At 35.8% G+C, this 109,227-nt stretch overlaps 1 protein-coding gene across 7 annotated transcripts; it reads left to right on the forward strand.

Annotated features, from left to right (window-relative positions):
* Positions 1–1,185: 1,185 nt before the first annotated feature.
* LOC129751308 (box A-binding factor-like) lies at positions 1,186–94,781 on the forward strand. 7 transcript variants are annotated; one of them, XM_055746728.1, is made up of 8 exons: positions 1,186–1,691; positions 31,649–33,119; positions 62,837–63,056; positions 71,202–71,382; positions 76,287–76,471; positions 77,791–77,958; positions 78,033–78,249; positions 92,963–94,781. In XM_055746728.1, the coding sequence occupies exons 1-8, from the start codon at positions 1,670–1,672 to the stop codon at positions 93,718–93,720; spliced, it is 3,222 nt and encodes a 1,073-aa protein (XP_055602703.1). In that variant the 5' UTR covers positions 1,186–1,669; the 3' UTR covers positions 93,721–94,781. The 7 variants fall into 7 exon arrangements, with proteins under 7 accessions (XP_055602703.1, XP_055602705.1, XP_055602708.1 ...); XM_055746730.1 differs by having other exon boundaries at positions 76,287–76,459; XM_055746733.1 differs by having other exon boundaries at positions 1,186–1,676.
* The last annotated feature ends 14,446 nt before the right edge of the window (positions 94,782–109,227 follow it).

The raw sequence follows: 109,227 nt of genomic DNA on the forward strand, positions 1-109,227 counted from the left end.
GCATTTTTATTTTCAATATACTTTTTCTTGGCTATTATGTAAATGAGGGAGATTTATAAGAAGGAGTGAATCATCTTAAAGGATAAAAATCCCAGAAAAAGGAAGACATTTATCTGATTCAGTCAAATGTGGAATTGCTTAAAAAATGATTCCGGAGTTTTTTTTTCTCTTAAAGCCAAAATTAACCTTCACATCACATAATTTAGACAATTAAACAAAGCTTCGAAACCAACCATGCTTGCTCATTGAGACGCTTTGAGCGCCATTTTATAAAAGAACCAGTTGTTGTTTTCCACCGACCGGACCGAGTCTATCTTCTTCGGTCGTTTTCCCCCAACCAATCTGTCAGAAAACACCAGGCGAAGCAGAGGTTAAAAATAAGTAACTATAGTAGGTATACTGTACCCAACGTACCCGGCCACACAATAATATTGTAATGAGCGGGCTGTTCCGATTTTGATTGGCCACCATCACCACATAATAGCGTCGTCGTCGTCGTCATCGCCATCGTTCGGTTGTCGTTCGCTGTTGATTCTGCCTGACTGTCTGAAATCAGCCCCCGACAACGTGCTCGTTACATGTGTCGGTCGGTCGATCCGCGTTCAGCTAGCCGGACTCGATTGGTCCAGCCAGTTTCACACTCGAAGACGCACATGCGTTCCGTTGCTGTTGCTACTTTTTTTTTTCGAGCATAGATTATGTGGGTCCGAGTCGTCCGACGATACCATGTTGATTATGATGGTCGGGAGTGAGGGAAGAAAAGAAATCTGGGCGGACATGTTTTCCTCGCTCGAGATGACTTTTCCTGAACACTTGCGCGTCTCGCAATTAGCCTGTTGTAGGCCTGATGGACTGAATCCCTATTTACACAACACAGCACACAAATCTCGTCGTAGCAAATCAAACGCCACCCGGACTCATGACAGCTTTCTGACTTGGACTCGGACTCGGACTGGAGCACTCAAATGTTTATGTGGTGCACCGAGAAGGAGAGTTCATGAGAGGAGGTACGGTACGAGAAGGCGTATGGCATGAAAGATCCTCCACGACAACAAACCGCACAGCCACAGGTCGCCGATCGAAGCAGAGTTAGTTTGGACGCGAGTTCGCGATTTGCTCTAGCGAGTACCGGTAGTACCGAGCCGTGTTGATCAGTCCGGAATTGAACAATCACTGAACGGCTAGAAGCTCCCAAGTGTCCGCTGCAGTGGCCCCGGATTCGTATATGTGAAAAGTTGTTGTGACGAAAGGAACTGATTACAAATTTCTGCTTTTTATCAAAATATATGGTTTGTGGCCAGAAGGAAAACGTGTTCCGTTTTTATCTTCTATATATTGATAATAGGCTAGACGACGTCGTCGTCGTTGTCGGCAAACCGTGAGTACGTCGCGTTTCAAGTCAAGTTCCGCCTGAGGCCGCGCGGGTGTGTTCGTGTACCGTTTGTGGATTGTTTCGTATGTAACGAAGAAAAAAAAATTGCTGATAAATTTTATCACCGCTTGTTGTTGTTTTTGCCGGCCTAGCTCCTCTGTACCGTTAACCTCTAGAGTTCCAGAGAAAGTCCCGTGGGTAAACGTGTGTGCCAATCTTGATAAGGGTCAACCATTGACTAAGCTGGGCAGATTCGATCGAACTAGGCACAGACAACAACCTAGAACCGACTGCAAGATGTCTGGTAAGGATTATTTCGGTAAGTGACTTCTATGGGCGATCTCGCCAATCGCACTCCGTCTGTCTACCAATCAAAAGGCCATATTTATAGATTTTGTTATCACCTACCCTCTCGAAAGCAGACGCTCTCCTGAGATTGTGTTATCTTCCGGTCGCCGCCGGCAGGGTGGTGGCGTTATGATAACACCACTGCCTGGCAGACAAACATGCTACTAACTGATACCCGACGGATCCTCACTTCATTTGTACCTAAGTATTACTACAATTTATAAGCGAATCTACTATCGCTCTTTCTGGGGGCCAATACCGAGACTCTGCCCAGTTGATAACGGGATATCAGCGGGTAATCAATGTGAAAATATGGTTCTGGGTTTCACAATATCAACCCCAACCAACTACTAACTAACTGACTGTGACGTTGCAAACAAAATCGGGATTCTCGCGCTGGTCGCTTATCTTTTGCTTATCTGTTTCCATACATATTAGCATACAAACTAACACAGAAGCGATGGCGACGACGAACGTCCTTGAGGGGAATTCCGTTGCCGTGGTAGACTAAGTTAGCGCGATAGCTTATCTTTCGATTTTAACTACATTTGCCATAAAAATGTACCCTAGGTCTACCAATGCCTAAACATATCGTTGCAGGAACTGAGCCAGGTGGCACGTTTACTACTGATTGCTTCTGACTGAACGTAGTATTTTTCGAAAGTTTCAATTTCGTATTTTTTACGACAGGATAATGATCTTGAAGTGCTTACCTACTTACTGAAGTAAAATTCGATGCGTACATTTTTTCATGCTACAAAACAGCACAAATTCAATCCTTTATTGTCATTCAAATTTGCTTTTTGGCAAATTGTCGTGCAAACTTGAGCGTGTTTGAGTGACCTCTTAGTTACATATTTGCGAAAATTCCGTTGAATTGCCAGTGGATATTATTTAAGAATCGTTCTTTCGATTCTGAGTCTTGAATGAAGATGGCCGGGTTAATATGTAGAGGTGATGATAGCCAACTGTCAACATTTCTTATGAAGGAGCTGATCATTCGAACGAGACATGCATTCTCTTGATGATATGTTTGTTTATTACAAAGAACTCCATTTTAATATTTTATGATTTTAGTTAAAAGAAAATCCACCATTGAAACAGATGTTCACATATCTTACTACCTTAACTTCTATTACGTGAAATTTTCTCAAAAATTTCAATGTGCCGTCAGATTTGACTAGATACTAGAGCCATCTGAGTAGAGTGTTATTTGACCTTATTTACACAAAAATAAGCTTTTTTCTTTGTTCGTCCTATAGCAACATGGAATTTTAAGCCATTGAAATTCCATATAACGAACTTAAAGGTAACACTTTAAATCAGGGCCGAATTAATCCATCGGGGAACCTGGAGCAATTTTTCACTGGAGACCCCTATGAATTTTTTTTTTCCATATGCTGTCGCAGAGAACACATAATATTTTAAACGTACAAAGAGACTGTAAAGAGTTCGTTATAAATATTGCCTTCAAATAAACTTTATGTTTGATATCTTCAAACAATAATTGTTAATCCATCACTGGCAAACATTGCGTAAGGATTATCTAAAATGAAAATGCTGATTAGAGCTGTAAAATGCAAAATATAATTCATCATTTATTCAATAACTCTATCACCATTTAAAAATCTCTTGATAAGAAAAAAAATGAGATAAGAAGATATTAAAACTCGTTTCATTTAATTAATTGTTAATCACTTGGTATGATGGGCTTGTGATATAGCTCAGTTGGCAAGTCTGTTGTCTCCTGAGCCGATGTCCACGACTTCGAGCCCAAAAGTAAACATCGAACACAGTTGTACCGGATAAGTTTTTCAATAACGATCCGCCAACTGTAACGTTGATAAAGTCGCGAGTTCCATAAAGATGGTAAAACGACTATAATCGAAACAAAAAAAAAAAACTTGGTATGACCTTCATCGAAATCAGACTAAATATTTCCTCATGACTTTCTTGAAGTAACATTAAGACTTCAGACAAACAATATAAAATTTGAAAAAATACAACAGAATTAAATTCAAATTCCATGGAGATAGAGATAGACAGTTCAACAGTGAAATTCAAAACCTAAAATCAGATTTTATTCAACCCTCAATTTAAAGTCTGAATATAAAATCGTAATATCAAATTACAAATGAACAAATGGGGTGTACCCCAAGGAAGCAACATTGGTCCGTTACTTTTTCTTTTGTATGTAAACGATCTTTGTAATTTACCACTGAAAGGCACAGCTCGATTATTTGCTGATGATACAGCTATTTTTTATTCAGCTGCATCAACGAATGTTATAACTCAACAAATTGAAAATGATTTGAAGTTACTATCAAAATATTTTAAATGCAACTTGCTTTCTCTAAACTATTCAAAAACCAAATATATGTTGTTTCGTTCTTCACATAAAAAAATACTATCAAATAATGACCCAATTATGGATGGAATTGTTATTGAGAGAGTTCATTACTTCAAGTACTTAGGAATTTTCTTGGATGAAACACTTTCTTGGAGTTGTCACACAGAGAACCTAGTAAAAAAAATTTCTCCTCTTTGCGGTGTTTTGTGGAAATTAAGAAACTTAGTGCCCCAACATGTTCTTTTAAAGTTTTACTATGCATTTATTCAGTCTCATCTAAACTATCTTATTTTGATATGGGGAAGAGCCTCCTTGTCACATCTTCAAAAACTTCAGACCCTACAGAATAGATGTTTGAAAAACATCTTCAGACTACCCCTGCTTTTTCCAACCCAACAGCTATACTCTCTGGGAACGCACAACATTCTTCCAATAACCGAACTCTGTAATTTGCAAACCGTTATATATGTTCATGATAATATACACTCGAGTAGCAATAACCAAAACCTAAATTTTACTACGGGATTAAGAACCCACAATACCCGTCAAAATAATAACTTGCAACGAAGCCGATCCATGACATCTTTAGGGCAAAAAAGAATTTCTTTTATAGGACCTACAATATACAACGCTTTACCTACTGAAATAAAGACCATCAACAACCGTTCCATGTTTAAAGTCAAAGTAGTACAGTTATTAAAAGAAAAATTGAATCGTTAAAAAAGTCGATCAACAACCAGTTTTTTTTAATCAAATTTTGTTTGTTTTTGTAGCATCGTAGTTTTCTTTTGTCGTATTTTTAACTATTAATAAGTAAACTTAAGTAAATCTAGCATAATATTTAATTAGTTAACATTATTAAAAAAAAGAAATGGATCTCTTTAAAGGAAATTTTCTTCCATTGAGATCCTTATCGTAATCTTGTTTAATTATAGCATACATTTCCTCGCAGTAAATAATAAACTTTTGTGTTCTCAGCATGATTAAAATTTTGTTCGCGTTGAAGTTTCTTTGTTTTGCTACCAGACGTGCTGAGAACAGTAGCGTCCATTACCAGGGGGCTCAATTGAGCCTTTTGGTGTGGGGGAGTGTGGTGGGCCGCTACAAATATTTTCTCTAAATTCAAATAGAAAATTGAGAATCAAAGTTACAATCAGAGTAAAGCAGAATTTGCAAAATTAATAATTCAAATCCACATATTTATTTCACTTTTATATCTTTAAAATACAAAAAAATCGTGTTCCTGCAATGTGTTGAAATTTTTAAAATGTTATGCGAAACAACTAAAATTTATATCGCTGAACGTTACCTACTTCAAATTAATCAAATTTCTGGAAGTATTGAAGAATCGAAACTACAAAATTTGAGATTGAATAAAATTTTTTTTATTTTATCAAATTAACAACTAAAGCTCAATTATGCGGCGGCTATGATTGGGGTAATAACCCCTCCCCCCCCCCCCCCCAAGAAGGAAAACCAAAATGTACGAAAACTTTCGAACTTCATAAAAATTTAGAACTTTTCCTAGTCATGTCAATATACCCTTGAATTTTCAAAATTTTCCACTCCGTGGGAATGTTTCCCGATCAAAATGTAGTCAAAATTTTCATTGTGGTGATCAATTTGCCCATACGGGCTTCAGAAGCAAAGGACTTCTACTGGCAGTCTAACTTGCTTATCTTTCTTTTAACATTGCAACTATTATTTAAAGTTAAACTCATTTTTTATGAGCTAATCATATAAGTTTAGTCTTATGACTGCATATCATTTTAATTCTACGAAAAACTTTATCATTAAGGGAACAATACATATTTTTTTTCAAAAAGAAAAACCAGAATGGTGGGAAGTTTAAGGCTTTACTGATAATAGCTATTTTAGATTGAAAAATACGTGGACCGAGGATTTCTAACGTGACCAAGATTATACTTTCATTTCCCGTTTTTTCATGTTGAAATTTTCTTTGATTTACCTTTTGACAACTGTTTGTCAAATAGTTGCCATTAGAATAGGTTGTGAGACCTTTTTTTATCATTTTGCGTAGTACGTTAAAATGAGTATTGGCTTGGCTTTGGGTTTAATGCCGATTGTAGTAAACCCCCCGGGGTTTAGAGGGTAAATTAAAAGTAACAAATCATAAAGTAACAAATTAAAAATGAACATGCATAATTAGAAAAGCATCCAAATTTTTTTGAATCATTTTTCCGTTGCCTATGGAGAAATATTTAAATACAAAAATGAAACTTTGAAATAAAGGGAATCAATTCCTTACTCATTAGTTTAAGGCACAAAGGGAATCAATTCGATTTTTTCTCTTGGTAACCTTTTGAATAAATTTCAATTCTAAATTTCTTGATACACTTTGAATTGCAAGTCCCGATTTTGACAGAAAGCACAATGAAGACAATTAAACTAACTAGATAATTGAGTTAAGGTGCAATGAAATTTTAGATTCATACAAGTAATTTAAAGTTTTTGCCATTTCGATTTCTGTCTAAGACCCACTTTTTCAGTAAATTGTGTATAAAAATTAATGCAAATATCGTTGAAAACTAAAAGATATGTCACTAGCTTCGAAATTTTAACATTTCATTTAGATATTAAAAGTTGATTTCTCGATGAAAAAGTAATTGATATATGAGTGGTTGAAGTAGTAACGTCACGTTTATTTTTTTTTCTTTGTTTCGAATCGTATGTTCTCAACAAACAATACGACGAAATTAGTTATGATTAAAAGTGATGCTTGAAAAATTACTTTTAAAATAGAGTGATTTTTTTTAATGATCGGCTGGATTGTTTGATCTTCAGGAAAAGAACGATTTCCAAGATTGATTTAGAGGTTCGATACACTTAAAAATTCGAAGCTTGAGGATCGATCTCTGATGGATCGATCCTATGCTTTTTAACAAGAAAGAGACATTTATGAAATAAAAAGATTGAAAAAAGAACACAGAGTTTCAAAGATGCATTACCTTTGTAGGAATAAATGCTTATGAACGCTTTAAAAAATCCAGATAAAAATTCTAAAAAAGCCAATCTTATTTCAAGTATCGAATTCGACTAAATGCCCAGCAAACATTTACATTGACATTGAATCAGTGATTACAATTTGGACTTAGATAACTCGGCTCAGTGAGAAAAAGAATTCAAAAAATCGAATCGAAAATGAACCGATCTAATCGAAAGATCGATCCAAAGAATCGAAAATTTTATTTGAAAAGATCGATTTTCTATAGATCAATCCAAGATTGACCAATCCTAGTTTAAACAATTCTGAATTTAATTTCGCTGAAATACCAAAATAAAATAACAGAATACGAAAACGAATACCTACCTAATCATTCAAAAAATTCACTCGAACGAATAAAAAATTAGTTCAGATCCAACGAGTATAAAACTGAACGTTCAACTTTTTTGGATAGGATGTTTATTTTCGAGCTTCGTTTGCACTTGCCAGCATTTGCTCTAGTGTATCTTCTATTTTGAGCCAATCATACATTTAAAAAAAATACCATGGTAGTCAATTTTTATCGTAAGTTGTCTTTTAGATTTTATGTAGTTTTAAATATTTTCAAAATCGAAGGAAAATCATGATTTTAAAATCAAAATATTACCCATAATAAATTTTTGATTTCAGAATAAAAATAAGTAAAAAAATTGAAAAAAGGAATAGAATTTTGATTTCGGAATAATATTTCAGATTTTTTTTTATAAATTAGCAGCCATAATTGAAAAATAAGCTATGAAACTCGAAAATCAATAATATCATGAAATTTATATGATGGTTGTGATATATTCAAATATCATTGCCATTAAACATAATATTAATACATAATGGAAAAAAAAACATATTTTGAATTTTGTTTCTGATCTCGCAATGATTATTTAAATTAAAAGTTGTAATCCCGTTTCAGATTTGACAAAAAAGTTGATTATTGCAATTGTAATGGATTAAGACATTAAAGATTAGTTTCAACTACCTAAACAAGAGAACACCTTTTTTTGTGTATGTGTTTTATAATTACTGTTTTGAAAGATTTCGGTGTCATGAATTCTAATATTTCGTCAGATTTTGTCGATCACCTCTAGTTTTGGTTCTATGGCCCGTATAATTGAAAAATTTAGCTATTTTTACAGCTGACTGAAATAATAATCCTACATAGAAACTAAAAACTGACTTTAAATCGATTTATTATCATTTACTTTATGAAGGAACAAGACCATTCTTTAGTTAGAAAAAAAAATGTATTTAACAATTTTTTGAAAATTCAATTGAAAATGATAAAACTTTTTTTTCTGACATCATTAAAAGGTGTTTTTTATTGTAATTTATTTAATATCTATGTAGAAGACTGCAAAACGTTTTGTTTTCAAAAATATCTGAGATTCAGATTCGTAAAAAACTTATAGAGAAAACTATGATACTTTATCTCAGAAGTCAAAATAACTCGCAGTCATCGTCAAAGTAAATCATTTAATTAAAACCTTTATTTTGAATGTCTTTTTAACATTTTACGGTGCTTTAAAAAAATGCACAAAATTTTCAACACTTCCAAATCAGTTAAAATCAGCTCTTGTATTTTTTGCACCAGTGCGATTTTTGTTGCCTTATGCTATCAGCAATTTGAACTTCATTTCTTTTTTTAAATTATTTCCAGAACATCGTTTTAAAAAAATTGAATATTGTGCCCTTCAAGGAATTAAAAAAACAATTTTTCATTTTACTCATACCATTTTTGTTGCAAATTTGTTGAAATTTTCAACAGTTGATTAAAATTTCTTTTAATTCGTTTCAGATTAAATAAAAAGTTAAAATTAACATATTCCATTATTTTATTTCAGTATGAATTTAGATTTAGAAATAACATTCTTGGTCCACAATTCACAATGAGAAATGAATTTCAGAATTTTTAAAGGCAACACGATATTCTCAAATCACTTTTCTGAAAAATATATATGAACAATAAAAAAATATCTGTGCTTTCAAATCAGTTTCATAACAATTATAATCAAAAACTTATCTCAAATATTTGTTTTTCGAACATTGCGAATTGATAATCATTAAAATTTCGTTGTAATTACCTTGTACTGATATGAAAAAGCTAGAGAATAGATCATTGAAAAGTTTATTAAAATTTTATTTTCTTCAACAACAAGTTTATTATTTTCATTTATAAAATGACATTTATAACGAGTGCTCATGAATAAATTGGTTTTAACATCGTGATAGGTATACAAAATACGAAAATCACATTTTATCAACGTTTTCTAGCACGGAAAATTGTAGATTTGCAGATTGAAGTTGTATCTAAGAATATCGAAGAAAGTTTGAATAGGAAATGGGTTATTTTTTTTAAATAATTTTTCAAAATACCTTAAATTTAGTTCAATGAGATCAAATTGCAGGGAAAGGGGCAGTTTACAGCATCTTACCCATCACTCTTTCGAAATGACCGTTTATTCACTAGATATTAGAGTTCTCATTATAGGTTGATTTTTGAAAATTTGTAAAATCATCAACCATATTTTTTTAAAGAAATGTATTAAAATTTTGGTAAATTAACAAAATATTCAACACTCTCAAGAGCGAAAACAAATCGTGAAAAAAGGAAACTTCAAAATTTTTCTTGATTTTTGAAAAACTTTAGATACAAAATAGCTCAACTTTTCGATTGTGTGCAATGTAAAAAGCATGCAAGTTTTTTTTTACAATATATTTCAGATTATTGTGATTTTGAATTATTTTTTACTAAACCTCCCTTCCCTACCCTCAACTATGAGCGACATTAGATTTTTAAAATAAGTTAACCACCTTTAATTAGTTTTTGTAAACTTATTTTTCGGCATATCGGTGAAATGTATATTCTTGAAGAATGAATATCAGAACTGAAAATTGATAAAGATGGATAGAGAAGAGAGGAGAAAATTTACAGATGTTGAAAAGAGCGAAAGAGCATTTTTGCGAGGAAAACTTATTAACGTACACCATATTTTACCCCGCAACATTTCATTATTTAAGAGAAGTAATACCGGGATAGAGGTGGCACTACCTTAACCTATACAATGAAATCTGGTTGGTCCGAAGTCTACATGTGGTGAACATGTATACGCCCGTCCGGAGTAATCTATACTGATGCATTCTTTTTTACAGTTCTTATTTTTTCTGTAAAACTAACAAAATGAAAATACGCTGAGTTAGTTATTCCGGGGCTCCTGGCAGGATCGTCAATGTAAAATACTGGTCTGTAGCCATTATGGTGGCAACAGATTTATGGGTAAACGTCGAGTTTCGAAAACGAACCATGTACATTTACTATTTAGTATTCTGGTCCAAAAAAACTGACTTGAGCAGGATTTCAGTCCTATCTGATTTGGAGGAGCCTCAAAACGCTCACAATAACGGTTTTTTAACCTCCAAAATGCCTTAATGGGGGGCTTAGGAAATCGAAGAAATTGACATTTTAATTTTGATTCCAAATGACTTAAAATGTATACAACGTTGTAGTTTGGTGTCAAAAATTGATTTTCTTGGATTTTGCCGTTCTTTTTTGACCCATTCGACCATTTTAATGTTCGCTTCTTAAACATTATTTAACACTATAGTATCCAATAGGGTTGCCTTATAATAGGGGTATGTTTTGGAATCACAACCTTGGGGGCTGGAATCGTTGCTTCGACTACCAGGAGGCTCCATGCCAAATTTCAGCTCATTTGGGTCAACTCAATGGGTTTGCTCATATCAATAATCTTCAAGTTGGAATAGAAACTTCACATCATTTGTTCAAGCGAAACGGCAAAATCCACTTTTATAGAAGTAACTTTTATGAACAATGCTTTTAAGATATTAATCGTTACCTGCAAAACTAGCAACATGCTACTTTTACTGATATCAATTAATATTATTATTTTTTTACAATTCATTTATTTGAAACGGCTCGGACTGTTGGTCCCAAACTCTTGTTTTTTTTTGTATTTACAATTCATTATTTAAAACTATTGTAGATGGAGAAAGGAACAGAAAAAGGGAAAAGAAATTTATACACGAAGATCGATAGATTTAAGGTAAAGGTATAATTCGAACATGTAGTCCTACTGCAGCCAACACATCCCTTACTGGAATGATTGGTGGTTAACCTCGGGCCCCGAGGGAGTCTATCAAATTCGCCCTATCGATAAGGTGGTTCAACATAATATCTGTTACATTATACACTGCATTCCAGATGTAACTACGGCCAGGCCATCCATGTCGTAAATACCACAAAAGATACTGGATCAAGGGGAGGAATAAAGCGCGGAGTTCCCTGCCAAACGCTTTATATCTATATGCATGTGAACATGATTTTAAAATTAGAACGAAAACTTTTAATATACTGAATAATATAATATAAATATAAATATAAATCTCACCAATAAATCATCTTTGTCTCTTCTTCGAGTTCGGATTCGTGGGCTAGAATCGATAGGGCAAAAGCTGGGGCTAATTTGATACCGGTACCAGTTGCAAACCATTTTTCTGAAACCCATTTGTATTTGCGTCCCACGTTCTCCAGTGTATGAGTTTTTCAATTTGCCAAAGCTTTTCCTACGATTGCATTCACCATCGAGTTTATTATCACTTGAATTTGATTTCAATTTCACTATTTTACTTAAACAAGAAACAAATTTTTCACGGAGCGAAGGTATTTGACGCCCTTTCAAGTCAACGTCTACCTTGTTTGTCCTAATTCAAAATTTGGCTCCATACTTTGATACTAAAAATTTTATGTTTTAATATTTTTAATCGGTGTTTTAAAATTCGTATCTATTTATGGACTTTACTGAAACTTTTCCTCGTGTAGGTTAACGAGTTGCAGAATCGATAAATTGAGTATCTTCTATGTATGCTTCTTTGGATAAACATATGAGATGTGGATACATATATTTTCATTTTAAAATTTTCTTGTTAGTATCTACTAAGAATAAAAAAAACATTCGTTTAAGTCTATAACAATTTAATGCTCATGTTCTAAAATCAATCAATCTAAATTATACAAAGCATACAGAAACTTCCATACCTAAAACCTAAACGGTAACCAGTTCTCAGGCTTGTAATTACCCGGTCGATTAGGGCCCGATTTGTCATCTTGTGATTCTGGTTACGGATTATGAATAAGTTGAGAAAAAGGAGACACAAGAATGTAGGTAATCCTCGCGAGACTCCTACTCATAACTTTGAACTGATCCTCAACCGTGTGTAACAAGTGCAATTAATCAGAGCGCCGATCTCTACATGGAAGATGCAGAACATCATTATTATCAGGGTAAATTATTGGACATGCTGCCAGGGTAGTTCCCGAAAAGTTCTCACCATTCGTAACGTTAGAGTTTTTTTTTTGTCGGAATGAAGCAAACCTCTAGCTTGCGATCTATCCTGAAACCTTTCGTACGCGTCAACAGAACCTGACAGGTCAAGTTACATATTTTTTAAGGATGTGTTGTTTATAACCCTGGTAAACATACCAAACAGATGTAGAAAGGCGAGAACACTTTTCCCAATGCGTGCTCCGAAGAAGAGAAAACAAAAATGTAGAAAGTTCAACATCGCTCCAGTCAGTCCGTCGCTTGGAAAAAGTATAGGGAAATTTGTTCGTCGTTTGGCACTTATGTTTTTCAAGGCGTGTTTTGTGGCAAACAGAAAAGATTTATGACCGGACAACAGATTCCATAATTTTCTGGTTCGATTACATCCAGCCTTAAATTGCCTGTTTTGTACGATGTGTGGTTTAAGGAAGGATCACGTGTTTATGTGTCTCAGTAAGTAGTCCAGCACTGGTCTCAAGACGATTTTATTGCTTTTTTCAAATAGGAAAATATACTTTCCCTGCCATTCAATCCTATATGCGTGTGTTGTAAAAAATGGAAAAAAACACTAGATTACTATCAATAGTTGTTTAAAGATGCTTTTTAATAGCCATGCGCTGTTTTGGGGGTTATAAAAATGAGAGATTACGTGACATCAGCTTTGATTTTTTTGGCAGTCACTTCAAACCACTTTCTCTGTGAAATTCGTGTCATTTCGTGTCCTGAAAAGGTGCTTCGGTTTGTTTTGATTTATGGCGCTAAATCTCAGAAAGATTGGTACATTTTTTATGGGTTTACCACATCTGCCGTGGAGTCCTAGAAATGTGCCATGAAACAAGTGTCATAATATTGCTTCAAGGATAAGCGTGAATCAAAGTGAGAGCGTAGTGAGAGCGTAGTGTGAGCTGATTTCTCAAAGAGTTATCTACTTATGTTTTTTATAAAATGATTTAAGGGTTATCAAAGTGCTAGTGAGTTGATACGACCTTACTTACTTACTTACTTACATACTTACTTACTGACTTACTTACTTACTTACTTACTTACTTACTTACTTACTTACTGACTTACTTACTTACTGACTTACTAACTCTCTTACTTACTTACTTTCTTACTTTCTTACTTACTTACTTACTTACTGACTTACTTACTTACTTACTTACTTACTTACTTACTTACTTACTTATTTACTTACTTACTTACTTACTTACTTACTTACTTACTTACTTACTTACTTACTTACTTACTTACTTACTTACTTACTTACTTACTTACTTACTTACTTACTTACTTACTTACTTACTTACTTACTTACTTACTTACTTACTTACTTACTTACTTACTTACTTACTTACTTACTTACTTACTTACTTACTTACTTACTTACTTACTTACTTACTTACTTACTTACTTACTTACTTACTTACTTACTTACTTACTTACTTACTTACTTACTTACTTACTTACTTACTTACTTACTTACTTACTTACTTACTTACTTACTTACTTACTTACTTACTTACTTACTTACTTACTTACTTACTTACTTACTTACTTACTTACTTACTTACTTACTTACTTACTTACTTACTTACTTACTTACTTACTTACTTACTTACTTACTTACTTACTTACTTACTTACTTACTTACTTACTTACTTACTTACTTACTTACTTACTTACTTACTTACTTACTTACTTACTTACTTACTTACTTACTTACTTACTTACTTACTTACTTACTTACTTACTTACTTATTTACTTACTTACTTACTTACTTACTTACTTACTTACTTACTTAGTTACTGACTTACTTACTTACTTACTGACTTACTTACTCACTTACTTACTTACTTTCTAACTTACTTACTTACTTACTTACTTACTTACTTACTTACTTACTTACTTACTTACTTACTTACTTACTTACTTACTTACTTAATTACATACATACATACTTACTGACTTATTTCCATGATTAACATACTAAAATACTTACTTATTCACTTGGTTATTTACCTAATCACTCACTTAAGTACTCTGTTACTTTTATTTAAAATTCTTAAATCAAAACACTGAGAAATACTCTGTAATAAGGTTACCAGAATTTTTTCAGCACGTATCCGGGCTGGACAAATCCGTACAAATTTATTGAAAAACCTGGAAAATCCGGGCAATTAGCAACACAATTTGTTTTTTTTTATTTGCCAATTAAAGTGAAATATACCAGGCAAAATCTGGGCTTTTTTCAATGAAATCCGAGCCGGGCCGGACTGTTCCCAAATTTTCCATTAGATATCGTGGCTAATCTGGATAAAACCGGGCAGTCTTTTATTAGTTGATCACCCAGGTGGTAAATCCTTTTTACGGATTGCATTCCAAGGCACGGCGAGCGACCGAGTCTCCCCAGTATGCTACTCTGGGTCCATGGGTGCAATTGGACGACTCATGATACTAAGTACCCCTACGCCATAAAATCCACCTGGGGCCTCTGGCCATAATTCCCATCCGGACCTGCAACGAAGGCTGTACCCAAGATGGGAGACCAAGTCCGCGCTTAAGCGCTCTTCGGCAAACTCCAGTTCGAGTCAAACTCCAGCATATATACCCTGCCTCTCGTTACGATTCAAGACTAAGGACCTCTCCTCTGACGACTCGAGATCCGGCCTTTACTCGCAACTCGAGACTAGCTTGGTTCCCACGAAAATCGTGCGCTCCGCCTCTGTTCGAGACCACTGCAAGAGACCAACGACCTCTCCTCTAACGACTCGAGGTCTTGGCTCCGCTTGGCTTGGCTCGAGGCCCCCACCTCTTTGCCCGTCCGTGTGCCGATCGAGAGCAGCTTATCCTAGACACGCGCCTGGCACAGCACACGTCCGGGGCTTTACGAAAAACTACTCGGATGATTCCCGGCGAAGAATTCATCCTACACCGACTCAGATGACTCACCCGCCGACGACGTGAAGTCACCCTACCCGAGAGTATTTCGCGACGTAAATACTCTTCCCCCTACGAGTTCGACTACGAAGAAGGTCGAGTCTTATCCCCGCAGCCTCCCTCGTAGGGAGCGCGTTCTACTCAGATACTCCGCGGCGGTGGAGGTATCCTACACAACGATCGCGACGTACCTAAACAGCTCGGCATACGCAGAAGGTAGAGTCTTATCTTTGTATGCTTTACTGCTAGGATCGGACGCACTCTACTCGAATGCCCCCCGCCGAAAGGACATTCTACTCCGACCGTGGTCCGGTCTTCCTCCTCCCTTTTTGGCTGGCAACCCTAGGGTTTTTGCCCGCCGTGTGCCGAATCGAGAGCAGCTTATCCTAGACTCGCGCCTGTCACAGCACACGTACGGGTCTTAGACGCTTGCGACTCAGATGAATCCCGACGGTGATGTCATCCTACCCGACTCGAGTGGCTCATCCGACGGCGACGTGAGACCACTCTACCCGAGAGTATTCCGCGGCGTGAATACTCTTCCCCCTACGATTTCCACTGTGGAGAAGGTATTGTCTTATCCCCACAGCTTTCGTCGCAGGGAGCGCGTTCGACTCGGATACTCCGCGACGGTTACGTTGGAGGTATCCTACACACAGACGCGCGACGTACCTAGCAGCTCGGCATACGCAGAAGGTATTGTCTTATCTTTGTATGCTTTACTGCCAGGGTCGGACGCACACTACTCAGGAGCTCCCCGACGAAGGAGTCACCCTACACCGTTCGCGGACTGGTGCTGGTTCCAACTCCTCTGCAGGGCAGTCATGATCCGGGTGAACCCATCGCTGACCACGCGCCAAGTATTGGCGTCCTCGCACATCCTCCGCACGATGTTGTCGGCTGTCGTGTCAGGTCCGCAGGCGGCAAGCATGTTAGCACGTACCTCTTCGAACCTTGGGCAGCTGAACACTACGTGCTCAGGTGTCTCTATTATGTCTCCGCAGGTTAGACAAGATGGCGAAGCCACGTGTCCAAACCGATGGTGGTACTGCATGAAACATCCGTGACCAGTCAGGAACTGTGTCATGCAGAAGTCCACCTCACCATGTCTTCGGTCCATCCAGGATCCGATATTAGGGATCAAGCGATGGGTCCACCGACCACGTTCCGAGCTGTCCCACTGGTGCTGCCAGTTGGACAGCGAGTTCTCTCTGGCATGTTTCCGCACGTCGGGCACGTGCCTGTTCTCGTAGCAGAAGGCATCTTCCTCTAGCAAGACCGAGATGGGCATGACCCCCGCCACAACATCAGCAGCTACCGAGGACACCGTTCGGTATGCGCTGATTACCCGCAGGTTCATCAGCCGCTGCACTCTGCAGAGCTGTTGCAGATTACACTGCCTACTCAAGGCTGCCTTCCAGGCTGCCACTCCGTAACGCAGAATGGACGAGGTCACGCTCGCCAGGACCCTCCTTCTGCTGCAGCGGATCGCCGAGTTGTTCGACATGGCCCGTGAGAGGGCTGCTGTCGCCATTGCCGCTCTTTTGCAGGCATAGTCGACGTGGGCCGTAAAGCTCAGCCGGTCGTCGATCATCACCCCCAGGTATTTCACCGCACGTTTGGACTCGATTGCACACGGTCCAACTGCGATCGTCCCGGATTGTGCCGAAATCAAGTTAGTGATCAGCACCATCTCGGTCTTGTGGTGTGCTAGGCGTAGGCTCTTAGAGCGCATCCAGTTTTCCACCTTCTCGATGGCTACTGTGGCAAGTAGCTGTACTTCCTCCGTGGACGGGCCCGTTGCCAGGAGAACTACGTCGTCGGCGAATCCCACGAGTCTCACTCCAGTGGGGAGACGCAGTCTCAGCAGTTCGTCGTAGACGATGTTCCACAATACCGGGCCAAGTATCGATCCTTGTGGAACCCCTGCCGAGACCCTCACTGTTTTCAGTCCCTCGCTGGTCATATACTGTAGTTGGCGGTCACGGAAGTAACACTCCACCATCCTACAGATATATGCCGGAATCCTCATGTTGATGAGCGACGACGCAATCGCTGCCCAACTGACGCTGTTAAACGCGTTCTTAACGTCGAGAGTGACCACTGCGCAAAACCGATCTCCTCTCCGTTTCCTCAACCTGGCTTCATCTGCTCTTTCGATGACCAGTCGAATGGCATCCACCGTGCTACGACCTTTCCGGAAACCGAACTGTTCGTCGGATAGGCCGTTCGCTCCTTCGGTGTAGAGCTGGATCCTACTCTGCAACACCTTTTCTAGAACCTTGCCAGCGGTGTCCAGCAGACATATCGGTCGATACGCTGAAGGTTCACCAGGTGGCTTGCCCGGTTTTGGCAGGAGCACCAATCGCTGCCGCTTCCACTCATCTGGGAAGACCCTATCATCCACGTACTGTTGCAGTGAAGACCGGAACATTTCGGGATGTTCCATAAGCGCGGCCTTCACTGCAACGTTAGGGATGCCATCCGGACCCGGAGCTTTGTTCAGCTGAAGGGACTTAGCGATGTCGCGCAGTTCCTCCAGTGAAATCCTCTCCTCGTCGCTCGTATCCCAGTCGTATGGGACCCTCGGCCATGTCACTTCCGCATGCTGTGGGAACAGCTCGTTGACGATCTCACGCAGTTTTATCGGACACGATTCCTGTGGCGCACCTCCGCTCCGCGTTTTGGCCATGACAATCCTGTAAGCGTCGCCCCAGGGGTTGTCGTTGGCGTCCTCGCAGAGTTGCCTGAATCGTGCCTTTTTGCTCGCCTTAATTGCCCTGCAGAGGGCAGACCTCGCCACTGCGTAGGGTACTCTCCGCTCCGCTCTCGCTGACGGGGACCTCGCTCTCTGCATATGTCGCCTAGCCCGAAGGCAGCTAGTACGCAGGTCTGCGATTTCCGTCGTCCACCAGTAGACGGGTTGTCGAGTGTCCTTCCGCTTCGCCCTTCTCGTCATCGCAGCGTCGCATGCACGTGCGAGTACCCTCGCTAGATTTTCCGCGGACAGGTTTTCCAAGGTCCGCTCCCAGTTTAACACCTCGACAAAGACGTTCCGGTCGAATTGTGTTGTCTTCCAGAGACGTGCTCCTGTTGTCGTACCTCTTCTACCTGCCCGCGAACTTGTGCCCACACGATAACGGATCGCGAAGTGATCGCTATCGGTGAACACGTCGCTTACCCTCCAGTCGCTCGTCCAGCCCGGACTGCTGAAGGTGACGTCGATGATGGACTCGCTCCCATTCCTGTGGTAGGTCCTCGTGTTGCCTACATTCCCCAGGTCAACGTCCAGCCTCGCCAGGGCTTCCAGCAGAAGCTGTCCCCTGGGGTTTGTAAGGCGACTACCCCATTCTACGGCCCACGCGTTGAAGTCCCCGCCTATGACAACGGGGCTCCGACCCGTGAGACCTTCGACGATTCTGTCCATCATGACGCCGAATCTCTCCAGAGACCACCGCGGGGGGGCGTAGCAGCTACAGACGAAGATCCCGTTGACCTTGGCTATAACGAAGCCTTCCTCACCAGCGGAAACCACCTCTTGTATGGGGTATCTTCCTGTAACCCATATCGCGGCCAGTTTGGCTCTATCGGTTACCCAATTGCTGCCATCCGTGGTCCTGCGATACGGGTCTGCCACTAACGCCAGGTCCAACTTTTCCTCAAATGCCAACTGCCGCAACAGCTGGTGTGCTGATTGGCAGTGGTTGAGGTTGAGCTGAACCGCTTCTATCCCCGCGAAGGTGCAGCCGACGCCTTTTGAAAGGCGGGGCACCTAGGGTTGCCAGCCCTGTGTCCTCCACCGCAGTGGAGACACTTCGCGTCTTTGGTGCAGCTAGCCGCCTGATGGCCAGCTTCGCCACACCGCCAACATAACCCGCTTCTGTCAGCGCCCTTGCACGCAAAAGATTTGTGCCCATATTCCACACATCTGAAGCATCTTTCCGGCTGCTGGGGGATGGCTATCTGGCAGATAGACCAACCCACCTTTAGCCGCCCACACTTGAGTGCGGCGTTTGCTGCTGCAACCGGAAGCTTCACAAAGGCCACCTGTGTCCCGGATTTGGGAGGGCCGTCGCGCATCCTGACCGAGATCTGGTCAGTCCCGATATTACAGAGATCCCTCAGCGCGTTCTGCACCTCAACATCCGTGGCTATCTCGTCAAGGTTTTTCACCCTGACGGTAACCGTGGTGCTGAGGGCACGGATTTCTGCAGCACCCCCCACAATCTCTTGCGTGAGGGCGCTGTATTCCGAGCTCTTGATCTGGGAGCCACGTCGGAGCTCGAGGATCATCTCGCCGGAACGAGTTCGGCGGATTCTCCTCACATCCCCTCCAAGGCCCACCAGCCTATCGCTCGTCCTCATTTGACGGAGGACGTCAGCGTAGGTGCCTTCGGGGGCCTTTACCACCAAAGCCTCCCCCTTGTCCCTGACCCGTTTGGGCTTGGGCTTGGGTTTGGGTTTGGCCTTGGTGGTCCTTTTCCTCTTACGCCCAACTGTCTGCCACCCTGTTGGCGCATCAGGAACTTGGCCGCCCGCGTCTCCAACACTCTCATTATCATCGCCCGGATCCTGCCGGACCGTAGGATCCCGGGCCCGCTTTTTTGGGGCTCCTGGCCTCGTCTCGCCTGGTGACCCCCTTTTCCTCTTGCCGTTTCCGGCTACCTCTGTATTGCCATCCGTTTGTACACAGACGCTGACCTTCTTCGGGCGGGTTGTATCTGCCCGAAGGGGAGTCGCAGCGTCTTCGCGTGCCCTCGTCCGGAAAAACCGGGCAGTCTGGCAATCGTACCTTGTATACCTCTATAGTCCCCGATCGATTTTGGTAACACGCCCGTACATTTTGTGTTGCCAAAATCGAATGTTGCCACAATCGATCGGTTTTTTTCTCTCAACTTTTGTTTCAGTTATTTTTACAAAATTACTATTACTATTAACAAAAACTTTATTTTTGTCAATTTCCGAATATAATATATAATATAATAGTCATTTTTTATGCTTTTCAACAAATTTTTGATGCATTTTGCACTTTTCTTGTTTTGTTTATAATATTTGTTTTCATTAGTCATATTTGCTATTTTTGTCATTCTTCATCATTTTTTAATTGTTTTTTTTTTGTTATTTTCAGTCTTTTGTTTAAAATGGTTTTTGATTTTATTGAATTTGTCAGATTTTTGTCATCTTTGAGTACTTCAAAAAATTAAAAAAAAAACTTTTGTTTTTATTGCTGCATTTTATCACCATTTCAGATCATAAACACGTATTTATGGTGTTTGTCTTAAAAAAAATTGGTCATGTTATAACGAAAACTTAAAGGTCATGTGCCAAAATCGGATGTTCACAAAATCGAATATTGCCAAAAACGAACGAGGTCTGTATGTACATATATATTTAAGCTTCTTAAAAATAATTTTTTGTTTGAGTTGTGAATATTTTTTTGTTTAACAATTTTTGTGATATGATTTAGGACAAACATGGAAACATTTTTTATAAAGCCTTTAAACAATAACTTTTTTTCTCCAACTCTTGACGGTCACCACTCGATGGACCATCAGTACAAATGATGAAAAAAGAAAGCAAATACACAAACAACAAAACAAAACAAAATTGAAAGGACACGCGTTTGGGAAAATCCAAACGTCTCGAAAAGGATAAGACAACAGTGTGTATTTTGATAACATTGATATGCTCATAGAGTTGTTTGAAGATCTCGTCTGTGCCGTCGAATTAGTCGAGGAAATGAAAGCAACCGACACTGTCGTCTTTTTGAATTTAGGATGCAAACACTTGATCCGTGATGCTTGCACAAAAGTTTTCCAGCTCTCAAATTTCAACTTTGTCGGATATGCATGGTATTCAAATTTCTCTCTTGAGCGGCATTTCTAAATCGTTTCGTTGCTGTGATTTTACGAAAGCCTTTAATTTTTACAAAAATTTCGGATGATCAACCTTTAAATCTGGTATACATTAATTTCAGTTAAGATTTTTTTTTAGATAAAATGATAAAAATTTGTTTTTCATATGGGAATCAAATTCAGAACTTGATATCTATAACCCTGTTAAATTCAATTTCAAAAATTTTCCATCAAGTAAAGAATCACAAATCTCCCGAGTTGAGGGCGTAAGTTTCAACCTTTCATTTCAGTTCCGTTGTTGGGAGCCATATGCGCCACGTTTGAACATTATATCGGGTCCATTTCTGGCGTTAAAAATGGGCGTCAATGCCTGTGGACCAGCAACGCCGGTCAAATTTCTCCATCTGGTTCTGGATGGTCTGTTATTTTGGATCTCCGGAACCGCAGCGCCAAAAATAGTTTCTTGCCAAACAGTCTACGCCCTGTCGTTTTGCCCTCCCTAATCCGACACAGTTTTCTATTTCGGTTGGGTGCGGATTTACATTTTGGCCGCATGGATCGGTGATTTTGGCCAGGCGTTTTGGGTACCCGTTTTTCTGAAGTGTGACCCGTGTTATTTTCCCGGCAGATAACAAGCGTAAGCCGAGTTTCCAAAACATTTTCGAGGGGCGTTATGCATATGATTATGGGATTTAATTTTTGTTGGCTGGCGCTGCTCTTTACTGGGTTCACTTTTTGCATGATTTATTGTTCTATCCAGGAAAAGGATTTAGTACGAATCGAGGGTTGGGCTACTGTCGGTTGGTGTTGATACTGAGAATGTCCAGATGTATTTATTTATATTTCTAGTATATTTTATCTTCATTTTTATCTATAAATGATAAGAAGGTTGGATGCTAAACCTTAATATGCCAGGGTGAATGTTTTTTGAGCAATCTTAAATATTTGCAAAAACAATGACTTCTTTTAGCTGACCACCCCCCGTTCAGCCAGTTCCTATTTTTCATTATTTATACACACAAAAATCACACTGTGTTTAAATGAATCTATTATCGTAATTTGAAACTTTTAGAAACAGAACAGATAAAAGGTAATGTTGAAAAATATGCGTCGTTCCTCAATTGGATTTGAACCCACATCTTGCGCCTCTCTAGGTGTACTGCATTGCACGAGACCACCTAAAGAATATGATTAATACTGATCGAGTCTCGATGTTTCTCAGAAGGAAGAGGGTTTTTGTAATGTCCTAGATATGAATCAATCAAACGCTATTTTTAAAAACACTATTTATTTATTTAAATTTTTTAAATTTCGCCACGGTTACTTGGAATTGATAAATCTATGTTCAATTGTAAATGCATTTATTCGCCAAATTGACCATACACTAGTTTGTTTTTCTGTAGGGGAGAATGAGAATACTTGATCCCTGGGGATACTTGATTCCTTAGCAATATCTCGAAACTGGAATGTCTTACAAAGATCAAATGTTCTAGAGAAATGTGCCAAAATGAGCAAAAAAACAAAGCTTGTAGTTTAAAAATTTTAACAAAATAATTGTTTGAGTAATTGAACTTTGTTTGAAAAATTTTACAAAATGTGAGTTGAAAATCTTTTTTCATCACTTTAAAATGTTCCTTACATGGGAAAATTATGAAAAAAATATTTGTTCCAATGTATCAATCGTTCGACCGTAAAATGAACTTCCTAATGCCATATTTTCAAAGCAACGGAAAACTCTCAACTTTTTTCAGTAAAAGTTTTCTAAAATGTTGATTATGGGTGCAATTGATCCCCTAGAGTTGGGTACAATTGATCCCCCTTTTAAACGGCATATTCTTCGTCTGAATTGATCGTTATGATTGCTGATTACGAAATTACTAATATTTATCCAAAAACGAATATTTATCAAACAATTGTCTGAAGAAAAGAGAAAAAATATTTAATTTTCTCTGAATTATAGAAAATAGCGCCTTTAAGTATGCAATGTTAATAGCGTTGAGACAAAGTTATAGAATTTTCTTCTTATGTCTGCTATAAATTGTGAAATGAGAACAAAGATGAACAAAATAGTGAATTAACATTCTATCTTGGGGTTTTGTTTGATTTTTATACAAGGATTAGAGCTTCCTGAATAAAAGATCAAGTCTCCTTCAATAGGGGATCAAGTCTCCCCTAACTTCAGAAAAATTGCAATTTTTTACTCCCACGAAAATGCTTCTAGTTCATCAACGGGTTCAAGTATCGTTCTAATTTTTGGAGCATAGAAACTTGAAGTTACAAGCTGTCAGAAAATGTCAAAGACGGCGAGTTGCTAAATTTTTCCAAAAAGATATGGTGAAAATAAGAAAAGGGGATCAAGTATCCCCACTCTCTCCTACATTTTTGAGTTTTTGGACGTTAAAAAACAAATTTTATCTTCCATAAATTCCAACTTATTCTATTTTCCAACGTATGAAGATATAAATTTTAAATTATCACATTCGCTTCATATAGTTTGCTCAGCAAACGGTGAATAATGTTTGTTTTATCTTGAATCAGAAATAAGGATTGAATTTCGAAGCTTGATTCTCATTTCCAAAATCATATCAACTCTGAATTTCAACGAAATAAAACACAAATTTTGAATCGGAGCATTGCGTTTTGATTTACAATCTGAACCTAATTTCCAAATCCGGTAAGAAATCTTAAATATCAAATCTGTATCATGAAGCTGAATTTTATGAGAAATTTATTTTATGTTTTTGATCTATTTGCAATGTGGAATTCGTTCTACGGAGCCGCGCCTTCGATCATGGGATTTGAAATGCAATGGTAATAATGATGATTTCATTCAAGGAATTTGTTGCATTAGCTGAAAGAGCGAGTTGTTTTAAGGTGGGTGTGAGTAGTCAATCGAGCTAAGCTAAGCTAAGCTAAAACTTTGGTATGGCTGTAATCTAAGTCCAGCAGTTCTGAGATCAACATTTTAAACAATTTCTTGAAACGGCTTTTTCTGAAATAATTGAAAAATGTAGGAGAATAGAGCTTAAAAACAGGCATAGATCCCTTTTCCGAAGCGTGCGGTGGCTTAAAAGCCTTCATTTGATTCCTCAAAAAAAAAAAAAAAAAAACACACACACACACACACACTAGATAGGTTTTATATGCTCCAAAATTTTTCTGTCCGAACCAGCTTTTTCTGAAAAATTTGAAAAAAATGTGGGTAAATTGAAGGTAAAACGGCCATTACTTCAGTTCCTGATGCGTGCGGTGGCTCAAATAGTCTGCATTTAATACCGCGAAAAAAATTGGTCCCTTTTTGTTCAAAATATTCAAGCCCAAAAAGGTTTTTTTCTTAAATAAAAAAAAACTAAGGGAATAGAGGGTAAAAACAGCCATAACTTCATATTTCGAAGCGTGTAGTGGCTCAGATGGCTTTCATTCAATTACGCAGAAAAAAATCACACAAGATAGGTTATATTTGGTTTCAAATTTTCAAGTCCGAACATGCTTTTTTGAATTATTAGAAAAATGTAGGGAAATTGAGAACAGCTTTAACTCAATTTTCGATGCGTGCGGTGGCCTTAAATCGATTCACAAAATAAGTTTCATTCGGTTCAAAACTTTTAAGTTCGTACTTACTTTCTTCATATTTATTTGATAAATATAGGGAATTCGAGAGTAAAATCAACTGTAACTTCATTTTTCGATGCATGCGGTGGCTCGAACAGCCTTCATTCGATTCCTCGAAAAAAAAATCACAAAAGATAGGTCTATAGATTTTCAAAATTCTCTAGTCCATTTTTTTCTGGATTGTTTACAATATATTGGGGAATAAAGGGTTAAAAAGGCATTATATATCCGTTCGTAAGCTCGTGCGGCGTCTAAAACAAAGTCCAATCAATTTTCCGAACATTTTATTTATTTATTTGACAATCTTTGCAGATGCTTCAAACTATTTACAGAAATTAAACTAACCTATCCTTGATTTAAACACAGATTTAGACAAATTTAAATCAAATTCACTAAAAATGGCGTTGAATTTTGCACAACATACATCTAAAGGATTGTTCTGACCATATACAGTTCGTCGCTCGGTGAGATAGTCTTAGCAGTTTCTGCGACCGGCTTGTTCTTAAAGGAGCACTAAACGGCAGAAGCGACAGCAATTCGGGACAATCCACGTTATTCTGCATGATGTCGAAAATCAAGAGCCGTTGTAGAAAAACGCGCCTTGATGCCGTACGTCGGTAGATTTAGTAGCAAGCACCGTTGTTCGTAAGGCGGGAGCTCTCCGTTGTACCATGGTAGCTGACACAAAGCGTATCTAACGAAGCATCGTTGTACTTTCTCGATTTTCTTTGATTGTACCTATCAGGCGGTATCATCAGTGCTCAAATTTGCACTCCAAGTTCTAGAATACTGCGCACAAGAGCACAATACAACGATTTCGGGCTATAGACATCAATGAAATAATGCGTGTCCCATCGTATGAAACCAAGAACCGAAAAACCTTTGGCTACTGTCGTGGAAATATGCTGAGAAAAACTGAGCTTGCTATCCAAAGTAATGCCAAGTTCTTTGACGACCGATGTGCGGTTCAGGATAGTCGTTGGCATGTTTTACTCTAAACTAATAGGCTTTCGTTGACGAGTGAACGTAATGGTAGTACATTAGGTAATGTTGGGAGGCATACCGTTCTGATTACACCAAGTGAGAAGACAGTCAATGTCCGTTTGGAGAGCGCAGCAATCGACTAACGAGAAGATTGTTCGGAAAATTTTGAGATCATCGGCGTACAGCAGTTTTTCCGACTCAAGAATAGCATTCAAATCATTGATGAAGAGGAGAAATATCAGTGGTCCCAGCTGACTCCCCTGAGGCATTCACGAGGTTTTTTGAAACGGAGACGAGTTAACAGAGCCCAGTCGTACGAAAGCAGTTCGACCTACGAGGTACGAGTTTATCAAGTTGCAGAGCCAGTCCGGAAACCCCAATTGCCGCATTTTTTCTACAGCCAAATCATGCGGTACCTTATCGAAGGCTTTACTCAGGTCTACATATACGGCTCGACTTGTTAACGTTTATCTAGCCTGCCAAATAATTTCGAAACGTACGTCATGAGATTGTTGGGCGTTGATCTACGTTTCATGAACCCATGTTGATCTTCAGAGATGGTATGTTGCACAGTTTGGTACAGCACATCTTAAATAAGTCTCTCAAAAGCATTCGGAAAACAGCTCAGAATCGATATTCCTCGATGATTGTCTGCTATTTTTATGTCTCCTGAATTGGGTTTATCGAGGCAATTTTCCAGGTCCCGGGAAATACAACCTCCTCCAACGATTTTTTGAAGGTGATCGAAATAGGTGCGGAAAAATAAGCAGCACATTTTTAACCAAGAGTGGCGAAGTGACATCCGGTCCAGGTCGTTTCGATTCATCCAGTGCAGACATCTTACGAAAAACATCATTCGAAGAAAATTCAGCATACCCAGGTTGAAATCTTGACTCTGCAAACTACTGCATGATTCAGACAAAGGTGCTGAGTCATTACTTAACACGCTCTGAAAGAAAGACGAGAATAGATTTGCAGCAGTATACTGTGTCTCGACGGTGGTATCGTTGTAGCTGATGACTTGAGGTACTCCCTGGTTACCCTTCCGTTGTCTTATATAAGACCAAAACGATTTTCACTATAAGAAACTATATTTTCACAGAAGAAGATATTGAATTTCTTAGCGATTTACACACTCTGTTGTGTTGTGAGCCTACTTGGTTGAATGATTCAACTGAATCAAAGCAATCGAAAGATTCCTTTTAATTAATTTAATGAAAAGTTCATATACCGGTATTTCGATAGCAACTGAAGAAGGTAGTAAGTTGCTATCGGAATAACGGTATATGAACTTTTCATTTACCGTGGTTGAATTAAAATGAATCTTTCGATTGCTTTGATTCAGATTTACACACTTTTTCCCCATTGTGTACATTGGTTTAGATTTGAATTAGGTACCTACTAAAATTATTAACGAGTTTGAGATGTTTTTTCATTATCTGTGAACGAATGAGAATCACACGTGACCTTGTGAGCTGTACAAGCGCGTGGAATGTGTGAATAGTGATTTTAGGGTTATATTTGATATGGGTATATGAGTAGAAAACAATTTATTAGATCCAAAAAATATATTAAAATAACTATTTTCAAGTATTTATCCACTGTATTCGACGTTTAAATGTGCATTAATAAAAGACAATTCGTGGTTTTATCGGTTTAATGTAATTAATGAATTAAAAGGCAACAGAAGATTCAGCTGATCAATTGTTGAATGGTCCGAAATTTTATTAATTATGTAGAGATCTTTTTTCCAAAGTGGTGTTTGAATGTTTAATGAATTTTCAATGCATAAAACCAATACGAAATATGTTCAGTTCAAACAAAATTCCCTTTTTGCTGAAATATTGACAATTTTATTCATCCTGTGCAATGATGCAATGGGGTAGAGGACAATAATTGGCAAATCACTCTATATTTAAAAGGTTGTGTGTGTGTCAAACTTAAATCTGTCTATTTTGATATCCTTCTCTGTTCAATCAACCTCACAGAATTGCTGATTCATTTGAAAATTGATGAATAAAATGAACGAATATGTGATATTTTTTTAAATTAAACCAGCTTTACTGACATTAAATGTCTATATCAGTAAAGCTGGTAATGATGAACCTCAGTCAGTCAGTCAGTCAGTCAGTCAGCCAATTTAAAGCTGGGCTGGCAGTGCGACTGTCACTAAAATTCCATAAAAATTTCATTGGCACTTCACAGTGGTGAAGAACATCAATCTAGCTGAAATTAATAGCGCATAGGGATGAAGAGATACACATTTGATGTCTTCAGCAAAATTGCTCAGTTTTACATAGAGCATATTTTGGTATAAAAGTTTTTGCCGAGGGGTCAACCGATAGCGAGATAGAAATGTTAACTTTTTGTTATTCAAATTATAACATCAAGTCTTCGACACAGTTGTTTATCTGATCAAAACACAAACATATTACATCACCCTCAGGAGTTACAGTCAATGTAAAAAAAATACCTTTAAAAAACAGTTTCTGACAGAATCTCATACGTTGTAGATAGGATAAAATGGTTCGTTCTCTTCGAAACAACATTGTTAAAAGCCAGGATGTAAAATTGTCTCATGCATTATGGTGGTCTTGAAGTTACTGAGCTCTTTAGAAAGCATTTAGTGGATATGGTTGGCAATTTTCAAAGGCTCGTCCATTAGAAAGTGCACATTTCAGCAACACCTTTTTTGCGATTACTTTTTATGATAAGTGGAACCATTTTCATTTAAAATTAGCGGGGAAATCGGTGGCACTTACTAAGAGTTTTGAATGTTTGAGAATACTCTTTTTTCATAAAAATTATTTAATTTAAATACATGTACTTAAAGAAAAAACGTGGAAAAGATTAATTCATTTATTGAATATTGATTTTTTTAATATATATTTTAAACTATTAAACCAAATTTAAATTCAATTTTTAAAATCAATTGAACTTAAAAAAAAAAAATTATTGGAACTAATAAGTCAAATTTGTTAGAGCATTAAATATGTATTCGATATTAGATACTGGCAAACCGGTTCTATTATCTATTATTTAAATTTAGTTTAATAATTCAAAACATTAAAAAATACAACGCTTAATCCATAAATTAAATATTTTGTAAGTTTTTTCTTTAAATAAATTTCAAAACTTCAAATATTCAAAACTTTGTTAGTTCCACCGATTTCCCCACTAATTATAAATGGCTGCCGCCGACCGTGGCCTTGAGGATAATATTCAAGTCTTCTAAGCCAGAAGTCATGAGATCGAATCTCGGTCACGGCATACAAAGTACTCTTTCTGTGTGCTAGTAGTTTCAGCATTTGTAAAATCATATCATATCCTTGAAGGATGTACGCCTTAGAGTTTAGCTTTAGGTATACTAGATCCCTTCAAAGAAACATGAAGTTTCATTGAGATCCTATATGAGTGTGTTGGTTTATAAAAAAATGGTTCCGCTTATCATAAATAATAATCGCAAAAAAGGTTATGTGGCAAAAATGTGCACTTTTTGATGGACGAGCCTTCCAAAATTTTCAATAAAATACACTAAATGCTTTCTATAGTGCTTCAGCAACTTCTAAAACCATCATAATGTATGAGAAAATTTTTATATCTTGGCTTTTTACAACTTTGTTTCAACGACAGCGAACCATTTTATCCAATCTACAACGTATCAGACTGTTTTTTTTAAGGTTTTTTAACCAACCAAAAACCCCATATCTGCTTAAAAGCGTGCCTCCTAAGTTCGAATTTCGCTGAACAGAGATTCCGAAGGGAATTGGTACCGAATTTTCTCGAATGCGAGCATGAAATTTACTATTTGAATGTTCATCGTATAGCCTTTTTTGTGACATGTCAATCACATCCTCTTAGTATTGAAGTTACAAATTGAGCCTCAAACAGCCTTCTATGAACTTGTAGTTCCAAAATGATCCTCAAATAGCCTTTTTGAGACATATCCGCCAACAAACATCACAAAAGGGCATGTAATCAATAAATCATTTTTTGTAGCTTGGAAATTGTTGAAATGTATAATTTATTATATTGAAATTGAAAAAAAAATTAATTCGGATCAAATAAAAGCTAACTCGCAAAGGATTGTTTTCAAAAAGAGTATTTTTTCTCTTCAAAAAAATCAGTCCAACTATATTTACGTACTTCGAATTTTCCACATATTGAAAGTCAGTTAAAGAAATTCTTTAATTAAATATCTAAATAAACTCAAGAATCGGTATAATTAATTGCTTAAGAGTTATAAACATAATTAATTTTTTTTAACCTATATTTTTTAAAGGACGTTCAACTCTGTTATAGAACTTCAAAGTTTCAATAAGAACTTAAATTTTGGGCTGAATAAAAATGAAATGAAAATGAATGAACTGCAGCACATCGATCATGCTGATTAAACTGAGTTTGACCTGTTTAACAAGACTTTTGGTTGCTTGGATTTTTTTTTACTTTACCTGTAACTTCTGAGGGTGATACATATTTGACAAATTTATGTATTTTGATCAAATAAACAGCTATACTCCAGACAAGAATAACAAAAAAATTAGCATTTTTATCTCGCTATCGGTGGACCCCTGGCTAAAATTTTAATACCAAAATATATTCTATGTAAAACTGAACAATTTTATTGAAGACATCAAATGTCTATCTCTTCATTCCTGGGTGCTATTAATTTCGTGCAGCTGGATTGATGTTCTGCACCACTGTGCACTGTAATCCATTTTTGGCCTTGGGTAACTCTAATATGTGAATGACCATGAAGTGATGAATACGCTTAGTCCGCTACGCGGGCTGATCCCACAATATTCTTTTTTTTTCATGGAAACCCTTCTTCTCTCATTCACTGGACGATCATTTCAAATTTTCAGTGAATATTTGTTTCCACCAAATCCCGTGATTCCAAGCTTTTAATGTTAATTAAAGTTTTTTTTCCAATTTAATTGTAAGCGATGAAGAGCAAGCGCAATCCTGCTACCCGTTGCGATCGAGTGAGTTGGAAGCAAATCAAATGCCAACAACAACGGGGCGGAGCTTCGACCGACGTCGTTGGGTTCATCCATCATGATGAATCACACGCCTGCCTGTCTTCGACCAGACCACGCAAGTTAACCCCAGCTACCTACCCGAACGAACGAACGAACGAACAATGATGATAGGGGCGTTGTTATTGCCCGTTTACACTCTACTCTTCAACTAAAGGGGTGGGGGCTCTTCAGTCAGGCGCATGCCCATCATCAGGCAGCAGCGGTTGGTTTGAAACAACTCGAATGAACTTGTGTGCTGCCGTTTTCCCCTACTTTCGAGTTTTGATTCCGAATTCGGGTAGCCAAACGAACGACCGATCAGCAAGTGAGTGAGTGAATGAATCACATGATGGGGTGGGTGAGTCACTTTAGTGGGTGCGTGTGGTGCGCATGTTGCTTCTCGGTTGAGCAGGGGTAAATGTACCATAAACCATTGCATTGCTGGGTCGAATCCTTACTAACGACAACAGCTGGAGACGGGTAGAAAATTTTCCTTAAGTAATTTGCCTCCCCGGTGTGTTCATTTGTTTGCTTTGGGTTCGACGAATGATGAGTGCTGTAAAGAGTTTGTGAGGGTTACATTTTTTTTCGTTCTCGAGAAGACGTCATTCGTGCAGACAGGACGGTTCACGACTGAGTCCAGAACTTTATGTTGCCTTTTTGTTTTGTTCTCTGCTGGCCGTCTTTACTTTGACAAACGATAGAAGAGTGCGGTACGAGTTGTCGGTACTCCTCAAGCCTATGTGTGTGCGATATTGGTACATACAAGTTCTATGTTTGGTCTGAGGATTTACTCGGTTTTTCTCATATTTTCTTTTCGCTATGTTTCAGGCGAGAACGATACGACGTATGATGTGGCCGTTGCTGCGTTCAAGTTACCAGTTGTCGTGTCACCACAAGCGAGTGTACAACAAGCAGCGAGCGATAACGGCAGCAGTTGCCAGATCAGACATCAGCGACATCAGATCGAAGATCATTCGACGATCGATAGCGGTGCGGAAAACTCACAGGAGAATCCCAAGGAAGTAGTAAGTGAAAGTGAACAGAGTGGTGCTTGTAAACAATCCGATAACGAATCGTCCGGTAGTAGTGTCGTGCGAGATAAGACCGGTAGCTTATCAAGTCAGTTCGCGAGCCGCAGTGTAGGTGGTGGCGACCACACGAGTGATTCTATGATTTACCCAACGATAAGAACTAACGAGGAGCATGTAAACACTCCTTCGGTGATAACGTCCAGTTCAAAACAGCTGCAGGAGAGTGCCCAGAAATACGAAACATTGGCAAGCGTGAATGCTCAGGTGCATCCAGCCCAGAGTTCACCGCCGCGATATTCGACACTTCAGTCTGTGATAAGCCCCAACCTCCATCAACAGCTGGTTCCACCTTACTTCGGTTACCAGGAGCCAGTGTTCAGCAGCTGGCCGTATGATCTTTCCTATAAGGCTGCTAACGATATCGGCCGACATCCGTATCATCACGAGCAGCACGAGTCGGAAAACGGTGAGCGAGCTTTGAGCCATCACCACGAACACCATCAGCGGAACGTCTACGACGAGTCGCATCCGAATTCGCACGATCCGCATCAGCGCTCAAATTTAAATTTAAGTCTTAATCCAATTAGTAGTGAATCGGCAGCCATGAGAAGTAGTCTGCTATCGCTGTATCCCTCGCCCCTGGCGCAACATGTCGGCGAAGATCTGCACCATCAGGGCGGCGTAGGTCATCCACATCATCACAGCACAGCGATCGACGAGGTGATCGCCGATACGCTAAAAGATGAAAATTGTGCTATCGATCACTACCTCACCCTCGGTGCCGGTGGAGCCGATCTGTCCGAGGATTCGCCCCAACATCACCATCACGATCTGCACCATGACTTGAAAGACTACAGTGCCGTTTATCATAACAACAATGATAAGAGTGTCATCAATTTCAACCATAACCATCATCATGACCATCACCATCAATCGAACGCACACCACAATGGCGGCATCGGTGGTGCGAACAGCAGTGGTGGCGAGTCGCGAAGTCCCTCGGGCTACTCGCACGAGGAGCTGAACAACAGCTTCACGAACTTGACTCAGTTGATTAACGTACCTCGATCGAGCGATACCAGCACCTCGGCGGCTGTTGCAGTGGCTACGGCGGCCGCAGCGAACATGTACCATCAACAGCAGCAGCAGCACCACCACCATTCCTCGTCTTCGCCGGTACATGGAGGAGATCCCTCGGCCGCGCTGATGCAGCACGGGACGAGCATCTACGATACGCTGCATGGCAGCGGCTCCGGCATTCCGAGCAGGTGAGTTACGAGACAGAAATCTTATCAAAAAGAGGAACAATTCTTTTTGTCTTAAGCATTCTTATTTTTTAATGTGCAATGATTGCCGTTTGCATATTTGCATTAACATTGGGGTTTGCTGCAAAATGCCAAAGAAGCGTGAGTGCATAAAAGCTCTTTGGAGAACAAACACCCCTCAAAGTTTTCGTTTTGCCATTTTCCATATTTTTTCCGAAAGCTGCTGTTTTCATTCGACCGGAAAAGTGTAAAAATCTTTAAACGTCAAATTTTTAGAAGTCACCTTCTGAGTTATTTATTCAAAACTTAAGATTTTGTAAACTCTGTTCCAACTTTGGCTAAAGCGCCCTTCCTTAAAAATAGCTCAAGCTACCGAAAGTCTCATAGTTACTTAATGTTGAGCATAAAAAGTTCACATTATGGCTGAGTAAAAAGTACACGAGAAAAGTAAAAATAAGTTCTCTTGAGTGCTTGTTTTAGACTGTTATACGAACTTCAAAAGTTAAATTAAAGTATTATTGAGTAATTTTGTGCTTCCTATGCTCCTTTGACAATGTATTAAACCTCAAATCCAACATCATCTTGAGCTTTGAACGAAGTCCTTTGGTTCGTTTTCTCCTTCAACTTGAGCATCGTCATAATCAACTCATTGATAGACTTATCTTTCAAATTACTCTAACAATAAGGTCGAATCAGGTAGAATAGCGACCAAGCACAGGATTATCTTATAAGTTGAACGCATAAGTTTTCCACCTTGGACTACGGACTCTTCACTAACCGTTGCGATAAATTGCACCGTTTTATAAGTTCATTTGCGTCCAAAACTTCGAAAGTATCCTGAAAAAAATGAGTGTCACAAAAAGAAAGAAAAATATGAATGAAAACTTACGATTTTCTTGTAATAGCCTCCTTTTTCATTTTGCTTTGCATCCTCACACAATTTTCCGTATTTTTTTGTTTAATTCTTCTATAACTCTTCTTGGTTTGACAGTTTAAGAGGTTTTCTTTCTAAACTGTTGAAACAAGTAGAAAGGAAATTATGGTGCAAAATGTATTTCACCAAAATATCATTAAACTTTATACTCACGTTTATTGAATTCCAAACCTTAGAGCAAGTTCACTGGTGTTGGGAAAAAGTGGTAGAAATTTTGTCACTTTTAGCACTATTTGAAAATTTTGCCATGTAAAAACATTTTCAAGATATGTGGCCTTCAAGTTTTTTTTTAAGAACACGTGTTGTAGTTTCGCATACTGTGATGCAAAAAAAGCAATATTTCTATCACATACGGCAGAAATAGAAACAGTGTTGTAAAAAAATACAACGCCAAAAGATCTTTATAACATTTTTGCATGGTAAAATTTTCATTATGTCAAAATTTCTACCCCTTTTTTCCTAACAGCAGTGAACTTACTCTTACTGAATCTAATTCCTTGATTGGTTTTGTATCTTCTGGTAAAAAGCCTACTTTGAGAAAGAAAAATCCTAAATTCATTTAAATTGATGTTCTGAACATCGATATTTTAAGAATCGCCCATGGTAACGTGCTCAGCTTTCACCAAGAGAGTTCAGGTTCAAATCGCCAAGCAATGCAGTTTCGAAGTTCAAATTTAGTTGGATATCAACAATACCAAAAATACACAATAAAAAAGGAAATTTAGTTCCTAAACCATTTTTTTCACTCATGAACATTACACAAACTCGAAAAGATCATAAACTTTACTAATATGATCCAAAATTCATCATAATCAAAGATTGAAATCAATTTTACTCCCAGTAGGTTATTAATAAAATATTCAGAATTATGATTCTTATTTAGATATTTTAGATATTTAGATTTTATATTAAGATATTCAGATATTTTAAATCAATATTTTCGAAATACAGAAAACGATAGCGACTTAAAATGTTTGACTAAAAACAGAATTTCAAGCTTTGGACATAAAGAAATAGAATATATAAAATATTACCCCAGATTTAAAAAAAAAATTAAATCGAAATTTAACAAAAATAGAGATTAGGTCTGAAATTAACAATTATCAAAAATTATTATTCCAAATGATAACAATTGTTTGTTATTTTGAATTTACATTTCTTTTCTTTATTTTCAATTGAAAGGTTGATTGAAAAATTCCTTTGTTTTTATCAGAATTTAAAAATAATATTCAATCACTTCTTAAAATGTGACTTTTTTTATTAGGGAAGAAATTACCATTTTGAACCTTACAACATTTATTGTTAACACATAGATGATGATTGAATTGTGTTTGATAAAAAATAAATTATTCAATTTCATTTCACGCGTGCCAGTGATCAAAGTCAGAGCAAAAAATCAGTTTTAAATTCAAATTCTTCCAGTGATCAACATAAAAGGCTACAACAGTATGTTTTTATTTCATTAAGTTCTAATCGATTCCATAAAGGTTAATTGAAGCAATAAAAGTAAGGGGCACGTTTATAAATATTCAAGCGCAATTAAAGTTGTAAACTTTCAAGCTTTGAGTTACCGTCAATTGAAAAATTTGGATCCTGGACCTCTAAAGGAAGAAAGGTAGAAACTTTTTTTTTTTTTTTATTATAACCTACATTTATAGGCTTTTAAAAAGATGTTTGCAGAACACAAGATGTTTGCAGAACACAAGAATTGAAAAACGAAGACAAACTTATGAAAAATATTTTAAAAATGTCATAAATTTGACAATTAAATTCAATGAATTTAATTGAAAACTAAAATAAAATGTAAATTCAATTTATCGGCCTTATCGGCAAAAGTTATGTTGTTTTAGTCAGAACATTTCAAGTTGTTGAAAATCAAACTTCGTTATTAGTAACAAATCATTCCTCCTTACTTTCTATACGCCTGTTATTTCAATAATCTTGAAATGTTCTTATTAAAAGAATATAACTTTCTCCGATAATTGAAATATAATATGAAGGTGAAAATAAAAAAGTTGGTGCCTATGTTTCAATGATCTTTTGTCAGATTTTATAAATCATTGAAATTATTATACTCTTTTCAATTTAGAAATAATATGTTGATGATGTATGATCTAAAAAAGTAAAATTTTACTTTTTTTTTTTTTTGAAAAATAACAAATTTATTGAAGTTTGCAAAATGTTTTGTATTTTGCCAAATAAAAAATTTAAGAATTTAAAAAAATAATCTTAAACTCAATTTAGTTAGGCAATACTTCTTTTAAAAATCTTTCACAGAATTGGGAAAAGTTGAAAAAATTCAAAACAGATGTCACACAGATGTCAAAATTAATTGAGCTCTGGGAGATAGTGTATGAAAACCTTTATTTTAAAATTTGTTGTAATGTTTTGAAGTTTTTCTCTTCAAAAAAGTGCAGTTTTTAGGTAATTTTGACCTATTTTCAAAAGTTTCAAGGCATCAATACTGTTCAAAACTTACTATAAATCTTACACATCAGAAAAAAAATGTTAATTTTGGGCTCTGGTGTTATTTATCAAAACTCCTTTCGAATGTGAACATGAAGAAATGGAAACACAAAGTAAAAAAGAGGCTAAAATTTATTTCTTGAAGAATATTTTGTATCTATAAAAAAATTGTAATGTTATGAACGATTTTTTGTTATTATAAAAGTGATCAGAAATAAAGTTAGGATCAACTTGTTAAGATGCACTTTTTAATGAAAACCAGTGAAGGTAGGGTTTTTGTTAGTCAAAATTTGAGTTTTGATACAAAAAATTTGCGAAAAACTGTTAACTGAAATTCACAATCAAAAATTAGTTTCAGTTCTTGAATGTCATATAGTGTCCTAGAATGAAATGTCTTAGGCCTTTAGTGATTTAGGATAAAATACCGTCGAAGGCAAGCCTATTTTCTGAAAAGCTTGTAAACACTTATTTTTTAACACTTTTTGGGATCAAGCTATTTAACACTATTGATGTTTTAAACATAATTTCAGTATCTGAAGCAATATTTTCGTAAAATTTCAATTTCATAGAAAAACGGTAGAAACTGATATTTTTTCATACAACGAAGCTGTAATTTTATAAAAATCTATATATCAGTTCTTCCATAAGAAAAACTTCATCATATCTATCATCATTCGAGATCTTCAATTCTCTCTTAAGACGTTGATTAGAGCTTAAATTTAATGTTTAAATGATACAAATCATAAATTTATTCTATTTTTGCTATTTTTTGGGAGAGGGGCATTTTTTTGAGTTTCTGAACGTATAATTTTTAAAGGTCAAAAGGTATAAAACCTTCTATGAATTCAATAAAAAAAATAAGTTTGTAAATTCATAAAATTCTTTCATACCTTATATTGAAAGCGTATAATCCTCAAAATGCATTGATGACAGATATCTTGTTTTGTCCGCCATTTCGGTTTCTTTGTCATTCATTTGGAAAAAAAAGGAAACAACTAATTTTCTTAGTTTCCAAAGTTTCGGCCGTGATCTTGGCCATCATAAGCCATTTCATCAAATGACCGTGGGCGCATATAGGAACACTTCCTCCTACTTAAAATTTACATTTTTCCAAAAGTCAATTGCGATTAGTTTTTAACACCTATTTGATTCACAGGAAGCTTTTATATATCTCACTTCCACTCTTATGTAATGTCTTCTGAGAACTAATTTTTCTTTATGAAATCAGTTTTAAAAGTTTCATAAAGGGTTTTATGAACGTTATTTAGTTGCCTTTAGGGGTAATATATCCCTTTCCGAAGTATGCTGTCGAATAGGCATTGGAATTTTGGCATTGAAAAACATTCAATTCAGTTGACATCACTGGTGGTGTCTAGCGAAGTATTGCTTGAAAAGTAGTCATGCAATACCGCATTAGGCACTAGCAGTGATGTCAGTTGAATTGATTGGTTTTCAATGCCAAAAGACAAGCCCCTATTCAAAAGCCAATTACTTTTTTACGTAATAAGATACGAAGTTATGGTTTTCGACAAAGTTGTTCAACGTAAATTTTTTTTAAGAATTTATAAATTGGCACAAAAATCATTAGCAGGCTCGGCTCTTCAAAACAAACAAAAATGATGTTGATTTTCCAAAACGAAGTTTAAAATTTTCAAACATAAACATAAAATTCAAAAGCTACTCATGTAAACATTACTTAATAACTATGCAGAAAATCATGGATGAGTTTTGAACCAAAACGAAGCTTTTAAAACCCCAGGGTTCAAGAAATTCAAGAATTACCTGACATCGACTCAGTCTAATGAGACAGCGGATTTCAAACTTTTCGCTCAGAGCGATATTTTAGATCTCACCGTCCCTAAGGATATCTCAACACAAATTTATTCTGATATGCAGCGAAAATTGGTAGCTTGTAGCCCTTGAGATACACAAGACAGAATATATACATTAGACTGTCCCAAATTTGTATGGGAAATTCAGAACCAGTAAAATGTTATGCGCTGTAGGCTAAAATTGATCCTAGTCCTAGTACAAGATCTCATGCCAAATTTGGGCCAGATCGGATCACGGGAAGGGGTCGCTCAACGAGCCTGAAGTTTGTATGGGATTTTGAGACATTTTGTACGGGAGAAACATGAAAAATCAGTTTTTCATCAATAACTTTGGTTTCCTTCGGCCGATTTATTTTGAAAACGGGTTTTCTTGAAGCCCAAATTATGACAAAAATTTCATCTGCAATTCGTTTCGAATTAAGATAAAAAAGTTATTAGGCTTCAAAAATGGGCTAACTTTTTTAAGGGCGGTATTCATCATTCTTAATGAGTCGGGGCGTTCGAACATTTCATCGCAGCATAAACCGTGATGAATACCACTCTTAAAAAAGTTACCCCATTTTTGAAGCCTAATAACTTTTTTATTTTAACTCAAATCGATTTGCAGTCTTCGGATGAAATATTTTTCATAAATTTGGGCTTCAAGAAAATCCGTTTTCAAAAGAAATCGGTCGGAGGTAACCAAAGTTATTGATGAAAAACTGGATTTTCATGTTTCTCCCGTACAAAATGTCTCAAAATCCCATACAAACTTAAGGCTCGTTGAGCGACCCCTTCCCGTGATCCGATCTGGCCCAAATTTGGCATGAGATCTTGGACTAGGACTAGGATAAATTTTAGCCTGCAGCACATAACTTTTTCAAAAGTCGGGTCATTTGGAGCACTCCAATATACATACAGTTTTATATAGGTTTTGTGTAGCCGCTTGAATAGCTTCCTTGAAACGGTTTCTCATTGAAATACGCTGTATAACCTTTACATCTTTTAAATGTCGCCTGATTTTGCTTAGTGTAAATTGTTGCTTGGCTCACAATTTAGGTCATAGTAATTTTAAGAAATTCACTATGGGGATTTCATAAAATTTTGCTTAGGAGAAGAGCACTAACAAAGGGCGGGACAATTTAAAAATATGTCCCCAAACGGGGGTACAACTATAGCTATAGGTAAATGGTAGCGTTAACCGAAGAAGCTCACATTCTGTAGAAACCACATTCACATGAGCCGTTGACCGCATTCACTAGGTATGAGCTCCCGGTTTCGTCGTCGGTTGCGTTCTAGTTTCCTGGAACAATCCGCGACATTTAGCGACCCATGCCATGCCATGGACGGTATGCGTCTCTGCGATGCTTATGCAAAACAACAAAACAACAGTCGTAAACCCACATAAAATAGTATGGAAATGAGGGAGTCACGCGGTCGGTGGTGCTGAACGAGAAATGCGCGTACCGTGGCATAACTTTCCCGTCCGCGACGACGAACGCCTCAATAACTGCTGACCTAAGGTGTTGAAATTTCTGATCCCCCGGGGCTTGAACCGAATCGAATCGGAACGGCTGTGACGCGGACTAATTTGACTCCTGTGAGGCCCCACTAGTGCTGGCCTCCATTTATGTGAAGTTTAGGAACAACAACAACTGGCCGTTGTTGATTGTTTATGTTTAGTAGAGCTTCGCGATCTACAATAATGCCGGCATGTCTACGGTGGTTTGAAATAAAATTTTCAACGTTTTTCCACCCACATCTTTGCCAAAGACCAATCTTGCGCAAATGTGCCTTCAGAAGACTGTTTGAGAAGAGCTGGAAGCGGTAGTGCTCAACAGCCACGTTCGTTGTTGGCGTCTCTCGAAAGTGACCCCAAAGTCACGTTACAAGAGTCTGACTTACTGAACAGACGCCATCCGTACTTAGTTATTAGTTACTTACATTCATCAAGAAGATCTAACAATCATTCTTCGACGGCGAATAGTTAGGCGATGATGACTGATCGAGTATTTCAATTTCATTCATGGAAACATTGTCCGTCCGAATCTTTGTGACATTCACCTAAACACACATTGTTGACATTACGGCTGGGCGGGCATGTTCCGATTTCGTCTAGTCATACCTGTCAACTACCTACTTAAATAGACGCGGAGAGGCTAGACTGAAATTGGATCACGTCATCGCACAAAGCCCCAGCGCTGCTGCTCGAGCTCGAGTAACGTTTCCTTGGAACTACACTGGAACTGGAATTTGTACCTCGCTCTTAGTGCTGTTTATTGTATTTAGCTTCATTCCAGAATCAAATCTTGGTTACACATAATCAATATTCTGAAACACTTAGAAAATAATTTGATAGGGGGATCTCGAAATGTAATTCAATTTTTCAAAAGCTTAGAAGAGGTCAAAGCGGTCCATCGTTAAGGCATGTTGATGCGAAATTAATTGCATGTCTTCATTATAGACGCAGTCCAAAATTTCGAATTATTTCTACCAGTGGCATTTTTTTTTATTCTTCTCTCAAAACTTTCGAGAGCAGTTCAGCGTTCAATTTCTCAATTGCTATACCTGGGTGGTTGGTGGTGGTATTGATAGTTTCGAGTTGAATGTCTATTTCTCATAATACTATCACTTCTTCCGTTAAGGCGTCATTCATAAACGTAACGCAAAAAATCAGCATGTTCAACCCCTACTCTCCGTATGCCGCAAATCGATACAACGGCTTTCCGACAGGATTTGAACCCGCAGTTCCCGCTTCAGTACAGCGGCGCGTTAGCCAAATACACCACGGTTAACGTGACGAAATAGACTCCAGCATGCGTACATGTCGAGCTCCATCGGTCGACTGCTGGATCTTCTATCGATTCAAGGTTGCCAACATTTTTCCTTAAATCAGGGAACTGGTGAAATTAAAATCAGGCAAAATAAGGCTAGGATAAAGTAACGGAAATTTCACTAAAAGCGATGACCTTTTTTTTTGATCACCGTTCCCCATTTTCTTTCTAATTAATATGTTGGTTGAATAATTCTACTGAATCAAAACATCTAAGCAATCGAAACGTTCCCTTTTTTAAATAAGAATTCAAGGGAATCTTTCGATTGCTTGGATTCAGACACATTTCCACTTTTTCACCTCAGCAATGGTATCTAATCCAGTTCCTCACTACATATTTTTCATCACATCCGCAAAAATCAGGCTAAATCAGGCATGTTTTCAAAAATCAGGCAAATTCAATGGCTTATCAGGTTATCAGGCTGAGCCTCGAAAAATCAGGCAATACCTGAAAAATCAGGCACATTGGCCTCTCTGCACCCCATGTATAAATATCTCGCATGTGTTCTTTGCCCACTATTGATCTCTCTGTTGTTTCTCCATCACCACCAGTGATGCCACATTAAAATCGGTATTTCTAATCCCAAAAATCGGCATTCTGTATGAAATTTCCAAAAATCTGTATAAATACTGAATTTGTTTTCTCGAAGCATTTTATACAAGTTTATTGAAATTGCAATTTTTTTTTAAAAATTTATAAAAATATTGTCGGTCATAACAATTAATTAGAAATTTCATGTTTTTAGCTCTTCCAATATGTTCAAGAGACGTATGATCCTGCGTCGTTAATCTCCTGTTTAAATTATTAAAATTTCTTGTTCTCCATGCAAGTTGTAAGAAATGCTGAAACAAATCCAGAAACCGGGCAAAAACTGGTCAAAATTTAGGCGTTATTATATAAAAAAGCAAAGAAAAAGTGCAAAAAAAATGAAATTAATATTTTATTAATGTAATTGCAGACTTCCAAAAACTTTTTAGAACACTGAAATATTTAAAGGTTTATAAAAGTAAATCAGCGAAATTAATTGAAACAACCGTTGAAAATGTCCATACCGTTAATCGATTTTGCTGAAACTTACTCAAAAACTTGGATTTTTTTTTGGTTTCTTTGTGAAAATTGTGAAAAAATCCGGGCAACATCCGGACTTTTTTCACGATGTCCGGGCAACCGGGCCGGACCGGACTTTCTCGAAATTTCGCATCAAATATCCGGGCAAACCCGGATAAAACCGGGCAATCTGGCAAGCTTAGTTTATACATGTTTTTGATATGATGTTTCTTTAACTGTTAGGTAATCAAAATTAAGTTCATTTGTATTTGCTTGAAGGATTCAGGAAGGATTCAAATACATATTTTTTTTTAAATAACTTTTCTCATAAGAAACTTTACCAATTGTTATTAAACTTTGCATCAATCATAAGTCAGGCTTAATCAACCTCTGGTTAGCAATTTGACATTGGCGTAGTATCGCGATTTTAAAACATAATATTTTTTTGTTAAAGAGACAGCTCACTGCGGCTCTATTCTTTTTTCATTCCAAGCACTATGATCATCAAGTATTTGTATGTTACTTAGCTCTTTATACTGAATACTATTTATCGCGTGCACTTATATAGGTTCCTAAGTTTTAAATATACATCTTCGAAATATGGTCTATTAACGTCTAAAACTGCTATAATCTCTAATCTACCATGTGGTATTTGATGATCAAGATTCGATCTCAAGACAGTTGGCATAGAAAACAAAGATGATATTTACTGCGTTGAGACTTGCTGGCTAATAAGATACTAGGAAAGGATAGTATGAAATTAAAAAAAAAAATGGAAGAACGATAGTTTTCGATACATTTTGATACATATTTATTTCGCCAAATATCGTAGGCTACATACATATATATTCTTAAACCTAGGAGTTACAATCTTAATATTAACTTACATACTACAATGTTAGGTTCTTCAATGTCTATTGCCGTAAAAAGCACTTTTTAGCTGCTGTTTAGACATAGTAAAGTCTATGTTCTGGTAGTTTTTATTATAATTCTGCATTAGACAATTGATTGGACTATTTTTTCCATAATCAGTTCGAGCAGAGGTTAAGAAGATCACCACCTATCGACTCGGGATTTTAGACGAGTTCGCACATGGTTGCTTGTATCGGATTTGCCGCTACCTACGGTAAGGTTGCCAATATGCCTGATTTTTCAGGATTTGCCTGATTTTTGGAGGCCCAACCTGGTAACCTGAGAAGACTCCGATTTTCCCTGATTTTTTGAAATAAGCCTGATTTTCTCTGATTTTTATGAATATGATGGAAAATGAGTAGAACGGAACTGCATTAGAGTAATGAGTGGAGGTCAAAAGGTGGATTGATGACCAAAAAAGGTCCTCACTTCGGCCGAAATTTCCGTTAAATCATGCATCCTGATTTTTATTTCTCATGTCCCTGAATTTTGAAATAAAATGTTGGCAACCCTGCAACCCCGGTCCTATAAAGAAGCAATCAGTGCTGCTCGAGGTTCCGAGAAGACCAGTTACACATGGAGGTGTAGCTCTGTTGAAATCTAACCTAATGTTCTGGGTTCGTCTTGGTAGGTACATCTTCGTACCTGAAAATTATCACATTCTCGAAGTTGATGAAAAGTATTTATTGGAAAAACATGAGATATCATAGAAAGAAAGAACGTAAGCCGTAAATATAATGAATTTTTCGAAACAGATACAACGGCTCACCGACCCAGGACCTGAACTAGCAATTTCTGCTTCAGTACAACGGCGCGGTAATTTTTGTCCTTTTTTGTTAATTTTCAACGTTCAATATTTAATGATCTTGCCAAACTGGTTTTAAATGTAATAAAAGAAATTTCATGCAGCTCCTCAGGTCCTTCCACTATTCCAATTTTTGTTCTTCAACCTCCTTTATTTGGTAGGGTTCCGAGCCATTTGTCCTAGACACGCTTTCTTATGGAAAATGTCTCTATTTTTATATATAAAAAGTTATTACAAATTGACAATAAGAATAACACCAAAACTATAGGGAAGAATGGGATGATGATCTTATTATTTTTTTTATTCATTTCAGGGACTTCCTTCATTCTGGGATCCCTAGCCTTATGAACTTAGATCCTTAGATAAAAAAATTCTAAAAGTTTGTTTACAGCCCTAGAGTCATTGGATACTTAACGGCAGAAATTTCTATATTGGAGACAAACTAAATGTTTTAAGTCCTATTACCAGGCACTCATTGGATAAACATTAGTTTTATTGGATAAATTGGTATTGTTAAGTTGTTCTGCGCTAAACAACGATCACGATTCAACCCCTCATGAGGGTCCAGATACAGCAAGTGCGGTTTTCCACCTTACAACCAAAATTATAATTTTTTTTATCAAATTTCGCCGATTGAGTAAGGTTATTTAAGAATAACAATCTTGACTCAAAATTGATGCGAAACCCTTGAAAACTAATCCCAAATTCAGCATTCTGCTACAATTTTTAAAAAATTTCTCACTTGTTGATAAAAATTAGCTCTGGATTTTAAATTTCAAATGACAATTAAACTCATTCCGGCAGTTCTGGTTACTCAAATCAAAATTTTATTTCTGTTTTCGTTTTCATATTAACGATTCTGTATCCACTTTAGAATTTTTGATCAACAGCTCGAACCATCATTAGAAATTGGAAATGACATGCTGTTATGAATATTCAAAATTTGATTCTAGCTTTTCGAAACTCATAGAAAAAAAGTTAGATAATAAGTTTTCGAATGTAAAAAAGAAAATAAGAATCCATTTTGAATTTTCGTTTCATATTCAGATTCAAAGTTCTTTAACTTAATTATGATGAAGAATTCAAACTTACAATCCATGAAAACGGCGATCAAAAATTGAAAAATCAGAATCAGATACCGTAATCCGAGGTAAGATTGATAACTTTTTTCAATATTTTTCGATTATTTTTCCCGTTAAGGGGAATGTGGCATGTTTCTTATTTTTAAAACCAGTACTAGACACCTATGAACGGAAAACATGGTTGCAGAAATTTATTGGACTACTTTAAATTTGTTTTAAAAATCGATTTCGTCGCTGTTCAGGAGTTGATGCTTTGGGGTTACATTGATCAGTCTCTATTTCGACGGTTTTAACGAATTTTCTTGATCATAAAGGATACAAAGCACCTTCATAATTGTTTACAAAGTCTGATTTATCAATTTACCTTGCGTTTTAACAGTTTCTCTTAAAAACATTTATAATCGATAAAAACAATGATGCTGCATACATCTAGGGGCAAAAATTATAATAATTGCTAAATAGTTTTAGCATCAAAATACAAATGAAATTTTCCCTTCACACATTCCCCTAGGCCAATGTGGCCATATAATATGAGCGCAGTGAGTTAAAGAGCCGCAGCTTTACATCAAAAGAGCCGCAGTTTGCCGACCTATGCCTTTGGTCCATTTTCATTTTTCTTCAAAGTTAATCGTTTGATAGGATTCCTATCTATTTGTCTAATAAGGGCTTATTCTTGGAAAATGCACTTACTTTTTAAATATCAAAAATTTATAATTTAATAACTTTAAAAATAGCACTATAACTTTGCATATACACAAAATAAAAGTTGTTCTTTCACATTCAACCACCCTTTTACTTCTAAACACATTTTGTTATCATCAGGAGAGCTGTTTGTTTGCGTGCCTTGGAAAAAATAGATATTTTAAGATTTTGAAATTACATTTCTACTAACAGAAAACAATCTCAAATACAATCAAAATTTTGTTCATTTGATACTCAAATTAAAGGCTTTCAAACGTAGAAAACAGTTTTCAAAAATCCAAACTATGGACTAAGTTATTGATGATAATGTGAAAAAAAATATTGATGGTCAAAGTTACCCCGTTTTACGGTACATAATTCAAAATTCATAATCAAATTCAGATTCGCAAGTCCGATAAATTGAAACAAAACATCAGAATTTAAATTGCAGAGCTCTGAAATTTCACTTCTAGGTTTATATTTAAAATTCTGATCTTGAACATTAACTCAGAAATCTTTTTTTTTTGTTCATTTAAGAATCGTATTGAAATTCGGAAAATATTCAAATTTGCAATTTTGAATTTAGATTCAAAATTCAGATTCAGAAATAATTAAATTTCAGATTCAGCTAATAAATGAGTTTGATGAGTTTAATATCAAGATGACTATAAACTAAATCACAATAGCTGAAGAATTCAAATCGCAAGAGATCGCAGATTTACAATTTAAATTTTTCATTAAATTTCAAAATTTTAAATGTTATTTAAAAACAGTTTGTATTCACAATTCAGCTGAAACTTAAGGTTTTAAGTAGAATTTGAGTTTATATTGAAAGTTTTGTTTAATTGAAAAATTGTTTTAACAAATTTTCCCCAGAATTTTAGCTAAGCAATTGATTTTTGTCTAAACATTATTTGCTGAAAAAGAAACATGTTATTTTAACGTAAGAAATCCGCAGTGAATTTCATAATTCTTCAGTGTATTGTTTAACTTTATTGATATCGGTTTTAAATAAAACTTATCCTATGCTCAAATCAAATAAAGTCAATCGATCAGATTCTTGAGCAAATAAAAAAAAATTCTACCATCGATGAAAGTAAGTTCCTTTTTAGTAACTAAAAAATGAAGGCTTTACAAATACAAATGCTAACCTAAGCTTGTCTGGTTTTATCCGGGTTTGCCGTGATATTTAAAAAAAATTAAGAGAAGTCTGCTCCGGTCCGATGCCCAATGCTTGTTTTTCATTGAAAAAAGCCCGGATTTTGCCTGGATTTTTTCACACAAATTGTGTTGTAAATTTTTGTTCATTTATGCGTCCAAACCGTAATTTTTTCAGCAAGTTTTATGAAATTAATCATGAAAGATTTTTGGAAGCCTAAGACACGATTTAAGATCTGCTGTAAAATTTTTATGAAATTTTTTTTTCAAATTTTTATTTTATTTTTTAGAGAATTTCCTGGATTTGACCAAGATTGCCCGGAAAAGGTCCGAATTTTGGTCAAATAGTCTAGATTTGTTCGGCCCGGATACGTGTGGTTAAAAATTATGACAACCTTAAGCTAACCATTACTGTAAAAATTTTTGGACGTATTTTATTTAATTTGAAAAACAAATGCCTTATGTTAAAGAACTAAAAAGTGAGTAATCCTATAAAACCCATTAATTTTTTTTTTCAAAAGTTTCTTTAATCAATGCATTGTTTGAGCAAAAAATATCACAAAAAAAATCAGTGAACTCCTTCCACCCCCCACCCCCCCAGGGAAAATATTCAGTTAGGCTTCTGCTTTTCCAAATCCGTATTGCCGGGCCTTACGCTTAATCCCTGCCATCCGATTTTGTACAGCCACCTTATCCACCTTCTTCGCCGCAGAAAGCCAGTTTGCCTTGAACTGCTGCTCGTCCTTAGCAGTTTGTTTGGTCTTCTATAGATTCCGCTTGACAATAGCCCAGTATTTCACAATTGGGCGGAGCTCTGGCGTGTTGGGAGGGTTCTTGTCCTTGGGAACCACCTGCACGTTGTTGGCGGCGTAACACTCCATGGTTTTTTTTTACCGTAATGGCAAGATGCCAAATCCGGCCAAAACAGTACGGAACAACCGTGTTACTTCAGGAAAGGCAGCAGACGTTTATTCAAACACTCTTTCACGTTAATTTCTTGGTTGACGGTCCCGGAAGCTATGAAAATGCAGCTTTTCAAGCCACAGGTACAGATGGCTTGCCAAACCAGATATTTCTTCGCGAACTTTGACAGTTTCATTTTGCCGTATAAAACTCCTGTCCCGGAAGCTGCTTGTAGTCGGCTTTGACGTAGGTTTCGTCGTCCATTATCACGCAGTCAAACTTCGTCGTGTACAGCCTGCGGGATCGCGCTTTGGCCGTCGTATTTTGTTTATCATCGCGATTTCGAGTCACTACCTTCTTGTAAGTCGATAGTCCGGCTCATTTTTTGGCTCGATGCATGGTTGTAGACGATACACCCAGCTTATTTGCGGCATCTCGGAGAGAGAGGTTAGGGTTTCGCTTGAAACTACCGGCAACTCTCTTTGTCGTTTCAGCGGCTTCCGGTTTTCGATTTCCCCCCGATCCAGACTTCCTGGCTGTCGACAAACGTTCCCCAAACACTTTAATTACATTTGTAACGGTTGATTTGGCAACTTTGCCAGCTTTGCATGCGAGTAGCTCGGATTTTCGCGATGAGCAAGCAAAATTTTGATACGCTGCTCTTCTATCTTGGACGCAGGGATGCCAGGTATAGAGAAAAAAAATCTGGACAATTATGAAAAAAAGTCTGTGTGTGTCTGTGCATAAGGAAGACCACTAATTTGGTACTAAACAAGAAATTAGACGAAGCCTGTGGGGGAGGGGGGGGGGTAGTTGGGGGGAGAGTTCCTTTGCTATATGGTATTCGGGTTATTTGGTTATTTTCGACTTGAGAACTATATAACAAACACTGTTTCCTACCACGTACCCTTTAAAAAAATATGTTTAATAAATGATTGGTCAAATACTAATGAAAACGAGCGAGATTTCTGTCTAATCTAGCACTTACGGATCAAATCCAATACATGAATATTGATTTCATCACTCAATTTTGGAAGTCTGTAGAATCTGGGCACTCTCAGCAAAAAACTGGGCAAAATCTGTGTCTGCCCAATATCTGGACGAAGGGTCAAAAGTCTTGGTTTTACAGACAAATCTGTGCACCTGGCAACCCAGCTTGGACGGCATTTTGACAACTGAAGAGTGAATTCCAAAATTAAAATTGAAGCAACATTCTACACACACACCTTCAAAATGAGGGGTGTTTAGGTTTTTTAAATGCAAAATTGAAAGAAATACGTCAAGTTGATATTGATCAAATTTTGACCGTATCACCCTTTATGATTATAACCGTTAAATCAACCATAAATATATTTGTCTGGATCAATCTCAAAATTATGATAGAATCAGACAAGAAAAAGTATACGAATCCTTATTAAATCAGTCAGAATAAAGCCAAAGTAAACTGAAAAAGAACTTGTGGAAATGGAAATTCAAACAATTTTTATTATTAACAATTTTTCTGGTACCGATCCGTGAAAGTTGAATTGTGAAAACTGCTAATTCAGCGTTGCAAAAATAACCACTTGAACCATATTTTCATGCTGTTTTAACTATTTTAAGTTCAAGTTATTCTTTTGAGCATCAGATAACGTATTTTCGGGATCAAATATAAAGCTGTCAATTTTTGTTTTGCAATTGGAATTATGATTCCCGTTTTGTAAGAAAATACATCTTCGAGTTTTTAAGCATTTATTATTCCACTCTGTTCACTTCTTTTTATATCATTGACACATTTCATTCCTGTTTTTAAGGATAGTTTTGAAGTTTATACTTTTTTCAAGTTTATTTTCAGAGATAACTGAGGCATATTAGAAAAAATAAATATAAATAATTCATAATTACCTACTTTTACTTTTGAAAAAGGAAAAACCGTACAAATTATTTTGCCTTTCCATTTTTTTCGTTCTTTCGGCACGCATCATTCATGTCAATTAAATTGTTTACTGTCAGAGTCGAGAGCATTTCCGATAAGCTGCCATCCAGGATCAGTCAAAGGCCGACCATTTTTCATCCATCCATCAAACCGTAAAGATCACTGCGATGACCTTCGATGGGCGGAGATTCCCGGTCGTCCCGGGGGGAAAGAATACAGATTCAGAATATGTAGCATGTAAAGATTCTTGCGGCCAGAGTGTGAGACTTCTTTGCGATAATGATGCTGGGAGATGATGATTTTGTTTTGATTTCTTCCAGCCTCAAGAAATCCGAAGCATCTTGTTGGGCGCTATAGCAGAAGAATCTACTGATACTTCTTTGGTTTTTTTTTTCATTCTGTTTCACGATCTACCATTTCTTTGATTTTGATTGGATGGTTGGTGTTCGGTGATCTAGCACTGAGGTTAAGCTCGTGGTCTTCTTAATCTCGGGAAACAGATTCATTTTTATTACCCCTGGTAACGAAGAATTACTATAGAAGAGATTAACGTCCGATGATGTGGCTACATCTGATACTTTAAACGGGAATCGGAGAATCGTTCTTAACGATGGATGATGGACAGTAAACTATTTGATTTGAAAATACACCTAGGTTTTTTTTACACGGTTTTTTTTACGCGGTTTTTTTTTACACGGCTTTTTTTACACGGTTTTTGGGAATTAACACGGTTTTTTTACACGGTTTTCGCGAATTAACACGGTTTTTGAGAGAAAATAGAGAGAAAAAGTCCTTTTCAAAGGAAAACACTTAGAATCTTTTTGAAGTTGGGAAAATCTTATCTCTTAGACTAAGAACATGATACATGAGACCTGAGACCTGGGATATGAGACCTGGGATATGAGACCTGGGATCTGAGACCTGAGACCTGAGACCTGAGATTTGAGACCTGAGACCTGAGACCTGAGACCTGAGACCTGAGACCTGAGACTTGAGACCTGAGACATGAGACATGAGACCTGAGACATGAAACATTAGAAATTAGACATGAGACCTGAGACCTGGAAACTGAGACAGGTGATATTAGACTTGAGACCTCAGCATGAGACATGAGACCTGAGACCTGAGACCTGAGACATGAGACAAGAGCCATGAAACATGAGACTTTAGACCTGAGACATGGGAAATGACACATGAGGCATGAGACATAAGACATGAGACCTGAGGCATGAGACAAGAGCCATGAAACATGAGACCTGAGACCTGAGACATGAGACTTTGGACCTGAGACCGGAGACAAGCTACTAGAATTAGTACCGTGAGAAATAAGTTTAGCTCCGATTTCAACAAGCGACCCCTCTAGTGAAAGGGTTTGACTTGTTGGTGACGAAAAATAGTATGGCGACTTCGCTAGTACAAGCTACTAGTGCTAGTACCGCGAAAAGTTAGTTAAGCTCCGATTTCAACTTTCGACCCCTCTAGTGAAAGGGTTTGACTTGTTGGGGACGAAAAATAGTGTCGCGCGTTCGCTAGTACAAGCTACTAGTGTTAGTACCGCGATTAATTAGTTAAGCTCCGATTTCAACTTTCGACCGGTCAAGTGAAAGGGTTTGACTTGTAGGTGACGAAAAATAGTGTCGCGACTTCGCTAGTACAAGCTACTAGGGTTAGTACCGCGAGAAATTATATTAGCTCCGATTGAGACTTGCGACCCCTCTAGTGAAAGGGTTTGACTCGTTGGTGACGAAAAATAGTGTCGCGACTTCGTTAGTACAAGCTACTAGTGTTAGTACCGATAGAAATTATATTAGCTCCGATTTCAACTTGTGACCCCTCTAGTGAAAGGGTTCGACTTGTTGGTGACGAAAAATAGTGTCGCGACTTCGCTAGTACAAGCTACTAGTGTTAGTACCGCGAAAAATTAGTTAAGCTCCGATTTCAACTTTCGACCGGTCAAATGTAATGGTTTGACTTGTAGGTAACGAAAAATAGTGTCGCGACTTCGCTAGTACAAGCTATTAGGGTAAGTACCGGTAGAAATGAGATTAGCTTCGATTTCAACTTTCGATCGTTCAAGTGAAAGGGCTTCACTTTTAGGTGATGAAAAATAGTGTCGCGAGCTCGCTAGTACAAGCTCTAGGGTTGAAACTAATTTCTACCTGTACAAACCCTAGTAGCTTGTACTAGCGAAGTCGCCACACTATTTTTCGTCACCTACAAGTCAAACCCTTTCATTTGACCGGTCGAAAGTTGAAATCGTAGCTAATCTTATTTCTATCGGTACTAACCCTAGTAGCTTGTACTAGCAAAGTCGCGACACTATTTTTCGTCACCAACAAGTCGAACCCTTTCACTAGAGGGGTCGCAAGTCTAAATCGGAGCTTAACCAATTTCTCGCGGTACTAGCCCTAGTAGATTGTACTAGCGAACTCGCGACACTATTTTTCGTCCTCTACAAATCAAACCCTTTCACTAGAGGGGTCGCAAGTCTCAATTGGAGCTAATATAATTCCTCGCGGTACTAACCCTAGTAGCTTGTACTAGCGAAGTCGCGACACTATTTTTCGTCATCTACAAGTCAAACATGTCATGTCTCTACTGACTTGTCTCAGGTCTAAAGTCTCATGTCTCAGGTCTAATCTTTCATGGCTCTTGTCTCATACCTCAGGTCTCATGTCTTATGTCTCATATTTCATGTCTCAGGTCTCATATCTCATGCCTCATGTCTCATGTCTCAGGTCTCAGGTGTCATGTCTCAGGTCCCATGTCTCATGTCTCAGGTCTCAGGTCTCGTGTTTTATGTCTTAGGTTTCTAGTCTCAGGTCTTAGGTCTAATGTCCCATGTCTTTGGTCTCATTCTTCAGGTCTCAGGTCTCATGTCTCAGATCTCAGGTCCCTGGACTTAGGTCTCAGGTGTCATGTCTAAAGTCTCAGGTCTCATGTCTCTAGTCTACATTCTCAAGTCCAGGTCTCAAGTCTCAATTCTCAGGTCTCAGGTCTTAAGTGTCAGTACTTCAGAGCTGCAGAATTCGAATGGTCTTTTTTTACACGGTTTTCGGGAATTAACACGGTTTTTTTTTACCCGGTTTTCGGGAATTAGCACGGTTTTTTTTTACACGGTTTTCGGGAATTAACACGGTTTTTTACACGGTTTTTTTTTACGCGGTACGTATATCAGTGTAGAAAAAAAACCTTACTGTAGTTCTATTAATATTCGAAACCAGAGACAAATGTGAGTATTCTCATCAAGGAACATCTGGTTTGACTTGTTTTTTTTTCATTCACTGAATTACTGAGCTTTTTTGGATAGGGATGCCTACTCCCGATACCAGATACCTACATATATTTTTATTTTATTAACACTGAGGGAACTCCTACGTGCATCCCAGAAAGGGAGGGAGGCGTAATCGACAGTCCTGACCTAAAGCCGAAATACGCCCACAATTTCAGTTGTTTTCCAAAACAGCTTCTCGCCAACGTAACTGCCCGGTGTTATGTTATTATGGTTATTCTGTTTGGTTTGAGAGCTTCCAGCTCATTGTTGCCTTTGTTGACTCTGGCTTTCGGGGTGTAATTATTATGAGTTGTTTTTTTTTTTGGATGCCGGCCAAAATTGCCCGAGTTCTTGGTGTTGCTGTAACTAGCTCAACACGTGCCAACCGGGCCAAATTGTAATCGTGACCAAAGTCGGAGTCGGACCCATCCGATTGCATAACTGTCGAATAGCTTCTGTTTTCTCCATGGGAAAAATTAGACTCATATGCATATGGTGGCATGATGTTGTGTAAATAGTATGTTAAAGATGGCGTTATTTTTCTGGACGAAGACTCGAAGTCTCCCGCCCGAAACAGGGTCAGTTTATGTGCGAACACGCTGGATTTTCCTCAGTTTAACCCAGGCATTGCTAGGCTTCGCCATAAACTGAAAACAGAAAGTCGAAACTATTCGGTTTGGTGGAATAGTTTACGATTCCTTGGCACGAACAATCGGATCGGAAAGTCACGTGTAGCTTTTTTACTGCAGCCAGCCAACCGGAGCTCCAATCTTTACATCAGTGCCAGTATCGGAATTGTGACCATCAGTTGACGATTTCCTTCGGTGGGGTATGGTGTCCGAGATCGAGATTTCCGCGAAACTGTGCTATTTGGCCGAAACCTCGGGGTTGGTCCCGGACTTTGATAAGTGATTGGATTAAAGTTTCGATAATTTGAAAGTGTTGTAGTTACAAGGACTTTCGTAAAAACTGTGGAAACGATATGTTGTTATAAAAATTGATGACAAAACACACCTAGAATGGAGTTCAAAATGTAAGTTTGCCTAAATCAAGGCGTCAAATAGTCTATGTTAAGTGAGTTTTCTCTAAAAGATTTAACATTGATTTGTTGGAAAGTTCAATATAGGCATAACAGAACGTTTAAATCTCGAAAAATTCCCAATTGACGCCCTTTGTCCGGCACTGCAATAATACCGGAATTCGATTCTTCAACAAATTCTAGATTATTCTTCATGAATAATCAAATGGAATGCACTTCCTATTTATTTGATGATTATTCAACTTTGAAGTCTGGGTAATTTTGCAGCATCAATCTTCATTTCAACTTATCACCATCAGTAATTTTCCACGCTTTTGCTATATTTCCAACTGCCTGTGTTTGATCATAACCAGAATTCTTAACTAAACTTTTTTTTCTTAGAACCAGTGAACAAGTAGATTAAGGGACTTTCAACCTCAGTAATCAAGGAATATTTTTTAAAGGAAAAAAAGAATCTGACCAGACACGTCATTCCAAAAACGGGAACAAAGCCATTTTACGATGAACATCTGGTTGAATCTGGGAAAATACGCACAAAGAAAAGAAATGGAAAATTTAATCAATTGTGTTGATATCAGAATAAAAATAAAATTAAGAAGTGTCGGCAACGAGTGACTCAAAAATTCTTTGCGTAGGGCAGCGATAACTGAATTTAGAACAAATGAGATGATGAGTAACATTTGATTAAACATTAATCACTTAGTTTTTATAATCATGAATTAATAACAACTTAAATCAATTTTGGTTTGAGGTATGTTTTTGTGTAATTATTAGTCATTCAAAACTAGAACCGACTTATCACTTTAACATAAGCAATACTTTAAAAAATAGGTTTTAAGTTGAATTACAACCTTGTTGAACATTTTGAAGTGTTTTGACGCACGGATGAGCTTCTATTTTTTCATATATTTTCAAAGTTTTAGTTGAAGTGTTAGTTTTTTTTTTAATTTAGTATAGTTTTATTGTATAATTAGTTTAACTTTGTTTCAACATGAATCTCTTCAAAGGAAACTTTTTCCATTGAGATTCATAGTCTAAATTAGTGTAAATAATATTCATCACATTTCCTCGCAATTAATTAAATAATTTTTGTGTTCTCAGCATGAGTAGATTTTGCTCGCGTATTAATTTTTCTTTTTTAATTGCTGCCAGACGTGCTGAGAACAGTAGCGTCCATTACCAGGGGGCTCAAATGAGCCTTTTGGTGTGGGGGAGTGTGGTGGGCCGCTACAAATTCTAAATTTTTTCTCTCTCTAAATAAAATTAATGGAAAAGTAACGGACAATAAGACTTCTGGGTACCATTTAGCAACATTTCGCAATTGTTTGCTATCTTCGATATTGTTTTTATCTTATAATATTATAAACATTTTTTTATATGAAATACTTCAGTTTTACAGTGCTGTCAAATGTTCAATATAACTTATTATATTTTAATAGAAGACATTACATTAAAATATTGAAGTGCTTACAATGAAAACTTGCAACCTTGGAAAAGTTTGTATTCCGATCCCATTCCGTTCTTCGAGAAACTACAAGTTAATAAAATTGCAAATTTTCTTAATCGGAACCACCCAAGCAACCAAAAGTCACATATTTACTTGAATGAAGGCATTGAAAGTTACATATTGGCTGACAAAGAGAATCAACTGCCTAATTCCCTTTAGTGAGCTTTATGTACTCATTAATGAACTTGAAAGTTGCAAAAGTGACTAATATGTACGTTGTACGTGACTTATTTTGTCCAATTCCCATGAGTGAACTATATGTACTCATTAACGAACTTGAAAGCTGCAAAAGTGATCTATACGTACGTTATACGGGACTTAAGTCTCATAAAGGGCACAAAAGTGCTCAATACGGGATTTGGTAAGTCACATAAAGGGCACAAAAGTGGTCAAACGGGTGTTGATAAGTCACAAAAAGTGCATTGATGTGCTTTCAAAATCAAATCACCACTTCGAGTTTTAGTTTCAGTTAGAGCAACATCTAGGCGTGGTCTAGTGGTAGCGTGTTCGATTCTCACCACGAAGGCCGGGGTTCGATCCCCATGCCCATTCAATTCCCCATTCAATAAGAAAGTTAGTAATTTAGTGAGCATTCTGATGCAATATATGTAGGAAATGTTGGAAGGAAGCAATTGAGCAATTAGTCGAGTTTGGAATCCGGCGCCTGGCATCATGGTGGCACCGGTACAGAACACAGTAAATCTGTGTCAAGAGAATGTGATATGAACCGAAGCCAAGGGTTCAGTTGAGATAGAGAGAGATTTTTTGCCCATTTTGCGATTTTTTGGAAGCTGAATTAAGAGGCCGCTAGAAGCTGAATAGAAGATTATTAAGACTTGTTTTGGAACTTGAAAGTATCAATAAGAACTTAAATTTTGAGCTGCATAGAACGTACTTCTGAGTAAGCGTACTGGCTGAGTAAGCGTTTTTGTACCTGTTTTATGGGACTTTTGGTTGCTTGGGCATCCAACAAACATTGTTGTAGCTATATTCTTATGCTGTTTTGATATACGTTCCATAGACATTAAAGAAAGATCGTATGAAAGTTGAAAAAAATAGCATTTACCTACCAAAGGGGAGGCAATATACATGCATAAATTTCCTTTTTTATTTATAAGCGACGAAAACTACACCAATTGGGCGCTATCCGACTTTTTATTCGTATCTATCGGATGAGTGCAAGAGAGCGCAAGATTTTGCTCTCGTAGCCTTCAAATCGTTGCCAGCGACATTATTTTCTAGTTCTCTCATTGGTCAATATTACTCAATTCCCATCTTATTTTTAGCCATCTGGATGCACTGCTGATTGCAGAGAGAACATGAATATGATTTTCTCACTGGAAGCCCGAGCAAGAGCAAAATCTTTTCAAAATTTAAAAACATGGCGGACTTTCTATCATATCCGATTTAAACTGACTTCAGACGACATTTTATACGATCTTTTTACTATGCAGTTGGAATTGCGATTCGCAACACCATTGTAAACGACTTAAGTTATTTCTGGTACGATTTCATGTTTGCTGGGCATGTTCTATATAGTACGCAATATGGATTCAGAGTATTCGCCACATTTCTTTGCAATGAATTAAAAATAATTAATACTGATGTTTTAAAATCGCTTGGTACATCTTTGTACTTGAAAATAATCACATTTTCGTAGATGATGGAAAGAATTAGAGAAATGTTCTTTCGTTCTTTGATAGCTCATATTTCTCTAACTCTTTCCATCACCAACGAAAATGTAAAAAAAAATTAAGTTCTCAGCATGAGTAAAATTTGCTCGCGTATTACATTATTTTTACTTTTTGCTATCAGACGTACTGAGAACAGTAGCATCCATTACCAGGGGGCTCCAACGAGCCTTTTGGTGTGGGGGAAGTGCGGTGGTAGACTGAGTCGATTTGGGGTCATTTTTGAATTTCTCAAACCCTGGGGTCTAAAAAGCTTCGTTTTGGTTAAAAACTCATCCATGATTTTTTGCAGAAATTTTTAGTAACGTTTTCATGAGTAAATTTGAACTTTAAGGTTTGTATGGGACAATTATATATTTTGTACTGAAAAATTCATGGTTTTTGTGCCAATTTAAAAAATCTCTAAACAAAATTTTCTTCTGAACAACTTTGTTAAAGACTGTAACTTCGTATCATATTAGGCAATAAAATTATTAGCGGTTTAACAGGGGTCTTTCGGCATTGAAAACCAATTAATTCAACTGACATCACTGCTTGTGACTCGCGAAGTATTGCATTAAAAGTAGGTATTCATACCTCGCAAGGCACCCAGTAGTGATGTCAATTGAATTTATTATTTTTTAATGCCAATAGACATGTCCCCATTCAATACCTAATAACTCTTTTCAGGCCCCAGGGTTTGAGAAATTAAAAAATGACCCAAAATCTATATATAAAAAAATCAAAAAATGTTCCAAACACAGTTGAAATAAAAGGTCAAATTATGATTTCAATACAACAAATTTGTAACTTTTGAAAGAAAATCGATAGAAAAAGTGTCATCAACAGGATTTCATTTCAATAGATTCACTTTCGACTCCACTTTCCTTAAATGTGGGAAAACGACAAAAGATATACCTATAACTGACAGAAAAAAATACTATTTTTACTAGAGATGCAAAGGTAGATAGAAAAAAAACATTTAAAAGAGCAAAAAAAAACAGCTTGACCACATTGCAATTTACTAATCAACCTTTTGAAAAGAGGTTTACCTTTTGTATCAATAATGACAAGTGTACTAAATTTAACCTGAATCTAGTCAATCCATTGTCATTACAATTTTTTTACTCTCAAGATTCCATTGAGAATTAATATTAAAATCAATTTTGTTCTCTTTGGAATGTTGTTGAACTGTTCAACTTGAACATTTCTAAGTATTTTACTATCAAGATTTCAAGATCAGGAGTTAGTTTGTCGAGTTAAAAAAAAAGAAAAAAGTTTCAGATGTTTTTGTTTAATATTCCCTTACAAAATGTAGGGGAAATATAATCAAATATAACTACAGCTTTTGTGAAGTTCAAAACTAATTTACGTCTTCTAGATGTTCCTAGACTTGAAATCTTTATTTTGTCTTTATTTTCGATTTCTTTGTATTGTTCTATAGTTTTTTTTTCCTAAAAAGTGCACAAATTTATTTAAATAATTTTCACAAATTTTGCAAAAGTATCTCAAATGTAAGAGCTGATAGAAAAAAAAAACTAGTCATATTTGGAATCAACACCCTCAATTGAATCAAAATCAAATCTCAAATTTTTGCTCCTCGAAAAAATGTGAATTTTATTGACTTATGTTATGTTCCTATCGAAAATGTTATCAAAAACTGTTGTTTAAGTTCTACAGATTTAGAAAGTGTAATCTAAATCTAAATTTTTAAACAGTGTTAATCACAAACACCGTGCTGCATTTTATGACGAACACTGAAACACAAAAGTTTTCGACGTGAGCTAACTCATCGCATTTACCTATGTAAGTTTACAGTAAAGGTAAGCCCGGTTTATAGTTCTCGTGAACGCGGACGTGAACGTAAACGGGAACTCACCACAATAAAAAATATTCCGCTGTGAGAAATGTCAAATCGGTCAAATCTCCAAAGTTAGTAACCGGTTTGTTCAATCACAGATAGAAATTAGTTTCGATCGGTTTCGATTGGTAATTGACAGTTCATTCAACTTTTGATTGAAAATAGTCGAACAGGTGTTCGAATTTAAATTTAAATTTAAAAAAAAAAATACATAAAGAAATAAAAATAATTATGGTTCTTTTTAAAAACATATAGCTTTGAAAACGATTGCTTAAAAACTGGAAAAGCCCTTATTTCTACTTAATAAAAATAATTTATGTTTTAAGTTTGAGGTATTCTCAAAAAAATATTTATCAATCTAGTAGTAACGAGTGTAACGATTGATAATTTCTTCATCGTTAGCGACTTGTTTCATTTGAAAAAATTATCGAAAAAAAGATTTTCAATAACTACTACAAACAAAATAGCCATTTTTTTACTCTTAATTGAAAATCGGCAAAAAAATCTTTTCAAAATTATTCAAAGTTGTTTGTAAAATTGAAATCCATCGGTTCACTTTTGTTCATTAATTTGGCTGTTTTTAGTTCTTTATAAAATTATTATTTTTGAAAAATTTCATAAAGTATCGAATTTATTTCGTACTTTTTTTTTAAAGCACACGTTTGAACAGAGTGGAATTCACGTTATTTTTTGTTTCAATGTACTCTGATTAATCGCGTGGTCTTCGTTTATATTTATTTGTTGAGAAACGCAGATACAATTAGATGATGATCAAGCGGGTTTCAAAATTGAGAAAAAAAAACTATCGTATGCGGTTCTTTGCAATCATGGAATTCGTAGTATTTTTAGCCTTGATGGCCTTGAAATGTGCTCGCAATTTAAATTAAAAAACAAAAAAAAAAAAAACAAAATTTTATAGAGCCAACATTTTTTATTCCGTCATCGGTAAAAAATGCTTTCAAATGCACTTTGCCATTCGGACTTGAGAATGAACACTTGTTCGTTTCCCATTTTCACGTTCGCTCAGTCAAGGTTGCCGAAAAAAATTCTGTGTTTTGACGAAATAAAATTCTGAATTTCTGTGATTTGTCCCAAAAATTGTGTGACGATTTTCTGGGATGCTTTTTCTATTCATTTCATTCAAAAGTCATGTCAAATTGCGTCTTTTTTTACATTCTACTTAGGAAAAATCTATTAACATTATCAATTTTTTTATATTTCTCCAATTCAAAGAAATTTGAATTGACATAAAAAATTAATTTTGAAAAAAAGTTTAAAATTTTTAAATTCCTTGAAATCTAAGAATATTCCAAAAATTCTGTGTTCTGTGACACAGATTCTGTGATGAAATTTGGCTCAAAATTCTGTGAAATTATAGATTTTTATGTGATTTCGGCAACCTTGCACTCAGTGCGTTTACACTTCGGGCGAAATGGCATTGAACGTGGAAAAAAAAATTTCCGCAGGGTAAATCGGGGGAGTTGATTAAAAACCAATTTTAAAAGGATTTCAACAAGGCAATCAGTTTAAAATCAAACTATCAACCATTTCCGATCATTCCATCTAGTTTCATAGCCATGAAATTTAGTATAGTCGTTTTTTTTTACGAAATTTTTACGAATATAATTAGTCGATTCTTTACGAATATAAATATTTTTTCATTTTCACGTTCATCAGAACAATAGGGTGAGTGATTCTACTTTGAACCTAGAGCCTACTTTTGTCCAAAAATGCCAAAAATGGTAAATAATTCATTCTGCTAGCAAAGCATAAAGATACTCCTGTGCACACAATGAATTCTTATTCTTCACTAATCCTACCATACCACTTTTTGCCGCCTGTCTTTCGGATAAAATTGTCAACCTTTTTAAAAATGTACCTCCTAATCAGTGGAAATCTGACAGCTCAACTAATGGGGCGCGTTTTGATAAATTAGAGGTAATAAGGAAAAATAATGTTTTTCAATCACAGAAATTTAAGTGTTTAATTGGGCATATAGTCAAAGTCACTGGCCCTTAACCCAAGCTGCCCGTGAAGCAGCTCAAGTAGAAGCAGCTCAAGTAGAAGCAGAAGAAGAAGAAGAAGAAGAAGTGTTTAATCGTTAAAAAAAGTATCGTTAAAAAGCTGTAATACTTTTTTATAATAATTTTTAATTGAAGATTACATTTTTAATTCCTTTATTTATTTTTGAAGAACCATACTTTCTATAGGAATTTTTGTTCTAGGTCCAATGAAATGTACCAGTTCATTACTAAAATAGAAACAGTAGGTTCAAAGATGGAAATTTTGATCATCCATATCTTGGCAAATCTTTCAATAATGGCAAATCCTATGTTGAAAATCATCATTGAAACTTGCAGATAAGACCATGAACCATAAATAAATTTCCTGAAAAATGTAAACCTCCCATCCCATTGATAAGAAAAACATGATGATTTAAAAATCACCGCTTAATGGGTCCAAAGAAGGGCAACTAACCCTACCTCACCTCTAAATAGTTTGTTATGTTAACACTTTTTTTTTATTTGAATAGATTCTGTGGAACGTTTTCTAACTGAGGGCATTAAGGCATTAAATTTACTATACTCAACTGTACTGTATAACAAGGAGGGAATATGATAAAACAACGAAAACTTCAAAAGAACACTATTAACGTAGAATACTTATGTCCGTCAGTGTATGTTTGACAGAAATTTTAAATTAAGGAACAGTTTCAAGTTTTTTTTTATTTCATAGGTATCACCGTGATAACTCTCATTACAGTAATAATAACGATTTCAAATCCGTTCGGTTGTGTTGTTCAATTTAAAGTGAAATTTAATACTGCATCTAAAATTTCTGTTTACACATTAAAAAATAATGCATTTAAGGGTTTAACGTGAACTCGGAGATCACGATCGCGGAATGTATCCATCGTATATAGAAATTATTATAGGTATATGCATGCCCTAAGATTTGCAACAACTAATAAGCACGAAAGATGATGTCACACATGCTGTTCAATATGACCGGTTTAAATTCCACACATTTTTGTTTGAAAAAGGTGAGAAAAAGGCGACCGTCAAAACAGCTTCACCAGCTAAATATTTCTGCCGTTCCGTAACCTTCAGCTGTAAAGGTGCAGGATACTTTTTCGCAACATACCATCGACTGTTATTTCCTGAATCAGCTGCCATTTATTCTGCCATCCATAACTTAATTGAGGCAAATCACTTGTCATAATAAGACAGTTGTTAGTGGAGTGGGCGAATGACAGTATTGGGTTGCCTCAACCGGCATTCGATCGTTAGCGCAGTCATCACATTACTTCTCGATGATCGCTGCTCTTCTATTTACAAACGGCTTAACGCGTGGTCAGTAGTAGATGGTCCAACAGAGGATGTTATTGTTTGGGAAATTCTTCCACCTACTCTGCTCGATGAATGCCATGTAGTATAAACAGAGAAAAAAATCACACACGATCAAGTTTTTTCTTCTTCTCCCGGCTGTCACAAAGCTACCATCAACAGCTGGGTGCTCCAGCAGCATGCTTCGGGTTATTGACGGATCAGCGATCCCGGCTGCCTCAAGCTTAGTGAAAACATAAACTTTGTCCCCGGCAATGAAACGCATTCGTTGACAAATTCGCCAGCCTTCGGCTGGATGCATTCTCTGATCGAAACAAAAACAAGCCATCTCATTCCGAACTTGTTCAGCAGTTATTGGGCTTGTTTTGGAGAATTCTTTTTTCTCTTATTGTTAGCTATACCTATTATACCTAATTTTGAATCACAGAAATCTCTAACGGTGGTCCATTGGTATGTTTTTTCTCCCTCCTGCAGTCCCTCGTACAGCCGCTGCAGCTTTCCCTCGGCCGCCTCGATGCAGTACTTCAACAGTAGCCCGACACAAGACTCTGGCTCGCACATGTGGTCTGCCGGGATCAGCGAGAGCGAGTACATGAAGGGTGGGCTGCCCGGATTCCAGCGGATCGCTTCCAGCACCAATGCCGCCGGTCGGACCAATCCCTACAGCGCGATCTCGTCCTCCTACGGACAACAGGTAAGACACTGAATATTGATAAACTATCATGATTTTTTTTGTAATGTGTGACAAACTATTAATTTCAAATTTTGATAATCTGAATGGAAAACTAAATTGTTCAAAAGACACATTTTAAGCTGAATTCTATCTTTGACTGTGGAAAGTACGATGTTTAAAATTTACTTTTAATCGCGTACTGTAAAGGACTATATTCGAAAAAAAAAATGCAACATCTTTATTGTTGAATAACTTTTGGGCGGCTGAGATAGCGTCGAATGAATAAGTTTATTAACTAAAAGTTTTGGGGAACATATGTATGCGCCATCTATATTACACTCTATGAGCTACCGTTTTTCTAAATGAATAAGTTTATTAACTTAAATGTTTGGGCAACATATGCGCCATCTATATTGCACTCTATGAGCTTCCGTTTTTCTTGATCGAGATTATTTTTGTTGACTTCATTCCCTGAAGCTTGACCTTAAAAATAACTTAAAATTTTATATTTTCTGGAAATTTTGCAGATTTTCAACAAAACAAAACAACATTATTAACTTTTTATCACTCCATAACAGTTTTCGCCTAATGGAACGATTCCAGATCCAACCAAATCAGAGTATTAACATTGAGAAACCTTTGAAAGTGCCATGGAAGGAAAATGGTCGCTTTTGTAGTAATTTTTTGGTACATTTGGCCGTTAAATGTGCCAATCTTTATGTACCACTTATAGATTTGCATCTTCCATAGATCGTCGGCCAAATTTAGTAATAAATATATATATATATAATATATATATATATATATATATATATATATATATATATATATATATATATATATATATATATATATATATATATATATATATATATATATATATATATATATATATATATATATATATATATATATATATATATATATATATATATATATATATATATATATATATAAATTTTTATAAATTTTTTTTCTCGTTCTTCCTCTGGAACATTCAGGCGTGTTTTAAATGGAAAATTTCTGACAGAAGATCCGCCAGATTTCCACTGAAAAGTTCGTATCGATTTCCTTCAAGATTTTTTTTTCAAATTTTCACCCCGCATACGGGTCTACAATTTTGCGGACGATTTAACCACCGTATTTTGTTTATTTTACCGGGGGACAGCTTTTTATCATTTAGACACAATGTTTGGTCTGTTTTTTTTTGTTTCTTGGGCGAATCATACAGAAGAATTTTCCTTCATTACCACCTCTCCAAATGAAAGATTCGGATATTAAAACACTCACTTCCCATAATTAATCATTCTTAATAATATTCAAACTTAAACTCACTGTTAAAGAGACGAACCAGCCCGAGGCTGAAAGTCTCTATAATAAAGAAAAAAAAACAAAAAAAAACTCACTGTTAGATCCTGTAGGACCTCTAGAACGATTTATCACAAGAATTTTGGTCGCATTGTCGATTTCCAGCTGTTTTAGGGTCTCTCCATGTGACTTTCCTTGATTTTTCACGATCCTGCCCAAACATTTTGGTCAATGAATTTATTCACTAGGCGCTATCTAAAAAACTACTTAACAGATCGCTACAAAATTTTACAATTCCACATGTATCTAAACATTAAATTACCAGGTATTATCACTGAAAGTTTCATAAATTTTCAGCTAACCGTTCAAAAATTATTCACAAATGAAAGTGTTGCAATTTTTTCGAATACAGTCCTCACTATCCATATCCTTCGAAGCGCCTTAAAATAAACTTATAAAATCAAACTTGATATTCTCATCACACAAGTTGCAGGCATCATTTTTGCATACCGGAAAGTTACATGTATGTATAATTGGGCAACGTACTAGGGTGGCAATCAATGTATGGGAAAAATTTCATGATCGAATTTTGAAAACCGACCGTATACATTTTGTAGGTAAATCCAAAAAAAATCACCTAAGGGGAAATCGGTAGAATTGGAATATTAATTTTGATGCCAAATGACTTAAAAATGCATAAAACGTCACAATCTGGTGTTATTTTGAAAAAAAAAAAATGCAAAAATTGGTCCGTCTGGGACAGAAAGTTGTCAAGTCACAGAAAGTCGATTTTCAGGCAATTTTTTTAGACAACACTAGATCTCATTTTTAAGTTATTTTTGGCATCAAAATTGATGTTTCGATTTTCCTGATTTCCTTTGACCTACCCTCCCCCCCCCCTTTCAAACATGATTTTTGAGTGTTGAAAGATCGAAACTTTGCATAAGTCAGTTTTGTGGGTCAATCTACAAGACGGATATGCTCGGTTTTCCCAAATTGGAAATGACCCTTTTCGCTGCCACCTTAACGTACATATGTAGATGTGAATGTATATGAGCTGAGTAGCAATCAAGAAATTTTAATGGTTTCATTATGAACTCAGAAAAAGTAAACTTCAGAATTCGCTAAAAAATCATTGAAAAAAATTATCAAACAATTTCGTCAAATTTTAACATATTCTCTATTTTTTGAAAACGATAGGTCCTGGATGCCGTCTTCGGCAACATTGTTTATTAAAATTCAATCTCTCAAAAAAGAAATCGACAGGTTTTCAAACCTGTTGTAAGGAAAATCTCTTGTTGACATTTATTCTCCGATTGCTTCAAAAATAAAATGAGAAAATCACGGCTTAAAAAAAACGAGGCATATGATAAACAATACAAGACAGGATTAATCGAAATTGAACTAGTTAAAAATTTGGACAAAACAAGATCAGAAGGTATAACCGGACAAATCATTAGACAACATAGAAAAAAAAACAAGATAGAGCGAAGTTAAACAAGATAAATCATGATAAAACAAGACATGATAACACAAGACAAAACAAGGCCAATGGAAATTGAACAAAATTCTAAAAAAAGCAAAGCAAAAATTAAAAATAAAAGTTTTCTTTACAAGATACTTGAGTTCATTATAAGACTGTACAACACAAAGAAAAACTATATGAAAATACATTATCCTTCATTTTAGATTGAATTAATCTTTTCTCTAATTTCATATTTTTTTAAATCTTTTGTCACCTAGTTTTATCTTCTGTTTTCTTGTTTTATTTTATTTGATCCTTTTTATCATGTTTTTTGTGTACATCGCATTTTGATTTATCGTTATTTACCTGTTTTATTATGGTTAATCTCGTTCTCTTGTGCATTTTCTAGCTTTTTAATGTTAAGATTTGTTCTTAATTTTTCCATTATGTTTAAATTTGATAAATCTTGTTTTTTTTATCGTTGTGCTTTAATCTTTTGTAAGCATGTTTTATATTTCTTTATCCTGTTTTTTCCATTGCGATGTTTTTCCTTGAAATGTTTTGTGATATTTCCTTCCATCTTGTATGGCCTTGTTTTACTTTGTTCTATCTCACATTTTTTTTTCAATCTTATTTAATTTTGTTCAATTTTTTTTAACAAAATTCTGCTCCTACTAGTTGAGCCCTTTCACCCAATACTCATATTGTGAGAGTTTTATGCGTACTCAAGTCATTGTCATTTACTGCATCTTAAGTTTAGCTGCAGTCGCCATCTTAGAATTAAAATTTAATTTTCGGACATCTTCACCAGGTCTTTGCACTCGTTTTTTTGCGCGATACAATTTTATATTTCTTTTATTACAATTCTTTGACAAACAGAAAAAATCGTTTTTTTTTTTCAAAAATTTAATCTAATCCGAGTTTTAAAATATTTGAAAAATAATTTCTAGATTATTCATCGGATCTGGATGAAAATTTTTGCATGGGAGATTTGATCCCTAATTTTTGATTTTGTGTCTAGAATATTACCTTTATAAATGCCTACACACTATTTTCGTTAAAATGCATCGAACATCCGCGAAAAAACTCAAAATCGCAAATTATTGTTTAAAATCTGTGCATGAGATAGAAAAACTTCAGTTAAAAATTCATATTCTAGAACCTCGTACACAACAAATAAGGCTTTTTTTTTTTCTAAAACACCTTCACAAATAAAAGGGATATCAGAATGAAGTGATATTTGAAATCCGAGGCGGGTCCCGTACAAAATCAACTTTAAATATGACACAACTCGAATAACATTCTCTAGAGAACGAATGACCAAGTTAGTTAAAATCCTCCAAAAATAATGAAAATAGAAGAGAATAGAAAGAGAATAAATTTCAAGTGATTTTCATACAAATTTGTTCAGAAGCATGGTATGACCAAAAGAGAATACAGAATGACTCCTCCAACCTCTGTAACGAGGAATCCCACACAAAATTTATTGAAAAATCGACTTAACTTTTAGTGCTGGTACAATTGCTAGTTTTGACATATCGAGAAAATATATTCTAATGTAAGACCCATCAAAATAAAACATTACACTAATTAAATAATTGTCAGCTGATGAACAAATTTTAACATTTTTCGATGCCGTAAAATTTTAGCCAGTATGACGGGTTGGCAATGATATAAAATTATATTGGTTTGATTAACTTATACCAACAATGTTGGTTTAAAGATATTTTTCGGGAAATTCCTAATATTTTTTTTAAATTATAACATTTGACGTCTGGGTAAAAATGCAAATCAAAGCGACACCTCATAAATCTCGTTTCCAATGCTGGAATATGATTGTTTTGCATCACGCGTTTTGTTAAATTTAAATTGTATCCATCCCAGCATTTATGTTCATGATTTCAGCTAAAAGATTTTTTATAGTACTTTTACTCCTAAATGTATGCAGCAAAATGTAACAGCTATACATACAGAAAAAATGTTAATTTTAGTTCGAACAAAATAAAAAAAATCTGCAAGTTTCTGAATTATTCACGTAGTCTTATGGTATCACCAATTTATCAAAAATTTCAAATTTTTCTACGTTTCCATTGGTTTTTTAGTTAAAAACAAAATTTGTTTTTCTGGGTAAGGTGAAAATCGCCTGTTTTAGGAAAATTCAAAATTTAAAAATTACTGAAGAAACCAACATTTTTCCTTTCAACCTACAAACTTTTACTGCATAAGATGAATGAATCTCTGGATATATGTTTTTTAAAGCCATTGAAGTTGAAAAGTTGATTCCCCAGTTGACAGTATGATTTATGGCACAACTTGAACAGTTTTCATGGATTTTCTTTGTTTTGACATGGAAGATAATTTATTTTACTAAATTAACACTTTGCGGATCAAATACGAGATATCTCGGTCTTCGCTCGCCACGAGCTTACTGCACATAGAACCATAACTCTAATATTATGTTTTTTGTTATAGAATCATATTCGACAAAATTTAATATAACATTTTCGGTGACTCAGAGATACAAAATTCAGACAATTTGGTCCAGTGGTTTCTGAAATATAAAGTGCCAAATTTAGGTGTTTCTGGGCTAATATTTCTTCGCGGTCTCTAATGTGTTAGGCTGAAAATAGTGCATCGCAAATGTCATTTACAGGGCCGGGTTAAGCCATATCGGAGGCCCCTATGAATAATTTTTTTGTTTTTGATAATATCATTTTAAACATGCAAGGAAACTCAAAATGAGTTCAGTATAAATGCAAAATCAATCCGCAATTTATCGCTAACTGAAACTTTCTAGCGTTGAAAAACAACACTTTTGGTTGACGTTAATTCCAAGAAACTAAATTTGGCCCAGCGAGTTTTGAAATATAGAATGCCGAGTTAAGATGTTTCTCTACTTAAATTTCTTCGCGGTCCGCAATGTGTTAGCTTTTTTTTTCTAAACATCGAAAACGCTATGAAAAAGTTATTCCAGCCGTCGTTTTATTCGTATAAAAAATTAAAAAAATTGAGCTTTTTAAGAATTAAAATATGCAAAAATATGGAATGGTATCTTTCACAGTTTGTCTTTCGTTCTTGTGATTGTTGCAATTTTCGATAACTTCAACGAAGTTTGAATAAAAAAAAACGAAAATTTATTTATTTTTAACTTCTGGGTTTTTTGAAAAAAAAAAAAAAAAGAAATGGGGAGGGTGATAAATGAAGAATTTGATTTTTGTTTCGACCTATTAAAAATAATACTGATAACGCAAATCGAGCTAAACTGATTTTTTGGAGATTGAAAAACGATTTGAACGCTGCTGACGGGTTTTGTTGAAAAAATAAATAGATGTATGTTGTTTTCCTCACTTTCTCTGTATTTTCTTCTCACTGGATTTTGCTTAGATGTGTCCAGAATTAGTGTTGAAAAATTCCAAATCAAATTCCCAGATTTTGTCAGGTTACCCTGATTTGCTAAGCCCTTATAAACGCAGAAAAATTCTGCAATGCTGCCAGAGGTCGCCAGAATTTCATCCACTCCCATCCGGGCCTAGCAATTCCCGGCATTTTTTTCAAAAAAACCTGGCAAAATCCGGGCATGGATTTCAATTTTTCAAATCCAAAAACCGGACAAAAACCGGGCAAAATTTAGGTTTTATTATATATAAAAGCAAAGAAAAAATGCAAAAGAATTGAAATTAATATTTTATTAATGTAATTGCAGACTTCCAAACAGTTTTTTAAACACTTAAATATTTAAAGGTTTATAAAAGTAAATCAGCGAAATTATTTTAAACAATCGTTGAAAATTTCCATACCGTTAATCGATTTTGCTGAAACTTACTCAAAAACTTTGTTTTTTTGGTTTCTTTGTGAAAATTGTGAAAAAATCCGGGCAATATCCGGACTTTTTTCACGATATCCGGGCAACCGGACCGGACCGGACTTTCTCGAAATTTCGCATCAAATATCCGGGCAAACCCGGATAAATCCGGGCAATCTGGCAAGCTTACTAGAGGGAGCCTATAACTCAAGTAAATATTATTTCACGAGGTTCCCTTAGCTGTTATATGTATTTTTCGGTTTTAATTTTTATTTCCATTCCTAGATTTCTATACATTGAAGCAGTATGACTACAACCGTGTAAACTTTTTTCCTCGGTGGCCCCCCTAACCAGTGGGGGGGGAGGCCTGCGATTTTCCCCTCCCTTTTAATCCGGGATTCGTCTTCTATGTATATTAAACACGACAAAACTCGAACAATTTTCAAAAGATGTTTTCTCAAGGAACAAGGAAGGAAGTTTTGTTATGTTAAAATACCACTTCCACACTATCCAAACGGAAGATCTCGTACAAAATTAAAGTAGAATGCAACACAACTCGAACAGATGTCTAGAGATTTTCACGATTTTTTTTTCACAAATAAATTTGGACGTAATGAAATGATTTATTTCAATATATGAGGGTTCTTTCTATAAACGGGAGGGTCCTAAATCAATATTTACTAGATACAACTCTTTAAATTCTTGTTTGATTGTCATCAAGAAAGTACAGATCCCGTTCGTTTTTGGCAACATTCGATTTTGGCAACATCCGATTTTGGCACATGAACGGTTTTTAGAAACAACATTACCTTTTAGTTTTCGTTATAACCGGACCAATATAATTTAGACAAACACCATACATGCGTATTTATGTTCTGAAATGGTGATAAAATGCATCTATAAAAACAAAATTTTTAAAATAAATTTATAAAGGACGCAAAAATGACAAGAAGATTAAAAAATTCAAAAAGTTAAAAAACAAATTCAAACAAAAGACTGAAAATGATGAAAAACAACTAAAAAAAGATGGAGAATGACAAAAACAGCAAATATGTCAAATAAAAACAAACATTATAAACTAAAAAAGAAAGGTGCAAAATGCATCAAAAACATGATGAAAAAATAAAAAAAAATAATTCAAATGGTCGGAAATTGACTAAAAATAACGGTTTTGGAAATAATAATAGTAATTTTGTAAAAATAACTGAAAAATAAGTTGAGAAAAAACCGTTCGATTTTGGCAAAATTCGATTTTGGCAACACATAATGTACGGGCGTGTTGCCAAAATCGAACGGGGTCTGTATTTATAAAAAAAAAAAATATTAAAATCAGTGGAAAAACGACAAAGCTAATCCACAGCTGTGCATTCACACCCTTTTATTTCGTAAAACTACTCTAGAATTGTTGACTTCAATCAGAATTGATGGTCTTGAATTATGTATCTGTTGTCGATAGGCTCTTTTTGTTTCATAAACGGGTAATGAATCATCGTCACTTATGATCCAAACACCCAAGCAAAATGTCAAGTTTAATGGAAATAGGAGGAAAACCATTGATCCGTAAATTTTCATCTTCATTTTCCTATTACAGAGTGATCCCTGGCCTGCCCACTACGAAGCAAGTGCGATCGCCTTCACCACGGCGGCGGCGGCAGCCGCAGCGGCAGTCGGCGGAGTACCTTCCAGCGGAACCGGAAGCGGACGGCGCGGTGGAACACCAACGACCATCACTCCTACGACGACTTTCTCGGCAGCCGCCTCACTCACTGCAAGTAAGTAGAAGCTCGCTTCGGGTTATTTCTCCACGCATAAAGTCTTTTCGTTTGCACTAGGAAAAATGGCCGTGGGAAGAGGCCACTTAATATTCCAAGTTATGTCGGGCGGTGGTAGATTCAAACTTTTCAATTAATTTTCCGATTTTAAACTGTCTATTGGGGGAATTGGACCTATTGACATCGAAACTTAAATACCTTACCATAAAGCACTATACATTCGTTCAGCCGAAGGAAATCCACATACACTTGAGGGTAGGCTTATCGAGGGGCAAGACAATGAACTGACTTACCATGAAGTCGCGAAAATTTGATTCGTTTCTCACCAACTCAAATTCGCAACTGCAAATTATTATGCTAATTAAGTTGTTGAGAATATGTGTGTGAATTCACCTGGGAATTTATGGAAACTTTGCTTCACGGGTAATTGTTCGTATATTTCGCGATAACCATGTGACCCATAACCAGAAGGTTGCCAAATGAACGAACTTGCGATCGGTGACTGGATTCGGATGGTGATATGAGGTTTCTTATTTCAATTTGACTTGGATTAATTTCGTATTTTGTAATTTTTATATATCATCTATTACAGTGAATTTCAAAGTGAGTTTTTCTCAATCCTCAACTGTCTATAAGTTAGGAAAGTCAGTTAAAAAGGGCAATCTACTTATCTAGGTGTCCAAAATTAACCTACTTTTCAATTATCTTTTGCCGAAGTTTTGAAATCACAACTTTTTTCGATACCTGAATCGTACTTTATGCGATTTGAAACACAACAAAAATGTGTAGGTTGGTACTTATTTAGGTATCGGATTTGTCGTCATTTTTCAACCAAATCAAACTAAAATCAATTCATAGGTCATAGGTTTTTAAAACAGTATTTTTTTTTGTAAATTTTTGTAAGCATCATGACTCATCGCCAGAAATATTTCCTTCTCACAACCGGAACAGTTTTCGGCTGCGCGACAAAAATGCTGTCTGGTCTCTTCCCTAATTAGTCATCAAAAATTGTCAAAGCTTTTAGGCGAAAGGGCCTCGGAGCAAGGGAAAAAAACAACCAAAACTTTTGCTTAAGGTCCCTTCTGACCCGGCACGTTTCGCTATTTTATGGTCCCTGATCGTTTGTTTTTTTGCTTTTGGGTCGATGTTTGTTTTATGCAAACATCGTGTAGTGGACCAACAAAATGCAACCGGAAGTGGATGTAAGTATCAACCCACTAGAGAAGAAGAGGAAATACATACCACCATCATCATCAAGGGAAACCGGTAATTCACCGGTTCAGGAACCATGCTCAAAAATGTTAGCAAGGTTTGGGTTTCTTTTTATTTAAATTGTGTGCTAAAGAAACACAAGGAAAAAAAAACATAAAAAACTAATTACTTGTTGCGGGTGCACTCTCCGGGGACAATCCGGTACGGTAGAATGTTGGTTCTCGTTGATGATGATGGTGTTCTATGAAATCGGTTCAGAGGAGAAAGGCATGTAAATAAGTTATGTCGCAGTTTTGCGTTATGCTTTTTGCCTATCCTACATCGTTGCGCCGAAGTGTTTGCGCACATTTATGGAGCATAGACCGGGAAAACTCGCAAACGACACAAAAGGGCAGAAGGTTCTGTTTTATTTCTTATCAACGAACGTAGCAAGAGAAGGAAAAAAAAACAGTCACCCACCAATCCAATCCGACGACAACAATTTGCTTCCTGGGACGACAACGTCTGAGGGAAATGTTTCTTTTAAGTGCGGTTTTTTAAATGAAATTTCAATCGACATTATTCTGTTCCACTTCAAAGTGGAGCTTGTGCGGGAGGTAATTCACATAAATGTGAGGGCATGTCGATTTATAAAAACTTTTTTTTGTCAATTGCAAAAGATTGTGAACGTTCTATCATCATACTTAAGCAGTCAACAGTTAAGCATCTCTGCACCTGAAAGGATACTTTTAATTTTATATTTTCTATACAGCTCTGACACGCTTAAACGCCTGGATGTATGCAGCGCATGAATTGTAAATAAGAAAAAATCGAAAATTATATCTTTATCTAATTAGACTTATTTGTGATGATCCTTTTCTTCAAATTAAGGTTCAATCAAATACAATTTTATTAACATAGATATTCAGACGGGTTTAACCTCGTTTTCAAAGATATTAGAAAAATATACACGTCCCAAACTAGGCGAACTGTGAGTAACTTTCTTTCTTGTGTCATGCGTGGTGCTTTATGGTGGGTACAGCGAAAATTAGAAATTACAGAAAAAACCTTGCAACGCAAACTAGTGCGCGTCCAATTTATAAACTCGTGTTAATAATATTCAGAAGAAAAAGAATGTAAACAGAGCTCTGAACTTTGTTCAGTGAATCGTTCACGGTGAAATTATTCATTTCTTTTACCCTAGCTAAAAAAAAATCGGTCCGGGTGGTTTCATGAAGATTGTATAGTGGTTGACAACCTATTAACAGTTAACGGTTTTTTTTTTTAAATGTTATGTTTGTACTTTTCCATGTGAACCTAACAACCTATTTTCATGCCCGAGTTTCAGCCAAAAAATGAAAAAAAAAATGTACATAGAAATTGGATTTTTTAGATAAAAATTAAAATAAAATTGAAATACAATAACAAAAAAACCCGGAACATTCAAATTTCCATATTCAAACTTACAACTTCTAATTCAGAAAAAAATCAAATTCAGAATTCAGTTTCAGAATTCAGATTCAGATTCAGAATTCAGATTCAGAATTCAGATTCAGAATTCAGATTCAGAATTCAGAATTCAGATTCAGAATTCAGATTCAGAATTCAGATTCAGAATTCAGATTCAGAATTCAGATTCAGAATTCAGATTCAGAATTCAGATTCAGAATTCAGATTCAGATTCAGAATTCAGATTCAGAATTCAGATTCAGAATTCAGATTCAGAATTCAGATTCAGAATTCAGATTCAGAATTCAGATTCAGAATTCAGATTCAGAATTCAGATTCAGAATTCAGATTCAGAATTCAGATTCAAAATTCAGATTCAGAATTCAGATTCAGAATTCAGATTCAGAATTCAGATTCAGAATTCAGATTCAGAATTCAGATTCAGAATTCAGATTCAGAATTCAGATTCAGAATTCAGATTCAGAATTCAGATTCAGAATTCAGATTCAGAATTCAGATTCAGAATTCAGATTCAGAATTCAGATTCAGAATTCAGATTCAGAATTCAGATTCAGAATTCAGATTCAGAATTCAGATTCAGAATTCAGATTCAGAATTCAGATTCAGAATTCAGATTCAGAATTCAGAATTCAGATTCAGATTCAGATTCAGAATTCAGATTCAGAATTCAGATTCAGAATTCAGATTCAGAATTCAGATTCAGAATTCAGATTCAGAATTCAGATTCAGAATTCTGATTCAGAATTCAGATTCAGAATTCAGATTCAGAATTCAGATTCAGAATTCAGATTCAGAATTCAGATTCAGAATTCAGATTCAGAATTCAGATTCAGAATTCAGATTCAGAATTCAGATTCAGAATTCAGATTCAGAATTCAGATTCAGAATTCAGATTCAGAATTCAGATTCAGAATTCAGATTCAGAATTCAGATTCAAAATTCAGATTCAGAATTCAGATTCAGAATTCAGATTCAGAATTCAGATTCAGAATTCAGATTCAGAATTCAGATTCAGAATTCAGATTCAGAATTCAGATTCAGAATTCAGATTCAGAATTCAGATTCAGAATTCAGATTCAGAATTCAGATTCAGAATTCAGATTCAGAATTCAGATTCAGAATTCAGATTCAGAATTCAGATTCAGAATTCAGATTCAGAATTCAGATTCAGAATTCAGATTCAGAATTCAGATTCAGAATTCAGAATTCAGATTCAGATTCAGATTCAGAATTCAGAATTCAGATTCAGATTCAGAATTCAGATTCAGAATTCAGATTCAGAATTCAGATTCAGAATTCAGATTCAGAATTCAGATTCAGAATTCAGATTCAGAATTCAGATTCAGAATTCAGATTCAGAATTCAGATTCAGAATTCAGATTCAGAATTCAGATTCGGAATTCAGATTCAGAATTCAGATTCAGAATTCAGATTCAGAATTCAGATTCAGAATTCAGATTCAGAATTCAGATTCAGAATTCAGATTCAGAATTCAGATTCAGAATTCAGATTCAGAATTCAGATTCAGAATTCAGATTCAGAATTCAGATTCAGAATTCAGATTCAGAATTCAGATTCAGAATTCAGATTCAGAATTCAGATTCAGAATTCAGATTCAGAATTCAGATTCAGAATTCAGATTCAGAATTCAGATTCAGAATTCAGATTCAGAATTCAGATTCAGAATTCAGATTCAGAATTCAGATTCAGAATTCAGATTCAGAACTCAGATTTAGAATTCAGATTCAGATTCAGAACTCAGATTCAGAATTCAGATTAAAAATTCTGAGTATCAATTTTGAGAATCAATTACAATTCAATATACATTTGAAGTTTGTTTCATTGCTTTCTTTTTTGTAAACAGAGCTTAAGACGACTAGGAGACGCAAATTCAGTCAATTTCGTATTTAAAAAACTTGTAAAAAAATTTCAAAATATTTCTCATCTTTGGCTTTTTTTAATGGACATGAAACTCAGAAAATGTAATCTCAATTCTTCGTTATTGACCATTATTTAGCCAATACACAAGTTTTAAAGCATTCATTAAGTATTATTACAAAATTTTTTATTGTCTAAGTAACTCCCTTATCTCTTTGAAAAGTCAAACACCGATAATTTTCCCATGTACATATGTTCCTTTCCCATAAAGTTCATTTTATAAAGAATCTATCATAATCAGCTTTGTTTTCCAAATTTTCTTCCCTCAAAAAATTAAACCTTATGCAAAAAACTTAAATCAAAAGTGGGCTTCGATGCGGATTTGTATACCGAGGGACGAGAGTGCGTCAATTGCGGGGCCATCCAGACGCCGTTGTGGCGCCGCGACGGCACCGGCCACTATCTGTGCAACGCTTGCGGGCTGTACCACAAGATGAACGGGATGAATCGGCCCCTGGTCAAACAGCCCAGACGCTTGGTAAAAGAACCTGTAATCAAAATCTTTTTTTTGAATTTACTTTCCGTTATTTTGTTTTTAAAACTTTGTTTCTCCTTCCTTCCTTTGCTTGGTAATTTGTAAAACGCTCCATTTTGCTTTATGAATTCATCGATCACAAACGAAAACAATTCATCCTCATATTGCTTTACTTTACGTTTAAGTCTTTGAATTGGTTCGATTCTGATGGAGAGGAAAAGGATTAGCTTTATTATGGTATATTTTTCTTTTCGACTTTTACAATCTTAATGAACCCCGCCCGGCCGAATTTTCGAAATATTTTCCCACATTTTTATGATTTTTGGTAGCCATTTTGTAGTTGTTCTTAGTTTTAGACAAAAAAAAAACAATACCATCATCCTTTGGGGATGTTGAAAAACATAACCTACAAAACGCCCCACCAAAAGTGAGCGAACCCATTAAACTAATGATATGTCTTGTCTTTATTTCTGTGTGTGTTTCTCTTTCCACAAATGACGAAAAAACCAAAACAATACAAACAAAACGGAAATTGTAAATCCAGTGGCCGCTGAACAGGGCGGGGATCTTTATAAGGGCTACGGCTACGGCAATTCCTTGACCGCTCGAAGCTCCGAGGAGAAGCAAAGCCGACGACTGGTAGGTTTTTTGTTTTCTCTGCTTAGTGTTATGAAATAAAAAAAGATCCACCCTCAACCGGGAAAAGGAGAGCAATCTTTTTCCTCTCTATCGTATAGCGATTTTTTTAGAATTTTCTATAGTTTTTTTTTGTTTCATCCATTTTTAACCGACTTCATTCAGTAGCGAAATCCTGTTAACAGATCGGTGCTGTGACTTTCAGGGGGAAAATGGCGTCAAACAATTTCAGCTGATAGTGACAGGTCGATTTGTTCAAGTTGGCATATAGTTTCGATACCGGACCAATGTAGAGTAGGCCGGTCCTATTTTTTCAGAATAAAAATCAGAAATTTAGGGAAAACTATTTAAAACACACAAAAAATAAGTTTTGGAACAGAAGTATTAGAAAATCCACATTGTAGAAGTTGCATAATTTTGAGTTCGGATTTAAAGAAACAAAATGTAGAGGATAGGATTTATCTTGCATATATGGAACTAAAAATTTGAAAGCTTCTTAACTCAGAATTTGACGTCATTTTTCATAGATTTTTAAATGGAAACTTGTAGATTACAGCACTAACAATTCTTTGGAAGTCACAGCGCTTAACATAATTTCTCCTTTCTTCCATCAAACTAACACGTGTTTGAAGAGCTTTAGGACGCTTGAATTCATTTTTTTATGCTCTAGAATTGATCACTTTTTCGATTTCCGTTAGCAGAGCTCAGCTCGTCGAGTGGGACTCCAGTGCTCCAACTGCAATACCACCAACACCTCCCTCTGGCGTCGGAATCAGGTCGGGGAGCCTGTTTGCAACGCCTGTGGCCTGTACTACAAACTGCACAACGTCAACCGGCCGCTGGCCATGAAGAAGGACAACATTCAGGTGAGTTCTAGTTTCACTCCATAAATAAATTTGTCCCGCCAACAAAACGCTAAAACGTTTCAATTCGATTTTAGTCACGCAAGCGTAAACCGAAGGGCAGCAAAAATTCATCGGATGGAACGACGACGTCGTCGTCGTCGTCGTCGAAGAATAGCAACAACAATAATAATAACAACAACAGTAACGCGAATAATAACAATAACAACAGCACCAGCAATAGTAATGGTGGCACCAATCACAACAACTCGGGCAGTGTGGTTAATTCGACCGTGCTAGGAAATTCCCTAAATGGTAAGTAAAGCCAAGCCTGCTCTCTTTCGGAGCAGAATGACTTATTTTTCAAACTACACCCATAGAAGAGGTTGCAAAAATCCAATGCCTATTTAGCACATCTCTGTGCCGATAATGCGCTGAAATGTGCACTGTGCCGAAGATGATATCTTTGAAAAACCGTAACTGGCATAAGGACTCGGCTCCCAACTAAAATGATGCATGACCACTACATTCAAGCAAAACAAGAAAAACATTTTATGGGATTTCGTTCCTATTGGATAATTCATCCCAGAAACAAGAAAATAAAAATATAAACCACAGCACCCGTAGGGAGAATCGAACTCAAATTACTAACTGATTGGTCTTGCCAGACCGACATCTTAACCAGTGTACTATTTGAACTTCATGCAGGAAGAGGGATATTTGTCATAGGCATTCTGCCACCGATCAATCACAAAAGAAACGCACGACAGTGGCTTCCCGGCGTTTGGCCTCCTTTCAAGGTATTCATTTGTCTTGCTATGGAAACGGGAAAGGGAACGGGAGTGGAGGAAACGGGAAACCCATTGAATGAGAACTGTGCTTTGCTTACTGCCTGCTATTACATACACACGCTACATATACACAGCTGCTAAAGCCGGGCAGCTTGGCCGGTGCTTGTTTGCCGGTTAATTGAAGGAATATATTCTTGTTGCTTTTGCTACATACACACGCACAGCTTAGCCGTGGTTGTTTGCCGGCGAATTGAATTGAAGGAATGTTTTTTTTTGTTGTTGCTTTTACTGCATACACACGCACAGCTCGGCCGTGGTTGTTGGATTGAAGGGATTGAATTAGAAGGATGTTTTTGTTGTTGCTTTTGCTACATTCACACGCACAGTGCTCGGTTCGCTGGCTGCCTGGTGTTGGCCGGTATTTATTTCCATCCTTCTTCGTCTTGTGATGCGATAGGGAGGGACGTGAAAGCGTTTTTATTTTGTTTCTTTCAGACATACGCAATTCGGTTAATTTGGGAGATTAATGCCGGTGGGAGCAAATCGAATCAGCACCGATCGCGTTATCTTCTTGTACCAATGATGCTATGTAATTGACTACACGCCATTGGCACAGAGGCTGAATTTTGGGTGTTCAATTCAATCAACCGGCAAACAACCACGGCTAAGCTGTGCGTTTGTATGTAGCAAAAGCAACAACAAAAACATTCCTTCAATTTACCGGCAAAGCTGCCCGGCTTTAGCAGCTGTGTATATGTAGCGTGTGTATGTAATAGCAGGCAGTAAGCAAAGCACAGTTCTCATTCAATGGGTTTCCCGTTTCCTCCACTCCCGTTCCCTTTCCCGTTTCCATCGCAAGACAAATGAATACCTTGAAAGGAGGCCAAACGCCGGGAAGCCACTGTCGTGCGTTTCTTTTGTGATTGATCGGTGGCAGAATGCCTATGACAAATATCCCTCTTCCTGCATGTAGCTCAAATAGTACACTGGTTAAGATGTCAGTCTGGCAAGACCATTTGGTTAGTGATTTGAGTTCGATTCTCCCTACGGGCGCTGTGGTTTATAATTTTATTTTCTTGTTTCTGGGATGAATTATCCAATAGGAACGAAATCCCATGAAATGTTTTTCTTGTTTTGCTTGAATGTAGTGGTCATGCATCATTTTAGTTGGGAGGCGAGTCCTTATGCCAGTTACGGTTTTTAAAACATATCATCTTCGGCACAGTGCACATTTCAGCGCATTATCGGCACAGAGATGTGCTAAATAGGCATTGGATTTTTGCAACCTCTTCTATGGGTGTACATATAAGTAAATAGCTTAGTTATACAACTGGTAATAACAAAAGTGTGAATCTTTCATGCCTGTGACGGCGGCTTTGTTTTTGTAACGTTCCAATTCATTCGCTTTAAATTTTATACTATTTTCCCAGAGAGAATATGTACAAGCTAACTTATGAAAGTTGTATCCCAATGACGTTTTGTAAGCGATTTGTATTATTCGGCTGAACTAACAGATGTCTCCAAAGAACCCAAAAGAATTGTCAAAACAAAATTGAATTGTAAACAACTAAGATACAGTCAGCTTAAAAAGGGTCGTTTGAACTATGTGATTGAAAAAAATCGTTGATGAAGTTCATAATACATTCGGCGATATGCAAAATGAAAAGATATCTTGAACCTTAAAGTGCGAGCACGAAATTATTGCGACACCAAAAATGTCATGCCAATTTTCTTACAATGTTTAGAATCAAACCAAAATTTTAGGGTAGTTTCATACACATACCTACTTCAAAAATCGAAAGAAATGTTAATCGATGGAGCCTTGATTGTAAAATTGAACGCATTTTCGCTTAATTCACTTCCTTGAAATTCTTACCAGTGTCAACCGGTACCAGTTTCTCAGTTTTTTTTTTTCGATTTTCTTAACATGTCATTCTCGTTTTTGACTGTTTTCTTGCTCTCCCGAAGTTCCCGCTTCATTATTACCCGGTACTGCTCCACCGGGCTCAGCTCCGGACCAGGGGGGTGACAATCTGGTTCTTCTTGCGAACAAGAATCTTCTTCTTTTTTTCTACCTATCGGGAGAAACGTATATGGTGTTTTCCTCTCAAAGCAGTACAGAGTTGAAAAAGTCAAAATTTCAACCAATGAGGAACTAGAATGATGGTTGTGTTAGTGTGCAATCATTCATAATTCTCTAGGATTTGACATCTAGTCCGGTTCCTTGACAGCAAAATGTCAGGTTTATTATGGGCCCACAAAATCGTGGGCCCGTAATTTTGATGGTTGTCAAAATCAATGACAAAGGATACACCCAAAATAATCTACACGTAGCGGCTACGTGAAAAACAACATAATTTTTATCCAAATGATTTTCACGTAAAAGCTACGAAATGAATATGTAAACGCATCCCTATAGGAATTGATGCTCAATGAAAATCACCTACGATTTACGTGAATTTCTAGTCAGTACAACACGATGTGATGGTGATAGATGTGTGCAATATTGGTCGATTTGATTTTTTCTTTCTCGTTTTTCTTGTTGTTAGAAATAATTATAAGAATAACAAAAATGATTATAAATTTCAATTTATTTTATAAACAATCACTACCACTAAATTAATCACATTCACTTCAGCAATCACTATCACTTGAATAAAAAAAAATTATCTGGATTCCGGGTGGTTGACCAACGCAGGTTGGTTTTTACGATCCTGAAAAAATTGAAAAATATGAATTAGCTAAAATTTAAATACTTTCATGAAAGACAATTTACCTTGTACAACTTGTTCCTTGTACCATGAATTTGTCGAACATCAATTCCGGGAGTTCCACCAAAGCATGAGCGAACATGACCAGCCAGAAGCTTTTCCGAAGCTGGAAAAAAAACACAAACAAACCACAGATTGAATAAAAATAATTTTCGACGGGTTAATCAATGAACACTTACCTCCTTGGGTTCCGCGCACGATATTTAGTGTGATCAACTGCTCGTCTTCAGACGTTGAATCCTGCCATAAACGTTGCTGGAGTGTTTACATAAAAATATCAATAAGCTCACTGACGACAAATCCCTTTTCCAATAAGATTACACGGTTGAGAAAATAGAAGACAACAGATTTAAACCATCCACTTAGATTTTACGTGAAATTCATGTGACAGTCATTTGAAATACAGTAGTTATTACAAGGCACACGTAGAATCAATGTTATGCCACAAAAGCTTAGTTTACGTGAAAAATCCCGTATTTTAAATTTCTAAATTATTTTGGGTGTAGGGCTGTCACCCTCCTGCTCCGGACAGTTTGGTGGGCTCATGTCAAATGAATCAAAGCAATCAAAAGATTCTTTTCAATTCTACAACGGTAAATGAAAAGTTCAGATTCCGGTATTTCGATAGCTCATTTTCAGTGAGTTTTTTTTAACAATAGAGGGTTCATTTCTTTTGGAACAAAATGGACAGAATTAGCCTCATACCACTCCAGGACACTTTTAGAATATTTAGTGGCATGAAGCCAAAATAGCAGAGCTTCGTCGTGCTGAGCGAGAACGGCAGAAAGCGCTACTCGAGGTACTCAGATTTGTAGATCTCGCCATTTACTGTGCCCTTTGTCACGAAAGGCTCATTCCTCGGTCCGTAAGAGCAGATGGCCTGCCAAACGAGATATTTGGAGGCGAACTTCGACATTTTTTCCTTCTTAAATTTGTCGTCCACATCGAACTTGCTCTTTCCGGTGAAAAACTCCAACCCCGGAACTTGCTTTAAATCGGCTTTTATATACGTTTCACCGTCCATCACACAGCAGCCATATTTTGTCAGCATCTTCTCGTAGAACTTCCGTGCCCGAGTTTTAGCCGTCGATTGTTGCCGCTCATCGCGGTTTGGGAAGTTCTGTCCTACCTTGTATGTATGTAGTCCAGCTCTCTTCTTTGCATTCTGGAAGTAGCTCTGCAACATGCCGATCTTTTCAGACAAATCACGGCTTGAGACGTTGGGATTTGCTTTAATCATCCGGTTCACCTTTCCCTCCGTCTTTTTGTTCTCCGGTCCCGGTTTTCTTCCAGCTCTTTGCTGTGGTCCAACGTCAGCCGCTTCTTGAACCGCTTCAACACTCTGGAGACGATTGAATAATGGATGTTCAACATTTTTCCCAACTGCCGGTGCGACAGGTCAGAAAATTCCAGGTGTTTGGAAAGAATTTGTTTTCTCGACTCGCCTTGGTTCACCTCCATTTTCGGTGAATTGAAAAACACGACTTCGAGTTTGACAGCAAGTAAACAATACACATCAATGAAAAAGTGTGTTAAGTTTGGTTGATTTTTACCCAATGGTAAAAAAGTTATGCCCTGTTGAATGTCTCGCAATAATTTCGTGTTTTATTCGCTATTTCTTACAAACTTGTTCAATGTACTAAATAATGTCCCATACGAAGCATGAATGATGTCGAAAGTGTTCGCTTAGAGATGCATAGAATCGGCATTGCTACTTGAGGAATGTTTTTTTCGACTAGACATAGCTGGTTGGTTCCTCGGAAGTAACTCTTATTGCATTTCGATTAAACTGAGCTCACTGCACAAGCAACCAAAAGTCTCGTTTGAAAGGTCAAAACCAGCTTAATCAGCATAATCAATGTGCTGAAATTCATTTTATTCAGCCCAAAATTTAAGTTTTTATTGAATTTTCAAGTTTCATTACAAATTTGAACGGCCTTCTGTTTAGCTCGCAAGTCATCTTTTAATCAGCAAAAACAAAAAAAAATCAATTCTCTCCTCACGCTCGGCCATATTGAACCATAAATGCTTGAAAAATAACCATAATCGAAGTTTTGTGGATCAAGTCGTTTTATGAGTTTTCAGTGAAAACTCATAAAATGAGATTTCAAGGAGAACTTGGATAATGGTTATTTTTTAAACATGGTCGGAAAAAGTGAAAATGAGCAAAAATTCAGGGGGAAATCATTTGAATGAATGAAGAACAAGTAACCGTGTGTTGTAAAAAGAGTTTTTATTTCAAAATACATGCAAAGGGATGAATCATCCGCAATAGTTAAATCCCAGAAAAAGAAAATAAAAAATTGCAAAATACATTTATGATGTGAATATTAAATACTAAAAAAATCATGAGCATTATTCTGGTTAGCTTCACAAAAATCTCCGCTATTGGATGCTGGCAATGAAGATGCACTAAATGCAACAATTGCAGGGCGAATAAGGACCGATGCCATAATCATTTTCGCAAGCGCGGCTGCCTTCTCCCCGGTGATTGTACAGCACCAAGTCCAGTAGCCGTTCCTCCAGTGGTTTCTAATCGCAGCTTTTCAATCGGAACATTCGCTGAACAACGGGAAGTGCTCTTAAATCATTTCTGCAATAAAGATACAGAAAACTGTTATGGTGAAATGAAAAAAAATCAATCCAATGATTGAAATAGTTAAAAAAAAAAGTTAATAAAGCTTACCTTTAAAAAGAATCTTGTATCTAGACTAGAGCCACAGCTAGCACACTGACCCTACCTATCAATTACAAGAAAAAAACAAGGTTAGAGTTATTTTGAAGAACCCCTCAATTTCATTCATAACACTATATGTTTTTGTTCAGGAAATACTTACGCATTCATTGAATTTCCAGATAATCTTATCAAAAGTTGTAAAACCGCTGATTTTGAATAGCTGAATTGTTGAACTCATCGCAAAGCTATAAAAAACAAACAAGTTCCTTCGCAAAGATGGCTGCCAGTTTTCATAAGTTTTACGGTTGAAATTTAACCATTTTTCAACTATTTCAATAGAACTCATAAAATTCCTAAAATTGAACCGTACACTACGGTTGAAAAACAACAATTATGGCAGTTCTTACAGAAATCTCAAAAAATGGTTCAAGAAAAGTCATTAATGGTTGAAAAAAAAATGAGCGTGCTCTTTACTTCGGTCACCAACAGCCCATGTGGTGCTGCCGGTTTCTCGGCATCCATCTTAATTGCTCCCATCATCCTCAATCCATCTGATTTAATTGCTTTGTTTTTGACATTGTTTCATTCATGCTGGCCCGCACGTCATTTCTGATACACATTTCTCGCGTGAGCTTTCATTACGTCGAATGAAAAAAAATTTGAAAAACTGAGATATTCACTAAAAAAGCTTCATTATAACATTATCTACCTATGTGATTGATAAAACAATCAATTTAAACCCTTTTAACATATAAAATTTAAGACTTTCAAAATGACGAATGAAACAATACCTTGATTTCCAATTTCAATGTTGCTTACGTCCCTTCTTCCAAACGGCGAATGTGCAGAGGAAGAAAAACCTAGCACATTCGCTATGGATTCCATGAGCAAACAAGTGTATACAGATAGAGGTTATCAGAATATCAACCTGGCAATGAACATTATTTCAGATTCTTTTTTTTTTCAAGCGTTTTTAAATCGATACTCAAGCAGCAAACCTAACAACTAACAGCAGCAGGCTGATCGGCAGCAGCCTGCTGCTGTTAGTCACCCAATCACCCGATTCACACTTTTATTACGCATTCACTAATAAATTTACCGCTACACTCGACAACTCACCAAGTTAACATTCACTATGCCGAGAAAATTGAAAATTTTATTTACCGATAACTGCCTCAGAAACATTTGGGCGTAAGTGCAAGTTGAACGAATCAAAGGACGAATGAGACAAATTTCCCCTCCAGCTGGTCGGCAACAGAAAGTTGATCAGCAGCAGCAAGCTAGTTTGACCAATGGCGCACCAAATTCACACATTTCATTATGCATTTTCTCACCAATTTTCCGCTACACTAGATATTTCACTTATTAAACAGCCACTACGCCGAGAAAATTGAAAATTTCCCATAGTATTTGCATCAGAAACATTTGGGCGTAAGTGCAAGTTGAACGAATCAAAGGACGAAAGAAACAAATTTCCCCTCCAAACGACGAATGTGTTCAGACGTATGAACGATTTATGTTTGAATATGTCGTATGTTCCTATATGATTAAAAAATAGCTCTAAAAATTGCAAAAAATTAAATTCATAATTTACGATAATTAAAATATCTGAAACAATTAGTTTCCATTAATATTGCGTATTTTTGGAAGGGTTATCGGCGCAGGAATAAAAATAGGATTTGAAAAACACTCTTTAAATTTCAGAAGCGTTTTTCTCGGTTCGGTGTTTCTGTTTCATTCGACGTAATGAAAGCTCACGCGAGATTTGATTTATTTGCTTACTCAAGCAATCAAACAACCTAATGAAAAAAATTAGTTCTGATTCAAGATTTAAACCGCGACCCTTCGAGATGATAGTTAAACACGCTGCCACCAGGTCACGCCTAGATGTTGCCTTACCAGCAGCTAAAACTCGAAGTGGTACTAAGCTTCCCTAGAATACCTGCAAGGGCAGCCAGCGGCTAGCAGCGAAGACGCCAGGCTATTCGAGGAACTTTTTGGAACTTGAAGTCCATGGAAGGCTATTCGAGACCCAATTTGTAACTTTCATACTGAAGGGATGCGATTGACATGTCACAAAAAGGCTGTTCAAAGAACTTAGTGGAACTTAAAGTCCATGGAAGGCTATTTGAGGCCCAATTTGTAACTTTTATACTGAATGGAAGTGATTGGCATGTCACAAAAAGGCTATTTCATGAACTTTTAGGAACTTAAAGTCCAAGGAAGGCTATTTGAGACCCAATTGCAACTTTCATACTGAAGAGATGCGATTTGATATGCAACAAAAAGGCTATTTAGGGACTTTTTGGAAATTCAAGTCCATGGAAGGCTATTTAAGGTCCTATTTGTAACTTTAACACTGAGTGATGCGATTGGTGTCTCACAAAAAGGTTATTTGAGGAACATTTTGTAACTCTCATGCTCGCATTCGAGAAAATTCGGTACCAATTCCCTTTGGAATTTTTGTTCAGCGAAATTCAAACTTCGTAGGCACGCGTTTAAGTAGATATGGAGCTTTTGATTGTTAGGGTTTTTTTTGAGTTCGTATAAAATTTCGTGCTTTGGAAAATTGTTTTTTGAAGATTTTTTCTTCGAGCTTGTGGGTCTGTTCATTGTACTTTCTTCTTCTTTATGAGATGGGATTGTTTGATACACGCTTACTAAATCCTGGATAGCTCAATTTGGTGCTCGATTTTGGTTGAAATATCTTAGCAATATACGTGATTTTCGACATAATTCAAGTTCGATTTGACAGTACATCGAGATTTGTCAAATATCAACAGATGAATACAAAAAAATTCCCTAGTGGTACCGCCTAAACGCTTAATGAAAAGCAGTTGAGTGATCTTTCAGTTATGTGAAGGCATATTGGAAGCCGTTTTTTAACAAAAGATAGTGATTTAAGACATTTAATCGTTCGAAAGCTTTACATAATTTCGAATTTGTACCATACCACGAGTTTGTATCATAATAGCTGACCCAGTTGTATTAAATTTTAAAAATATCGAAGCTTTTGATTAAAATAGGAGTGCACCCTTTTCTAATCAATATAAGGGAAGTTTTTTGAAACCCTTAAAATCGGAAAATAAGACTTTTTTATTCTCATAAGAATTTATCAAACAAATTTTTAATCTAAATAAAGAATCATGGCTGCTGAAGTACAAGAATTTTCAACAGTAAACTTTTTTGAACCATCAACCTAAAAGTCAGGACCGGATTAAGGCATCGGGAGGCCCTGGCAATTTTTGCCCGGTGGGTCTCTATGAACAGATTTTTTTCCATATGCCATACCAGAGAAAAGAAATTTTTTTTAACAAACGAAGGAACTAAAAATGAACTAAATATCATTGATCATACTGCCAGGACACTTAGAACAAAAATTCGAACATTTTCTGGCCAATTTTTTTCGTCAAATTTAGCAGGTTCGCAATACCGACGGCAGGTGGCGAACCTATAATTTTTCCGGTAGAAATGCCCTATAGGAAAAATGTACCCGTTTTGCACGATTTTATCGTCTGAATTGCCTGTTTTTTTTTTGCGAAAGTCGGGTGGCACTTTCTAACTGGGATAGTATTTCTTCAAATCGATCGATGCGCACTCTGGAATCGATATTGCGTACTATCGAGTCCAGAGTGCGTAAATTATCCAAAAACGAAATCGACTGTCCAGTCAGTATGGTCAGTGTTAATATATTGCTTTCAAATAACCATTATGTCTGCGTAGAAGGTAGTTTCTCGCATCTTCAAACAATAATTGTTAAACCATCAAAAGCTCTGTTTTGGAAAAATTCTAAGATAAACAAATAAATGTTTTTCATTTCATCATTGTGTATTAAAGTGCTTCATCGAAAGCAGAAAAAATAGTTTCCTCATGACAATTGAAAAGTAACATTAATATATCAGATTTAGAATTTAGAAGATTTTAGAAACAAATTACAAATAAAGCTCAAATACAAAATTGAGAATCAAAGTTAAAATCAGAGCCAAAACAAGAATTGCTAATTGTATAGTTCTTTATCATAATGTTTCTTCTAATTTAATATATATTTTCTTAAAAGGTCTTCTAAATGTGAAAAAAGTTGAAAACGTAAATTCTCAATGGTGTTTAGATGTTTAACACATGGGATTAGTAATTCAGCAAATAAGTAAAAAAAAATCAGCAAATCCGAATAAGTTTAGTACCCTCAAAAATAATTTCGAATTCTCAATAAAAAAAATCATGAAACTGCAGGAACAACACAGGACTTGAAAATCTCAATGAATTTAATTTCTGTTTAAAAATCTTAAAGAAGACAAAATTGGAAAAATAGTAACATTTTTTGAAGAATCACCCATGTAAATTCGCATTTGAACTACGATAGGTTTTTATGATAAACATAATTTGAGAACGGACGATCAATTGGAAAATGAAATACTGAATTCAGAATATTTACTTCAGCAGATCAGCTTCAATCAGCTAGAAAAAAAACTTGATTTGAAATTCAGTAAAAAAATCAGTATTGACGATAACCAACTACAGTAATTTTTTTCCATTCTTTTTGTTGTCTTCAAATTGGTTATCAGGAAAAAATTGCATGCATTAATTTTGCAATGTTTAAACTAATACTCATGATTTTAATGTAAGCATTCTAGATTGCCCATTTTTATTTTTTAATTTCTAACAAAGCTCTGGAAAACTCATGGTTTCGATTGAATTTCAATTAATGTTTTTTCACTTTCTTTAATTTTTTAAAATTTCAATGATACCCATTTTTTTCTCGGATATTGCCCGGTTAAAATTCTGTAGTAAATATAAAATTTTGTTTAATTTTGTTTTGTTTTGTTTAAGTAAACATGAAGCTTTCTATAAATTACATATTTATACATATGGTTCCTCACCAATAATGTAGGTAAATGTTATCTTGTAAGTTTACATGGCTTTTGTACTTAATGGAAATGAGAATTGTATTTTATTAAATTCTACATCTTCTTCCTCCAAAAACTAATAATTACTGTTATTTATAAAAATTTCGACAGAGCTAAGAAAAAGTCATTCTAGGCACAGCAGAATCCGTAAAAATTTTTATAGTCCAAAATATTTTAAAATCAAAACCTAATGTTCGATAAGTTAGAACCTCAAGTTGTCAGAATATTGTGGAAAACAGTCCGTATTTTGCTGGGTTTATTCTCATTGATAAGAAACAGAAAATTCGAATTGTGCTCAGTTTTTTTAACTAGGTGTCGCGACATGTCGGTACCCAAGCTTTATCTAAATTAATGTTCTTAATAGTTTGAAAACGATACGAAAGCTGACGTGTTCGATAAAAAATTAAAACTCAAGATGTTTATCCAACTTTTTTCTTGAATTTTCTCCGAATAATCACTGGATTATTCTGGGATTTTGTGTTGAAAAATTAGAAATCAAATGTCCAGATTTTGTTTTGACAAAAAATGTTCGATTTGATCAGTCCGCTTAAGTGCGAGAAAAATACTGCAATTTTTACTCTAGGGGACCCCCTTAACTTATATTACAGTGAAACTATTGGAGAAATTGTTGAAGGGGTCCCCTTTGGTGTTATATTTAATTCAAATTTACTGGTCCTGTTTTTCTTGATTTCTAGAAATTTCAAGAATCATACTACTGATTGAACTAATCTTAAACTTAAACGGCGTTGCTAATTGTCACATTCTAATTTTAACTGACACGATGCGTATCATGCACAACAGATACAATTTGTGCTCAGAGTTACTGTTTGGCAAAAAAAAAAAAAAACAAAAAAATACATTTCAACACTTATGATTCAGAACTCAGATAGAAATTCCAGAATGCTCAATTCTAAGTTATGACTTCAAAGCTCTTGATTCAGAACTCAGAAAGAGAAACCCAAATTTTTAATTTCCAAATAACATGTAAACATTATCAATTTGAATCTTAAGCTTCCAGAATTTTGAAAAATATATTAAGAATACTTGAGTAGAATTCAGACTAGACAGGGAACATCACTCTTGATGCTTTTTTTAAACTGTTTTTTTTTTAAATTTGGCGCTGAGAAACGAAATAAATTTTCAAACATGTTTTTCCCTAGACGTCTATCAGAAAAAAAAATCTTATTTAAAATTAACTCAGAACATTTGTTCAATCTTTTCACGTCAAGTTAATGAAGACATTAAGCAGTTCGAAAAAAAGTGTTACAGCTCAGATGTCAAATTCTTGAGCGCTACAGGAAAATTTCTTATAAAAACTATTTGAATCATGTTGGAATGCTAGAAAACGCCTGAAACGCAGTTATCTAATAAACTAGTTCGTAGAAGCATGATTAATCACTTGTACATAGTAAATTTTTTGAAATAATCTTAAGTGATAGGTACTTTTCTGATTTCGCACCATTTTAGTCATATTTTTTGTCCAAGATGCCAATTGGTTCATTCGGTAAAAGTAAACTTATGCTCGATTTACCCGTTGAGCAATTTGAAACAAATTTTAGAAGTAAATGACGACGACTATCAATCATTCATATTTTCACAAGCAAAACACATAGTGGTACCATTTTAGTTTCGATCACTATACTTATAAGGCTTTAAAAAACTAAAATTTGACCTTTTTTTTCAAAATCATAAGCGATGATTTATAAATATTTCTGGCATCAATGGAGCTGTTTCTGAGCTTTGACCTAAAAGATTTTTATTTATTTAACAACTTTGTTGAAGACTACTGATCGTTGTGACATATGCTTTAGCGTGTTCTACAATACGAAATAGTAAAATATGTCAAATGTATTTTTTTAAACATTCATCACATTGAAGTCTTTAACAAAATTGTCGCTGAGAAAATATCCTTTTGCTTTTCATTTTCATTTGAAAACTTGGGATAAAAATCCCAGGTAATTCTGTGTACATAAGAAGCTCTAATTGGATCGAGTCAACTTTAAGGCAAACGGAAGACGCTTTTTTTCTACGATGCTCAATGAGGTTTTTTTTATGAACTTATGATTGTCAAAATGAACCATCATCAGAATCTACTAATTACATCAATAGTGATGGTATTTTATGCATGAACATGAACGTAGAAGCTAATCCAATTTACGATGCAAACAAAATGGTAAATTGAATACAACAAAAAGTTTAAATGTAATTTTTACAGACGTTTAGTTGATTTGATAATCTTTGTGTTTCAAAAATGATATGGGTAGATTATAAATAGATTATTTCCTTCAAAGGTAAATTCACCAAAATCTTTTTTAAAAAAACTTCAAGTTAATAGAAAGGCAGTCAACGGTGTTTCACCTCGCTGGGCAATTTAAGACTGACACGGTCGCCTGTTCGTTAAAAGCTAAACACGTGTTGCAAACTTTTGTTTTTATCGAACTCAAAATCATTGATAAAGTTCGAATTTGATATTTTTTACGAACTTCTATCACTGACACAGGCCAGTGCATCCATGCTGCAAATGTTTCCTTTTCTTTTCGGGCACTCCTACTTCGCCGGTCGGAAGCAAAACTTGCGTACAAGTTGTTCGATACTTTTGCTTTGCTCTGTTGGTGCCTACATTGCGGCGTTTATTTCGAGCCGACAGCATTCGTACCTCGATGAGGTTCTTGTTTTAGACATGCATTGAAATCTTCTGTTTGCATACGCTGTGTGTATTTTGACCAAAGAAAAGTTAATTAACATTTTTTAAAGTGTTAACGATTTTAGAATTGAACTAACAAGTCATGCTCACGGTGATTTCTATGAAAATTTACTTCGAAATGATCTAAATTTAAAAAGTTATTTGGCAAACAATAAGTATGTTCGATTTCACTGGAATGATGTACATACTAGGTATTAATAGAACTTTAAAATACTTCAGTAGATGATAGAAAAATGAAATTCATTCTGTTTATGAACCTTTCATGATTTTTTCAAAAGTTGTCAATCAAAAGTGAAAACGTTTATATTTATGGCGTCACCTATAATAAACACATTTATCCAAACTTATAATACTTATTGATTTTGATCTGTTTTACTTACATTATTAGTTTGAAGGCTGCGAAGATTGTAATTTCAAAGTTATTTTCTTATAAGTGTAACTCTCGAGCAATTCGAAAAAGGAAAAGGTCTGAGCCATTTGAAATAAACGAATTAAAAACAAATAATTTTAAGCATTTGTGAGGATAGTTTCTGTACATTCTTTTCATGAAAACAAGATAGCTATGTTTGTGACGTTAGAACTTTTTTCTCTTTATTTGCTTAAGCTTCTAGCGTTTTTAAGAAAACTATTCAGCAAATCACTTCCTTGTTTGATTGAGAGTCGTTTGATGGTCTTAGTCCGAATTTCTCGCCTGTCTCCGACTGGCTTGACGGCCAATGGTTCTTCTAAGCATCGTTTATCACTGAACGTGCGGAAAAGTGTATTTGAAAAGTTTGCAATAAGCTATAAGTTTATGAACCTTAAAGTTCCAACAAAGTAAGACAACCGAAGACCAATTTCAAACTTTCATCTTGCTTTATAAATTGGCATAGATACTAAGAATAAAGTACAGTATGATCTTGTTGTAAGACTTCAGCGCTATTATCTGCCTAAAGGCATCTGAAATGTATGAAAAAAATTTTCCGGTCGCCATGTAAAGTAGAAGGACGTGATACAGCGAGTTGATATCTTTTTTTATGATCGAGTAGACTTCTTCGGGTTAGGCAGGAAAGATTTCGAGATAGCTAAGCTCACATTACCCTGACTTTTTTTTTTTAATTTTCCTCTAAATAATAAAAAAAATACCAAAAATTTTAAAAATCGTACTAATTAATTTTTTGCATATCTTTTTTCATTTTCAGAACTCAAAGCTCTCAAGGCCTCGATGGCCCAAACGACGTCATCATCGAGTATCATCCAGCCGGCATCGACGCCGTCGAGCGTCGGCAGCAACATGTCACCGGATCCTCACAACACTTCACCCGGCGGCCATCATCACGGCCAACTGTCCCCGATATCCTACACTCAACAGGTTCCATCGCCGATCACCAGCACTCCGACCAGTGCCATCGGCCATAGTGGCAAATTTAGCCAACAACAGCAGCAGCAGCAACAGCAACATCAGAAGGCAGCATCCGTGTTCATGATGACTCCATTCGGGACCACACTGACCAATGCCAATAGTTTGGCACATCAAGCTGGACTTTCTTTGAGTCCCATGGGATACCACATGAATAATAATGGTCCCTCGAATGGATCCACGATGAGTCCCAAGTATCACGGGAGTCCTTCGGAATCGCCCGGATGTATGTCCGCGTACTACGAGCTGATGAGCAATGCCGATGCCAACGGACTGGATCCACATGGACTGGGATCGATCGTGAAGATGGAACCGATCGCCGGAAGCTACTCAGCCTACCAACAGGCGCTTCATCAACAGCAGCAGCAACAGCAGCTAATGCATCACGTCCAGAGCAGGAGTCCGTCGGTTTCGGACGACAACGATCAACATCATCATCAGCCCCAGCAGCACCATCATCATCAGGGCCACCAATCGCCGGACGGCCTCGATGACAAACATGGCCTCCAGCGGCCAACCGTAGTGTCGATGTCCAGCTAAGCGGAACGCTGAAATTAAACGAAAGAAAAGAAGAAAGAGACCTCGTCGTTAGAATCTCATGCTCAGAAGCCAAATACCAAATGAACCAAAAAGACTAATAACTGATAGCTAGAGAAAACTGTAGAAAAAACTCTCTTTACATAGAAGAAGCCACGTGATGACTCATCATGACAGTTAGAATCAAAAGGGTTCTTATCTCTGTGGACCACACCAAATTAGTTATGAACCATTTTAGGGTAGGAAAGTGCACTCGACGCCCCGAACCGAAATGCTAATGCCAAGCGACCGAGTGCAATTAGAATTATAAGTTACGTTATTTCTCCCCTCCCGTTTATAGGAAACATACATCATTATGCACGACTTTGATGTCTGAAGAAATTTTATTTTCACTTTGTAAAAATCACCGACAAACACTTAACGCTATAAGAGTAAAAAAGAAAGGTTTTTAATCCGCGTGTTATGACAACCGCATAAAACCAGAACACAAGAAAAAACAACAAACGAGTGTGTCATCTAATCAGCTGTTATTTCATCTTCCCCCACCCATTTGGGCTGGGTGGGATACATTAAGTACCATATAGAAGAGAGTGCGGATTTTTGTTGCCCCTCAAAAAGTAGGGACTAACCGTTTTGATGTACATAAATAGTTTTCCCTGGAAACTGCCGCCGGGGTGAGGAGCGAATCTAAACCGCTAGCATATTTAGAGAGAATTATATCCACGTTCACCCATTCCCCCAAATCTTCCCACTAGATTTTAAGGCTTGTAAAAGACAGAGCTCTCACAGAAATACTTCAAAGACTTTCCAAATATTAGATGCAAAAAAAATATCGTGCAGATGATTTTTCGAACACCCATCGATCAGATCGAGAACAGTGTGTGTTTGTAAATTTAGTCTAGACTCTAGATAAAGGTAGTGTCGGAAAATCATCACTTATTTGTTAGCTCGTAGTTAAGTGTTAAGTTGATAAGTCCATTTTATTAGCGCGTAAGTTTTCTGTTAATTTCGTGTTTTTTTTGTTAACGTATCCTTTAATTACTGTGTAATAAAATTGCTTTTAAGAGAAAAAGTTAGTTTTTTTTAAATCCGTTCAAATGATGGATGTCGGGTTTGAAGTATTCAAACACATGAATGACCGTCATGTATATGTTCTTGCGGAATCGTAACGTGAAACGTGATTCCACTGATGTTTAAACGTTCACAATATTGTAGGGTTTCCCATTAAAGGGTGATACGGTCAAAATTGGGTCGATATCAACTTGACGTATTTCTTTAAATTTTGCATTTAAAAAACCTGAACACCCCTCATTTTGAAGGTGTGTGTGTAGAATGTTGCTCCTTTTTTGATTTTGGAATTCATTCTTCAGTTGTCAAAATGCCGTCCAAGGAAAAAGAGCAGCGTATCAAAATTTTACTCGCGCATCGCGAAAATCCGAGCTACTCGCACGCAAAGCTGGCAAAATCGCTAAAAGTTGTCAAATCAACCGTTGTTTGGGGAACGTTTCTCGATAGCCAGGAAGCCGCGGAGACGACAAAGAGAGTTGCCGGTAGTTTTAAGCGAAACCCTAACCCCTCTCTCCGAGATGCCGCAAATAAGCTGGGTGTATCGTCTACAACCGTGCATCGAGCCAAGGTAGTGACTCCAAATCGCGATGATAAACAAAATACGACGGCCAAAGCGCGATTGGCGATTTGCAGCTCTGAACGACACTCAGAGGGCACTGCGATCAAAATGATGATGTTATGGATTCAAATGTCAAAACGCGTAGTGGTTTTGCAAAACATTAAAGAAAATTAAAAAATTTCGGTGTTAAATGAGAAATTTCCTAGCATTGGATAGGATAGTTAGGTAAGAAAAATTAAATCACACTGAAGTTTGTTTTTGTTGAATCCATTTCATTGTTCAATCTTCGTTAATTTTAGTTCTCGGAAAAAAGTGTTGTGCAACAGCCTAGAAGTCAATCGGGAGCGAGCAAGCATGTTTCCAGTAGCACATTTTTTAAACTGTGCCAAATATTAACTGCCGTGAAATCTAGAAAGGATTTGTCGTAAGATTTTCAATAATCTTTAACATTGATTTGTTTTAAAAAATTAACATGTTTTCAAAACAAACTTTTTAGATATACATCATGTTTTGTAGAAAAAATGAATGTGAGGAAAGCTCTGAACGACTTCCTTTAAGAAATCGGTTACCGGAAAATTGGAAAAAAATATATCGATATGGAATGTTAATAAGAAAAACTGTAATTTTTATTGTGTTCTGTGAAATGAGCTCATGATTTCTTTCTGTACTACCTACATTTATGTGAAAAAGAAATTTTAGAAATAACTTCAGCTTCAAATGACAGAAGCCTTCATTATGAAAAACACTAAAATTATTCAAAATGCAAGCTTAATAAGATGAGGAATTCCATTCGGATATGTTGTCTGATTTATACAGTATGTTAAGAAAAATCCTACTTTTTTTTATCCAATAACACTAAACAATCTTTGGACTTTTCTACTTAGCTAAAAGACCATATTTTGCTTCGAAAATTGAAAACCACTTTTAAATTGGCCGGCACGAATCATCAACAACATCCAATAAATCCATTTTCATCAGAATAGTTTCTTCTTGAATCGAGTCTTTATAACAAATTGAACTTTATCAGAGAAAAACCGTTCAAATGATATTTGATATTTTAAAAAATCATTGAAAATAGTAAAGTAAAGATTTTCTTAACGAATGAGGCCGTTTTGTCCGTGTGAAATCAAATAGTTTCTTCAGAAATCTCAATTTTGAAAATCATTTCCATTGACTGCCGTGTTAAATAACCGTTATCATCACCCTTTTGTAAGTTCCATAAGTGAAAATCAGTTGGCGCTGCATGTCAAAAAGTTTTGCTGCAAATTGCCAATCCCGGAGGCTGTACACGACGATGCTGACGAAGTTTGACTGCGTGGTAATGGACGACGAAACCTACGTCAAAGCCGACTACAAGCAGCTTCCGGGATAGGAGTTTTATACGGCAAAAGGAAGGGGAAAGGTAGCAGATATTTTCAAGCACATGAAACTGTCAAAGTTCGCGAAAAAATATCTGGTTTGGCAAGCCGTCTGTACCTGTGGCTTGAAAAGCAGCATTTTCATAGCTTCCGTGACTGTCAACCAAGAAATTTACGTGAAAGAGTGTTTGAATAAACGTCTGCTGCCTTTCTTGAAGAAACATGGTTGTTCCGTACTGTTTTGACCGGATTTGGCATCTTGCCATTACGGTAAAAAGGCCATGGAGTGGTACGCCGCCAACAACGTGCAGCTGGTTCCCAAGGACAAGAACCCTTCCAACACGCCAGAGCTCCGCCCAATCGAGAAATACTGGGCTATTGTCAAGCGGAACCTAAAGAAGACCAAAAAAACTGCTAAGGACGAGCAGCAGTTCAAGGTAAACTGGCTTTCTGCGGCAATGAAGGTGGACAAGGTGGCTGTACAAAATCTGATGGCAGGGGTTAAGCGTAAGGCCCGGTAATTCGGAGTTGGAAAAGCGGAAGCCTAACTGAATATTTTTCCCGAATTTTATACTAATTAAACTTGAAAAAGAAATTTAATTTGATTTTTTAAATAAACGATTTCACCAATTTACACGCGTTTCCCCTTGACCAAATTTTGACCGTATCACCAAATATAATAATAGTAGGAATATTCCTCACTCCCCAGAAACTTGAAGGACACATGAAACGCGCCTCCATGTGAGGACAGTTCTTACGAACATGAATAAATGCTGTCGAGAAGACCTAAGTTGCCTTGAACTAAATTTCGAAAGCTTCTGGCGAAAACTGTTAAGCTCATTGTCACCAAAACTTTGTGTCCCGATCTGATAATTATACTTAATACAACACAAGTATATCTACTATTTTTTTTTCATAATATCTTTCATGATAAGTAAGTTGACTTCGTTAATAAATTTTATACTCAAAATATGATTTTTATTTATCGGTTCAACATGTTTTGGAGTTTTCAAAAAATCAGATTTGCTTAAATGAAAAGTATTAAAAATAGGTAATCCTACACGAAGAATTTTTTTCCTTTAACAATTTATTCATTTTAGAGAAATGCTGATTTCCATTTACCAAACGTGCTCCAGATAATAATAATAATAATAGTAATAACGATGATGTGGTCATCAATAAATCTCTAATCATATTGTAGAGTAGATTTTAAGATCAATTTACTTAATAAATTGTTGCCTTCTTTTGATTTCTTTTATGAAATATTTAGTATTGTCCAAAAAGTGAAATTTCCATCAATGATTGATCCATTTCAAATGACATTAGAATCTCAAATTGTAGATTTATTAGCATACTCCGTCAGTCGGGACCTTTTTTCCATTCGGCAGAAAACAACACAAATTGAGAACCATAGCAACATACTTTGCTACACGAAGAAAAGTTGGAGTAGGCTGAAATTCCATTGTTGAAAATAAAACATAAACAAAATTTTCCGCGTGGTCATAGAAATGCAAGTCCAAACACGTACTTTTGTAGTTAAGACGCGAACCTGAGAGTTACCAATGTTGATTATAATATGTTTGGTATCACCCTTTATCTCTCCCAAATCAACAAAATTGTTAGGATCAGAAAATGGAAGAGAAGAACAGGTATTCGAATTTCGGGAATTTTCCCAAGCCTGCGCATGAGCGTTGAGACTTGTTTTTTTCCCATTAGTTATACCCGAAGAGGGCAACCCATTTTCAACCACCTCTGAGAACGTTAACCACGGTGCTTTTATGGAAGATGTTTAAAAGAAAAAATACAGACACTCTAATTTTTTTTTTCAGGAACGAAAAATTTAGCCTTTTCTGAATCATTTTCAGGCAAAATTAAAATATTTGGTCGGTGAGTCCTCATACGTTTTGTTTTTTGAAGATTTATAGTCCATATTTAGAACTTATTACCTGTAAATTTATTCCAGTGCAATGGAATAGTAACTTTTTTCATGGAAAACTTTTTTTTTTTTTTATTTATACTGAAATATTTTGTCATTCTGAACCAATAAAAATGTCAACGTCTGGAAAGATAAGTGATTTGGACTTCCTGAAAAACTTATTTTTATATGAACATTTTATTTTAAATTTTATTATTTGGAATATCCTTTTTTATTATTGGTGCTATCCCAATGTAACATGAATTTATATTTATATGTGTGTATCTTGGAGAACTAATTCTGGTTAAAAAAAATGTTATGATACATGAATAAGAACAGTCCAACACCATTTGATTGGTTTCCAACAAAATACTAAAAATATTTAATTTTTTTCAAAATTGTTCTTTGCAATATTTCCACAATATTTGCAGGCTCTGATGCATATGGGTACGCACTTTTGAAAACAAAAATTTAATTTTTGATGATGTCACTCGTTTACGGCATTTTTAAAATAAATTTAAAGATAAACATAAGATTTCAACATATCTAAGAAGACCAGTTTTCAATAAAATTTTGTTTAAAGGTCAAGTACTTGCACTGAAATCCGCTTATCTTCCGCTACATAACATCTTTTTTTAAATTTCTTTTTCTCATATTGATGGTGAATAAATTTTCTATTAAAGCTTAGTTCTTTTAGAAATGGGACACTTTCATTTGCTAATAGCTCGTTAACTAGTTATTGGATTTTAAAAATTTTAACAACATTTTGTTGCCTGTAAAAAGTACTATTTGACCAATTTTTTCCAAAATTTAAAATTTATGCGTTTTTGAGATATGTACGATGCAAGAGAAAAAGAAAAAAATAATTTTGCACAGTTTCCTTTAAAATTCGTCATTATCAAATTGATAGCTGACAAAACCGTTGATTATTCAAAGAATTACTGAGTTTTTGTGGTGGATAAGTATGCAAACACTGTCAATAATGTCCACAAAGTTCAAATCAAGCAATGGAGTGAAGCAGATGATCGGCAACAACGGTTAAGGATTATCAAGGAATGCAAGTCTCATACCAGCATTTTTAATTTTCAATAAACGAAAAACCAAGGGTAGATCGCTGATATGTCCAAAACAATTTTCTCCGATAAGCTGAAAGTGTTGCCTAGTGATGACTCATTAAAATCCAACCTCAAACAACCATTTTTTGATAGTTCCAAAGCTCTTAAGCTGTAAAACCGGTACCGAAAAAAAAACGTTCAAAAATGTGGTCAAAAATAATCAAATTTGTTCATTTCGAAACAACTGTATCCACTAAAATGCTTCCAGTTTCCAGTTTCCAGAGAAGTATTGGACCAAAAAGTATCAGAAATTGAAGAAGGAAGGTGAAGCCACCTAAAATATAGATTTTACGAAGTGTAGGTTGGAGAAACTGATCAATACCATGACTAAACAAAGTGTGCGCCGGCCAATGAGAGATACCAAGAATAAAGTAGAAATTTCTTTAACAAAAAACGGTAAATATTTTTTTTCAAATTTTTTCATGAAAGATCATAACATTGCCTTCTTTTTCTTCATAGAAAGTATTTCGTTCAAACGAATGGTTTTTGAGATACAGGCATTCGTAACTGTCCCATTTCTAAAAGAACTAAGCTTTAATCATTTCAACTTCATTTTTGCTTAAGAATTGAAGTACTACTGATATTTTCATATTTATGATCATCAAAACGATGAAAAACGATTTTTTTTTCTAGAGAAATCTCTATTTTATCGACGGTTTTGGACCTGATTTATGCGTTTTATTTTGTTTTGTTTTTATGGATTTCTATGGTTTATTCAAATCAATGATCTCTATACTTTTTGCCATAATTGGTATACTATTGTAGAAGTTATGATTGTTTTACTGTAACATAAATGCTTCATTATGGTTCTATTTAAAAATAAAGAGACCTTCAGTGTACAGTAGAGTAATTAAAATAAGAAAGGGATGAACAAAATATGATGAACCTGACACGCTGCAGGCTAGTTTGCTATCGATAATCTGCAATCCACTTTTGCCAACAATACTGATAATTTTTGTACATGTAAGATCGACAAAAAGATTGAAATGCTTTTTTTTTCGAAAATTCCAAATTTATCACAGTTTAGAATTGAAGCTAGATTGAACTGCTGTGGCGATTTGCAATGAGTCTGAAGTGCGATTGGAATTTTGATACATTTAACTCAGGAGAAGTATAAAAACGGATTTCTCATCAAAGATGTTTCTTAACGTATCGTTAACTTTCCAATATTCATTATCGTAAATTTTTTTTCAAAGCTTAAAATAAGGCAAACGTTTCTACTCCTGATCGCATTACGATAAGAGTTATCATAAAAAAGTTATAGCGGTTCCTAGTGTTTACTAATTTTCTGTGTTGCCACAATAAGAAAATCTAAAAATTATGGATTCAAATGGATTCATATTATTTTAGATAATTCTAATAATTTCAGATAACTTGACCCTCTCAAACTACTGACAGGATTTGCCAGCCAATTTTTAATTTTTTTTTTCAGGAAACGAAGATACTTTTTAAGCATTTTTTATGTTAAACAGCTCTGTAACTAGTTTAAAAAATTTTTAAAATGTTTCAAAGTTTTTAATGACATTGTTGAGTTCAATTTAAAGGTATTAAAAGTTAAAACTAAGAGAATAAGCTCCTTTGAAATTATAAATGAAAAAAATATTTTTTTTTTGAAGATTTCAAATAGAAAATTAAAAAAAAAATATTTTGTATAAGGGGTACCGACAAAATATTTTAATTTTCGGTAAACCGGCAGAAGCTCTACTTTCTATCCATGCAAAAATTAGCGTTACTGTATTTTTTTTCTTTAAATCCTTCTACGAAACACACCGTGTAACACGTTCGTCGCCATGGCACCCATATTCGGGTGACGGGTATATTTCCTGGGGAGGACCGTCACATCAAAAAGGGGGTGATGCTCTCTTACTGAAGTTAGCCGCTCAGTTTATCCACACGTTGCAAATCTGGGAACTCTCACTCTCTTCTTTCTCGCTCCCAGAATTTCTTTGGGCCCGGCTAGTAAAACTACCAAAATGAGCGTGGCGACGAACGTATCAAACAACGAGTCTGTGGCGCTGAATCAGCTCAGGTAACATTAAAATCACTGTAGCCAGTTTTAGTTTGTTAGACGAGATAGAAGAATTGACCATTTTTAATCCTTTAAAGATGAATTCACATACTTTATTTAAGCTAATCGTTAGATTCCCTAGGACTCCCAGAACGATTTATCACATGAACAGCGCCGGGCCAGACTTCTCACAAATTTTGTAATAAATATCTGGGCAAACCCGGATAAATCCGGGCAATCTGGCAACCTTATTCAAATGTAAAAAACTCATTTTGACAAAATTTGCATATTTCACCCTTATGAAATGTTTGTTTCCTAACAAATTCGATGCAATACAATCAATCAACTATCAATAAAAAAAATATTTTTGAACAGACAAAATGAACCCACCAACAAATATTTGTATAATACTACACGGAAAATAATTTTGAACTTAATTTTACGGTATTTTTCACATAAACTAAGCTTTCGATGCATCACATCGATTCTACGTGTGTTTTGAAGTAACTAATTCACTTTATTAGCCCATGAATTTCACGTAAAGTCTTAGTGAACTCATTTTGCGCGAAAATTTTTATCTATCTGTATTTTTTAGTATATCGGGTAACCTGCATGAAGTGACTGCAGTGAAGTCATAGAGAATTTTCGCATTTCGGGTTTGGTGCCGAAATATAAACAAATAAGATTTCTACTAGTCCTTAACAAGGTGAATTATGTATCATTTAGATATTTTTTTATATTATTTTTTTTCATTTTCACAGAATTTCCCGAATCAAGCCGCTGGCAAGGACACCTGGAATAAAAGATTAGTGGAAGTGTGCAGTGATGAAATTACGCCAGTTATTTTCAAATTTACAAAAACATGCGATTTTCTCCCTACTAAGAAAAAGGCGTGCTGCATACATTCAGGGATTAAAACACTAGAAAAAATCATGTTTAGAGGTTCCGCATGAGCGATCTTTGATAAAAGTCCACTTTCAAAATATTTGATTTCAAATAAATTCTGGGTCCAAAAATTATCACAAAATTTACATATTTTACATTTTTTTAAAATTTTGTTTGGGTTAAATACTACACGTAAAAAATGAAAAATTAACCTAATTCGCATCAAAATTGAAAATAAGCTAGCTATTTTTATGAAAAAAATTTTTTTGGTCCAAAAATTTTGTATTCAACTAACCAAAATGTGTACCTAGTGTAAAATATATTTTAAATATTTTTTTTATTTTTGATACCAATGCCATCCAAAGATGCGAATTTTTGTGCAATTAAACTTTGCTGAACAAAGTATGTTGTATGTATCATTGTGTGAGGAGGAAGAGCTAGATGCCAAATTTGAGCTGAATCTGGGGGGATTCTGAGACATTTTGTTCTGAAGAAGCATAAAAATTGGGTTTTCATCAAATATTTTTTTCTTCACCAATTGATTGCTTAGTTATGTTGATTTTATTTAAATTACAAATAAGACTAACATTTCACCTGTAAACTGCAACTCGTTTGGAAATTAAACAAAAAAGTTATGACTGTTCAAAGATAATATTTCGGTAGCAAATATCAAAAATATTGGTATTGGTATCAAAAATATTTTACGCTAGGTACACATTTTGGTCAGTTGAATACAAAATTTTTGGACCAAAAAAAAATTTTTTCTTAAAAATAGCTTGTTTATTTTCAATTTTGATGCGAATTTGGTTAATTTTTCATTTTTTACGTGTAGTATTGAGCCCAAACAAAATAAAAAATATATAAATTTTGAGGAAATTTTTGGACCTAAAATCAAATATTTTGAAAGTAGACTTTTTTTTATAGATCGCCCATGCGGAACCTCTAAACATGATATTTTTTAGTCGGCCCCATACAAAAGTTTGTTCTCCACATCCTAATTTACCATTTTTAAATAATGTTTAAATAGAAGGGTTTATGAATTCATATCATGTAATGTTATATTTCAATATTTTTTTTCAATTTTTTGTATTAAAATTAAAGTTTCATCGAATTCGATAAGATTTGAATTTTTTTTTTAAATTTTAACACAATGAAAATACTGATAAAATATTGTTCTATCGAAATAGATAAACAGTAAGAAATAAAATAAAACTTTGAAATAGTTCTGATTATTTGTTAAACTATATTAAACAACAGACGCGTATTAGATAAGGTTTACAACCAAAACTATTGCACTAGTCAAAAATGTCACCTGATTATATCCTTATACCCAAATTCCAAACCAAAATTATTTTGCTAGGATGCAGAGGTAACCTCAGTCCTAAAGCACAAAATCATTCTTTCATCCCTTTCCTTCTTTTCCAATCTATCTATTGACTGCTAGGACGTGGCCGTCACCGTTATTGATGTTTAAAGAGAGAGCATCAGTTTTGGGCATTGTGAATGTGCTGTCAGTCCTAGATACCATTCATTTGACCTTTGTACAAAATTTATGGCCTCGGTCAATCACGGAGTAACAATTATTGGCGATGTGGAATTCGTTCTACTTAGCCACGTCTGCGATCGTGGGATTTGAAATGCATAGCGTGTAATGATAATTTCATTAAAGTAATTTAATGTTAATTGAGCAAGGTTTTTAAAAGAGGGAGAAAATACATGCATCACAGATAAACAGACGGGACACTCGGTTTTAATTTTTCGCAAAGCGTTTTTAGCTCTTAGGGAGCTAGGCAATGTCGCCACCAGAGGCACTGCAATCGATTTAAAGATTCTCGATCATAGTAGCTTTCCGTTTCTATGGTCTTCAATTTCGTTTCAATTCAATAATAAACAAAATAAGTTTTCAGGCAGCAACAAATGAAAAAGTTCCGTAAGATTGTTATTTTAGAAATATCCAGAAACGCTACACCAGACGATGACCATCTATTCTGTTTCGGAGAATGAGACAATCAGGCTGGTGGAAAGAGCCAACAGTTGAATGAAAACTACTGAAGATTCCGCGTATCGAGAGCGTATCAGTCTTATTTCAAACATTGGTTCAGGTCCGTATGTTATTTTTAGAGACTTGATTAATATTTTACAGCAACGGGACCAATAATCTTTAAGCTATGAATATTCATTTTAGGAATTAGAAATATGGAACAATCTGGACTTGAGAGATCTTGTAAGTAGTGTTTGAAGGAGCTGCCTTACCCAGGAAGTTACAACATAGGCTGTTCGAATGTCGAAGTGGATGTCGGAGGGTCACGAGAAACCTTTCGAAGAAGAAAATATCTGAATAAAGTGACCGGCTTTTCAGGAGAGAGGCCGTTGAGGATTTACGTTGCGTGAAATTGTGTGAAGAATCGTTGATAACAAATCTGAAATAAATTACGTGATTCTAGTTATTTTTACTACAACTTTTGTAATAATAATAATGTGAATTTCATGTTTTTAATAGAAAAGGTTTTTCATATTTGGTCATAAAAATGATTTTCTTTTTTTGAAATCCGTGATTTGACAAGACATCAAATTTTCAAATTATCAATACATTTTTCAGAAGAAAATCATGTACGAAAAAGAATAACTAACCAATGTAGTTATTAAAATAAATGTATGAAACGGACACGACTAGATTACATTCTCTGTGATTATATATTCAGGTTAAAGCCGAATTGAGACAAATCAAAACAGTTCGACGATATATAATTTATTTATTTTCAAAACGAAATACATTTAAGCTGACGTTCAAAACAATTGCGTGCTGCAGCCTTATCCCAAAGAAGCGGTAGTCGCTGTATCAACAAAATCCGTTTCTTGAACCCAACTATTATAAAAAGATAATTCGATTTTGTCTTCAACTTTGCACACTTGATGACAATGAACAGGAAGTCCTAACCGGAACCGGAACCGAATGCGTTAATTGAAACTTCCTCTTCAAACGAACGTTACCGCAGTCTACGGGTGTTTGTTTATTATAATATTTTGATCGAAGTCAACACCATGGAGATGATAAGCCATAAAAGTGGCTACCTTGATTTCTTTTATATTTCATGCATTGCCATCTGGTGGCGACATTGCCTAGCTCTTTCAAAGCTTTGCGAAGAATCGATGAAAATTTGTCCAGAGTGTCATGTCTGTTTATCTGTGCATGCATTATACATTGAGTTTTGTTGATAAAGCATTTCAAGTTCAACAATTTAAGGTGGATATGAGCAGCCAATCAAGCTAAGCTAAATGATCTCAATTTCTATTTCATGAGTCACATTAAAAATTAACATTTTGTTGAAGAAATTTGGTGTGGTGGTTGTTAGAGTATCTCAGCCTGCACTTGAACGTGTTTACGCCAAACTTTAGAAAAAAAAATGATTATTTCAATACATCTTAGTTTCGAATTATGTCATCATTGATGGTTTAAAACCGACAATAATAAGGAGCGTATGCGAAGAAAAAAAGCAACTCTTTGATTTGTGAATAACTTTTGAAGGCATGAATGAAAATTGTAAGGTAATGTGTACGTGGACAAAATTAGGTGATAATCCGTCTACTGGACTTTGAGATCGAATCCAATACAGAAGCTCATTTACAATATTTTCTGTGCATGATCGAGAAAAGACCAGGAAAGTCTCAGTGGGAGACTCAAAAACAGCTGGAAATCAATTAATCGACCAAAATTCATGGCATTAATCGTGTATGGAATCCAATATGATCTAACAGTGAGCCAAAATTTGAATAAAAGTGAAGATGATTGATTCCATAAAGTTAAGGAATGTGAGAGGTTTTATCAAGCGCAATCCGAAAGAAATCAATAGGGGAAGTGATAAAAGAACATTATTCTTTCTGACTGGTTTATCTAGCTGACTAATAAACAGGCCTAACCTCATTTCTAGAAGGTAAAAAAGCTGTCCACTGTTAAAATAAGGGGTTATTATTATTATTATTAATATTTATTAAAGACCCTTTAACAATTGTCATTCGGGTCGAATTAAAATAAGAGGTGATACGGTCAAAATTTGGTCAATATCAACTTGACGTATTTCTTTCAAATTTGCATTTAAAAAACCTGAACACCCCCCATTTTGAACCATGTGTGTGTGTAGAATGTTGCTCGTATTTTGATTTTGGAATTCACTCTTCAGTTTTCAAAATGCCGTCCAAAGAAGAAGAGCAGCGTATAAAAATACTGCCCCGCATCGTGAAAATCCGAGCTACTCGCACGCAAAGCTGGCAAAATCGCTAAAAGTTGCCAAATCAATCGTTACAAATGTAATTAGAGTGTTTGTGGAACGTTTGTCGACAGCCAGGAAGTCTGGATCGGAAGGGAATCGAAAATCGGAAGCCGCTGAGACGACAAAGAGAGTTGCCGGTAGTTTCAAGCGAAACCCTAACCTCTCTCTCCGAGATGCCGCAAATAAGCTGGGTGTATCGTCTACAACCGTGCATCGAGTCAAAAAACGAGCCGGACTATCGACTTACAAGAAAGTAGTGACTCCAAATCGCGATGATAAACAAAATACGACGGCCAAATTGCGATTGCGAAGGCTGTAACGACGATGCTGACGAAGTTTGACTGCGTGGTAATGGACGACGATACCTACGTCAAAGCCGACTACAAGCAGCTTCCGGGACAGGAGTTTTATACGGCAAAAGGAAGGGGAAAGGTTGCAGATATTTTCAAGCACATGAAACTGTCAAAGTTCGCGAAGAAATATCTGGTTTGGCAAGCCATCTGTACCTGTGGCTTGAAAAGCAGCATTTTCATAGCTTCCGGGACTGTCAACCAAGAAATTTACGTGAAAGAGTGTTTGAATAAACGTCTGCTGCCTTTTCTGAAGAAACACGGTTGTTCCGTATTGTTTTGGCCGGAGTTGGTATCTTGCCATTACGGTAAAAAGGCCAACAACGTGCAGGTGGTTCCCAAGGACAAGAACCCTCCCAATACGCCAGAGCTCCGCCCAATTGAGAAATACTGGGCTATTGTCAAGCGGAACCTAAAGAAGACCAAAAAACTGCTAAATACGAGCAGCAGTTCGAAGCAAACTGGCTTTCTACGGCGAAGAAGGTGGACAAGGTGGCTGTACAAAATCTGATGACAGGGGTTAAGCGTAAGGCCCGGCAATTCGGATTTGGACAAGCGGAAGCCTAACTGAATATTTTTCCTGAATTTTATACTAATTAAACTTGAAAAAGAAATTTAATTTGATTTTTAAATAAATGATTTCACCGATTTACACGCGTTTTCCCTTGACCAAATTTTGACCGTATCACCCTTTATGGAACGTCATTTTGAATGATTGATTAATGGTTTACCGGAAAGAGCATTGATTCAAACTTTGATTCTGATTTATTTTCAATCCTATCAGTAAAATTTATCATATATTATTTAAAACCTTGCAATACATAACAACAGAACTCATTATTATAACATTAATTTGTACAAACAATAAGAATATTTACCGAATTCAGTCACGAACAACTTCTTCGAAGCAATAGTAAAATTATCTTACCCGAGTCGTTTGACCATCTTTATGGCAAAAACATGAGTGAGTGTGATAAATCTTACCACACTCACTCATGTTTTTGCCATAAAGATGGTCAAACAACTATAATCGAAACAAAACAAAAACTCATGTTTTTAAGTCGAAAATGTTTTTTTTTCTCAAAAGTACCATGCGCGTAGTATTTTGTGTAGGGGAGAAGCCGGCTATATGCGCCTATTAAGCAGAATAAGCTTATTCAATCAAATATTACATCGAATATGTGTACAAAAATTATAAAGCAACATCTTTTTCTATACATTGGAGTAATTTTTAAGTTGAAATCTCCTCCACTTTTGACTTTTTGAGAAATAGATTTTATTATAACTGTTGTCAAAAATGCGGAACCTCAAACCGTGCGGGCTAAATGCGCCTATAAACGTCTTTGAGTAATAGAAGGACGTACCTGCAACGGATCTTCGTGTAAGACATCTTAACAAACGTTATTGATTGCCCGCAACTGCTGCATTCTCTCAATTTGCACGCTCCAGCTCGACAACTACGCAATCAAAATTTTCTCTGGCTACCAAGAAGCAGAACGAGTTTTGGCCAAAATCATCGACTACATCGATGCTGTCATGCTTTCAACGAAGTTTCCCACCTGTTCGACTTTAACGTATCAAATTCGATGTTTAAACGTTCGATCCGTGATTTAACTTAATTTTAAAATGATACATTGTATGTTACTTAGGTTAATTTTTAATTTTAAGACTTCAAGTCTGTATGACTTCACGGTCAAAGACTCCAAATAAATAAATAAAATAAATGATTTAGGCAAAATTTATGTTTTTCTGGCGATATTTCCATGTGATTTCTTTGAAAATGCTAGAAACTGATAATTTTCATTCGACAAAGCTGAAGTTTTATAAAAATCCATGTCTTTTATAATTTTAAGGAGCAAAACAAAAGTTAGGGTTGCCATATTATGGAGGCAGTTCATACATTAGAAAAACTTTACCAAATCTGTTTTGAGATCTTCAATTTTCTTTTAATATGATTCGAAGTTTTAATAATAAAAATCATATA

This window comes from Uranotaenia lowii, chromosome 3 (genome assembly GCF_029784155.1).
Source record: "Uranotaenia lowii strain MFRU-FL chromosome 3, ASM2978415v1, whole genome shotgun sequence".
NCBI classification, from domain to species: domain Eukaryota; kingdom Metazoa; phylum Arthropoda; class Insecta; order Diptera; family Culicidae; genus Uranotaenia; species Uranotaenia lowii.

Coding starts and splice junctions, on each gene's coding strand:
- LOC129751308 (XM_055746728.1), top strand. CDS start 1,670: ATGTCTGGTAAGGATTATTTCG. Junction 77,959..78,032: donor TGAAGAAGGACAACATTCAG/GTGAGTTCTAGT, acceptor ATTCGATTTTAG/TCACGCAAGCGTAAACCGAA. Junction 78,250..92,962: donor GCTAGGAAATTCCCTAAATG/GTAAGTAAAGCC, acceptor TTTCATTTTCAG/AACTCAAAGCTCTCAAGGCC.